General features: G+C 34.7%; 1 protein-coding gene across 4 annotated transcripts; it reads right to left on the bottom strand.

Moving 5' to 3' along the window:
* Positions 1 to 20,485: 20,485 nt before the first annotated feature.
* LOC148945209 (cadherin-99C-like) lies at positions 20,486 to 100,674 on the bottom strand. 4 transcript variants are annotated; one of them, XM_089099229.1, is made up of 18 exons: positions 100,494 to 100,674; positions 100,165 to 100,256; positions 94,184 to 94,321; positions 76,514 to 76,669; positions 71,115 to 71,243; positions 68,023 to 68,196; positions 64,473 to 64,685; positions 61,548 to 61,790; positions 59,981 to 60,224; positions 59,291 to 59,442; positions 57,198 to 57,338; positions 50,627 to 50,851; positions 44,306 to 44,571; positions 38,955 to 39,188; positions 36,298 to 36,403; positions 29,215 to 29,299; positions 26,595 to 26,775; positions 20,486 to 20,717 (listed from the first exon to the last, which is right to left on the bottom strand). In XM_089099229.1, the coding sequence occupies exons 1-18, from the start codon at positions 100,567 to 100,569 to the stop codon at positions 20,609 to 20,611; spliced, it is 2,964 nt and encodes a 987-aa protein (XP_088955355.1). In that variant the 5' UTR covers positions 100,570 to 100,674; the 3' UTR covers positions 20,486 to 20,608. The 4 variants fall into 4 exon arrangements, with proteins under 4 accessions (XP_088955355.1, XP_088955356.1, XP_088955353.1 ...); XM_089099230.1 differs by having other exon boundaries at positions 36,304 to 36,403; XM_089099227.1 differs by having other exon boundaries at positions 20,487 to 20,717; positions 29,194 to 29,299.
* Between the last annotated feature and the right edge of the window lie 25,326 nt (positions 100,675 to 126,000).

Genomic DNA, 126,000 nt, shown 5'->3' with positions numbered 1-126,000 from the left:
TAGTATTTTTGCAACAGGGGGGTTAACAAATTCACTACCGAGATCCGTTTGAATTTTTTTATATGAATCCTGTTTGAGAATACTTTCAATGGCCTGAGCAACTTCAATACCTCTCTTTGATTGCAATGGAATGGCATATGCATAGCGACTAAAAACACTGATTGCAAAAAGAATGTACTTGTACGGTGTATTGTGACGTCGTTGAACCTCATCTAGAGTCAGGAGATCTGCTTGCATTACATGCAAGGGGAAAAAGGCTTTAGTTTTTCGATATTGATTGGCACGAAGTCTATGATTTCTATGCAGAGTGTAACTTGATTCATTTTGTAGATAGTCTTGTACTCTTTTAGTGTGAACACCAGTGACCTTGGAAAGAGTGGCGAGGGAACTTAAACTCCCCCCTTCACCAATATTTTCATAAACACCTTTCAGAACTTAAACCATTTTAAACGTAAACACGTTGTGTAACGTCCGCTACCCTTTTGTATGCTAGCGGTTGGTGATGGTGATGGTGGTGACGTTGACTTGATACGTCTTTGCGATTGTCTAGCTATCAATGGTGTGCTAGTATTTTCCGAAATCGATTTGAAATCTTCTTCTTCCTCATTCTCATATTTTAATGGTGGTAGTGTTCACAATGATGCATGTTCATTTATTTTTTTTAGACTTTGGGGGAAGTTTAATGTATTTAGAAAGTTGTATAGATGAGCGTCAAATGATAATAGTCCTTTACGATTTGTAACCATATCATAGATTAAATCAAGTAGATTATAGCTCTTGCCCTGAATTATAATCCCTTTCCCATTGCTCTCAACTTGAATGTGATCTTGACCACTTTCCAAGAGATAGGCTAGGATTCTAACTATACAAAACCTGTCAGACCACTTTCTGCAGCTACACCCATTTCTGCACCAATCAGAGATGTTTCTACAAACACTGCACCATTTATGATGAGTTGAACATCGTAGCCTCTAGCCAAGACCGGTTTGGTTAGTAATGCGTCGCGGGTAAATTCAGAACGAGGAAAGGAATGGTACAGTCAGAATTGTTTTATCTTGTATCATTGCAAAGAATATAGATATGAAACAAAGATGGGAATAATGCAAATATTATTTGATTTGGATAGAATGAGAGTGGTGAAATGGTTAAAATACTGAATGATCTTAATTGGTGATTTGAATAATAGGATGAAACAGAGGACAATAAAATTCTTAGTTTTTTAATTGGACAATATGAAAGTGATAAAGGGATTAAAATTGTCTGAGTAAAAAAGTCTGAGAGGATGGTAATTCTCACGCAACTTGACATAAATGTTGCAATAGCATCATTGGAATCAATCTGTGGAAACGATTAATGGTGACAAGGTAATCTTACGACTTGACTTAGCTATACTTTTTGGCTGTGTTCTGTATAATACACAAGTATATAATGAGGGATGGGGTGAATGTATACTATTCTTTAGCAATGGGGTATACTAAAAAGTTGAAAGTAATAGAATTGTTGGCGCCAAGATGATCTTGTGACTTGATCTAGCATTACTTCTTGGCTGTGTTCTGTATAATACACAAGTACAAGTTGAGGAGTGTTGGAAATATTAAATATGCTTTACTATTGGAGTATGCTAAAAGTTGAAACTAATAGAGTCTTAGGCACCAAGATGATCTTGTGACTTGACCTAGCTTTACTTCTTGGCTACGGTCGCTATAACACACAAGTACATAATGATGGATGGGGGCAATGTATAATATTCTTTAGCAATTGAGTATACTAAAAGGTTGAAACTAATAAAGTTGTAGATGGCAAGAAAAAATTTTTATATGGAAATTCAGAACAATCCTTAGAAATCCTTAGAAATCAACTGGTGAGATGGTTATGGATTTGAATCATCAAGGACCGCAACCACCAATAACCCTTACCACTAACTCTAACTCTATACCCTAACTCTATAGAAACAGCTACTCGTCTTAATAATAACCATAACTTTAAAAAACGAAATTTTTATACCAACAGATAGATCAAATCAAACAGATCGTGATAATGAACTGTATATATTCGTTTTATTTAACAGTATGCTTTCGTAAATAAGTTTCCTATTCCAGTAGAGTTTCTTATGTAAGTTTCTTATGCCTTTATAATTTCCTATATATGTTTCTTACACCATTATAGTTTTCTATATAAGTTACATATGGGACCGATATAGTTCATCATAAATCGTGTTTGTCAAAACGTTTTGTTTTTATATAATTATCCATTATTATGTAAAATTTAAATAAGAATCCATAGTTTGGCTTGCTATGTGTATGTTGGAGAAACAATTTGTGAGCAATTTTTAAGCCTGAATCATTGCTCTAGATACACTGACACTCTTTTGATTTATTTTAATTTTAACAGCAGCAGAATTTTAACAGCAGCAATTTCATACAGTCATTCTTGATATATTGCTGAGGTGTATGATCTTGTCGAAAGATAAACATGTATAAATATTGCATTCACTTATTGCGTCATATATGGTTGCAACCTACGATTATGACGTCATCATTCAAGCTTGTACATGAAAATGCAGTTTTTTTGCAAAAAAAGTAATTCTATTTTAACACTTTTTGTTTTTGAACTACGAATAGCACTACAAGAGGTAGTTTCCTTTAAGATAAGCCATTAAACAACTCTCTATGATTTTCGAGCGCCCAGCTATCTGAGTGGTAAAAGACGAAAAAAAAGATGCCCTCGATGCACAACATCCTAGATCGAGCCAATTCTCTTGTTTCTCAAGTCAATGAATTTATTCGTTATTCAAGCAAAGGAGCTGTAAGTTTCCTACATAAGGGTTTCGGACAAGGTGATTTCTAACAATAATATACTTTGTATTGCGATCAGAATATATTTTTAGCAGTTATGGGCTTCTGCATTTTTTATTATTGGACATGATCGTCTCTTACTAGGTTGCAAGCTACCGTTGCTACTCGAACAACTAGATCCTCTTTTTGGCATAAAAAGTGTACCGTTTTGTGATTTTTAAATAATTTTTGAGAAGTCGACATTTTTGAACTTTGTCTTAATATATGAAAACAAAAATAACTGAAATATTTTTGGTATTTTGGATCACTTGATTTAGAGAGCTAAAATTAAACTAGAAAAAAATGAGTCCTAATATAAAACCAAGTACCTTCCATCGTGAGTATCTAAGATTCGGGAAAAAAAAGTCAATGTTACTACAATTTCCAGGAACAGTTGAACATGAAGCTGGAGATTAACAATGTAGAAGATTCATGGAATCGCTTGGGAGAATAGTTTGTGAAGCACCAGATGAAGTCTTGGGAAGGAAAGTTAGAAGCGTGGCTAGGAATACAAGTGAAAACATTTTAATAAAGGAAGAAAAGAGGAGGAGGGTCAATCCACGCCAAATCATCCAATCGTGACTGCGCGTGAAATTCCAATTTTGCTGAAAAAATTCTCAGCTGTTCTCTTCATTGATAGTACACACAGGATTTTTTTTTTTTTTAAAGCTAGTTTTTTGGGAAAAAATTTCCAAAGTTTCAAAATTCGCAAAAAACGAGGTTTTTTGAAAAAAAAAATCAAAAAAGTTGGTATTTTTTTTTCCACTTATTTATCCAATTATCTAAATAGCCCGAAGAGGTTGGATAGAAAAAATTGAGGCAATCCGATAACGACGGAAGAACTGACGGCCAACCAAAGTTTTTGAACCCTTGTGCGAAAAAGCAGAACTTCAAAAATCTGTAAATTCTTAACGGTAAGAGCTAGGATACCATTTTTTTTTTTATTCTTGTCTTCTTGTCACCAGGTACAAAGGGAAGTTTTGCATTTTGTCCTATTGCTTTTAGTTTCGGAGATATTTTCATAGAATTTTGACAAATTGTGAAAATTGTCACTTTTCATCCCCAAAAAAGCTCTGTAGGCAACGCGATCCAGGAAAACTACTTATTAGGCCCTAAACTACCAAATATGACCTACCTGAAACCGTAAAAACCTCGATGGCAAAATTCGATCCTGATTTTTAAAAGAAGATTGAAGTTCGACCGTTTTTCAAGTTTCCTGTTATCATAAAAATGCATTATCATAAAAAAAGCTAGGAATATCAGAAAGGAGGGAGGAATATTGCCTCTTTTGACCTAAAAAAAAGCCACCTCATGTTCTTAAGCCACATGTAGTTCAGGCTGTTCTGGACTTTTATGAATCTGACGTCAACAGCCGGCAGCTTCCAGGCAAGAAAGATTTCGTCTCCGTAAAAATCAATGGCAAAAGGAACAAAAACAAAAGAAATTACTGCTGGCCAATATTTCTGAGCTTTACGAGTTATTTAAGAAGGACAATGAGGACAAGCCGGATTTCAAAATCGGACGCAGCAAATTTGCTGAGCTTAAGCCACCCTGGTGTGTTATAGCTGGCTCAAGTGGGGTTCATTCGGTATATGTTTGTCTGTATCACCAAAATGCTAAGCTTAAATCATTAGGCGCTGATATAAGAATTTCGCTCGTGGATTTGATCTCCAAAGTTGTATGCTCTATCAGAAATGAAATGTGCATGCAAGTGCACTGTGCACAAGTGCACTGTATGTTTTGATAAACAAAACGACTTGGAGAGTTTTCTCTGGGAGGAACTAGCTGAATCTGATTCAGTGACCTATAAAGAGTGGGTACATGTGGACCGAACAGTTCTTAGACAAGTAAAAGAAACGATAGATGTGTTCATACCGAATTTCGTCGAGTCAATCCGGAACCTTACAGTACACCATTTCATTTCAGTCCGTCAGCAAAATTACATAGACCAACTAAAGCAGAATCTCTGCTCCAATGAGGTCCTCCTGCTTTTAGACTTTGCAGAAAATTTTTCCTTTTTGGTCCAAGACGCAGTTCAGGGTTTTCACTGTGAAAATTCTCAGGCAACATTACATCAGCTTGTGGTATATTGGCGTAGGGGTGATAGCCTGTTCACCAACAGTTTGTGTTTTATCAGCAACCACATGGACCATAACACTGCTGCAGTTCACGCTTTTTTGAAAGTCGTATTGCTTCACGTTAAGGCTATGATTCCCGGCCTTTGCAAAATCTATTATTTCAGCGACGGTGCAGGATCCCAGTACAAAAACAGAAAAAACTTTGCAAATTTGAGCTGCCATTTCACTGACTTTGGGTTAGATGCTGAGTGGAATTTCTTTGCTTCGTGTCATGGAAAGAATGCGTGTGATGGGATTGGCGGTACTGTGAAAAGACTAGCAGCTCGCGCCAGCTTGCAAAGGCCATTTGACAATCAGATACTTACGGCACACGATCTTTATGAGTGGGCAGATAAGTCCTACCCAACATTACAGTATTTTGCGTTTCGTCAAATAACGTTAATGAAAACTTTGAAAGTTGCCTCGAAGACCGCTTTGAGAAAGCTATTACTATTCCTGGAACTCAGTCATTTCACAGTTTTAGGCCCAAAGGCAAAAATAATATCAGTGCTTGCGTTTTATCGGATTTGGGTACTATCTTTCCAAGAGAAGAATTTATTGTGTTGCGGTTAGATTTCGAGAACATCCTTTTAACCGATCAGGACTCGGGAGACTACGTAGCCTGTGTGTATGGCTCTGATTGGTGGGTGGGGTGTGTTGTAAGCCTTGATGAGGAGAGTGGCGAAGTTGAAGCTAAGTTTATGCACCCAAATGGACCATGCTCAAGTTTTCGTTGGCCTCGGCCTGACGACACGTGCATAGTACCAACTGCTAACTTACTACAAAAGCTGCCTATTCTTGAGTCTCGTAGTCGCTCCGCAAGAAACTTTGTTTTAGAGCCAGATGTAGTAGCCGTTGTTACAGAAACATTCAAAACTTACAAGAAGAAAAGCAGAGAAAGCAACCATTAATTGTTTTATTTTCATTATTTCATTTTTTTCAAACTTTATTGATCTAAGTAGTTTTGAAGAAGCGTCTATTTGTTTCAAGAAACATAAAATCAGCCATTTCCGGACAAGTTCACATGAAGGGTAGGCTAAAAAACTTTAGTATACTATGCTACATACTAAGAATACCAGGTGCCTGAATTGATGAATTACATTCAAACTAGAAAAGTTTGAGATTGGTTACACGAGATACAGCACGAGTGGCCATATTAAAAGATATGTTCGCTAACCAAATAAAAATGCAATAATTGGCGATAGAAGAATCTGCATTTTTATGATAACAGGAAACTTGAAAAACGGTCGAACTTCAATCTTCTTTTAAAAATCAGGATAGAATTTTGCCATCGAGGTTTTTAAGGTTTCAGGTAGGTCATGTTTGGTAGTTTAGGACCTAATAAGTAGTTTTCCTGGATCGCGTTGCCTACAGAGCTTTTTTGGGGGATGAAAAGTGACAATTTTCACAATTTGTCAAAATTCTATGAAAATATCTCCGAAACTAAAAGCGATAGGACAAAATGCAAAACTTCCCTTTGTACCTGGTGACAAGAGGACAAGAATAAAAAAAAATGGTATCCTAGCTCTTACCGTTAAGAATTTACAGATTTTTGAAGTTCTGCTTTTACGCACAAGGTTTCAAAAACTTTGGTTGGCCGTCAGTTCTTCCGTCGTTATCGGATTGCCTCAATTTTTTCTATCCAACCTCTCCTGGCTATTAATATAATTGTATAAATAAGTGGAAAAAAATACAAACTTTTTGGATTTTTTTTTTCAAAAAACCTCTTTTTTTGCGAATTTTTAAAATTTGGAATTTTTTTCCCGAAAAAATAGCTTTCAAAAAAAAAAAAAAATACTGTGTGTACGATAAATGACTTGACCCGCTTAGAATTTTTTCAGAAAAATTGGTATTTAACGCGCAGTCACGATTGGATGATTTGGCGTGGATTGACCCAGGAGTTGATATATCAATCAAAAGTATTTGATTGATATATCACATGAGAATAAAAGGAATTTAAGGAAAGTAAAGAAAGCATTAAAACATGAACCAAAGAGGTGTGAAGCAGATTTCATGGACAAAGTTGCCAAAGATTCAGAAAATGTAGGCAGACGGCATAATTATTATTGATTCTAGTCTAAATCCAGTTTCTTGTTTAGTCTAACAGAGAACACTCTTTATTCCAGTTCATTGTCAGTTATTCATCAGAAATTTTAGTCGTGATGATATAATTTTTATTGTAGTAATAAAAACTAAAATTAGTTTTGACAAAATTTTATTTGCAGACAAGAGGCTTTTGTCATCGAATGTGGTGCTCTAAACGGAGAAACGAGGTCTAACAACGCTTCATGTGGAACGAAGTCTCAATTGGAGTGGAATTCTTTTCGAAGGAGATCCTAAAAACTTTGACTTACTGAAGAAGAAAAATCGAAAGGCTTATTCGTTCCCAGTTTGCTTCAGTCCTTTTCCATATCCCGATAAAGGCTTCCGGATGTGAAATCAAAATATTCAGACATCTAATTTTATTTGTACAAAAAGTGTCTTTTTTGCACAATGCACCGTCTTGTTAGGTTTTACCCATTTTTTGTATATTTCCTTTTACTTCTAATTTATTCAAAATAGAACAAGCATCAGGGAACACAATAAATTTAGACTGTTCAAGACAGGCCGAAATGATACTGAAAAAGAAACTTCCAAATTTTTTTTTATTTCACAATGCACTGAAAATTAAAAATAACTTCCGGTTTTTTCATGCTGATATGATTCCCATTCAGTCTCAGTTCTAATATTGGTGAAAGAATTCAATTTCTCCAGACTAGAATGAAAGCGTTAAGCACTCATGAGATATTTTTTATCGATTCCAAGTCATAGATCCTACCCTCACTTTCAATTTTAGACCAAGAAGTTCAATTTATCAAAGAAAAACAAAAAACATTCATGCGGTTTTTAATTTCAGTTTACTCTTTTTAGCTTTTGGCAAACCCGATTGTAAGTTTTCGTCCTACATACTCAAACAGTTTTTTTCGCATATCTTTTGTAGTGATTCAAGAGCCTTTCAAGACATTCGATTCTATACTTAAAAGGTAGCAAATACTAGTATGCTAAGGTTTCTCGAATTGAAAGCATCTTCTCTCCTTAGAAATAGCCAATTATGGATCAACTAGACAAAAGAGCTGCATCACAGATTCTTTCCTAACAATAAGCCCACAAACCAGACCTTTTTATATATCGGAGACAGCTCAGCACTTTGATTCTCGCAGACAGTGCAGGTGTGTTTTCTAAAGAAAAATTTAGATTTAAGTAAAATTGGATTCCAAACTTCTGCTCTGGAAAAATATTAGAACTGTTCTTGGTTCGATAGACGAGATGATCCAGTTTATTTCCCTATTTTTCCACTTGAATGATGAAATGAACAAATTTCTTATAAAAATTTGCATCTTCAAAAGAATGATTCATCTTTCGATTCGTTCATACTGATGTTGCCAGTTCTTGCAGGCCAGTTTTTTTTTAACGTTAGTTCACCCACCCTGTCATCACCCTTCTTCCCCACCCTGTCAGGTATACAGATGCCTATATTTTCTTATTCAAATTTTCAACTTGAGTATTCTACAATCTGTGAATCGTTTCTGTAGCTAAGTCAATGATACCTTGTAGTGAAACATAGCATTGACATGTGTTAGAAACAGTGAGGAATGTAGATTTGTCTGGAAGACGTTCCATCAGTGATAATATCTTTACGGTAAGCGAGTACCACCAATACATATTTCCACTGGCCAGTCAATTCTTCTACTTCCTTGGAAGCCTTCAAGTTTCCATATACTCTTTTATTTAAATTGACTCCCATGTAAAACCTTGCTTAATACAGAGATACTAGAGATATATCCTATCAACTCAATGTACGATACCTTTATTTAAAAGGATCAAGCAATATTCTTTACCATTTTAAAGCAAAATAATTTGACTGTATTAACAAAAATTACGTACTTAGATTTTTTCACATCATTAGACAAGATGTGTTAATCGCTAAGGAGAGAATTCTTACCAAATCTAATTTATGAATAGTCTTTCATTTTTTCTGGCTTGTTTTTTTGTTTCAGTGTTTCTTATGCTTTGTTAATATTCACCTCAAAAGGTTAATATATTTTTCTGGCACTTATTTTTGGTTTGTTTTGAGTAGGAAAGCCTGGCAGAGATCCCTGCCGAAATATCTGCTTTTATTTTTTGGCTTCGTTTTTCCACTGGCTAAAAAAAAGTTTCGTGTTTTGTTTTTTTATTATTTTTTGCTAATTTTTGCCAAACAACAAAGAACGGGAAGTATTTCCCAGCTCTTACTTCTATCTTGTCTACTTTTTGGCTGGATACCACTGAATTGAGACAGCAAGACCAAGTAAAGAGATTTTCATTTCTTTAAATCAGACCTTTCTTATGTAGCCAAACAAAGACATCCAAGACAATGATGCACATCTTTGATCTATTTAAGAACAGGCTCTATTCTAATCAAGTTAGCTGCCAAGCTTTTTCAATTGGTCATAAATTTAGTTGCGTGTCTCATTTACCCATAGCCAAACTTTCTGGAGAAACAGCTCCTTCCAAGGTTATGACGAGTTTTTCTTTGCCTATCCAGCTTCTTATCAATACAACTTGAGTGGCTATTCCAGCATGATCACAGCTAGGTATCCAGAAGACAGTTTCACTTAGGCCTACTACGCTTAGCATATACCGCTCGCTTATAATACTTATAGCAATGTTATTCAAAAAGTGTCTACTGTTGTCCAGGGCGAGGAGGATGAAATTACAATGAGTAGAAAAATCAAGTTAACTGATTATTATGATCGACTTCTTTTCTACTCGAAAGAAAAGCAAAACAGTTTGAATAATTCTATGGAGTGATTCAGGCGAAGAAAAACTGTTAGAAATCTGCGCTGACATTCTTCATTTTCTGTGCATTGGCGAAACCCAGGAGATTTCCTTTGGATCGGCGGATGCAGAAATAAATAAATATATGTTCCATTTTATGTAATCAAAGAGGCGTATGTTATACAAAAATATTTTGAGAGATCAAAACCTAAAGACTAAGGATATAGACCAGAGATGACTATGAGTGTCTGGTTGAACATGTTGACATTTTTTAGAATGTACAAAGGCCTAAGGCCCAATCCCTAAACTATTTTTGACTATATAACCACAAAAAAGAAAACAGAATTCCAAGAGGTTCAAGATTATGTAAGGATAGGACAATAAAATATGATTTAAAACTTTTGAAAATTTTGTGATCGGCAGCAAAATTATGATGCTCAAGAGGGATTCGATGGTGGAGATTTCAGCATTAAGTCGGCCACGGAGGACTTCATCGGCCATGAAACGGTTCTACTACAACTACTAACTAACTGTAAAACCAAGCCACTTGAGGCCAACACAGCTGCGTACGCTCCTCCTCCATCCAAATCTATTCAAAGCTTCCCTCTTTGCACCCTCCCAAGAAGTTCCCATTTCCGTTATGTTTTATCTAATGACATCCTCCCACCCTATCGGGGACGACCTGTTTTTCATTTGGCCCTCTTTGGGACAATCATTGGCAATTTGTCATCTTTCATTAGTAGAAGAAGCCCTTATACCACGGGACAAACAAGATCACAGACCTACTAACGGTACGAACAACGGTACGAAGAAGATGAAAGCCAATCAGAGGCCCACAATCCGTGTACGAACAAGACCACATCCTTTTTCTAGGTCAATGACAGGGTTAGATGACGACCAGGACAATGTGACATCATCAGACCAGACTTTCTAGAGGTGTTTGTTTGAATTTACGTAATTTTTCTATGTCGAAATCAAAATACCGTTTTATTTGCTATGGCTTGTGGGGCGTTGCATATATTGATCATGCTTGTCTGCACAGACCAGACTTTCTTGGAATGCTAGCTTTGAAACATGTCATAAAATCTAGAATATTAAGCGGGACTCTAAAGAGATAGAAATTTGTGACTTAACGTTAAAAACGTTGAAAGTAATAGACTCATCAAGATGACCTAGCTTTACTTCTCGACTGTGTTCTGTATAATACACAAGTACCATCGAGCTGTTTTGTCAGTATAAAATATGCAATAAAAGAGATAGAAATTTTTGACTTAATGCTAAAAAAAGTTAGAAGCAATAGACTCATCAAGATGACCTGGCATTACTTCTCGACTGTAGTCACTATAATAGACAAGTACACAACATGGGATTAGTGAGATGATTATGAGTATGAACCATCAAGGACCGCAAGCACCAAGGACCTCAACCTCCAAGGGTCACCTCTCCCCAACCTTCTAGGGGCCCCCCACCCTCCAAACTTTTTAACACCGCCAATTTTCATTATAGAGGCGCCATTAAGAGTTGAAAATGTGTAAGTTGACTTAAGAATGAAAGTCATTTCTGACCTAATATTTCGGGGCTTAGACAAGCAGATGCTTTGAACATCTAATTCTGTTATTTTTTACCTCACATTATCAAATATGCCATTTAGAATTTTATTCTTATTTAAAAAAAAGTCTCCCCGTGGCCTATAATGTTTCCTCATTATGTCTTTTCTATTTACTAACCAGCATTTCAAAAATTAAGACACAACGAAAATATCTATTTTCAAAGCACATTTTTGACCGATCTGCTAAATTAAATGGCTAGAAACAGTTTGAAGACGTTCGTGAAACGTTGAAATAGTTCTGTGTTCCATAATGACTCTAATAAAATTTAGTTCATCTGTGACGTAAGAATCAGAACAGTTTCTTTGAATATTCTCATTTATTTGACTGAAATTGTTTAATAATAATGAAAAATATCATAATGAGCTTCCGTGATCTATGATTCAGGATATTTCTGTTAAATGACTTCTTTTTTGAATATTCTCTTTTATTTGTCTGAAACTGCTTACTAATAATAAAAATAAGGGTAATATTTTCCTCTTTGTTTCTTTTTTTACGGGTTTTTATTTTTTATTTTCCCAATGTTCAAACAGCTCAGTGGAATAAAATGTTAGTAAAGGGAACAATCCGTTAAAAACATCAAAGTACTTAAAGGGGTTTCAGAGATAAAATGTTAGGTGTAATTAAGGTTACAATCGCTTACCAACTAAACGTATATCTGGCCAACACTTTCTATTTTACTATATTTATTTTTTACAAGTAACGCCGCTTGTGGCAAAAACTTTCTTTTACACAAACGTGTAAGTAATATTTAAGATTGTATTTATTTTTGTTACATGTAAACCTATTTTTTTGTTTCTTTTTTTTACGGGCTTTTTTATTTATTTATTTTCCTAATGTTGAAACAGTTCAGTGAAATAAAATGTTAGTAAAGGGAACAATCTGTTAAAAAGATCAAAGTACTCAAAGTCGTTTCAGAGCTAAAATCTTAGGTGTAATAAAGATTTAGAATCGCTTACAAACTAAATGTATAACTGGCCAACACTTTGTAAAAAACTTTATTTATTTTTGCTACAAGTAACGCCGCTTGTGACAGAAACTTTTTATTTTACATAAAGGTGTAAGTAATTTTTAAGATTGTATTATATTTGCTACATGTAGACCTGATTTTTGTTTCTTTTTTTACGGGTTTTCTATTTATTTATTTTCCTAATGTTAAAACAGTTCAATGGAATAAAATGTTAGTAAAGGGACAATCTATTAAAAAGATCAAAGTATTTAAAGGGGTTTCAGAGCTAAAATCCTAGGTGTAATAAAGGTTTAGAACCACTTACCCACTAAATGTATGTCCGGACAACACTTTGTATTTTACGTTATTTATTTTTGCTACAAGTAACGCCGTTTGTGACTGAAACTTTTCTTTTACACAAAGGTGTAGGTAATATTTAAGATTGTATTTATTTTTGTCACATATAGACCTGTTTTTTGGTTTCTTTTTTTACGGGTTTTTTATTTATTTATTTTCCGAATGCTCAAACAGTTCAGTGGAATAAAATGTTAGTAAAGGGCAATTCGTATCTCCAAATTGACCCAAAGAGAAAACAAAGATAGAACTGCACTCGATGCATGTTCATAGACACTATGCAGCTGTCCCAATGGTAATCTATAACTAGTTGTTGACACTATCTAGTTTATTTTATACATTAAATCACCAATTTTCACAAATTGGAGGGATAAACACATGCATCATTTTTTCTAAGTGAAAATGAATTATTCTAAAAAAGTGAGCTGTTTTTGTTAGTGTGTCAGAAACGTTACATATTTATTTAATTTAAGCCCTTTTTTCAGCTGTAATAATGTTTTGTGTGATTGACACCAAATATATTGGTCTGAAATATTCCTCAACTGGCATTATTTTTGAAGCAGCTTTCTTACGGCTAGACCAACAACGGCGTGAAGTTCATAGCTATGAATGGAATGTCAGACAAAATATGTATAAGTACAAGAAAAAAAAGATGGAATCCAACATTAAATTTTATAAATCGAAACAGCTTTTACGTTAAAACCGTAAGACCACGTAATGAAAATGGCTATGAAATAAAACATGTACAAGAGGAAATTCATGAAATATGCAGTTTTTTCGGTGTGCAAGCTGTATATGTTAAGGGAAAGGTGCCAACTGATAAACTCTTACTAGAAAAATGTGATAAAAACATAGCATTATTCAATTTAGAAGACTTCAAATGTGAGAAATACCTACATCCAGTACATAATCCGGAAGATGAAGTTAGATATTTCGCTCAATATGTGCCTGAAAAGATACCTGACATGGAAAAATGCATCAGATATCCAAAGACCTAAACTCATGCTCCTGCTCATATCAAATGGATTAAGCTATTTCTTTAAATATGTCAATATACATATATTACAAATATTTTTCGTTTGTTGATTATATTTTTAAGCATTAAATATGTCTTAGCTTACTTTCCATTTTCATCTACGACTTATACATCATCTTTAGCTCTAGGAAACCAATAGATTTTCAGAGGTCTTTTGTAACCAAGTCCAATGAAACAATCCACCAAAAAGATTAAAATCATTTATAGTAGTATGAAGTATTAGTATTAGTATATATTAGTATTAGTATATATTAGTTTCATGCAAATACACCTACGAAAGGTTAAGAAACCTAGCTAACAAAAGTCTAAAATGGTAAACCAAACATCCCAATCATAGATTTCAGACAACACACACCTACGACAGGCTAAGGAAACTCAGGTCAAAAAAGTGCGAAATAGTAAACCGAACACCCTAAATTATAGGTTTCAGACAACACACATCTACAAACGTTAAGAAATCTAACCTAAATGTGAATTTTTATGCTTTAAGTAAAAAAAATGGGGGTTGGCCGAAAAAGTTGGAGATTGTGGAGAGGGGACATTGGAGGTTGAGGTCCTTGATGGCTATGGTCATTGATGGTTGCGGTCTTTTATGGTTCAAATCCATAACCAACTCACTAATCCCATATTGTGTACTTCATACTAATATAAATGATTTTATTCTTTTCGGTGGATTTTTTCATTGGACTTGGTTAAAAAAGACCTCTGAAAATTTATGAGTATCCTAGAGCTAAAGATGATGTATAAGTCGTAGATGAAAATGGAAAGTAAGCCAAGACATTTTTATTGCTTAAAAATATATTCAACAAGCGAAAAATATTTACAATATATGCATATTAACATATTTAAAAAAAATAGCTTAATCCATTTGATATGAGGAGGAGCATGTGTTTGGATGTCTGATGCATTTTTCCATGTCAGGTATCTTTTCAGGCACCCATTGAGCGAAATATCTAACTTCATCTTCTGGATCATGTACTGCATGCAAGTATTTCTCAAATTTGAAGTCTTCTAAATTTACTAATGCTGTGTCTTTATCACATTTTTCTAGTAAGAGTTTATCAGTTGGCACGTTTTCCTTAACATAATCAGCTTGCACACCGAACAAACTGCACATTTTCTGAATTTCCTCTTGTAAATATTTTATTTCATAGCCATTTTCATTACGTGGTCTTATGGTTTTAACGTGAAAGTTGTTTTGATTTATAATATTTAATGTTGGACTCCATCTTTTTTTCTGGTATTTATACATATTGTGTCTGACGTTCCATTTATAGCTATGAACTTCACGCCGTTGTTCGTCTAGCAGTTAGAAATCTGATTCGAAAAATGCCAGTTGAGGAATATTTCAGAACAATATATTCGGTGTCAATCACACCAAAAATTATTATAGTTGAAAAAAGAGCTTAAATTAAATAAATATGTGACGTTTCAGACACTCTAACAAATACAGCTCACTTTCTTAGAATAACTCATTTTCACTTAAAAAAAAATGATGCATGTGATTATCCCTCCAATGTGTTAAAACTGGTGATTTACTACATGAAATAAACTAGATAGTGTCGACAACTAGTTAGATTACCAATGGGACAGCTGCATAGTGTCTACGAGCAAGCATCGAGTGCAATTCTATCTTTGCATTCTCTTTGGGTCAATTTAGGGATACGAATTGCCCTTTACTAGAATTTTATTCCTATGAACTGTTTGAACATAAAGAAAAAGAAAATCCATTTCTATTTCTGTATTCGTCAATTTCTCAGATATCGTCTTTAATCATTCATAAACAATAATGAAGAAAAACCCACGGTTTCTCAGAGTAGAGTAGAGTAGAATATTTTTATTTATAACACGTACATAAATAAATGTCACAAAACAGCGCACATGCCTGGTGGCATACTTTAGCGCTGAAAATATTGCCAACGAAAATACACAGCCATTTTCTAACTAAATTTTACAACAACGAAAAAGAAAATCCTGATGAAAAAAATGCTTAGCATGTCATAAGATATTTCTTCACCAGTCTTAGAAAATGTCACTTGTTGCTACATTCTCGAACTGATGCAGGAATTGAGTTCCAGATTTTTGGGCCAATGTGACGGATGCTGAATTCCGCTCTCGATGTCGGGCGAATTTCGCACGAAAAGTCTGAACGATGCGTAGTAGGATAATTATGAAATTGAGAATTAGTTGAGAAAATGCCGGAGAAATTTACAGGTAAATTACTATATTGATAATCATGACAAATACTAGAGATAGAAATTGAATGAAGTTGGTCCAAAGAGAAAATTCCTGAAGTCCCATATAGGTGTCTAACTGAAGTTCTGCAATCAACATTAAAAAGAATCCTCATTGCTTTATTCTGAAGTATTTGAAAAGATTTGAAAACAGACGGAAAGGTAGATGCCCAAACCGAAATGCAATAGAGAAAATATGGGTGGACAAAAGAATAATAAATAGATTTTAGAATAGCTTTAGGAAAGAAATGACAAAGACGAGTTAGCATGCCAATATTTCGGGAAATTTTTAACGACAGTGTTTTTACATAATTATGAAACGACAAATTTTCATCCAAAATAATCCCAAGATATTTGAACTGATCCACCCGTCTTAATTCAAAACCATTCAAAAAAAGAGAGAAGGTATCTGACACTACTGATCCAGTTCGCAAAAATAACATATACTGGCATTTTTTTTCATTAAGAGCTAGTAAATTCCTTGAATACCAATCAGATACAGTTAGTAACGTACTTCCAAGGTTCTGGAAAAGAACTGATAGGTCCCGGTGAGAAGCAAAAATTACTACATCATCAGCAAACATTATAATTTTACAAAGAGGCAAAACTTCTGGCAAATCATATATAAAAAGAATAAATAGAATAGGCCCAAGGACAGAGCCCTGAGGCCCTCCGTAATTAATTGGAAAAGTTTCGGAACGGAGATCACAAGATTTATCAACACAATCTAGTCGTCTCCCAGAAAGGTAAGATGAAAAAATTTTTAACAGCTTGTGTTGAAAACCCATAAGACTTTATTTTAAAAAGAAACAACGAATGATTTACGGTGTCAAACGCCTTTGCGACATCAAGAAAAATCGCCAACGCGTGTTGACCATCATCTAGTGAATCATTAATATTTAGTAAAAGCTCATGAATTGCCAGTTCAGTTGACTTTCCTTTTATAAAACCATATTGAGACGTGTGTAAAATCTTACTATCAAATAAATACGTTGTAATTGACTATTTGCAAGTTTTTCCAAAATTTTGCTGAAAACCGAAAGTAGAGAAATGCCTCTATAATCTGAAGGGTCAGTTGAACTCCCAGCTTTAGGTAATGCTATAACATTTGCTTTTTTTAAAAGTTCAGGAAAAACCCCATGCATAAGTGATAAATTAAAAATATGTGCCAGCAAAGGCAGTATATTTTTAAGTATTAAATTATTAAGTAGGCTATTTTTTTTTAATGAAATACACCTTTTCATTATAATTTTTATGTCTAAAATTCATCTATTATTGAATAAATTTGAACATTGATCTCGTATGTAATAGTCATTTTGATGGACAAGGATTGTTCATTGCAAACATTTTATTCCATCAAACTGTTTGAACATATGGAAAATAAATAAATAAAGAACCCGTTTCTATTTCTATATCTATCAATTGCTCAGACAATTTGGGGGATACAGATTGTCCTTTAATAACATTTTATTCCATCGACCCGTTTCTATTTCCATATCGATCAATTTCTCAGACAGTTTGGGTGGATACAGATTGCCCTATACTAACATTTTATTCCATCGAACTGTTTGAACAAAAAAAAGAAACAAAAAACAGGTCTACATGTAACAAAAGTCAATACAATCTTAAATATTACTTACAGCTTTATGTAAAACAAAAAGTTTCTGCCATAAGCGGCGTTACTCGTACCAAAAATAAAAAAAAACTACAAAGTGTTGCCCAGATATACATTTAGTTGGTAAGCGATTCTAAACCTTTATTACACCTAAGATTTTAGCTCTGAAACCCCTTTAAGCACTTTGATCTTTTTAATGGATTGTCCCTTTAGTAACATTTTATTCCACTGAACTGTATGTACATTAGGAAAATAAATGAAAAAAAATCCCCGTAATAAAGAAACAGAAAACAGGTCTACATGTAACAAAAATAAATACTATCTTAAATATTACTTACAGCTTTGTGGAAAATAAAAAGTTTCTGCCACAAGCGGCGTTACACGTACCAAAAAAAAAAAAAAACAAAAAAAAAAAAAAAGTGTTGCCCAGATATACATTTAGATGGTAAGTGATTCTAAACCTTTATTACACCTAAGATTTTAGCTCTGAAACCCCTTTAAGTACTTTGATCTTTTTAGTGGATTGTCCCTTCAGAAACATTTTATTCCACTGAACTGTATAAACATTAGGAAAATAAATTAATAAAAACACCGGTAATAAAGAAACAGAAAACAGTTCTACATGTAACAAAAATAAATACAATCTTAAATATTACTTACAGCTTTGTGGAAAAGAAAAAGTTTCTGCCACAAGCGGCGTTACTCGTACCAAAAATAAAAAAAAATACAAAGTGTTGCCCAGATATACATTTAGTTGGTAAGCGATTCTAAACCTTTATTACACCCAAGATTTTAGCTCTGAAACCCCTTTAAGTACTTTGATCTTTTTAACGGATTGTCCCTTTACTAACATTTTATTCCACTGAACTGTTTGAACATTAGGAAAATAAATAAATAAAAACCCGTAAAAAAAGAAACAAAAAACAGGTCTTCATGTAACAAAAATAAATACTATCTTAAATATTACTTACAACTTTGCGTAAATGAAAAAGTTTCTGTCACAAGCGGCGTTACTTGTAGCAGAAATAAATAACATAAGACACAAAGTGTTGGCCAGATATAAATTTAGTTGGTAAGCGATTCTAAACCTTTATTAGACCTAAGATTTTAGCTCTGAAACTCCATTAAGTACTTTGATCTTTTTAATGGATTGTTCCCTTTACTTACATTTTATTCCACTGAACTGTTTTAACACTAGGAAAACAAATAAATAAAAAACCCGTAAAAAAAGAAACAAAGAGGAAAACAGTACCCTTATTCTTATTATTAGTAAAGAGTTTCAGACAAATGAAAGAGAACATTCAAAAAAGAAATTATTAACAGAAATTTCCTGAATCATAGATCACGGATTTTATTATCATTAAACAATTTCAGTCAAAAAATGAGAATATTCAAAGAAATTGCTCTGATTCTTACATCACAGATGAACTAAATTTTATTAGAGTCATTAAGGAACACAGAGCTATTTCAACGTTTCACGAACGTCTTCAAACTGTTTCTATCCATTTAATTTAGCAGATCAGTCAAAAATGTGCTTTGAAAATAGATATTTTCGTTGTGTCTTAATTTTTAAAATACTGGTAATTTCTTTTTAATAGTGATTTTATTGCTGGATGTTTGCATGAATAGCTGAAGTACCTATGTTTAGTAAATAGAAAAGTCATACTGAGGAAACATTTTATGCCACGGGGAGACTTTTAAAAAAATGGTAACATTTTGAATGGTATATTTAATAATTTTATGTAAAAAGTAACAGAAATAGATGTCCGAAGCGTCTGCTTGTATAAACACCAAAATCTGAGGCCAGAAATGATGTTCCGAAAAGCTTTTTCTAAAATATCTTTAACTCTTACTGGAACATCGATCCTTACAATTGGGGGTGTCAAAAAAAAGTTAGAAGGTCGGGGGGCCCTAGGAGGGTGGAGAGAGGTGACCCTGGATGTTGAGGTCCTCGGTGCTTGCGGTCCTTGATGGTTCATACTCATGATCATCTTACTAATCCCATATTGTGTACTTATCTATTATAGCGACCGCAGTCGAGAAGTAATGCCAGTTCATCTTGATGAGCCTATTACTTTCAACTTTTTTTTACCTTTAAGTCACAAATTTCTATCTATTTTATTGCATATTTTATATTGAAAACACTGCTTGATGGTACTTGTGTATTATACAGAACACAGTCGAGTAGTAAAGCTAGGTGATCTTGATGAGTCTATTACTTTCAACGTTTTTAGCTTTAAGTCACAAATTTCTATCTCTTTAGAGTCCTGCTTAATATTCTAGCTTATGACATGTTTCAAAGCTAACATTCCACGAAAGTCTGGTCTGTACAGACATGCATGATCAATATATACAACGCCCCACATGTCATAGCAAATAAAGGGGTATTTTGATTTCGACATAGAAAAATTGCGTAAATTCAACAAACACCCCTAGAAAGTGTGGTCTGATGAATTACATTGTCCTGGTCGTAATCTAACCCTGTCATTGACCTAGAAAGAGGATGTGGTCTTGTTCGTACACGGATTGTAGGCCTCTGATTGGCTGTCATCTTGTTTGTACCGTTAGTAGGTCTATGATCTTTTTCGTCCCGTGGTATAAGGGCTTCTTCTACTTTATCCGCAGAACACGCCCTTGCAACGTAGCTTTTTATCACCTAATCTATTTTAATACTATCACGGTGGTCAAATCCCGACTTGAGAAGCACACAAGGCTATTTATTATTTACAGCACCAGTCACTCTTAAGCCGTGAGAACAATTATCCTCCACCCCTATGTGGAACCGACTGGAGTGCAAATCATATTGCTGTATTGAGCAATCTCCCTTAGCATTAAACTTATTCTTCCATTTTACTCTCACATTAGGTATTTTGATTACCCTTGATCAGCTAAACTCGTGGGCACAAATGTTTTTTTTTTATCTACATTTGATTTCTAAGCACTCACTACAATAATACTAAAAAAGGAGACTTTATAATTCCTATTCTGTGACAAAACCTATTAAAATCACTTTCAAGAAACTGAAAAGGTATAAAACAAAACTGAACATAGACATATCTACATAGTTATAATACAGTTTTTATTTCACTATAATCAAGGCAGTCACTTTTCTCAATTTCAGTAAAACTGATGTTTCCTTGACTATAGACCCCATCTGGAGTCTCTGACTCAGACCTAAAAAGAAAAATAATATTGTTAAAAACAAACAAGACAAATTGATTAATAGTCTTTCAAGCGTTTGAATTGGATTTTCCAAGAACAAAAGGAATAAAGTAAAAAGACAGGACTAAACACATGCCCTTTTTTTTTTTTTTTCTCAGTTACTTAAATAAAAGAAAGTAAACTCAAAAGGAAAGATACATTTTGACAGCTCTTTTGGCTAAAAACGGATTTTTGTTGTGCAGTGATCTCCTTTTCAGAAGGGCAGAAGATCCATGACCGATGAAAGTTTAAAATACTCTTTCAGTACATAGTAGAAAACCTAGAGCTTAACCTAATTAAAAATAATTAAATTTGGTTTGACCCTCCCCCCTCCCTCCACTTTTGGATAGTTCTGCATTTTTGGCCCTGCCCAGAGACATCTGAAATGACATCAACTTGTCTGACACTTCCACTGTCGCAAGATTGCGTGACAAGCCGGCTACCTTTTCCTGTAAAAAAAAAAAAAAAAAAAAAAAAAAAAAAAAAAAAAAAAAAACAGCGAATTGACAGCCTATAGGCCGTCAATGGCTCAGGAGGTGATTTATCCTTTACCCTGTACTATACTTAAGCCATTTTAAAATATAAAAGTAAATAATATTGTAATTTCAGAGTACAGAACATTGATTTTAAAACATAGACAAGACGCTCTACACAAGCCCCCGCCCTCTCATTCGTCATAATTCAATTTTTCCCACATTTTGGTATCATTCTGCCAAAATATCTCACTGTATACATGTCTAGTATTCTAGTTTCTAATCTTAAAAAAAAAGTTCGTCCAGGGGTTTGGAGTGTTCTACACTTGATCCCCCCTAAAATAGAAGAAAATTGCATTAAAAAAACAGGCTTCTCAAACATATCAATTAAAATCTTACACTTACAAATTAAGAAACACCGATCGATTGCTAAGCATTTACATCTGCAAACAAAGCGTCATAGCCTAAAAAATAATTACAAAGATTATACACTGATAGATAACATTATGGAAAGTGTCTCTTTGCTAAAGATTAATTTTCAATTAGTTAAGACTGAAAAATATCCTGACAAAAATTTTTATGTCAAATAAATTTCAAATATTTAAATGTAAAAATAGGTCATTCATAGTTCACGAACGTAATAACTGTTAATAAATCTAGCCGTTCCAATCAAGCATTATTACATAAGCTAAGAAATGTTTGGCTGTAGACACGATTTACTGATTGAAGTCGAAAACAGGATAAAACCTAATCAAAGACACCTCAATTTTTTTCAATTCATGTACGACCAGGTCCTTAAAATAATACTTACTAACAATTCTCATTCTTGTGAATTAAACTAACAACTGAAAAAAAGATGAACTGCATTTCATTCTATTTTCCCCAACTTCACACTTCGCACGGTTGATCAAAAAATTTTTAGACCAAAATCTCCTTTCCACTTATGCTTAAAATGAAATGGCAAGGCAGTTAACTAAGACAGTGAATGTGCAAAAAAAATGTTATTCCACAAATACTAATAATTTTCCGAATATTTCGGCTTCACTTCTCGATTTACGTGAAAAGGAGAAAATAAAAATGAAACAATATTAAAGAAATTGGCATATACTGCAAAACATAAAAAGAAAAGTAAAAACTCATTTGTAACCGCAGTTTCATATTAGGTATGTCCGAGGCTATCTTCTGATATGCGGTTCTACTAACACACATCTTTCTTAATCCTCATGCCAAATGAGTGGGTCTTCAGGGGCGTTCAGCAGCATTGGCGTCTGCATCTGACATTGGAATTCTAGCCTGATTCAGGGATTTCCCGAGACTATCATTCCACCGGAACCTGGGCCTTCCTCTTGAACGTTTGTCTGAACCAGCGAAATGTCCGCGTCTGAAAACAACGACTCGGAGGTCATACTTTGCAGGTGGTCATTATTGACAAAGTCTGTCGATCGGATTCCCTCAGTTCTTCAAGCCACTTAGATTGAAGAGTAACGAGAGGGCGCAGGACAGCTGCAGTTGCAGGCCAAGTCTCAGCTCCGTAAATATGACGTAGATAATTTCGGAGACCACACTGCCTTTCCATGACGATCAATAAATAAAAGTTCAAATAGGGATCAAATCCTTTTAATAGACTGCAAGTTTTACTACTGGTGACGGTCTCTGCTTATGTGACCGAAATATCTAGCATTTATTTTGAAATTTTAGCATTGCTTGCGAAAATCACATTCTATTAAAAGGATTTATGATCCCTATTTCAACTTATTGTTCATTTTATGACTAAAAAGTTCAGGGTATCAGTAATAGTAGTATATGCCCCTGTAGAACCGACTGACGGAAATACTAGTGATTCAGATTAATTTTACTTACAGTTACAGGAGCAAATTGACAGGGTCCCAGGTAGAAATATGATGTTTTTATTGGGAGATTTTAACGCCCAGGTTGTTAGAAATAGGGATAGATGGTATCCTAGCCTAGGTAAATTTGGTGTTGGAAAAGAAAACAGTAATGAATACAGACTTTTGTAATTTTGTAGGTATAACAATCTAGTTATAACCAATACGGTGTTTTGTCATAAAATGGCTCATAAGTCAACATGGTATTCACGTGATGGTATGACAGCAAACCTTATTGATTATGTTATTGTAAACCGAAGACTGGCAGGATCAATACAAGATACTAGGGTATATAGGAGTGCCGTTATTGATGTTAAAAGTAAAGATCTAGTAGTGTCAAGGGTTAATTTAAAGCTGAAACATCGGAAGGGTAACTACCTCCCAGGAAGTTATGATGTTGGAAGACTCCATGATAAGAATTTGAGAGACACTTTCCAGGAACAGTTGAATACTAAACTTCAGAGTTTAAAATTTGATAATGTGGAAGATGGTTGGAATAGTTTTAGAAAAATAATTTGTGAAGTTACTGAAGGTGTCTTAGGGAAGAAAGCTAGAACTGCAGCTAATAATATTAGTGAAAAAGCTGTATGTTTGATAGAAAGGAGAAAGGACTTGTAAAAGAATTACCTTAGTGACAGATCATATGAAAACAAAAGGAATGTAAAGAAAGTGGAAAAAGCATTAAAATATGAACTAAGGAGGTGTGAAATGGAGGACATGGATAAAATTGCCGAGGATCTAGAAGATGCAGCTAGACGGCATAATAGTAAAATATTGTACTGGCATGTTAGCAAATTGAGAGGGAGTAGTCAATGCGGACTTGGCCCAATTAAAGATAGGAATGGGGCGGCAATTAGCGATAAGGAAAAAACTAAAGAGAGATGGGCCGAACATTTTGAGAATTTGCTTAACCAAGTTAGAGTTGAAGGAAGAGATATAGAGTAAAATGAAAAAGTTTGCGATACCTTGGATGTAAAGGAATATTTGTTTTGTGAGGAGGAATTAGCGACAGTACTAAAAGGACTAAAAATAATAAGGCTCCAGGTGCTGATAGGGTGGTAAATGAGTTTCTTAAATATGGTGGCTCTGAGGTTAGAAATAAGTAACTGAAGATTATGAATATGATTTTTGAAAAAGGGGAAGTACCTAACGATCTTAAGAAAACCTTAATTAAGTCACTTTATAAGAAAGGTGATAAAAGTGAGTGTGGTAATTATCGAGGGATTAGTCTGGTTTCTGCAGGTAGTAAATTACTTAGTAATATGATACTTTTTACGACTGAGAGATGCCGTAGACAAAGTTTTAAGAGAAGAACAGTGCGGTTTTAGCAAAGTTAGAGGATGGTTCGACCAAATTTTCACTCTTAGGTTAATAATTGAGAAGTGCCTGCCTTTTCAAACACCTCTGGTCCTCAGTTTTATAGATTATGAGCAAGCGTTTGATTCTGTTAATAGAAGAGCTTTAGTAAACGTTTGTATGGTACACCAGACAAAAACATTAAAGTGATTAGTGCTATGAACAAGAATAACACTGCTGCGGTTAAAGTAGGAAATGAGGTTAGCAGCTGGTTTTGTATTAAATCAGGAGTTAAGCAGAGTTGTGTTCTATCCCCTTTTATATGGATTATTTTGATGGACTTTGTGTTAAGCAGCAAAGGAAAGGCAATGAGAGACCACGGAATTAAATGGGGAGGAAAAAGTCTCCTTGACTTAGATTATGCTGATGATTTAAGCATCCTAGATGAAAGTTTGAGCAAAATGATTGACGTTTTAGAGGTTTTGCGAGTTCAGGGTTCTAGAATAGGTTTGAAAATTGATGTTAAGAGGACTAAGTCACTAAGGCTAGGAATAAGTGAAGGTGAAAAGGTGAAGTTGGGAAATGAAAAGATTGATCAGGTGGACAGCTTCACTTACCTTGGTAGTATTAATAGTAAAGATGGTGGGAGCAGTGAAGATGTCAAAAGTAGAATAGCCAAGGTTCAGGGTGTTTTTTCACAGTTAAAAAACTATGGAAGAATAGGAAGATAAGTCTGCAAACAAAGATTAGAATATTAGAAGCTACAGTGATGACAGTGGTCAAATATGGCTCTGAAGCATGGGAGCTCCGAAAAGTGGATGAAGATTTGTTATATGTTTTCCAGAGAAATTGCTTGAGGATTGTTCTGGGTACCCGGCTGACTGCCCGTATTCCAAACAATAGGCTATACGAAAAATGTGGTTCAATACCGCTCTCTAGGGCTATTATGAAAGAAAGGTTTAGGTGGCTAGGGCACGTTGAGCGAATGAAGGATGACAGATTGCCTAAGATTGTTCTTTTCGGTTAACCGTCTAGGGCTAAACGGAAAGCAGGTCGTCCTCGTCTGGGGTGGGAGGACGTCATAAAGAAAGATTTAAAGGTACTGGGAACTTCATGGGCGGGTGTAAAAAGGGATGCTTTGAATAGTTTGGGATGGAGGAGGAGTGTGCGTAGCTGTGTTGGCCTGAGGTGGGTTGGTGCTGCAGTGAGTTGTTAGTAGTAGTAGTAGTATTTATTTATAGCTCCGTAAATTAGGATCGAACAGACTGAGGATCCGAGGGACTTCATTTTGGTAGCTTGTTTGATCATCGGCTTCGTCCAAACATGGCTCAAACTACTGAAAACAACAGAGGCTTGGGCTGAGTGCACAACAACTTTGTGGTCGATGCAGCCGTCTGAAGATATAATAGATTTAAGGTAAGTGATATGGTCAACCGCTTCAATTTGGTTTCATTTGAGTAATTTGTGATTTGTCGGCGCCAAACTTTGTCTGCACTACCAAGATTTTTGTTTTCTTCCAGTTAATGGATAGTCCGATCCTGGCAGCTTCTTCCTGAAGCGTGCTCAGAGCCATGAGTAAATATGATTTGCAGTAGACATGAGTAGGGTCTACGACAAATTGTAGTTATTGTATATATAAATCCAATCATGGAGATTACACACAAGCACAGGGCAAGGAAATTGTTGTATTACATTGCGCATGGTCAAGCTTATTTTCTGGTACAAAGATATACGATAGACTATAGTTGTTGTAATGTCTAAACAAGTTTAAAATAGGCAAGACACAAGGCAGGGACTGCTGCATTATATTGCACGTGTCTGAAGTCATATAATGTGTCTGATGAAATATTTGTAAATTTATTAGTATTTGTATAATTTTGTTTTGAAATTCAACTTTCGTGATTAAAGCTTTATCGGCTTTACATTTTCATTTATTTTAAGTCCAATTGGTTAATCGTGCTTGGCGCACCGGCTTTTTCTAGTTTATGCAGGAATATTTCACTAAAATACAAATTATTGAAAGTTGTCGTTTTTTCAACTATAAAATCATTATTTGTTTTTTTTAGTTCCATTTTACAAATTAATAGAATATAATTATTCTTTTGTTGCGAAGATTTCCTGTCACAAAGCATGAAATTCATTGTTTCATATGTAGGCGAATTAAAACAATTACGAAATAAAATTACTTTACTCACGGGTCTAAAAACAAGGGATTTGTCGTTGGTATAGGACTTTCTATTATACTGTAGTTATTATCCCTTTGCTCAATTGAATGGTTGCATATAGATTGACCATAATTATTTGCTTGGTGTCTAGGCATGCTAGAAGTCCTGGTAGTTACTGTTTCACTCAATACACTTGGAGGCCGCTTCAGATCTAAAAATAAAATGTAAAATAGAAATATTTATATAAAATTTCATTTATGATGGAGAAATAATACATTAATGCTAATATCGTGCACTAAATTAATAGTATAATCTGGTATATTGCACCACCCTAAATTTTTTTATTTTATTGCAAGCAACTAATCCACCATACAGAGAGGGACTGGTTATTTAGCATATTCAAGACTTACAGTACAATACATTTAAGATTTGGACCAAGAAGAAGCACATAACAATGATAGAACTGCAACAAAATGATAGAAGTACAACGCACAATCTAACTTTTTAGAACTAAGTTTGAACCAAGTGTAGTTGTTAAAATTTTCCGTCTATGTATATTTCATGTATCTCTGGGATAGGCGTATTTGTTGGTTTGACTTTAGTGAATTAATGCGATCAAAATAAATAAATTAAGATCATCAAGCAAGCGCACTTGTACTATGTATAAGAGGCGACAGTTGTCAACGCTCATTTACATCTGGCTTCAGTGGTCACAAAACGATCTAAAAGGATGCATCTTGCAGACAACTCTCCAACTAAAATTCCATTAAACTTGCGAAGTCTCCTAATTTTCCTTAATTAGATGAAATAAATAGGAACTTCAGCCACCATATCAAACTTGTATTCCTCCATTAAATGTAACAAAGAGGGTAGTAAGCTTATATAAGTTTGCCGCATTTTGACAGGGAAAGATAAGAATTAGAACCTTCTAGAGCCACAGACAGTTTAGTGTCTAGTAAATACTTAGAAAATTTTGGAAAATTGGATAACTGATATAATTTGTCTGCATTGATATCAGATATAAGCTCAAATTTCTCTGTGGAACGTTATCACTCAGTATTTTGTTTATTTTCAACAATAATTCAAATCCAAATTTAGCCTGGAAAGCTTTAGAAAATCTTGACATCCTAGTCAACTTCAAGCTCATAGGCCTACTGGTTACATATTGATACTTTTATTGTCCTCCCTACCTTTAAAAGTGTCTAAAAAAAAAACAATTATACAGCAATCATTCTAGGTGAAATAAAAAATCGATAAATCCTAGATAGTCCTGGTGATTCTACTGGCGGTGTAACTGGCGCAAGCAGTGACTAGCGCCAGTTTCTTCTTTTATAAGTTTCTCATCCTCTATGATTGCAGCCTAATTGAACTACACATGATAAGGCCTTCTAGAGATCATGAGCAAAACATATCGGATCTATGTAACAATTTGGTCTCCTTTGTTCCTGAAATACACAAATCTGCTCAACTATTTCTTGCTCAAGCCTTGAAACCAGTATTTTTCGCTAAATTTTTATAGATTTTTAAGGGTATATCCAAATAATTCATGAATATATTCCCTACGACAGGCCGTATTAAGACACAGTTTCTTAGATTTTTATGAGCTCATGTTATATGATATTAAGGCAAGACAAACTATAAGCATATTACTTCAAACTAACGAACTTCAGGCCTGGTGCCACAGTCCCCTTCACATTTAGGTTAACACTGAATTTGAAATTGAAAACAGACAGAAACAAAATTTAAACATAAAAAAAAAAAAATAAAAGTAAAGAAGGATATTATGACTTAAAAACGAATAGGAACAATCAGGCTGTTGTCCCACTCTTTATGCTAAGGCTTCAACGTTTCATATGTATTGATAAGTTTTTTAAATACAGCATGAATTTAACTTTACATCATTACTTTTTAAAGATCTTTCTCTTGAGACACGTTAATAAGGAGGCTGTCGTTTCCTTGACCTCTCACTCTTTGTGCTAAGTTTAAACTTTTATTAAATATTTCGATTGTATTCATTCGCTAAAGTTTATTTTCTTCCATTCAACTGAAGAAGAGTTATTCAGTTTGTCTAGATCAATATAAACTGTAATAATAATAGTTGTCACAGCTGTGGCTTCGTGGAGGTTTCACTTGATGGAACGGCAGCCTTCCTCTCTCTTACTTAGAGCATCTGAAGTTCATTTCAAGTTTAATGTCACTTTATTCTTTCATGTGAAAAATAAATTTTTTGTTTTTCAATTTAGTAGCTATTACCGTACAATACAGTCCAAATTACCACGTTCCACAATGAGCATTTTGTAATGTACTGCATAAGTTTCAAAATGATAGATACACGTTAAAACGTTTGAATTAAATACAAAAGGAGTGGGTTGTATCTGTCCGATTAATTATTTTTCTTCTACTACTGATTAGCAGCTAACACATTATAAAGCCCCTAGATTCTAAGGTTTAGAGAATTTTTATCATTCATTTAGTTTTACTGAGTCAGCATTGGATGGATATTTGCCTAGTTTTACTGGGCTCAGTCCAACAAATAAAATGTTTTAGAAGTTTAGACATCCCAACCAAGTTATAAACTAATGTTCATGTGCCCCATCCGTGATTAATTCATCAATAATCAAATGTTTACCATATACGCTTTTTCTCTTACTAATAAATTGTCTATGAGCAACCAAACCAGGCTGAAGATCATCTGATCTATCTGAGTCATCACTGTTCACACTCATCTCCATTACCTGAAAGATGAAAGCAATTGTTGGTTATTTATCATCTCAGAAACTTTCGTCTAGAATACAAAATCTGAATCCTATGTCGCTGTCACTGAGAGTATACTTAATATTGTAACTAAAAGTAAACGGTTTTGAATTCTTACATTTTGCTACTATAAATATAACCTAGGCTACCATAAATAAAGCCTAGGCTAACCATGATATTTCGAATGAAATATAGTTTTTTAAGGATGAAACAAGGATATATACTTTATTTCCAATCTTAAATTAAATTGTCCGAAGGCATTACCCCGACAACCTTAAGACAAGAATCAAGGACAAAACTTGACTTATCAACTTATTATCAACATATATCTCTTCATAGCCATTTATACTCAAAAAGTACAAATTTCGATATAATTTTTTTTTATCTCAGTGATATCTGAGCCCCTACCCCCTCCAACTGACAGAACTGAAGGTAGTAAATCTCATCAAAGTTTACCCAACACAAGCAGGATCGAAGAAATTCATAGTTTTTCTAAACTTTTATTTGCATCATACCTAACACAAGGAGGGGTAAAAATTTCTTCACTGGGATTAATCCTTCCTTCTAGATAAGTTAAGAAAATGAGTCATGTGCTATACTTTCCGTACTTTCGATCCCATTCCTCCCTAAAAAAATCTTATAGTTTGGGCAATAAAACTCTTTAGCAATTGGGTTTTCTAATATACTTTTCTTGGACTTTCAAAATTAATGCTCGAGACACAGTATTTGGCGCAGCACGTGATTTAAATTAACAATACTTGTTTTTTTTCATATTTTATAGAAAATAAGTAAAAAGTAAATGGGACTATCCAAATATTAAAAATAATTTTTATCTTAGGTGTCTATAACTTTTAATATTGTCGGTAATTACTAGTTTTAGTATCAGGAACTTACTTAGAGTAAAAATCTTCCTCTAGACCTACAGATTAGCAAAAGAAGAACAATAGTTCTTGTCAGTCCATGCAACACACTTTAGTAACAACTGTTACCTCAAACCTTGCCAGATATAGTTATTAGCTCAATGAAGGTAAAGTTAGCATTTCATTATATTTATCGAATTTTATAGAACTATCCCTTTACTACTGTTAATCCTGCTAAAACTAACTGCAGCATAGAGCCACTTAAGGCACACACAGTTTCGCAAGATACTGGTCAACCCCAATCTGCTCAAAGCTTTACTCTTTACCCCCCTCTCGTGAACTTCCAGTTTCCCTTAAATAATTCCGTATGACCTCTTCCCGCATCATTTGTGGACGATCTGATTCATCTTTACGAATGATACTACACAGGCAAGTAAAGCTATCTACTTGATCGATCTTCTCCTTACCCAGCATCACCTCATGAGCTTTATTTATTCCTAGTCCAAGCCATTTAGTCCTTTTAATATTCATTTTCAAACCCACTTTTGCGCCCTGAAGTCTCAAAACTTCAAAAAATTTATTATTTTGCAACATTTGTTATTTTATATTTTTTATCATTTTACAACATTGTTCTCGTACCTAACACTAATAATTTTTACCATACAAGGATATGTATGTATACCATACAAGGATAGGACCATCACTAAATCAATTCCATCGGCTGAATTAAATATCGGTTCGTAATTTATAAAACTGAGGACTAAAGAAATCTAATGATTCAGACACTTCTCAATAAAACAGTTCGGGGTTTAATAGTCGAACAGACTACCTATCTAAGCTGCTGCACCGAATAGGATCCCAGAACCAACATCGAGGTCGCAAACTCTTTTGTCGATTTGAGCTCTCAAAAAGAATTATGCTGTTATCCCTAAGGTAACTTGCTCTGTATTCATCTAAGGATCAATGGTCATTTATTGATGTATGTATGTTCTCGAGTGTTTCGTCTCCTCTCGACGTCGCCCCACCCACCCCGCATTTTAGTTCACCAAAGGAAACACCGTGATATAACATATCAAGAGTTACATATCTCGTGGGTATTATCGTCCTCAAAGAGAATTTAAGATTTTTCTATTCATGAGTCTCTACAAGCTCGTAAAGTAGACAGGTTGCCTCTCGTCAGACCATTCATTCCAGCCTCAAGTCAACAGGCTAATGATTATGCGACGTTCGCAGGGTGAGTGTACCACAGCCCTTTAATTAATCAGTGGGCAGGCCCGACCTCCTAAAATTAGGAGGCGATGTCTTTGTTAAACAGGCGGAGGCAAGTTTTGCCGAATTCCTTCCAAAATTCTTAGAGTAAGTTTTATTACATTTTTGTACTTATACTAATTTTATCATTATGACTGCTGGATGTTAATAATAAGCACCGGCTAGTTTCATTACTGTAACTGTAAGTAAGGAGCGACCCGGCTCAATGGTAACCGAAACTCTAAAAAACAGAATTTTGATACCAATAGATACATCAAAAGAATCAGATTTTAATTTTGATTTCAAATATATAAGTTTCATCAAGTTTAGTCTTACCCATTAAAAGTTACGAGCCTGAGAAAATTTGGCTGATTTTCGAAAAAAGGAGGAAAGTCCCCCTAAAAGCTATAGAACCTTAATGAGAATCACACCATCATATTCAGCATATCAAAGAACCCTATTGTAGAGGTTCCAAGCTCCTATCTACAAAAATGTGGAATTTTCTTTTTTTCACCTGAAGAAAGATCACGAATGCGTTTTTATTTGTTTTTTTTGTTTTTTTTTACAGGGGTGATTGTATCGACCCAGTGGTCCTAGAATATCGTGGGAGGGCTCATTGGAACAAAAAATTAAAAGTTTTAGTGCCCTGTTTAATTGACCAAAAAAATGGAGGGCAACTAGCCCCCTCCCACGCTAATTTTTTTCTCAAAGTCACCCGATCAAAATTTTGAGATAGCCATTTTGTTCAGCATGTTCTAAAATATTATAACTATGTCTTTTAGGATGACTTAATCCCTCAAAACCCCCAGGGGGAGGGCTGAAAGTTATGAAGTTTACCCAATGTTAACATATAGTATTGGTTATTGGGAAGTATACAGAAGGTTTCAGGGGGAATTTTTTCTGGTAGTGGGGGGTGGGGGTGGGTCGAGGGTTATATGGGAGGATCTTTCCATGAAGGAAGTTTTCATGGGGGAAGGGATTTTGCTATGAAGGGGGCGCCGGATTTCCCATCGTTATTTAAAAAAAAAAAATCAGAAATTAAATATAAAAAAACCAGTTTTTCAACTGAAAGTAAGGAGCAACATTAAAACTTAAAACGAACAAAAAAATACTAGCTATATGATTGGGTTCACCTTTTAGTCAATGCCTCGCTCTTTAAGCCAAAGATTTTTTAGTACTTTCATAAGAGCTATTTATTTTACTTAATGGCCTTTGTGATTAAAGGGTAATTTTTAAAGAACTGGAACAAAATTCAAACTTTAGCTTAAAGAGCAAGGTAATGACTAGGGGGCGAACCCCCTAATGTACGTAATAAAAATCTATGACTTATAAGTTTATTACGTAAGTTAATTCGTAAGTTACATATATTTATTACTAATAAAAACGTCCGTAAATAAAATTCAACAAGTTTCGAGAAAGCAATTTAACCAAATAAAAGTAAAATTAATGTGAAGATTTCGTTTTAATTATTCATGCACGGTGAGCCAAAATCAAAACCAGCATTAATTAAAAAACGTTCACAAATGAAATAAAAAAAAACAAGTTTTTTAACTGAATGTAAGGAACGACATTAAAACTTAAAACGAACAGAAATTATTCCGTATATGAAAGGGGCTGTCCCCTCCTCAATCCCTCGCTCTTTACGCTAAAGTTTGACTTTCTCACAACTCAATTTTTTTTAAACAATAAAATTTTGTTTTATTTGCAATTTTTTTTAATTAACTTTTAACGAAATTCACACCATCAGATTCAGCTTATCAACGAACATTATTAAAGAAGCTTCAAATTCCTATCTGCAAAAATGTGGAAGTTTGCATTTTTAATTAACTTTAACGAAAATTATACCATCACATTCAGCTTATCAGAGAACCCTGTTAAAGAAGTTTCACGCTCCTATCTGCAAAAAGGTGGAAATTTGCATTTTTTGCTTGAAGAAAGATCACGATGCGTGCCCTCCAATAAATAGAGGTCAACTAGGCCCCTTCCCACACTCATTTTTTTCTCAAAGTCACCCGATTAAAATTTTGAGATAGCCATTTTGTTCAGCATAGTCGAAAATCTAATAAATATGTCTTTTACGATGACTTAATCCCCACAGTTCCAAGAGGAAGGGCTGCAAGATATGAACTTTGCCCATTGCTTACATATTGTTTGGGTTCTTGGGAAATATACAGACATTTTCAGGAAAGATTTTTTTCTGGTGGGGGGGGGGGGCGGGAGGAGGGGGTTACTCGGGAGAATCTTTCCGTAGAGGATGTTTTTTTGGGGTTAGTGACATTTCTATGAAGGGGGTGCCGGTTTTCACAGCATTATTTAAAAAAACGAACAGAAATTAAATTAAAAAAAACCAATCTTCATAAATTGAAAGTAAGATGGCACATAAGAATTTAAAACAAAAAGAAATTATAACACATATAAGGTGGTTCTGCCACAAGTCTCAACGTCATTGTTTACACTACAGTTTTTTTTAGTGCTTTCAAAAGAGCTATCTATTCTAATTAAACGGCTTTGTGATTCCGGGGTTTGTGAATTAAATTTTTTTTTTAGTTTTAACGTAAAGAGCGTGGTATTGACTAAGGGGAGAACCCCCTCATATACGTAATAACATATACGTAATTAAAAAAAAACAATAAAAAAAAACAAGCGATACGGCTCAAAAGTAATCGAAACTTTTAAAAACGGAATTTGATGTCAATAAATGTATCAAAAGAATGTGCTTATAGTGCTGATTCTAAATATATAAAGTTTATTAAGTTTAGTATTACTCATCAAAGGCTACGAGCCTGAGAGAATTTACCTGATTTTTTAAAGAGGGAGGAAACATCCCCTAAAGTGAAAGAAGTTTAATGAAAATTCTTATTCAGCGTATCACAAAACCCTATTACATAGGCTTCAAGCTCATATCTGCAAAAATCTGCAACTATATCTACAACGTATTTTTTGCCACAAGAAAAATATACGAATATACAAATTCGTTATGTAAGCTAATTTATAAATTACGTCAGAACCAAATTTAGAGACAGCCATTTAGCAAAAGAAGAGTAAATTTTGTATGCAAATTTTGTTTACTTATTCAAGGACAGTGAGCCAAAATAAAAGCTGCATTAACTAAAAAACGATCAGAAATTAAATAAAAAAAACCAAGTTTTTTAAACTGAAAGTAAGGAGCGACATTAAAACTTAAAACGAACAGAAATTATTCCGTATATAAAAGGGGCTGTCCCCTCCTCAACGCGTCGCTCTTTACGCAAAAGTTTGACTCTGTCTCACAACTTTATTTTTTAAAACAATAAAAAAATTAGCGTAAAGAGCGAGGCGTTGAGGAGGGGACAGCCCATTTCATATACGGAATAATTTCTGCTCGTTTTAAGTTTTAATGTCGCTCCTTACTTTCAGTTAAAAAAACTTGTTTTTTTTTTTATTTAATTATGAATCTAAGAGTGAAAATTTTGTTGACATATCCACTTCCCTTCCTAAGGCCATGCTGTTCTCTTCCTTAAATTTCATCAACTACATCTCTTAGTCTAATAAGTATCGTCATCCTAAGTAATTTGCTTCCTACGGAAACCAACTAAGTGCCTCTATAGTTACCACACTCACTCTTATCATCTTTCTTCTAAAGGAATTTAATTAAGGATTTCCAAAAATTCACTAAGTAATTCCCCTCTTTGAAATATTATATTCATAATTGTCAGTAATTTTTCTCTAATTTCCCAATCACCCTATTTCAGAAACTCATTAGCCGCATTATCTTTCCCTGAGGCTTTATTATTTTTAATCCTTCAAGTACTGTTTCTAACTCCTTTCGCAAAATAAATCTTCCTTCACTTCTACATTGTCAAAAAAATGTCACTCCTATCTGTGATTTTCTACAACTTTATCACTGTTCAACATAGTCTCAAAATGTTCTGCCGTTGACTCTTTAGCACTATTCTTATCAGTAATTGAGGCCCCATTCCTATCTTTAACAGGAACAAGTCTAGACAGACTACTTCCTCTGAATTTTCTATCCTGCCAATAGAATATTTCACTAATATACCATCTGGCTGCATCTTCTAGATCCTTGGCTATTCTATCCCTGGCCTCCATTTCACAACTTCTTAATTCATACTTTAATGCCCTCTCTACTTCCCTTCATTTCCTCTTGCTAAAAAAATTCCTGTATAAGCCTTTCCTCTTTTCTACCAAGCTTAAAACGTTTTCGCTAATATTCCTAGCTGCGTTTTTAACTTTCCTCCCTCATGTACCTTCTCCTACTTGAGAAACTATTTTCCTCGGATTATTCCATTTATCCTTTACATTGTCAAGTTTTAAACTCTCCAGATTCGTGTCTAACTGTTCCTGGAATGTTCCTCTCAAAGTCTGATCCTTGAGTCTAAATGTCACAGCTTTCCAGAAAGTGGTTACCCTTCATAAATTTCTGCTTTAGATTAAATTTAGACAATACTAGATGGTCCTTCAAGTCTTCGATTTACAATATAATATTTATCCTTTATCCTATATATCATTTTTTTTATCCTTTATCCTACATATTTATCCAATATATGGTGCTACTCTCATTAACTAGGGGTAAACGTTATATAACGTCACTCGATCATTTAAGAGCTGAAAAATTATTGCTTGGGTTGAGAGTTACGGATTCCTACCATTTATATAGGTAGAGGCACTGGTAAGATAAAGAGTTACAAATATTGCATAATGTTATATAATACATCTTACTACAATTATAAGCTTACAAATTATCGGTAGAAAAATGGTGCCTTTTCTGTTTCACTATTTGGTATTGATTATGTCTATCAATCTATCTATTATAACTGCTGCACACAATAACTTAGTGCAAAAATTCATGCATGCCAATATACAGAAACTACCTGAACCTCGTAAGGTTTTGGGTTGAATTCGCTTGACGTTGTGACTCCTGTAAACGTTGGCACGAAGTATACTGGTGGTGGACGATGGTCCCTTTTCTTCTTGTACCTGATTTTAAGAAAATTTCTTTTTTAGACGAATTAAGAACTTAAAATGTCCAGGATGTTAAAAATTGTAGACTGTGCAACTAAATATTTGCGTGTTTTTTAGGCCTTTTATTATGGTGAACTCGTTCTTTCTCATTTCTCTCTTAACGAATCCTTACTGCTTGTATTTTATATGCTAATCCAGCGTTTCCCAAATTATGGGCAGTAGAAGAAATTCGAAAGGTCACAAAGAAGAAATTATAGAAATAAATAATTTTTGTTAACGTATTATCTTTACGAAAACTTTGTAAAAATTTGTCAAGCTCTAAACTACATAAAATCCCTTCCATCAGATAAAATATTTTTTTTTTACCAAACCATGCAAGGAAATGGGGAGTGGTCATAGCCACCTCTTTCTGTATTGCAAATAACGATGACGCTCAAAAGAAAATATTTTAAAAACGTCTTTTCGAGCTAAAAGACAGGGAGTTGTTGTTTCTGAATGAGCACCCACTGTGTTATTTCTGAATGAGTATCAGAAAGACTTACTGTGACATTAAAAAAAGGTGACGCAACAGGAAACACGACTCTACAAAATTTTTTAAAACTTTGAAAACGTTACATAAATTCATTGTAATCCATCAAAACTGTAATAACGGAGATTCACATCTATAAAATATTATCAATCTTAATTCAACAACATCTTTCCGAGCTCAAAATACTTTCTAGGACTATTTTCGAGAATTTCCTTCAAATAATATGAGGACTAAAGATTCTTTCTCCGTCAAAAGTAGCGAATTGTTGAATCTTAGCAACCAAGCAGTCATCAAACTTGAATTAAATTTCTTGTGACACTGACTTAAAAAACGTTTGAAACTGTGACCATCTAACCAAGTTTTGGTCGAGCATTCCAAACGAGAATCTAAATGTAAACAAAAATTTGATAACTTTTGAACGGCTTTTATCACTATTTATAGGGGTGAAGCTGACTTCTCAGCTTTAGTGTACTATATGTTCAGTGGTCTATCTTCAGGTAATAAGTAGCAAACCAGATTGGATGTTAAATCCAATTTCAGACAGTGTTTAAATAACGCGTTGAAAGAAGCTGTCCAGTGCCAAAAATTTGCTAGTATATACCGTGCCAGGAACATGAGTCTAATTATCGGTTCACTTGCAGTAGAAAATTTTGAAAATAAATATCAGGAGATTCAATGAGAAAACTTGAACCAGAACAAACGCGTTGTCAGAAAGGTGTATGGGTTTGATCAAATCTCTTGCCAACGGCACATTATAGAAAGCCAGCTATTGCCCAAAATGCGTTATATTGTACTGATTCAGGTTCATTAGTCGTTGTTTCGGCTCACATCCAAATTGTATATTGGAAAATAAATTACGGTAAATTTCATGTGAGAACTTGAAACTGCAGAAAAGTGGCGTCAGAATGGAATTAGGAATTGACAACAATTAATTCCAATGGTACATTTACGAAATATTTCTAGTGCTAGAATTGTGTTATAATGTACCGTTCGACAGACGTTAGTCGAAATTTTGGTTCAATAATAGAAGGTAATTTCGAAAATAAATTACAGGAGATTTCATAAGAGTACTTAAAAAATAAGAAAAAAACTAAAATAAGAAATAAAGCTAAGCAGGAAATGTTCGAAGGAACCCCTAAGCGTTTAAATTCACTATTTAAATATAACAATCAGAAATTATTTATATTTTCAATATTGTTTTTTCTTTTTTTTTGGGGGGGGGGGGGGGGGCAGAAAAAACAATATCTAACAGGAATAGCTGACAAAAAAAAAAAAAAAGTTCAAAAGAATTTTTTTTATACATTCAGAATAGTAAAATAGCCAACAGTTCATCTTGCTCCTATATCTTTCTCGTATAAACAAAGTTTCTCATAGATGAATGAAGTTCTCATTTTGTTAGCTTCCATAATATAACAAGTGGCGTAATACTCAAGAGCTAAACTATTTAACTTCTTTTCTTTTTTTTTCCTGAGCACGCATAGTGATGCCACTTAAGGGGGAGAGGGGACAGGCTCCCTAAGATTTGTAAAAGTACCTTTATTGGCATTTCATTTAAAAATGATTGTTTTTCAATTTTGACTATAAAATATAAAACTAATGTGCCTCACCCCCTAGATTTTGAAAAATACAGTTTTTGCTTCTCCCCTAACTTCCGCGAAATTGGGAATAAAAATTTGGGAATTGGGAATTAAGTATTATCTTAAAAGGATTAGTGACACAAAATTAAGCTAAACATGGTTCATACAATACAAAAGAAACAAAAAAAAATTAAATTTATTTCTCTACATCGGAGATTACCGATTAGGGGTATACAAACTCCGTGAGGAGTGTACACTCCAAATTTTAAGAAAGGATTTTGATACATTTTCTTAATACAGCAGGCCAACATTATTGTATTTCAGAAAATATTTTAGCCAACTCTAAAGGTATGGAATATCGTGTTAAATATTCAAAAGAAGACACGTTAAAAAGTTGAGATCCACTAATCTAGGAGAATTTAAAAAGTAAAGCCTCAAAAGAAAACTAAATAAAACATACTTAGACCAGTTACAGCAGACATAAACTGAGGAAAACAATCCAGCTAGAATGACAACTGCACAGAGAGCGACAAGTGCCAATGGTAATCCATTCCAACCTATAATGCTGGAACTTAAAGAATGACCAGAAGTTTGTGTGGAATCCAAAGGACCTCGAATGTCCTGCATTTCAAGAGATAGGTATGTAGCAATATAATTTGAGATCTGTGTGCGAGCAGTATCACTAAAGAGCCCACTGAAAGACAAAATTTCAGATATGAACTTGATTTAAGAAAAAAAACCCCATAAAATTACAATATTAAATGTGTGCAACAGAGACTTCAGTATGAAAGTTGGCCAAGCCCATTTTCTAAAGTTTTAAAAACATTATTACTCCAACGTAGCTGCAACTTTAAACTTCTTTGGTGTATGCAAAAGCGTATTCGTTTTTCAAAAACATATTCAAAAACGTATTAATTTTAAGTACTAAACACTGAAATTGGCCTCAAATTCCTCAGTTTGTTTTTATTTGCGTCGTTATTCTTTGAAATAACATATTTTCGACGGTTGTTTACATTTAAAACTAGTTTGTTTTTGCTTTTTCTTTTTATAAGTTCAACTAATTCGACCAAATTCTACTAGATCTTGCTCTTTTTTATTCAGATTGATGTTTAAAACGATACTTTGGGTTCTTTTTGACAAAAATGTTTTTGTATCTGACTGAATTTTTATATATTACCCTCAGTCCCCAAGCTATCTTAAAAAACAACTGAACATTGACTTTTTAATAGTTTTTATGTTAAACCTTTAAACATATGTACTAAATACGTGACATCCAGACATGCGAAATATCAAATCATTCATGTCCTAGGAATTAGTCAAATACGAGCCATAAGTTTAATATGAGTAATTTAATGTTTACCAATGTCTTACATCAACTAAATTATTGACAAAGATGACTATGATGAAAATAATGAATTAGGCTGTTCTTCATAGTTGTTTTCACTGCTCATCAAAGTTTTTTCTCGCACAGTGTTTCTGTTTGGATGGCTATAGGTTGAATTAAAAAAAACAAAAAAAAACAAGTTTTTTCGACTGAAAGCAAGGAGCAACATTAAAACTTAAAACGAACAGAAATTATTCCTTATATGAAAGGGGCCGTTCCCTCCTCAACACCTCGCTCTTTACGCTAAAGTTTTTCATTGTTTTAAAAAATAAAGTTGTGAGACAGAGTCAAACTTTAGCGTAAAGAGCGAGGCATTGAGGAGGGGACAGTCCCTTTCCAGGGGCGTCATTTATGGAGAGGGCTGGTTGGGGCTATAGCCCAACCCTAATTTTAGGAGGGGCCCCAAATTAGCTGTCAAAATTTTTGTCAATTTGATTTGAACTCTGAAAAAATAAATTGTGTAAAAAAGTGTTCTCAAATAAAATAAATCCGTTTTTAATATAGCTGTACTTCACAACAATATACAGTGGTTATCATTCCTAAACATATTTGTTTATTATTCCTATTTTGTATATTGCAACACATTTTTATTGCTTTGTTGCTATAGCCACGGAGACCAAATTTAATTTCAATCAAGTAATTGACCCAGGATCTATAATAACATAATATATGTTGGTTACATGATTCTGGAGTAGTGGTCCCCTCTACAAGGCTTTATCCAGGGGGGGGGGGGGCGTTTTGAACTCCCCCCCCCCCAAATGTTTGTATGACTTTTAAAAACATAATAAAAATTAATAAACAAATTTTTTATGTGTTTTTTTTTGTGTAACCCCTACCCCTGAAAAGGAATCCTTGTTTAAAACACCCTCCAAAAAAAATCCTCGATAGAGCCCTGCCCCTCTATATATATATATATGTATTATGTACTCTATATTTCTTTGAGTCTGTTTGTGAATCTGTTCTGACTCATTTCTGAGTCGTTTGTGACTCAGGTCTTCTCTGTTCCTGGACTTTGTAAACAGAACTCTATTTTTTATAACAGCAGACTTTTTGCACTCCTAGCAGCCATAGATGTATAATTGTTAATAGACACCACATCATATGGGATTTTGCAAGTTCTTTGTGCTTTTTCTTCTTTGCCTCCAGTCAACACGTTAAATTTTGAATTTGGTTTCATTCAAAATGGTTATTTCCTAAATTTTGTTTCTGGAATTGTCTGGAAATTTATTATCTTGAATTTTGAAAAAAAAAAAAATAAAAGTGCAAATATAAAAGGGCAATTCAAACAATCATTACAAATCTTGAAGGACGGTACTTAATCTCACACACCGAAGATCATAACAAAACAAGAATATGAAAATGGAATGGATTTGTTAATGAGAGAGTCAAAAAGAAATTTTACCAACAATCAAAGACCAAATATTTTGATTTCACAAACGAAAGATTTTATCAACAGGAGGGGAGTTTAGCTTGAACCAACTTATAAAAATGGTGAAAAAAACATAAAAAATGAGAGCTATACCAGAAAACCCTGAGCAATGAAAGAAAAACTCAGACCTAAAAATTGATGTTAATTCAAGAAATTCTATGATGGGGGGAGGGGGATTTACTGTTCAGCATCCAGAAGGAGGTAAAATTTTTGTTGATTTTTATTTTTCTTTGAAAATACCAAAGCAGTGTCATTAGTGGCCACTTTTCAGGTGGGCAAGCCTGTACTATAGAGATTTTACCGCATACCATTTATATTAACTGCCATGATCATTGCCTGAACCTTGTGTTGAAGGACTTCATTCAGAACTAGAGATGAATGGCATCTTTCGTTTCCGCTCTTCCAGAGCTGTACCGTTTTAATTTAAACAGCAATACACGCTACCAACTGTTTGTTAATGCTCAAAAAGCCACCGGCATAACTGTTCTCCAGCTGGAAAAATCATCTACTACAGATGGGCATACTGAAATTGATTGGTAGCAAAGTACTGAATAGATGCAACTGTATTTTATCTGTTTTATCAATTACCAGAACATCTAGTGATGGGGAATTGGCAGCTCAGGCCCACGAACTTGCAACCAGACTTCATGCATTTGAAATTATATTTATACTCCATCTAGCGGAAAAATTTTCTGACATAGACTTTGTATGAGCAGCTGCGGGAGATAGAGCTAGTTCTCTCTAGAGCTACTGGTCTTATTGCAGGTACGTAAGATAAAATTATAGACATGCAAACTGATGATGGTTTTAATAAAATCTTTCATAAAGCAAAAGAATTTTCTTGTGAGTGCAGTCTCAGTGAAGACCTTTTGCAAAATTCTCAGAATTCTGATTCTTCGCGTAAAAGACCAAAGCATGCACAGAAGTAGCTTCCTGCTTATATGATTTTGTAACAATGTGGACTTTGGGAAAAAGCAATCTTGCTGAAGTGAAAGAATCAACTAAAAATGTTTTAAGAAGGGATCATTTTCTTGTGACGGATAGATTGTGCTCCAAGTCTGAAAGCTGCTTCATGAATGATGTTCCACTGTTAGAGTCAATCTCAGCAATAGTTGTTGATTTGCTGCACTATATCAATACTAGCCGACTAGGTAGTGCAGCAGCATCTAAAAACAATCTTTTATTGACACAACTCTGCTGGCCTTGCAAATGGATCTCGTAAGAAGATATATAGACTCATTAGCCAATAAGTCAAAAGATTTCTTTGAACTTCACGATTGTCTGAAGGCAATATGCAAATCTTCATTACTCTGTCTATCACAATGGCTAGTAACGAAAGATTCATTTCTACACTAGGCCTGAGTAAAACCTATTTAAGATCAACAATCGGCGACAAAAGGCTCAGTGATCTGATGTTGATATTTAGTAAAAAAGCTCTTGTGAAATCATTGGATTTCAATGCTATGGTTGATATTTTGGAAAAATGAGACCTTGACCGCTCCCAGTGTTGCAATAAAACTGCAAATTACTTTCCAACTTAAATTCTCTATGTATTCATTAAACACTTTTAAATTGCTTCATACTAATATTGCTTCATTGCTTATTACTCGATTTTGGGAGAGACCTGTGCTAACTACTGTGAAGAAATACTGATATTCAACATCTGTGAGCCAGACAGTTTAGGGGCCCACAGAGGTTCCTTAGTCCCTCCCCCCTTAGCTCATAATGAAATGACGCCACTGCCCCTTTCATATACGGAATAATTTCTGTTCGTTTTCAGTTTTAATGTCGCTCCTTACTTTCAGTTAAAACAAACTTTTTTTTTTATTTCTGAACGCTATTGAATTAATACAGCTTTGATTTTGGTTCACCGTACATGAATAATTAAAACAAAATTTGCATATTAACTTTACTTTGTTTTTGGCTAAATGGCTTTCTCGAAATTTTGTTCTGACGTAACTTACGAATTAACATACGTAACGAACTTCTATTTTCATATATTTTTAGTACTTATATTAGGGGATTCACCCCCTAGTCAATACCTCACTCTTTACGCTAAAGTTCAAATTTTGTTCCATTTAAGAACGACCCCTTCATCACAAAGGCCGTTAATTAGAATAAATAGCTCTGATGAAAGTAGAAAAAGACTTTAGCGTAAAAAACAAGGTAATGACTAGGGGGCAAACCCAATCATATACGTAAAAATGTCGTTTTAAGTTTTAATATTGCTCCTTACTTTCAGTTGAAAAAATTGTTTTTTATTTCATTTAATTTCTGATCATTTTTTTAAATAATGCTAGGAAATCCGGCACCCCCTTCATAGCAGTGTCCCTTACCCCATGGAAAGATCGTCCCACGTAACCCCCGACCACCCCCCCCCCCCAACTTCCAGAAAAAATACCCCCGGAAAACTTCTGTATATTTCCCAATAACCAATGCAATATGCTGGACCTGGCAACCCTCAGTTGAAGCGTCGTCTTCTACACATAAAATTGTCACTAATTGTCACATGTAATCACATTTGTTGCTATTTAAAATCTTTCGTGGCAAAACAGAATGTGCAAAAATGAATTTTAAAAGACAGTTGAGATTCCGACAACTAAGTTTCCGGGAAGATCCAATAGGGTAGGGCTCTATCAGTCTTCACTTTTAAATAAGAAGAAACGGAAAGGTTGGTCTAGAATTTAGTTCAAGGGTAGATAATTACCTTCCAAGACAATAAACTCTAAAAGATTCGGTAACCATTTTCTTCAAAACGGTTAAAAGGTTCCAAAACAATGGGTGACATATTCTGTGGAGTCCCAGGGGAAGACAGTGCAAACACTTGATTTAAAACCAAGGCTTCATTCATATATTTAATAGAAAGGTTGACATGCTACATCTTGTTAAAATAAGAGTTACACAAAGATTTCAATTTTTTTGCATGGCTATGGATGCCTGACTTCCTGTTTTGTTCTTAATTTACAAAGCATAAATTCAAATTAAAGATAAAGCTTACTTAACTATCTGTGGATTCTCTCTTGGAAGAATCCTGTCAAAATCTGAATCTATACAGTAAAAAATTATGTCAGTTGACTGGGAATTTTTTATAACTGTCCCAGAATCATCAAAAAACTCGTGCTCTTTAATAGCTGCTATTCTCACAGCCAGACCCAGTCGGGTCTGTAAGATTTCAAGTATTCGCTCCTTGTCCTCCTCTACTCGTTCTTTACGACTTCCTCGAATAACCATCACTAATTCTTGGTGGTTTTGTAGCACCCCAATCTTAAAAATAAACAAAATATCAGTTTCAAGCATTACAATTCATTCAAATTTTTCCACATTAAACTAATTTGCACCTCCTGAATTGATTTATTTTAGAAGTATATAACACACACTCAGACTAGTTCCAACTATCAATAAAATAAAGACTGGTTATAGGGTTCCTAACTAAACATTTTTTTTGCAAAATAGTTTTATCTAACAAAAAATAATTCGAGATTGTCACCGCATCGTACACCACATTTGATGAATAACGCATTAACATTGTCATAGTTTAATATAAATAAAGAAAAAACAAGTGTTTTTTTTTTAACTGAAAGCAAGGAGCAGCGTTAAACCTTAAAACGAACAGAAGAAAATCCGTATACAAGGGGGCTGCCACCTCCTCAGAATTCCAACCCCGCTGAAAATTTACTTCGGACAGTTCCCTCGGATTATCGCAATACGTAAAATTGATTCGGCAAAGAGAAAGTAAGACAAACAAAAATTATCAAACAGTTCGTGATAACGAACTGTAAGTAAGTAGCGCCCCGGCTCAATAGCGACCCGGCAAATATATAAGTTTCATCAAGTTTAGTCCTACCAATCAAAAGTTACGCGCCTGAGAAAATTTTCCTGATTTTCGAAAAAAGGGGGAAACACCTCCTAAAAGCTATGTAACCATATTGAAAATCACATCATCAGATTCAGCGTATGAAAGGACCCTACTCTAGAGGTTTCAAGCTCCTATCTGCAAAAATATGGAATTTGTATTTTTTGCCAGAAGAAAGATCACGGATGCGTGTTTATTTGTTGTTGTTTTTTGTTCTTTTTCCAGGGGTGATCGTATCGACCCAATGGCCCTTGAATATCGCGAGAGGGCTTATTCGAACAGAAATTAAAAGTTATAGTGCCTTTTTTAAGTGACCAAAAAAAATGGAGGGCAACTAGGCCTCCTCCCACGCTCATTTTTTCTCAAAGTCACCCAATTAAAATTTTGAGACAATGAATAAATGCAGGTTTTGATCTTGGCTCACAGTACATGAATAATTAAAACAAAATTTTCATATACTTATGAATTAACTTACGTAACGAACTTCTATATTCATATATTCTTAAAACGTATATTAGGGAATTCGCCCCCTAATCAATACCTTGCTCTTTAAGCTAAATTTTGAATTTTGTTCTTTAAAAATGACCCTTAATCACAAAGGCCGTTAATTAGAATAAATAGCTCTTATGAAAGTACTAAAACATCTTTGGCTTAAAGAGGGAGGTATTGACTAGGGGGTGAACCCAATCATATACGTAATATTTTCTGTTCGTTTTAATTTGTGATGTTGCTCCTTACTTTCAGTTGAAAATTTTTTTATTTTTATTTGATTTCTGGTCTTTTTTTTAAAGAATGCTGGGAAATCTGGCGCCCCCTTCATAGCAATATCCCTTCCCCCATGAAAGTTCCTTCATGGAAAGATCCTCTCACATAACCCCAACCCACCCCCTCCCCCCTTCCAGAAAAAATCCCCCCTGAAAAAGTCTTTATACTTCCCAATAACCAATACCATATGTTAACATTGGGTAAAGTTCATAACTTTCAGCCCTCCCCCCGAGGAGTTGGGGGAATTAAGTCATCCTTAAATACATAGTTATCATATTTTCGACCATGCTGAAAAAAAAGGCTCTCTCAAAATTTTGATCGGACAACTTTGTGAAAAAAATGTGCGTTGGAGGGGGCCTAGTTGCCCTCCATTTTTTTTGTCACTTAAAAAGGGCACTAGAACTTTTAATTTCCGTTCCAATGAGCCCATCCACGATATTCTAGGAGCACTGGGTTGATACGATCACCCCAGGGAAAAAAAACAAAACAAAAAAACAAATAAACACGCATCCGTGATCTTTCTTCTGGCAAAAAATGCAAAATTCCACATTTTTGCAGATAGGAGCTTGAAACCTCTACGGTAGGGTTCTCGGATACGCTGAATCTGATGATGTGAATTTCATTAAGGTTCTATGAATTTTAGCGCGTCTTTCCCCCTTTTTTGAAAATCAGGCAAATTTTCTCAGGCGCGTAACTTTCGATGGGTAGCACTAAACTTGATGAAAGTTATATATTTGAAATCAGCATTGAAATTTGATTCTTTTGATGTATCTATTGGTATCAAAAACCCGTTTTCTAGAGTTTCGGTTACCATTGAGCCGGGTCGCTCCTTACTTACAGTTCGTTACCACGAACTGTTTGATTCGAGGGGTGTGGTAGAGTCCCACTTGTGTGTGATAATTTTTGTTTGATTTAAGTTTGACACGTAGCTCATCGTAATTTCTTCTGGTTTTGTAATTATTTTCTTAATTCAAAATAGTTTTATTTTTAAGTCTGATATATCATACAAAGCTAATTTCTGTTCATTTTAAGACTGATGGTTCCTCGAGATGAAAATACCAGCAAAGATTATCTAATACTGGTTCATGATGGTATCTCATCGAATCGCTGTGAGCTATTAAAACAAAAAACAATTTTTTCGACTGAATGTAAGGAAAAAATTAAATAGGAAAAGAACAGAAACTATTCCGTACACGAGGGGGCTGCTCCCTTCTTAACCCCTCGCTCGTTACCCTGAAGTTTCTTAGGGCTTTAAAAAAGCTTCTTATTCCAATTCAACTGTCTTTTGTATTTCAGCTGTTGTTCTTAAAAATTTGGGACAAAAAGTGAAACAATAGCGTAAAGAGAGAGGGGTTGTGGAGGAGACAGCCCCTCTCATACACGGAATAAATCCCGTTTTTACTTAAGTTTTAATTTTGCTCCTTCATTTCAGTCGGAAAAACTTTTTTTTAAATTTAATTTCTGAGTGTTTTTCAAACCATGCCCAGGCCTAATCAAGATATGATACGGGCTACCGGTAAATCAACCCCTGATTCGTGTTTCCTTAATACCTTTAACTATTACCGAGATATTGCAGACATGCCATTTGGACAACCAGAATGCCTAAAATGTGTCTCCTGATCTACTTCAACGTCACATTTGACATCATGGTTGCAGCAGTAGCTGCAACCTAGTAAAGAGCGAACCACAGCCCATAGTAACCAAAAGTTGAAAAATGCGTTTTTTAAGAAACTGCCTAGTGAAAAAAATTGCCATCTTACACTGAATCAGGAATGCTCTTTACTATTCAAGATTTTTTTAACTAATAACAACAAACCCAGGCTAAAGAATACAAATTTGATTTAGAAAAATGTTTCAATCAAGGGCTACAGCTATGCAACGAGACGTACAACTCAGCCAAGCTTTTTTGTTTATCCTTGCGTTAAGCGGAAGTTGATTAATATGAGTCATTATCATATAAGTCACTATTTAGCTATGTTTCAAAAAGCATTATTTTCATTCATCCACAATTTTTTTAATCAAACATGCTACTTTCTGCCAATAACGTGTTTTAAAGCAAGCGAATATACCAAATCAACAACATTCTTCAAACTTATGAAACAAAACATCTCTGATGGATAGATTTTAGTTTCTCTAAGCACGAATAGAGTAAGCAATTTTGTAATTAGCCTAAAAACTACGGAATTGGTCTAGTGACTAAGCAGGGTACATTATTCAGTTTCATCAGAGGTTCTTAAACTTTTTATGCCATTAGCTGCTTTTCATACGAGACAGAGGCTTTGAACAAAATTATAAATTAATAATTTTTATATTTTTTTTTTGATAAATTACCAAAAATTGCGATCCAGTCGTGTAAATTGGAATACCGTCAGAACAAATAAAAAAAAGTAAAGTTCATATACTCCAAAATGTTTCCCACGAATCAATAGGGAGGTCGCACAAAGCTGAATTGGAACTTTCTTACTAGACACCTATTTATTTGAAAGCAAAATTATTTTTTGAAAAATATTAGTTTCTAGAGGATATTGGATCCTTTGAATCTTTTTACACGATCCAGTCGTGTAAATTGGAATACAGCCAGAAAAAAAATGTACACTCCAAAATTTTCCCATGAATCAACAGGGGGTTGCACAAAGCTGGCTTGAAACTTTCTTACTAGACTCCTATTTATTTGAAAACATAAATATTTTTTTTAAATATTAGTTTCTAGAGGATATTGGATCCTTTGAATCCTTTTACACGATCCAGTCGTGTACATTGGAATACAGCCAGAACAAAAAAAAAAAAAAAAAAAAAAAAAAAAAAAAAAAAAAAAGTTTGTACACTCCAAAATTTACCCATGAATCAACAGGGGGTCGCACAAAGCTGGCTTGTGCCAGCTTTGTGCACAAAGCTGGCACGCTTTTTTGTTTATCCTCAGCCAAGCTTTTTTGTTTATCCTTGCGTTAAGCGGAAGTTGATTAATATGAGTCATTATCATATAAGTCACTATTTAGCTATGTTTCAAAAAGCATTATTTTCATTCATCCACAATTTTTTTAATCAAACATGCTACTTTCTGCCAATAACGTGTTTTAAAGCAAGCGAATATACCAAATCAACAACATTCTTCAAACTTATGAAACAAAACATCTCTGATGGATAGATTTTAGTTTCTCTAAGCACGAATAGAGTAAGCAATTTTGTAATTAGCCTAAAAACTACGAAATTGGTCAAGTGACTAAGCAGGGTACATTATTCAGTTTCATCAGAGGTTCTTAAACTTTTTATGCCATTAGCTGCTTTTCATACGAGACAGAGGCTTTGAACAAAATTATAAATTAATAATTTTTATATTTTTTTTTCATAAATTACCAAAAATTGCGATCCAGTCGTTTAAATTGGAATACCGTCAGAACAAATAAAAATAAGTAAAGTTCATATACTCCAAAATGTTTCCCACGAATCAATAGGGAGGTCGCACAAAGCTGAATTGGAACTTTCTTACTAGACACCTATTTATTTGAAAGCAAAATTATTTTTTGAAAAATATTAGTTTCTAGAGGATATTGGATCCTTTGAATCTTTTTACACGATCCAGTCGTGTAAATTGGAATACAGGCAGAAAAAAAAATGTACACTCCAAAATTTTCCCATGAATCAACAGGGGGTTGCACAAAGCTGGCTTGAAACTTTCTTACTAGACTCCTATTTATTTGAAAACATAAATATTTTTTTTAAATATTAGTTTCTAGAGGATATTGGATCCTTTGAATCCTTTTACACGATCCAGTCGTGTACATTGGAATACAGCCAGAACAAAAAAAAAAAAAAAAAAAAAAAAAAAAAAAAAAAAAAAAGTTTGTACACTCCAAAATTTACCCATGAATCAACAGGGGGTCGCACAAAGGTGGCTTGAAACTTTCTTACTAGAATACTATTTATTTGAAAACAAATATTTTTTGAAAAATATTAGTTTCTAGAGGATATTGGATCCTTTGAATCCTTTTACACTATCCAGTCGTATAAATTGGAATACAGCCAGAAAAAAAAATGTACAGTCCAAAATTTTCCCATGAATCAACAGGGGGGTTGCACAAAGCTGGCTTGAAACTTTCTTACTAGACTCCTATTTATTTGAAAACATAAATATTTTTTGAAAAATATTAGTTTCTAGAGGACATTGGATCCTTTGAATCCTTTTACACGATCCAGTCGTGTAAATTGGAATACAGCCACAAAAAAAAAGTTTATATACTCCAAAATTTCCCCATGAATCAAGAGGGTGGTCGCACAAAGCTGGCTTGAAACTTTCTTACTAGACTCCTATTTATTTGAAAACATAAATATTTTTTGAAAAATATTAGTTTCTAGAGGACATTGGATCCTTTGAATCCTTTTACACGATCCAGTCGTGTAAATTGGAATACAGCCACAAAAAAAAAGTTTATATACTCCAAAATGTCCCCATGAATCAAGAGGGTGGTCGCACAAAGCTGGCTTGAAACTTTCTTACTAGACTCCTCTTTATTTGAAAACATAAATATTTTTTGAAAAATATTAGTTTCTAGAGGATATTGGATCCTTTGATTTTTAGAAACCCCAGATAGTGAACACAAGAAGAACAGATTTTATATTTTGGATATGTTTGCTAAATATATTGGCTGAAGACATCTGTTTAGCAAACAATCTAATAGTTAAATAAAAGAAGAAAGGTCTTACATAGACTGTTATTGGGGTTTCATGGAATCCCATGCTGGAGCCAGGATTATCTCTAGCATATGCAGTAAATTTACGTGGAAGAGAATCTGCAGTGATATTTCCAATTGAAGTCTTTAAAGATATTATTCCAGACTTGGAATCCAATTCAAGGAGATTTGTTTTGCTATCATTGTTGCTAAAGTAGTAGTTTATTTCCCCAAATTTTCCGCTATCCTCATCACGGGCCTAAAAAGCAGAATAAGATTTTAATAAGGACACACAAGATATAGGCTTATCATTGCAAACCATACGTTGTTCCATAAAACCATATTTTTCAGAAAGATTGTTTAAAAAGATGATTAAAAGATCAAACTAGCTGACATCGCCCTAAGCATGTGATAAGGGAACAAATGACCAAAACAGTAGTTTAAGCTATACATCATTTCTTGTTTCTTTTTCAAGCTGAATTGATTGAAGAAGTTTATTTGTCTATGTTTCAAAAGGAAAAAAAAACAGCTATTTATTAAGCATCATATAGCACATTTTTTTTACTTGTTTCTTCTTTTCCATTGTTTTTCAACTTCTTCAGCCTTTGTCACCTTCGCCTTGAAAAAAAATACACCAAAACTGGTTCAGTCTTAATAAGTGGTAAATTATAATTGAGAAAGTCAATGACAAAACAGTTTTCTTATGCTTCTATAGTATTTAAATATTTTATTGCACGGCCAGGACGAAATCCCCCAAAAATGTTTTGTCGGGGATTTTTACACCTGTGGTTGCTAATATTTATTTTGTAGTATTAGGTCCAAGTTATCGTCCGCACTTTAGTGAGATATATTTAAATTAGTAGACTAGTTTTGTGTTTTCACTGAATGCACTTTAGATTAGATGATTTAATGTTGTAAGAAAAATTCAGAATTAAAATAACTCGAATTATGAAAGTACTTTTGAGACATAAGCTTACATAGCTGAGAGATGAAAAACTGAATACAATAAATTTCTGGCTCTTGGTGGTAGGTGGATGGAGGCATTGAAGAAACAGATATATGTTCCAAAAATATATGTTATTGACTTAATTATTCTTAGCAATAGTTTCCTCGAGTAATAATCCCATCCCTACCCATTAGATAAACTATTATTTTATATACATTGCTTCAATGGATCTCCTGAGTACCTAAATTAACAATCGGCATACTCAATTTTATAAACCTTTAAGGTTCTTGGGTGCCAAAATTAGCAAGTGGCTGCCCCGACTTTAGATCCATAAGAGCCGACCCAGATATCGAAGCACCGATTTTGGTTCTAATCGACCGGTTCTAAGCTTAGGGAAATAAAGTGCTAATGTAAAAACTCAGAGAAAAATCCTGCGCCTAGTAAAAAAGAATCGTAAAAAAAAGAAGAAACAAAAACTGACTAATCAATAAAATTATGCAAAGAATATAAATTCTTTATATAAAACAGATTCATGTCTTGTAGGTTCTCCACTCCAGTCAACTGATTACTTAACATTACTTTGATCACGCACGCTCAAGTAATGATACAAAGTTGAAATATCGACTAGGCTTATTTTCCCTCCAGTAATAATCGATAATTTAAAAACCAACCCTTTCAATACATAATATAGACCTTGAAAGGTATACTACAGCCTCGTTGAATGTGATTTAAAATTAAAACAACTGGATTGATACAAGCATGACGACTATGCGTTGAAACAGACGTGCAAAGAGCACTGAAAGACTCCTATATAATATAAAAAAATTGATAATCATGGCCCTAGGGGACAACCTAGTAATTAACGATCCCTAGCTTATAGCATACGATAATTTAATTACGTGTTAAAAAAATTTGTCAAGTGAGGAGGAATAACCATTTGAAACTGAATCAGGAAAGGTAACTAACATTTCAATTAATCTTAATGATAAAAGTTCGTTGCAAGAAACAATTTGCGACAATTCGGAAAAATGGCCTGAGACCCCCAAATGGTGTCGGATCAAAAGGAAAACTGCAACATTGCATAGCTAAACCCCCACTTAGGAGAACTAGAGTTCTCCATATGGAACAACGAGGAAAATTACTTTTTCACATGGGTGGCAGTTATGAGTCTCCTTTTTTATTTCCTTTTTTTGTTCCTGGTAGAGGGCGCTACAACATCATAGAGAGATGTCGAACGACTCATTTGATAGAAAATGGTTATATCTGACGTTCTCTTGTAAGTAATAAACCATAATACAAAAAATAAGACACAATTTTTGACAAACAACTACATCTTTTTTTTTCAAAAATACATTTCTTTTTCTTGACAAGAAAATAAAATGTATTTAAACAAAAAAAATTCTGGAGTGTGATGTCTTATTTGAGTGACTCTACTGCCAGAATCGCTGTGGTTTCTTCTTTTCTATAGTCAATGAGAAAAAGGCGAAAGATTTTTCCTGTGTATCGTTTACTGTAAAGATCGACAATAAATGACATGGGGGGGGGGCTTAGTGTCAGATTGATTTTTTTTCTTTGGCCACTAATGATAATCTAGCAAAGAAAAAACCACAGGGAATCAGAAAGCTCGATCAGCCAAGTATGACATCAGTAGCGTAGGAAGGGGGCGGTGCGGACCGTCCCGGGTGCCAGCCCTAGAGGGGGCGACAAAAATTTGTCTCAAAGGACTTATGATAGATTAAGGAACGCCGTGAAAAATGTGGGGTAGCAAAGTAACAGTGCAACTTGGCATTTTTCAAAGTTGTTGGCAGATTTTGTCTGAAAATACCATTTTTATACGTAAAAATAATTTTTGCTCAAAGAAAATCTGTCGAAACACAAGTTGTGCAAGACTATATCATGTCATCAAAGATTCTCTTGTGACTCGTGGTAAAGAATTTCATTTGAACACATTTACGCTCATTGTAATTCTGAGAATCGATGCAAAGAGAATTATTTTAGACAGCTGGGCCGTGAATTTAAATTTTATTTTCTTTTGCTATTCTGTTTAATTTTCAAAGTTCTGAAAATATAAGAGAGTTAGATTGAAAAATTATTCCAAAATGAAGAACGGAAATTGACGAACTAAAAATATCGATGTTAGAGTGCATTGACTTTTCAACAAGAAATCAACACGTTTTGCCAAGGCATGGAAGGAATATCACTTCGGTTTGCTATCTTGGAGACCAGGAATTTGCTAAAGAGTTCAGAAACTGAAGTACTAAAATTATTGGGCTGTTAAGTTGAGAATTACGAAGAAATATCTTTAAGTGACTTCTTAAATGAAATCCCACGCCTGAACAGGTTTTTACATGCAGCAAACGTTCCCGAAGAAGTGGCTCTGAAGTGGAGTTCTTTGAGATTACTGCAGTTTATAGTTGAATATGAGCTTCCAGACTCTATTCCTAATCTAACTTTAGCACTAAGTTTTACCTGATATTGTGTGTCTCTGTTGCTTCTATCGAGAGAAGTTTTTATAAACTAGGCTTATTAAAAGTTTTTTTTTTTCAGATCTACTATGAGCCAAGCTCGACTATCGAACTTAGCCATGCTATCTTTTGAAAATAGTGTAGCAAAAAGACAGATTTTGATGAGGCTATTTCTAAGTTTGCAGAAAACAAAGAGAAAGAAGAGGTTCTGACTGAAAACATAGGTTTTAAATACAGTACATTTTGTTAGATTCGTGCAGATAAATATATATATATATATATATATATATATATATATATATATATATATATATATATATATATATATATATATATATATATATATATATATATATATATATATATATATATATATATATATATATATATATATATATATATATATATATATATATATATATATATATATATATATATATATATATATATATACATATCATTCAATCACCAGGGCATTTGAACTCAAAGTACAAAAAAACATGGATAGGCCTATAGTAAAAAACAAAAGCTAGAGCTATTCTTGTCCTTCCTCTTAAAACGTTTATAATAAAAGTCTTGCCGATTTTCGCCTTACTTAATGTTTCGCCTTACTTAAGCCACGAATTAAAATGGTGTTTTTTGATATATCTTGATATGTATAAAAATGTTGAATTTTCCTTAGATTTATGTAAGTTATTTACATTAAAATGTTTACATACCAATGTTATACAGCACCCAATTTACTTTTCCTTTCACTTAATTTAATTTAATTTAAACCCTTCAAATAGTTTTTTTAAATTGTATGTTTCCACCATAAACAAATATGACTCAACAATGTTTAAATGTTTGCTGGGGGAGGGGCCAAGTTGAAATTCCTCCCCGGGTGTCAAAAGACCTTGCTACACCACTGTATGACATCATAAACACAGAGAAGTAACTTTTCAAATAAAACGTGTGTTATATCATCTCTTGTCGAAAGATAGGTGTGTTACATCATCTTGTATATTAAGATTCAGTTTTTGTCAAAAATGTATTTTAATTTTCGAATTATGTTTTGTTACTTACAAAAAGCATGAGGTATAGCAACTTCCTTTCAATTGAGGCGTTCCACATCTCACTACGATTTTTCACACGCCCCACTAGCAGTGACTAAAAAAAGGCGACACATCACTGTATCCCATGTGAAAAATTAATTTTCCTAGATGCTCAAGATGGAGGACTGCAATTCTTCTAAATGCGGTTTTTGTCTATAGTGATTCCAGTGGTGCAGTTTCTATTTCAACCCGACACCATTTTCTGGGCATTTTGGACTATTTTTTACATTATCACAAGCTTGTTTTCGCAATGAACTTTTATCATTAAGATTATTTTCAATTAGGGGCGGATCTAGAGCAAAATCTAGGGGGAGGCCCAATGTGACAAGGGCGTCAATGAGCAGAATCTTGGGGGGGGGGGGGGGTTATGTGACAAAGGTGCCAATAATTGACCAAATTTACAAATTTATTAAAAAAAAAAGAACTAAAAAAGGAAAAAAATAAGGAATTGTTTTTGGCGTCAGAAAAAATCTTGGGGGGGGGGTCCCTGGATCTGCCACTGATTTGAATAATAGTTACAGTTCCTGAATCAGGTTCAAATGTTGATTCTCCTTCACTTGAGTTATTTTAAGAACGTGCTTTAAATTTTCGGGTTTGGTTATTATGGGCTAGGGTTAGGTCTTTCCTAGGTTACCCCTGAAGGAGCAACCATGAGGCGTGTGACATATGTTTATTTAAAGGAACAAATCTACTAGAAGGAATTTATCTAAAGTCAATCAATAGTTTATTGAAAAACAAAGAACGGTGTCATCTATGTACAAAAAATGTGATCAGTGATGAAAATTAGTTGCAATTAAATAAGGAAGTGCCCAGAATTTTGAAAAACCTTAAACTATCAGGGTGCAGGTGGGTCCGAGCGCCCCCCCCCCTCCCACTATCTCGTGTATGCCCAGGGTGGTAAATCACGGGAACTACTTTAAAGGCGATTTGAATTATACAATTTGAATATGATTTGGCGACACCTCACTGTATCCCATGTGAAAAATTAATTTTCCTAGATGCTCGAGATGGAGGACTGCAATTCTTCTAAATGCAGTTTTTATCTATAGTGATTCCAGTGGTGCAGTTCCTATTTCAACCCGACACCATTTTCTGGGCATTTTGGGCTATTTTTTACATTATCACAAGCTTGTTTTCGCAATGAACTTTTATCATTAAGATTATTTTGAATCATGGGGCGGATCTAGAGCAAAATCTAAGGGGAGGCCCAATGTGACAAGGGCGCCAATGAGCAGAATCTTGGGGGGCGGGGTAATGAGACAAAGGTACCAATAATTGACCAAATTGACAAATTTATTCTAAAAAAAAAGAACTAAAAAAGGAAAAAAATAAGGAATCGTTTTTGGCGTCAGAAAAAATCTTGGGGGGGAGGGGGGTCCCTGGATCTGCCACTGACTTGAATAATAGTTACAGTTCCTGAATCAGGTTCAAATGTTGATTCTCCCTCACTTGAGTTATTGCAAGAACGTGCTTTAAATTTTCGGGTTTGGTTATTATGGGCTAGGGTTAGGTCTTTCCTAGGTTACCCCTGAAGGAGCAACCATGAGGCGTGTGACATATGTTTATTTAAAGGAACAAATCTACTAGAAGGAATTTATCTAAAGTCAATCAATAGTTTATTGAAAAACAAAGAACGATGTGGCCTCTATGTACAAAAAATGTGATCAGTGATGAAAATCAGTTGCAATTAAATAAGGAAGTGCCCAGAATTTTGAAAAACCTTAAACTATCAGAGTGCAGGTGGGTCCGAGCCCCCCCCCCCCCACTATCTCGTGTATACCCAGGGTGGTAAATCACGGGAACTACTTTAAAGGCGATTTGAATTATACAATTTGAATATGATTTGATTATGAATAAAGATTCAGTAATTTTGAACAAACCTCAACAAGCATAATCAGACCAATACTCTTAATTCATGTGTGTTTTTACGAATTGAATGTATTTGTTGCATACAGGAAACAACTTTTTAAATTCTTTTTATGGTACAAAAAAAAAAAATGCACCAGTGTCAATAGTTTATCGTGTTTTAAAAGTACTAGAGCGCTTTTTGATTTCAACAAAAGAACCATTAAAGAGAAATTACAGAATCAAAATACATACTGTAACCATCATAATTTGAGCTCCAGGCCTCCAGTTCGGCAAAATGGCGCCCCAGTATTTCCCGTACGTATACTTTCCTTCAGGCAGTGAGAAGATAAATACAGGTGCATTATCATTTACATCAACAACAGAGACATCAATCTAGAAGAAAGGAGAACACATTAAATATAACAAAAATGAAGTCTCAAAAACTGTGACATAAGCCACCTACCATTACACTATAAAAAATACTCATCGTGGAAAAAACAACGTGGAAAAATGTATAGAAAAAAACAAAATTCAAAGATCTCAGTATATTTTTCCTGTTCTCTAGTTGAGATTGGCTCCTACAAATATATCTTGACCCAGAGGTAGGAGTTGGGGATTAGAAATCTGGGCTCAGAATTAATAGCAAAAATGAATATTGGATTGCTAATTATGCCATTTGAGAAACACCAATGACTCATCTTATTTGAAACATTTTGGGCACAAGGAGTGGCAGAGCCGAAGCTGGGGGCAGGTTAGAATCATCAGCAAATAGAGCAAGATGAATTCCAGAGCATAGACTATCAACTAGATCATTTAGGGCAGGAAATGTAGAAGGCTAAAAACCGAGTCCTGCAGTAACCGTTTTTTATTAATGAAGGTTAAATAAAACCACCATTTTCAATGATTTCGCTCTGGCAATGGTCACTGAGAAACGAATGAAACCAGTTGAGGGCAATGCAATCCGAATGATAACAATTTTTTAGGAAGTTTTCGCAATCGACTACCACAAATTCTTTTGAAAGGTCAGAGAAGAGGATTGGGACACACAGGCTCTTAGGAATTCCTACGAAAATAAACTCAGTACTATCAATAATAACATGCAGGGTAGAGACAAAGGTACAAAAACACTACATGTGAGGACGTGCACTTTACTTGAATTACTCGATTTAAGTCCTATCCGTCCTTGAAGGTGGTTTAAGGGCCACTTATTTCACCAGTCTATTGATGTAACTCCTGTACGAACTTCTATCCTCTGCCAGGCGGAGAAGGTGCGGTAAGTTAAATGACGAGAGGTTGTACTTCCGTCTCTTGGGGGGGGGATTCTAAGTCGAGAGAGCTATCTATGCTACTGCAGTTTTATTCTGTCGAGGATGTTTAGTTTTACATTGAGATTATGGAGAAGGTTGGTGTTTGAGATTCTTTCATCATAAGTGATACCAGTAACAAGTCGCAAATATTTTACTTCAAAGGCAGCAATACGATACTGATCATCTGTTTCTAGAGTCCAAGATTCACTAGCATAAATGGTGATAGAGGTGATAAGCGAGTAGAATAGCGTCACTTTAAGCGTTTATCATAAGTTCTTGTTCCTCCAAATGGACATCAGACTTTTAAGTTGGAGTTCACAAGTGCCAGCCGTCTCTAGATACCTTTGGAGTGGTTAATGTCGTAACCACTGTGTATATATATACACAGAAATAAAGAGAAAAATTTCATTTAGAACGGAATTTCACAAGCAATAAGGATTGACGAAGTTGTTAGCAGACCTTATTGAGATTCACTCCCGTGACAAGCAAATCGAAAGAAAGAATTATAAGACTCCAACAAGCTAGCGATCATCCTTGCAGGCGTTGAGAGGTGGAAGGTTGATTGGGAAAGAGCTATTGAAGACGTTAGGAGCCTCAGACGACTTGACTAGTTTTCAGTCAGAATCTCAGAAAAAAGGAATGTAAGACATTTAATTACCTCTCTACGAAGGGCAGAAATGATTATACCCCATACTTTAGCAAACTACACTTAAAACTTCTAATCTGGCGAACCAGTTACAGTTTTGCTGTTTTGCTTGAGTACATTCTCTTATTTCTTACAACCTATCCAATCTGTCTCATTACTTAGACGAGCCTTTTCATAAATGAGAAATATTATTTGGGAACGCTTAACAACATTAAGGAATATACAAGGCTACTATGGAATAAGGTTGTTTTTCAACTGATAAAGAGAGAACTGTCGATTAATAAGCGGGTTCAGATTAATTAGGGGTTAATTTGGATTAAGGGAATAAAAGTGGATTCATATACATCCAAATTGCTGATAACAAACCAGAATGAAATAATACCAAAATTTACCCGAGCGGTTGTTCTGCCTCTTCCGACCAAGCCAAACGATGTTGACAATCTTATAATAACGGTATAAGCAATTTTCTGTTCATGATCAAGGCCGGGTCTAGAAAGTCTAAGCTCACAATTTCCTTCAAAGTTTGTTTTAGCATAAAATAGACCTGAAAAGAAAAAAAACGATTTAGTAATAGTTAGCACAGACGATGGACAAAGTTACAATACAAGTTCTTTCTGACATGGCTAGGAAAATAAGAGAAAAAATTGGAAGGCGATTGTGCATTAGCCTTTTGTCTATAAATATCTTATTTATATAGGTTTATTATATTGAAGATATCCTGGGTTTTGAAATCTATACTTCTAAGAAAGTCAAATTTTTCCATGAATAAAAAGTCACTGACTCTTTTCTTTTAAGCCATTTTCTTCGTAATGGGATTTTAAATTCAGTTGAAACATACACAATATTTTATAAAAAACTTTCACTGTAAGCATAGGTGTAGCTGATTCTAGCTCTCTCTCTCTCCTTCAAAAGGAAAAATAAACAGCGCTTGGCATTTTCCAGTATTATTAGGAATTTTTTTTCCTAAGCTGAGTGAGCCCTAATTGAACTATTGTGATTTCTACTATCTTTGTTACGGCCTTAAATTTTTATAAAATACATTTAACTTACAAGATTTAACTAAAATTTAGAAAAGTTCAAACCTTCAGAATTCCCCTCTATCACTTCACAAGAAACCTGAGACACCTCGGAAGGCTTGTTGGTAACCACCAAAGTTCTGATTAAAGTATTAGCTTCTGCGTCTTCTAATATTGAAGCAGAATGGATAGTCTCTGCAAAGCCCATCCCAGCTTCTGGGCTGACTGTCCCAATGTGATCAACTATAACTGCAATAGAAGCTGTTGACGACATCTGCGGATCACCCATATCATAAGCCTTCACTTCTATCTGAAACGAGATATATGTTAAAGTTCTTTTACCTCACTTGAGTGACTTGCCCACTGCTATGGCATGGACTTCGTCGCAGCTGTAGTCAGTGAAAGGCTAAAAAAAGACCAAGAACGGAAATAAGATCACTACGAAAGAAGGAAAAATATATAAAAATGCATGGAAAAAAAATGAAACGAAAAAAATCAAGTAGTAAAATCCTTTAACGAATAGAAGATATTCAAATACATTAAGTTAAAAAAAATTATAACCACAAGTAAAAATGAAGAATTCAAAGAGCAACTCGCTTGAAATTTCAATCGATTTCAACATACTTAATTTCAATTTTATTGTAACGTCCGGCCAGTATTAACTTAATTTTTTTTTTTTTAGCAGTAATTATGCCTACAAGCACAAGACCTACGAGGTATTCTTCTGCAATAAACTTTAAATGAGATAAATACAAAATGAAGGGGCTTACGCATAGTCACATGCGTCTGATACTGTAATAAATAAAACAACAAACAAAAAAGAGGAATAAGGAAATATAGAAATATAAAAAAAGAAAAGTTCAAGATAAGAGTGTTTTTCAACTTTGTTTAACAATATTAATATTTTTTGATAGTTTGAGGTCTGAATTCCATAGACAAGAACCAGGTTGAGAAACAGGTTGAGAAGCCAAATTGAGAAACAGGTTTTAATATTCAGACGGAACCCAATTATGATCTGTTCAAGGTTGTAAATAGATTTACGGTAATCGCGGTGAAAAGATGAGTAACTAAACAAATTATGAGACAAAACTGACGGTTTATTATTTTAAAATAAAACAAAAACAAGCTCGATTCAAACCTCATCAAGTTAAGTAAACTTTAATAAGTTCGCCTGCTCCAAAAGATTTTAAGAAAAATAATTTTATAAGTAAATACATTTCATAGCTCTATTCTGTGGAGTCTAGACAGTTTTTATTAGCAAGTAGAACGTATATCCCCACACCGAAATATAGTAGGAAATATTTGTGTTTATAAGGAAAAAACAGCGTTCTTTAAATATTATATGAAAAAATGCTGACAATATACTCTTTAAAAGAATAATTTTTACTTAAAATGATCCCAAAAGATTTAGCTAAAATTTTCTATCAAATTTGACACATATACAAAATCAAAGATTCTTTTACGCATAACGAGTCGTTATTGGACGAAAAAAATTGTCTCACCAATTCATATCCTCTCTGTAACTTAAGTAAAATTCTCTTAATCTATCAGTAAGATTAAATTTTAAACCCTCTGACTGCCTGTCAGATTGTTTAGAATGAAGGGTATGCACGCGATCTAAAATTATACATACAACATATTCTGTATCTTGTCTCTTGTTTAAATCTTCTGCAACCTGAATGACTCCTCTGATTTCGTCAATTGAGAATACTTGCTTACTAGAGCCTAATACCTCATATCTGACAACGTTGGCAGGGGCGTATGAATCAGCATCTTTGGCCACCACGGTTGACACAACATGTCCCACAGGGACAGTTGAAGGTAAGCGAATAGGACGTGGAATGTTTACAAAAACAGGGGCATTATCATTGCGATCCTAAAATGAAATATGATTAACTTAAACAGTCTGATTAATTAATATGCTCTTTGCACATAATTAGCAGAGTTGAAGGCTTTTCTTTTACTTAGTACCGTATCTCATTATAAGGAAAGATGAAATATATTATTTTTGCAGGTATATTTTAGGCGTTAAACTTTGTTATACAATCTTACACAACAAATTAAATTTACAGGAAAAGATACGGTAAGTACTATAAGCCTTTATCATTTGAAGGATAACTGAGAAATCTGTCTGGAGGTCTAAGTTCTGAATCCATTTTAAGGCTCTACAGTTGGACCCAAGAATGCTTCCACTATAACTATAAATTTGTCGGTTGTAAAACGGGCCAAGCAAAGAAGCTTATCAGTTTGTTCACCCGTTCCATCACCTACTTTCATAGAATCCTTACCAGCATATTTTTACTATATTTTTACTCAATGATAGCGCAGAGTGTAATCCCCAACAAGTGAAAGCACATACCATTGTGTTAATTCCTATCAGAGACACAAAGAAACAATATAAAGTGCTTCATTTCTTGTATTTTGAATTCTTTTCTCTCGTCTGGATTTCAAGTTTTAAAGCTTGTTTACTATGTCTATCACCAACATTACAATTATCTATTATTCCCACATTACAATTAAATTATCTATAATAATTGCGAAGAGCGCTCTCTTACGATAGCAACTTTAAGGTCTGCCTCTTCAATTTGACTCTTTACAGACTGTCTCTTTCTCTTTCCTAAAACCACCTTGGCAACATGTTTTAGTAGAAAATACATGTATTTCTGGAAAACTATATTTTTACTCAATGATAGCACAGAGTGTAAACCCCAACAAATGAAAGCACACACCATGGTGTTAATTCCCATCAGGGACACAAAGAAACAATATAAAGTGTTTCATTTCTTCAATTAGTAAGAAAATGATGTAGCTAATTCATTTTCAGGTTACCAGATTCATGCTTTACCTCAACAATGGCTTTTCTGAGTATGAAGCTCATTCCGTGCGTTTTTCGTAAGATTTTGTCTGGTACCATGTGTGTCTAATTAGAGGCACATCTTTCACTATAATTCTATTCATTATTATGAACGCTAATATCATTTTAATGATCCAGGAAAAAAAAATTCTGGGAAGATTGATAGCAACTAATTTCAGTAGCAAAAAAAATGGTTGCTATCACCTCCAAAAACCTTAGTGCACAAATAACCAACATGTACAGTTGATGAATAACTATAAATGACAATCTGCAAATGACAATCTATCCTTTAGAATTTTTAAAGCCCACTTACATCTAAGTTGGTCTACCCTCACTTATCTTTGTGGTAATTTCTGTTTTTTTTTAAGTTAAACTTAATTATTCAGTTAAATTTCACTTATTTCTGCTAGTTTTAGGTTTTAATGTTGCTCTCCATTTTCTTTGTTTTTATTGAACTTTTTTTTAACAGTTCAAATGAAAGAATCATAATCCTTTGCTAGAAACTAAAGGACATACCGTAAACTTTTCATTTTCTTCAACTGAGCAAAACAAAGGCTTCATGCGTTTCACAGTAACATATTTTTAACAGAAAAAAAACTGAAAAATTACAGGGTGTGGCTAAATAATTTGTTTTTATTTTGGTGCATATAATTTACAAATTATTTATAGTAGTTTTTATCTAGGAGTGTATTTCTTCCGAATTATTGCCAATCTCTCCCCAAGCATTTATAAAGTAAAGACACACACATCTAGGGATGTGCCCATTTGATGTAGGTAAAACACTTTGAAATTTAGGGATCTTAGGAATACAATAGCCCATTTTTGTAAGAAGTATCATACGTACTTTTTTGTCGTCCGTATGGTTTGTCGTATTCACATGACACTTACAGTTGCAGAAATTTTTAACCAGTAGGCTACTAGGGGCCGGTACGTAGTTTGGATTGATCATATGATCATAAAAGTTTTTCTTGAAAAAAATTCATTTATTTTCTACATCATAAGAGCTCAAATTGACCGCAAAATATGCAGATTTCCGGTGATTTTCTATTTCATTAATTTAGTTTTTACTTTATAGATCTCCTCTTTCTTCAAGGTTCCTCTTAAGTATGTGACATCTTGTCTTAGGTTTTTTGTTTTCCGTTTTTCTTCACATACATGGTGATGTTCCTGCGAGTACTAGTCCAGTTCTCGTCATTGAACATTTTAGCTATCATCTTCGTAATTTTTGAAGTATTCGAATTCCATTCACGCCGTCTGTCAGATTGGACTTCCGCCCCGTAACTGCATCTTATTCTGTCTGAATCAGCTAAAAAAAATATAGTTTGTGGGGTGCCTTCAGAAAAATCGTAAAAATTTTTGATTTTTAGATATATTTTTTTTTTTTTATTTGACCATTCGTTCTGGCTTATTTTTCGTCGGGTAATCAGTGGTGGGCCAATGTTTGAGAGTTTATCAGCTTTTTTAAGCGTTGTTGTTTTTTTTTGTTTTTTTTTTCTTTCTCTCTGCATTCCCATCCATAGTTGCTTGCGAAGAAAATAATACGATGTAATTTGTCTACTATTATTAAATATATCGCTGAATTAGTTGTAGTTGAATAAGCCTGTCTATACATCTATGTATCCTATATTGGTTAGTTTAAGTCAACATTCCTTGGATTTATGTCAATAGATAAAACAAAAGAACAAAGCAAAACTAGACACAAACCTGGACATAAATTAGAACTTTAGTTGTTGCCTCAGCATCCGAAATTGCTTCATTTTCTCTAGTACCAATGATCAACACATGCTGTTTATTCTCCTCAAAATCAAGACCTTCTTTGGTCCTAATGGTTCCTGTTAGTTGGTCTATTGTGAATTTGTCAACAGGCCCTTGTCGAATAACATAAGTTGGAAAATTTTTTGGATCGTTGCTTATCGCCTAAAAAGATTTGAAAAGAAAAAAATTACACATATTACTACTGAGGTCACTTAAGAATTTAGGGCAGATTTAGAAGGGTTTAAATCAAAGAATGGATGATACGGTTACAAGCAGCCTCTGAGCTTGTATGTATAATTTCTGACCTTAGTTGTTAAGGGTCGAACGTCCAAACTGTCACATGAATCCGTAAATCAAAAGTCAATGCAACTCTCCAAAATACAAAATGACTCTGCTCATATATTCTGCATCCCTGCACTGGCACCTACGAGAAGGTAGTCTTTGTCCCGTACTCCCCTTTTCCCTGAAATACCATGACTTCTAATTTCACCTCCTAATTTTAAATGTATATTCGGTAATTCATATATTTTTGTCGTTCATTTACTTTGCACTCCCCCTTGAAACAAATTTATGTGGATGTGCCAGTCTTTGAAGTGAATTGCTGTCATCGACAACAGCTGTTAACCTAGATTTGCTTGATTAGCTGAATGTGAAGACATCAATATTGGTAATGTGATTGGCAACATATTGGTACTAGAAATATACCAATCATTTGAATCTATGAAACATGGTGCTTTATTGTCCTTAACATAGTGGAAAGGATTTTTCTGTTCTTAATTTCCGTACCGTTATACATAAACCTACTCAGTCCACTTTTTTCAAATTTTACAGTAGAGAAGAAATACACATTAAAAAACTCCTGAAAATCGGAATATGCTTAAAGGTGACTTCAAAATAATTATCTAGGCAAACTTTGCCTGCTTTTTCCATTGGCAATGTTGTAATTAGTCTATTGCTTATAGTTTTTTTTTTTGGGAAATGGAGTGAACACAATTAAGCATAGTACGAATTTGCCAGAAATAGAAAAAATAGATCGCACAAACGTGTTCAGTCCGCCAAACTCTTATCGGTTTTGATAAACAAAAGTAAAGCCTTGGCAAGAGCCAAATCAGACTAATGGACTAATAACTTGCCGAATATACCAATCGACGCAGAAAAATGATTCTAGATGGCACTCAAAGCTTCATTTCACGAAAAGGGGACTGAACACGTTTATGAATAATAGCACGGATTTTATGAACGGTGTTTTTTTGTTCTTATTTGTGAATTACATGCCGTCTAAATTTGTATATAGGTCTCAGCTTTACAATTCGAATCTTTTTTATATGTAAAATAATAATTCTAACCCGTTGAAAAATTTGGGCAAAGTGACCTTCAAAGATGGAGTTTACCATTGATATATACAGTTCAGTCAATTATTATTTCAACACTTTCTTGATGTCTTGATTCAGAAGCTGATTTTCTTACCGTGAACAAGCTTTCTAATATCGAACAAAAAGTCTAAAAAAAATTTTTTTTAAGTATAGGAGGGATTTCATCTTTGTGGAACACCTTTGTGAGTGTCGAGAAAAAAGCACCACTCCTGGGATTGTCCGTTCTGGGATTTAAGGTTGAGGTAGAATAATCTAGGCAAAAACACGCATTCCAAAACACGTATACAATTAGACACTTGTAAAAACGGTTTTGTTGGGTCATCTCTTCTTTGTTCTCTTGCTACTGTGTTGCAGGAGCAAGACTTTGGTTTTATCTTGTTGTTTTATTATTTTTATTTGGTTTCTTTTTATTATGCCTTGATTTTTATATCTAACTGATTTCAATTATTAAAAAAAGAATAGTGTAAAGATCCAAGGTCTGCAGTTTTTCAGGAAACCTCAGACCGGATTGATGAATATTACAATGCATTTTGAAAGTTTTGCATAAATCTTTCAGTGTAATCTCTAAGCTTTCAGTGTGCGAGCTTAAGTGGAGTTCCAATTGTTCATATTGAAGAAGACTATCTGAAATTTTTCACTTCTTTGGGCCGTCTTTCTGCTTCCTTATGAAAAGATACGTCCTGTTGACAAGCAGACAGACACTCCATAGGAATACGATAATATTTATTAGCTAAAATTTATAGTTTGCTTTACAGTTTAAAGTATTATTTTCTTTATTATTTTACGTTTATTTTCCGTAATTAAATATCTCTTTAAATGCATGTAGTGCTACCGCTACTGCTGACAAATCATTCCAGCACAAAGCAACTTTTGCTTCTTCTCTAATCATTTTATTGAGAGCTCCCCTCTTGGTTCTTGAATTCATAATTTCTTCAAATCTACATATATATATATATATATATATATATATATATATATATATATATATATATATATATATATATATATATATATATATATATATATATATATATATATACCAACAACAACTCACCGCAGACCCAAGCCGCCTGAGGCAAACACAGCCACGCACGCTCCTCCTCCATCCCAAAACATTCAACCCATTCTCTTTACAACGTCCCAAGACATTCAAATTTCCTATAAGCCTTTCCTTACTACATCCTCCCACCCCAATCAGGGACTACCTGCTTTTCATTTGAGCCTAAATGGTTGACGAGCAAAGACGATCTTTGGTAATCTGTCATCCTTCATCCGCCGAACATACCCTAGCCATCTCAACCTTTCTCTCATCATAGCCCTAGAAAGCGGGATTGAACCACATTATTCGTAGAGCTTACTGTTTGAAATACGGTTAGTCAGTTGGATACCCTAAACAATCCGTAGACAATTTATGTGGAAAAGTTCTAGTAAATTTTCCTCCGTATTTCGGAACAAACACACTTCAGAGCCACATTTGACCACTATCAGCACTGTAGCTTCCAAATATTAATCTTGGTTAGCAGACTTGTATTCGTATTCTTCCAAACATTTCTCAACTATGAAAAAATACCCTGTCCTTCGGTTATTCTGCTTTCAACATCTTCACTGCATCCACCGTTTTTACTAATAATACTACCTAAGCAAGTGAAGCTGTCCACCTGATCAATCTTTTGGGTACCCAAAATCACTTCTTCACCTTCACTTACTCCCAGTCTCAGTGACTTAATCTTCTTAATATTAATTTTTAAACCTATTCTTGCGCAATGAACTCTCGGGATCTCCAAAAATGCATTCGTTTCACAGACAATTTCGTCTAGAATGCTCAAATCCTCAGCCTCAAATCTAATCTTAGTCTAGGAGAGTTTTACTTCCCAATTTGATTCCGTGTTCTCCCATAGCCTTTGCTGCGTTGCTTAGGAAAAAGTCCAGCAAAATAATGGTATAAATGGGACATATATATAAAGACAAATGCACTTTACACAACACAATATACGATATTAAATGGTGGAAACTTCCTTCCCTATAACACTGAATATGTGCAAATTAATAACGATTTTTCCACGTTCCGATTTTATATTTATTTTGCCACCTGTAGCATAATACCCGGTTAGAATAACTGCCCTTACCTCTACAGTGACAATCGGATAATTTGCTTCATTTTCAGGCACATCCGCTTCGTAAAAAGACTCGGTAAAAACAGGTAAAATGTCGTTTGTATCTTCAACTAGGATAGTGACCAGTGATGTAGAGAATAATGGTGGAAGACCATTATCAGTTGCTATTACTTCTAAAATGATCTCCTAAAATGACCAAAACCATATTTTGTTTATATTCTTAACTAGCACTTTACTGAAAACTGAGCTTACTTGAGCTTTTAGAAAATTATAATGCACGCTAAAATTTGCCAATTTCATGGTCGGTGATGACCTTTAAGAGACTTATAAATTAGTCTTTTATTTTTTGCAGTTTACTCGCGAAATTTTCTGCTCTAAAGTGAACATCCAGTTTTTTTTTTATTATTTAGTTTCATGGTGTCAAGAAAGCGCTAGATTTTAGTATCCTACAGACGTTAGAATATGTCAGGAATTAATTTATTTGGAGAAGTTATGTAGATATATCATGCGTAATCTGCCAAGCATTAATTTTTGTTTGTTCTAAATTCCAACTACGCTCTTTACTTCCCCAAGAAATACTTTGTTTTTTAAATTCATTTTTGCTCGCTTTCCTAATTTTTAAACACACACAATAAGTTTTACAAAAAGATCTTTGTTTAACTTAGACGATGAAAATAAAAAATGAGCACTACTTAGAAAAAAAAGACATTAAATATAGATCTTACTTCCTAACTTCCTTAAAGTTCCCCACAAGATATGCGCAACTTTGTAACATAGCTAAAAAGCCCGAGGGATATGCCATCACTATTCTCTTTGTCAATTTGCATGGAAAATTTAATTATTTTCATAATAATGAATAAATGACAATTTTTTTTTTTTTAAACACGATTTTTAGTCTTCGCTCATCAAGGGGTCTAGAAGGGGAAGTATACAAGAGGGGATTGTGAGCCTCCAGTGAATGACTTTCGAAAATGGAGATTAAAATGGTACCTTATTATGCTGAGCCATCCTAGCCGAGTGGTTAGCAAGCTAGACTTGAAACCCTTTGTTCGAGGTTCGAGTCTTAATATTGCTGATTATTTTGTTTCCAATTATTAGGTTTCCATCTCCAAATGGGTATGTGGAGTAATCTTGGGGAAGGTAAACAGGAAGGGTGTGTGAAAACACGGGATGGCTGACCCCCTCCCCATTGCACTCCCTGGCTGAAGGGTCATGAAACGTAAATCAGCACCACTGGTAGGAACTGGAAAGTCCAATTCCGTATGCTTTGTTTTTTTTTTACCTTATGAAGCTTCATAGCATTTCCGCTCCAGAAGGTGCCATATGGCATATTACGATAAAGTTATAAAAACAAATCTATAAGAGGAACATTGTGAGAGGCAGTAGCTTTTAACTGAGCCCTTAAAATATCTTTCTGAGATCCTGCGTAACCTGCAAGCCTAGAAGAAAAAAAAATTAAAAAAAATCAATGAAACGCATTTTTCCTCCTTTTTCAAGATGAGAAGACTCAAGGTTTCGATTTATGGGTTTTAGACCTTGCCAAATTGTTTGCCTATCTTAGAATTGACACCCCCGGGATTTTGACCTTCTTTCGCTCAAAATTGGTGTCATGTAGCACAAAATGACAAAAAACGTCACTTTGCTGCTGCACAATTTCTTTTGCTGCTTAAAAGGCCATCATCTGCTGGTGACTGATAAACAATCTTGGTAGTAATTGAAGCATTCATGCCATTATCCGCTGACAATTTGCAAAAAACACGGAACTCACTGCGGCATTCACGTCTTATTTTAGAGCCATTTTTCAAGATGGGAGAGGGCTCGAAACATTTTGTCTAGGGTATTGGACCATGATAAATCGATCGCATCAATTAGAATTTCTATTTCCCATTATATTGGCCCTCTTTACTCAAAAATCCCTATTTTGTGGCAAAACGTAGAAGAAAGTGCCAATTCGCTGTCGCACCATATCTTTTGTTGCTTAAAAAGGTCATCGTCTTCGGTAATTTTTAAAAAAACGTTCGTGACCACTGCACCATTCACGCTTTTGTCAGCTGCTGATTTGCGAATAGACACCGAGTACAATATAGGATTCACATTATACTTTAGAGCCATTTTCAAGATAGGAGGCTCAAAACCTTCTGCATAGGGTTTTAAGTCTTAGATCATGAAAAATCCTTTATCTATCTTGAGATTCCCATTGTATGGCATTTTGACCCTCTTTGGGGTAAATTTGATATTTCGAGGCACAAAATTGCAGAAAACACCACTTTTGCTTTAGCATGATCTCTTTTGTTACTTAAAAAGACCAAAACATAGCAATTTCCTTTCAAATGAGCCATTTCCTAATATTCTACTTCCACTGGTTTGATACGATCACCCCTGGATGAAAAAAAAAGAAGAACCGAGATACATCAGTGCTTCCCATGCAAAAAAGTGATTTTCCTTATTGTTCAAAGTGGGGGATGTGATTCTTCTGTACAGAGTTTTTCATGATCGTGATTCCCATATTATGCTTTTCATTTTGATCTGACACCATCTTTCAGGGACTCCAGGCTTTTTTTGACAATTTTCTGAAGATGTTTTTGCAATAACATTTTACCATTAATTTTAATCGAAATAATAGTTACCATTCCTGAATCAGCTTCAAATAGCAATTTTTTCGCGCTAGAGAGTTTTTTTCCAAACACATTTTTAAGCTTACCGTCACTATGGACTTTGGTTTGCTCTTTGCTAGGTTGCAGCTATTACTCAAACCATGAATGCATTAAAACTAATTGGGTAGTATTGCCAAAGCTTGGAATACTCCATATTTTAAACGAATAATAAATTTCAATCAAAGCACGAATGACCATTTTTGCAGGTTTTGTTTCATCTTTTCCTCAAACTTCTGTAACAGTCTGCTAGTTTTAATCAAATAATTTGTTTTACCGTTAAACCACGAGCTCATGGTTGATATTTGAAATCTTTAAAAAGCTATAAGAGGAAAATGTGAGGGTAATAACAAGAGAAGTTTTCACCTTGCTTCTGTTGTTGTTTTTCAAAAAGATTATTTCTTTTGAATTAGAAAAACTAACTATAACATGAATATTGTTTTAAACAAATACCTGTTCCTTTTCATAGTCTAAAGAGCGGGTTGTTGAAAGTTCTCCTGATACTGCATCAATTCGTATTAGGTCATTGGGTACAACAGAATAAGTTATCATTCCATTTCTTCCTTGATCACCATCTATAGCCTGTAATAGTTAAAATTACTAATAGAATATTTATATATATTATGCCGTGGAAGTTTTTTTGATTAACAGACAAACAAATAAATACATACCGTTTACACAAAAAGAAACGGAAATAATATAAATACTCATTTTCTTAGTTAAGATCTTGGAAATTCTACTACAGGGCATAGGAAATTTAATTATGCAATTCTTGCAATTCAACATCAGATCAGATCAATATGCAATTCAACATCAGATCATTTTTTTTATGTTTCTGGTTTTCCTGAAATTTAAAAATTTTCTTCTTTCGGTAACTTTTGAAGGGCAACTTAAAACCATGAATTTCAATTATTTGGAACAACCACCAAGATAGCCTAGTGTATATTGTTCCCAGAATTCCACTTTTTAGAGTGTTGGTGCTTTTGGCATGGACTAACCTTTTCAAACATTTCACGATAACGAACTGTAAGTAAGGAGCGACCCGGCCCAGTAGTAACCGTAACTCTTAAAAAAGGAATTTCGATAGCAATTAACAGATCAAAAAATTTACTTTTCATGCTGATTCCAATTATACAAAATTCATTAAGTTTCATATTGCCCATCTGAAGCTACGAGCCTGAGAAAATGCGCTTGATTTTTGAAAAAGGGGGAAATACCCTCAAAAGTCAAGGGATTTTTATGAAAATAACAGCTTCAGATTCAGCACGTCAGAAAACACTGCAATAGAGGTTTCAAGGCCCCAAAACAGCCTCTGGGAAAACGACTGTAAGTTATGGAATTTGCCCATTGTTTACATATAGTATTTTTTAATTGGAAAATATATAAAAAAAATTCCTGCGGGGGGAGGGCGAGAATTTTTGGGGGTATTTTTCAATGAGAGGGGAAGGAGATTTCCCTGCCTGATTTGAAAAAAGATCAGAAATTAAATTAAAAGAACAAGTTTTTCAACTGAAAATAACAAGCAACATTAAGACTTAAGACACACATAAATTATTCTGCATATGAGATGGTTCTCTCCCTCCTCAATCCTTCGCTTTAAGCTAAAATTTTACCTTTTCCCCCCAATACTTTAAGAACGACTGCTGAAACATAAGGGTCGTTGATCCGAATTAAAATGTTTTTTAGACACCTATAAAACTTTAGCGTAACGGTCAAGAGATTGAGGAGGAGCTACCACCTCATATACGGCATAATTTAGAATTGTTTAAGTTTTAATTTCATTCCTTAATTTCGTTTGAAAAAAAAACTTTTTTTTCAAATTTGATCACTCATCAAGGACTTGCTGGTATGTTATTCATACAGAATCAACGGTTACGATAGACAATTACGTTTAAGAGGATTCGATACCTTAAAATCATTTTGTGACCATCAACGTCGGCTGACCTTCTCAAAGGCAAAGCGCCCATTAGCGGATTCTTCCGGGGGACTACACACCATCAAGAGCTAATTGGAACCTGTGATTTGACTATGAAATTTGACTGAAAAGACAATGAAATTTTACATCCCCTGTGTCGGCAAGCTTCTCAATCAAGGCGGAGAGAATAACAGAGAACTCCCAAGGCTGCCAAATTAGTCAAATGATATTTCCTTTAAACTTATTTTTAGCGTTTTCCAAGGAGGTATCTTAGAACATCTTAGAAACTACCTTTTCCTAAACTTCAAAAAGAAACTTCTGCTCAGTTTAATCGAAAACACAAAATTCGGACTTTCTAATGATGTAAGTTTATTTAAAACTGAATATTTTTATCTGTGGTATAAAACTGGGAAGTTAAATAGCTTTTCTATGATTTCTAGGAAACTACATATCGGCTTTTAGTTTTCTATCGTTCATCCGGATCATAAGTTATGGCAAGACCGCTCAATCAATTCCAAACAGTTTAGCCACACAAACTAAATAAGTTTATAGTGGATTTAGGCTATCAAATCCCTTAAGCTTCCCTTAAATGAGTTTATTCACGCTTGCTTCATTTACAGTCGTGTCTATATACAATCTATCTGTGGGCAGAAGGCAGGGGCGTCCTGAGGCTCATTTTATTGGAGGGGGGCGACCCCTCCCCCCCGTGGGACACCCCTAGTGGTAGGAGAAGGGCTTGAAACCTCAGAGTGTATTTTTAGGCTCAAACGGTTTAAATTTCAGAGAGATGTGTTTCAGATAAATATAGAGAGGAAAGAGTTAACCTCCTAACCTCCCTTCATTCTGAAGAATGTCTTCCTGAGCCTGCAATGGGAGTGACGGAGGGAGACAGTTCCACTTTTGTTCAAAAAATATTTCAAATGTAACATAGAAGATCCCTTTCATGTGCTGCCCAGAAAAGTGTAGATTGTCACCTAAATACAATTTTTTTGTAGATCTTTTCCCTTGGAAAATCCCTAAAATCACTTTTTCACATTTCATCCCCCTCCTAAAGATTTAGTAGGTACTTTTTTCAGGGGTGATTATCTTTTTCAAGGGACTGTTATGCGCAGATTTAACTTCAATGCAAACAACAATTGTTTGAAGGATAGAATCCCTCCTCCCTGCATTTATGAGAGCCCAAGATAAGAAAGGCCGGTATAGCAAAATATAAGTCAACATCGGCCATTATATGTAGAAAATCAAGCCCCATAAAACAGATATCTAGTATAATATACACTGAAAGGGCCCGATTTTTAAGCTGAATCCCAATATGTACTATCTCTGAATTTAAAGTTCATCCCTCAAAACTTACTAGCGAAAGAAAACGGTCCTGGTGCATTATGCGGACACCGCGAAAGAAGTCAAGTTTGGTTAATGCTATTGAAATAAAATAAAATGAATGTCTAATAGTTTAGAAAAAAATTTGAGTTATATATTTGCACATTAGGGGGGGGGGGTAAAGCATAGCATATATTAAATACGTACCTAACCTAACCTACGTACCTTTTCCCTCCCCTAAACCCCCCAAAAAACAGTTTAAATAACGTAAACGCAATGAAAACCACGCTTTGCATTCAATTTCTCTATAGCGGTCTCTTGCAAATAACCCGTTTGGCGGGTTTCGTCTCTCGTTTCCTTGATACAGTATATAGCTGTGTCCGGATAATGCAACAGCACCAAGAAAAGGTACTAGGTTATAGAAAATATTCTGATCTAGTTTAAAATTGAATGTTATACCGTTGATTACAGCACTAACAAAGCACTAACACAGCACAAACAAAGCACTAACACAGCACTAATGTAAAATGTCTGCGGCTGAGGAGGAGCAGTTAGCCCAATATGCTTAACAATTTATGATCATTTTAAGTTTTAATGTCCTTCTTTACTTTCATTTCAAAAAATTTATTGTTTGTCATTCAATTTCTATTGGTTTTTAAAAGCCTACCGGGGGTTACCCTAATTGTGAGTACGGCTGCCAACCTTCAATCCATACTCTTTACCGATCCTTGTGTTTGAGCCGTCGTTCTCAATGAATTAGGACAAAATTCAAACTTTACCGTCAAGATTGGAGCCAAGGATGGGGTTGTTCCTCTCATGCACAGAATAATTTCTGCTCATTTCAAATTTTAATGTTGCTTATTACTTACATCAAAAAAACTTATTATTTTATTTACTTTCTGTTCCATTCTATTAGCATACACAGGGTTACCATAAATGTAAGAAGGGCTACCGCCCCCTTAAATCCGACTCTTTACATAAAAATTTAACATTTGCGCTGTAATACTTCAAGAAAAAGAGGCCATTTATATGATCATCCAAAATAAACTATTGCCTTCGCAACGTGACGGAAGATTTCGACCCCTTAGGCCTCATATTGCATGCAATAAGAAAGATGCCCTCACCCCTCACGAAGTGTTAGGGAATTTGGGCATAAAAGTGCAATTTTTTGAGGCTTCAAGTATACTCTCCCCACCTAGACAAAGATTCGCTGCCCCTCCTCCATAACTGATTATGTTCAGTTATACATTAGTGTACCTAATTTTATCAAATATCAAGCGAAAAACTTAGTTAAATCACTAAGTAAAATGTTGCATGGACTACGTGACTCTTGATGAAAGGATGCACCTTTGAAACTGGAAAACTGAATTAAAGGTTTTCAATAATTTTCAATCGATAACAATTTGGCGCGTTTAGGGGCAAATTTCAGTTTTGTGACGCGAAATAGTAGAAAACGCCCCTTTGTTGTGGCCAAATCTTTTTGACTGCTAAAGAAAGGCACTAGAATTTCTATTTTTCGTTAGAATGAGTCTTTTTTCGATTTTAGGATTATTGGTTTGATACCAGTGGCGGATTCAGGATTTTTTTTAGGGGGGGGGGGCAAAATAGGTGACTATTTTAGGGGGAGGGCGTGCTTCCCTTGCCCCTCCCCTGGATCCGCCACTGTTTGATACTATCTCCCCTGGGCAAACAAAAACAAACAAACAAATACACGCGCATCCGTGATCTTTCTTCTCGAAAAAATGCAGGAACATTTTTGCAGATAGAAGCTTCAAACCAGTACAATATGGTTCTCTTATACGCTAAATCTAATGGTAGATTTCAATTAATATTACTTGCCTTTTTGGGTTTTTTTCCTCTTTTTTTTGAAAATAAGACAGATCTTGTCATGCTCGTAGCTTTTCATGCGGAATTTTAAAGTTAATGTATTATATATGTTTGAAATTTCAATAAATACGATTCTTCTGATGTGCATATTGCTATGAAAAACTGATTTTTAGAGTTTCGGTTACCATTAGCCCGAGTCGCTCCTAACTCACGATTTTTTACCACGAACAAATTTGATTTGAAATTGAAACATAAAAATTATATAGTAATGGCAAATCAAATTAATATTACTGTTAGAAGAGCCAATACTTCGACAAAAGAACCAGGGCGGGCGGCTACCTAGAGCTTGGACGACCCTTTCCCCCCTTATTTTGGCTTGACGGATTCGTACAAGGAAAAGCGCATAACAGTAGAAAATTTTCAAGCCAAAGGGGTGCCGATCTGACGCTATTGCTAGTAATTATTACTTATATGAACAATGTATCATATACCGTTGTATGTAAGTAAAAATGATAGGTTCCATATTTTATCACGTATTAATTTCAAAGCTCCGTTAAATGTAAAAATTAAATCATGTTTGACAATATTAATGGGTATCCCCAAAAACATGCTGACGCTTTTAAAGATTAGTATCCAGCAAAAAACAACTGAAACGATTAACCTTTACAATGGTGTTTCTTTAATTCTAGCAAATTTTTTGTATTTATGCTCACTTTCACAACTCGAGAAATTTTTAATATTTAGTCTTGCTCTATTAGCTTTTCAACACTGTAGAGACAATTTATGATACCTTGACACGCCCAATATATCCAATTCTTTCGTTTTCCTTTACTTTGAAGACGTAAGGCTGTTCAATGAATTCTGGCACTTTGTCGTTTACATCTTCGATTAGTATGTCAACATTGGATGTCGACGTCAATCCATCACCGTTGACGGCCCGGACGCTCTGCAAGAACAAGTAATTAAATGGCCATCTAGCTTGTATAAATTATACTGTGGTCAATTTAAAGCGAAATAATATATATATATATATATATATATATATATATATATATATATATATATATATATATATATATATATATATATATATATATATATATATATATATATATATATATATATATATAAATAATCTGTACTATAGCAATCAGTCACGGTTTTAGTGTGGGGGGAGAGGGAAAGAGAAGTAGTCCCCGAAGCAGCGTTGAAAACAGGCGGTGCGCCGCAAAAAATAATCAGCGCATCGCCACCACGAAGACTTCAGCGCGCCGCCGAAAATTTCTAGCGCCGAATAATTTTCAGAGATTACCGAGAGGAAAATATAAGGGAAAATCCACTATTAAATAGTACATGCAAAAATTTTGTATTCTCCTCAGAATATTTTGAATTTACTCGTCAACTATGGACTTTAGATTATTTTTCACTGGTTTCTGTCCTCTTCACTACAATAAAATAATTTTTGATCAAAGCGAGTTTTGACTAGCCCTGATATTCCTCGAATACCATCTTTATAAATATTTTCTTCTTTTGGTTTAACAAATACATGCAACAGCTTCACCAAACTTCTACGTTCACTAGCATTCAATCTGCCAGCTCATACTGTAGCTAACATCGGATAACGAGCTAAGACGCACTTTATTTCAAAACTCTTACTACGTTACTCATAAGTGAGAGGATCAGAAGCAATAAGAAGCAATAGTCACTGTGGCGTAGAGAGTGAAATGTTGGGCAGTATCAAACTCCTTATTATGTGAATTAAATACTGGTTATTTAAGTTCTGATGCTGTTCTCTACTTCCACACAATTTTTTATATATTGGATTTCTATTCTTTTTCCTTATCATATTCACTTTAATCCACCATCAGCTTTTACACCAAACCTTAATTTTTGCATTTACAATGCTTCGAAACTGAAAAAAAAAACTTCTTCTTAATATGTTTTAACCTTAAATGCCAATATCATCATATTCGTCATGTTCTTCATTCTTACTGCCCTGACATCATCTGACCAAGCAGTTTTTTTTTCTTTGATGTATGATCATGATTTATGAGGAAATTTAGAGTTGCTGCTCTTTTGAGAAAACCCAAAAGCCACATTCACACAATTGACAGCCCCTGAGATTACAGTCTTCTCTTCAGCCTCAGGCTGTTATGCTTTTATTTTTAGAGGAGAATTCAATGGAAAAATATTATTCCTGGTGAATCCCCCGTATCGTATAGTGCCGAAACCCACTGGGCCGGGGCAAAAAAATTAAAAAAAGTAACTAAAAAGGATGTAATCAAAATAAACAGATTTACATAAAAGCCGCCTAAAATATAAAGTAATAGTCTTTTAGTTCACTATGATGATACTTTACGATAATTGGGTGGTTGGGGGGGGGGGGGGTAAAATTCCATTTTACAGCCTAATCACATGCATAGTCCAAATTCCCCCTTGCTGAAGAGATACTAAAGGTTAAATCTTCTCTCCATATTGATGGGAAGAACCACTCACGAAAATTTGGCCCTTAAAACTACACCTTTAAGAGTTTCCGGAACCCCTTTCCCAAAGAAAGGAGATTTGTGTGAATTGTGTAACTTAATGTATAGAGGCAAACGTGGCACCATGTGGCAATGCGACCTCCAAAATTAGAACGATATTCATATAGCTTTTTCAGAAGTCCCAAGCCAATTAGCTATCTCCTAATTTTCTGCATAAGTTGGTTCAAAATTGATATTTATTTACTTGGAATTACCGTAACTAGGAGATTCTTTTGATGTGCTTATTGGCTTAGTTCCCAAGTGCCCACTCTGCACTGCGTCCCGTGTCACTGCATCCACGACGGAGCGCCCACCGCACGGAGCGACCATGCACGGAGTGACCACCGCTCGAAGTGTCCATTCACGGAGCGTCAACGATGCGGAGCGTCCACTATACAAAGCGTCCACGCTACGGAGCGTCCACAAAGTAGTAGTAAACCACATGCGGTAGTATTTATTAGCTCAGGTTTGGCTTCAAAAAGAGGGCTAGGTTTACGAGAAGGGGAATCTCACAGATACTGGACGTGTTACATTACAAACATAAGATATATTTCCCAGAGAAAGCGGAAAAATCCGCAAGAAAATATGCTCGGATTTCCGCATCCGATCCAATGGAAGTTACGCTGCGAATCTGCACGGAGTGTAGAAAAAAATGAGCTCGTTGGAAAAAAATGAGCGTGGGAGGGGGCCAAGTTGCCCTTTAATTTTTTGGTAACTTAAAAAGGGCACTAGAACTTTTAATTTTTGTTCGAATGAGCCTTCTCACGATATTCTAAGACTACTGGATCGATGCGATGACCCCTAGGAAAAAAAAATAATAATAAAAAAAATAAACACGCATCCGTGATCTTTGTTCTGGCAAAAAATACAAAATTCCACATTTTTGCAGATAGGAGCTTGAAACATCTACATTAGGGGTTTTCTGTTACGCTGAATCTGATGGTTTGCTTTTCATTAAAATTCCGTCACTTTTAAGGGGTGTTTCCCCCTTTTTCCAAAAATAAGGCAAATTTTTTCAGGTTACTTTTGATGGGTTAGACAAAATTTGACGAAACTTATATATTTGAAATCAGCATAAAAATCTGATTTTTTTTTATGTATCTTCTGATATCAAAATTTTGTTTCTTAGGGTTTCGGTTACTATTGAGCCGGGTCACTCCTTACTTACAGTTCGTTACCACGAACTGTTTGATACAACATAAAAAGATACTTACCTTCATTGATTAAATTCACAGGAGGATCAGCTTGGCCAGAATCGAAATTGAGCACGGTATTAGCCATCCTTGTTGGAACTAGCACATAACCTGACATTTTTGGAGAATATTTTACGAACACTGGTTAGATGCGACTGCAATAAACCGGCGAACTCGGCGAATAATACATGGGTTATATATAGATGGCCTTACGGCTTTAAACTAATTCATTCATTTAAACTGATCTTCATATCCGCAAATTATCTGCTTATAGTCAACCAGAATCGAAATTGAGCACGGTATTTCATAAATTCCCGAATTTCCTTTTTGCCGCTCCCAATAAAGATGCCGCTGCTAAAAACAATTGCACCCTTCGATTCCGTAAGACACAAAAACTTAAGCCTCCAAAATCAAGTACAAAGTAAGTAGATAAGTAGATTTAATATGTGGAAGTAGAATAGTCCGAAAATAAGTATTCTACTACCAAAATAAGTAGAAGAGGAAACACTGAGACCAATGTCAAATCTTTCCTACGTTCCCTTAGCTATGGTTGAAAGTACCTCGTACCTCGGAAAAATAGAAGTTAGCTTTACTGAGTTAATTCTTACAAAATCTTCGGTTGATAAGTTAGTCAGAGCTATTAGGCCATGGACCTAGGTTTAGTAATTATATTTTATTCAAAGTATTATGTTTGGAATATTCAATTCAATTCAATTCAAACTTTTTATTTCCTCCGAATACGAAGAGTAAAAAAAAAAAAAAAAAAATAACCGCTAATCAACAGGCCATAAAATTCTTTTAAACTATATAACAACAAGTACTCAAAGGCCTTCAATCAAACTTACCACACAAATTAACACTTCATTCAACAAATAATAAATTTAACACTTAAAATTAACACTTCACAAATTAACACTTCATTCAATCATTAATAAAAAAAAAGAAAAAAGAAATACAAAAAAAAATAAAATAAAATAATCACGGCAGTGTTTGCTTGTTTGTTATGTTTTTTTTCATTGCTGTAGTTTTTTTTATTACCACTGCTGTAGATAAAATAGTCGTGTTAACTGTAAAGCCTGAAGGTCTGAATGCAGATTTTATATATTTTCTGTGTTTTTTTTGTAGAGCACACAATTTATTGTGATATATTAGAAAATTTTTAGGGATTGCATCCTGCTATTTGCCTTGGGTAATTTCTTTGCGTTTTAATTTTGAATTACATAAACATTGATGAAGAGAAGAAACCTGAGGGAATTGTAAAATAGGTACAGAGTAGTCAAAGAAGCAGAATGCAGGTTACAAGACCAGGAAATCCAGACATGGAGTAAGATATACACAACATATTCCCTTAAGGTTTCTTGTACCAGATATGGTGCAAGTAATTTATTTTAATTTCAGTTTTAGAGTTTAATTTAAAGTTAAAATTCTAAATTCCCAGTTTTTTCGGATAAATTAAATTTTCAGGCAGTTTAAGGTTTCACTGTCAGTGGACCCTAAAAACTCTCGCTTAGAAGGAACTCCAGAAAGAACTGAATCACTGCTTCGGGCCACGATTTTGGTCCATGCTCCACCTAGGCATTTCTAAGACCCTGATGCCCCCTCGTGATATTTAAATTTTGTTGGCCAAAATATGTTGGAACGGAGGAGAAGTGTGCATAGCTGTGTTAGCCTCAGGTGGCTTGGGGCTGCAGTAAGCTGTTAGTAGTAGTTGTAGAGTTTATTTTAGGGCTTAAGTTGGTAAAATCTACTACTACTACTACTACAGCTGACAACTCACTGCAGCACCAAGACACCTGAGGCCAATAGAGCTGCGCACACTCCTTTTCCAACTCACTCGGTTTGGAGTTTCAGTCTTCATTCCCCCTCACGAATATCCTCCTTCCTTTGAAATTTTCTTTTTGACTTCTTACACCCCTTTTCAAAGACGCTCTGATTTTCGTTTGGATCTATCTTGATTGTCAGCAAGGAATATTCTTTGCAATCTATCATCCTTCATCAATAAAGCATGACCTAACAATATTAACCTTTATTTGGGCATTGTCTTAGAAAATAGGATTGTACCAAGTTATTTTTTAAGACAAAAAAGAGCTCGTCTGTTGCAACGCAGAAGAAAAAGGTTGAGAACCGCTGAGATAGAGCATCGCCTGTGATTGCTTAAACATTTAACAGCAAAATTACTTGAAAGTGAAGAAATTGTAAACCTCGTTGCTCCTGGCAGGACAATTTGTGGTTAGAGTTTTGTGTTCTGATTCTTGCATTGTTATTTTGATAAATACTATTGACCGTTAGGATTTGCTTTGAGAGACAACAAATTAACATTATGAGCTACTGCTTTTCTAAGCAATGATTTTTTTTTGTCTAGGAATTTAATGCTTGTTTTTTTCTATATGTTTTTTTTTTATAAATTTGTAATTATATAGCTGCAGCACATTTCTTTGAGCCAACAGAATTAACAAGAGTAAATCAAAATGTTTTAGCTTTTTCCGCTTTTGCCGTTTGATCAGAGTAATTAAGTATCGCTTTAGAGAACTGAGAGTTATCATTTTTTGCAAAAGCCTTCTCCTAGATAGTGGAATTTGATCATTGCACGTCTCCTGTCCAAGCCAACAATTGTCTTTTCTTTGCGAGACCAAATCCTCATAAAGGTCCACTGGAACCTCAGGCAAAATCGAGTGATCAGAGTATCAGCCTCTAATAAAAGTCCTGCAACCCTTTCCCTCTCCCAGTCTCTTCAGAACCATTCCGGCGGGGGAAAGTCATTTCAATAACTGTTGTTATTTGACAAGTGTTGACTCAATCTTGCTTACGAGGAGTTTTTTTCAATATGATCCCAGTTGGCAGTTTTGCCATATTGCTTTATTTCCCTCCAAACTGGCTTATTTTGATGGTGACTGGCGGGGCATTTTTTGTATTTGCCTGCCGGCTTAAAACTTGGCTTATTTTATTGTGATTTGGCTTATTTTTCGGCGTGAACTACTTTTTCGGGAAGAAATTATTTTCTTCACCAATCCATATCTCATTTGAATCCAATACTTTTCACACCAAACGGAGCCGTAGTCTCTGTGTGCTCCGAAGGCTAGAAAGACGAACACCTTTAATTAGGTGTTGTTTTATTAGACCACACTGCCGTTCTACGACGAACAAATAAAGTTTCAAATTGGGATAAATCTATTTAGTTAGAAGATGAAAAAACAGGTACAAAAGTCCAGATATTTCGATCAAATTAATGGTATTACGTCGAAAATACTTCGTACATATGAGGAAATGAGACCAATCCAGTAAACAACTGTAAACTCAACATTTGGTTTGCAATTAGAAGACACGAAATCATGCCGCTGCAACCATGATTCTTTTCTGAAACTGAAAATTCTTTCCAACAATACGTTAACCTCAGGCCAGACCAAAATTTGCTGAGTAACCTCTTAGTGTTATTCCAATGACAGAATTTGGCGATATTGGGAACCAGGTGAGAATCTGGAAATGTCTACTTAAGATGGGCTGGAATGAACATTATGGTCTGGTGGATAACTTCCAAAGGACTCCTCTGAGTTCTGGGACCATGTGTTCCAGTAATGTGACCCTATTGGGAAGCCAGTTTTTGAAAATTTGGCAAAGTGAGCGTAGTGTTCAATTAGTTTGCCTATTAGCAATGTAGTTCTTGACAGAGTTTTGTCTATGATGAACAGCATCAAGTCAAAGCTTCGGAATAGAATGGTATTATCAATATTAAATGCAATTTTGATCTTTCGATTGTGGATGTCAGTCAGAGGTCAATGCTGTTCGTTATTTACACCATCGGCCAAAATGATTTCGTTTGACAGTAACACATATTTGAAAAATGCAACTGAAAGTCTTTCTGACAGTGGAGGATATAATTTCAGAACTGATTACGGCTCATTGCAGCCGCTGAAGTGTGGAAACTCGTAAGAGAACTAAATAAAAAACAGGTTTTTTTAATTGAAATTAAGGAGTAACATTAAAACTTGAAACAAACAGGAATTATTTTGTATATGAGGGGGGCTACCCCATCGTCAACCCTCGTTTTACCGCTAAAGTTTTGAAGTCCTATAAAAAATACACCTCATTAAAGTTTAAAGGCCCTTGTCTTTAAGGAGTCTTTCTCAAAGAATTGTAACCAAAAGCCAAACTTTAGTATAAAGAGTTTTAGTATTTAACTACTGGTTTGATACGATTATCCCTTGGAAAAAAGAAGAAAAACAAGACACGTCAATGTTGCCCATGCAAAAAAAAGTGACTTTCCTTGTTATTCAAGGAGGTGATTATAATTCTCCTGGACTTTCAAAGTTCCACTATTTATTTTTTCGAAATCCCCACACATTTGTTTTTGTAATAAACTTTTACTATTAAGATTAATCGAAATTGTGTTTACAATCCCTAAATCATTTTTAAATGGTATCTTTTTTTGTTTGTTGCGCATTTTTTTTAAACGCGTTAGTAACTTTCAGTTACTATGGTCAATGTTCGCTCTTTACAAGGTTACATCTTTCACCCCAACCGTGATTTGCTTTAAAAAAAAATAGGTCAATGTTACTTATAAAACAAAAATCAGATAGAAAAAAAACAACAAATATTCCCCTCGATTCTCCATTTCACACTTTTTCAAAATATAATAATTGCTGTCGTTGCAAATGTATCCCGGCCCTCCCAATGGGGCTAGGTATAACTATATTCTATGCAAAAATCTGGTGATTTTTTTTCTTTAATTAGCCTCTTTTGACATTTTGAATCAGCTCTTAATGAGGAAATTTTCATATAAAGCCTATGGGTTGCTGGTGCGCAATTACGACAGAAGTAATTATTATATTTAGTAAGAAAACTGAATAGGGAATCTAATAATGTATATTTTCATATCTGATTCCTATACGTTACCTTAAAAAAAAAAAAAAAAACAAAAAAAAACCAAAAAAACAAAAAAAAAAAAACAAAAAAACCGTTGTTTGAACTTCGATCAGGTATTTCTAATTAATACGTCATGCTGCCCTCAATGAGAGGCCGTTGGTTTAGCTCCCGCCTTGGATTATGATTTTGTCTCATACCAAGCATTTCAACACGAAAAATTAATGACGAGACAAAGCAGGGATATGGCCAGGATTTATCTCGAGGAGGGAGTCCTTCGGTGACTACATCATTGAGACGAATCTTGACGAAGAAGTGATTGTATGTCCATCACTGCGAAATATGGATTTTATTTTCTTGTTTATTGCACTTAATAGTTTTTTTTTAAAGGGAGAGGATGAATATTAAAGAAATGAGGGGGAATTTAAAAAATTGTCCTATTTCATTTTCTTAATTTTTTTTTTTTTACTGAGCTTCGGAATTCTAAGTACTCATTATTATGTGTATTTTTTTGTTTACTTGTTTTTGCATTAAAAGCCATAAAAAAAAAATCTTTGCAGTTCGTAAGTGCAAGTGCTCTATTTAAAGGTTGTTCTTGAAAACTCTTGATCCGAAAATCATATTGTTTCAAGCAAATGCAAATAAAAATTCTCGAAGACATGTAATAAAAAAATTAAGTTCGTATTGCATATTTTCATTAGAGTATTAATTAAAAAACTTTTTAAACAAAGTTTTTCAAAGAAAAGTAAAGAGCTTTATTTAGCCAAAAATTAGCAGACATAAAGTCAAATAATCTTCCAAGCGTAAAACTACCACAAATCGCTATCAATAAATAAATGAATCTCAAATCGAAAAGGAATTAAAATAAATAGCCGAGTCAAACTCAAAACAAGCAAAACTTAACATGAGTAGGGCTGATAACCCCCATGCCTTCTCAAGGCTAGAACGTAATTTGCGCTTTACTGAAAAAAAAAAATGACCGTCGATGCTCAGTTTAATTGAAATATACTGATATTCATTCCTTAAAGTTTTGAAACATTTTATTTATGAAAGTAAAAAAGTTAAAATATTTAAACGTTTTTTTCCTTGATACCCAATAGCCAAATGTTTTGCTTTAATACTCTTTGTTTTAATAGACGGAGTAGCAGAAGAATTAATAGTAGTAGCCTAAGCTTTAGTGGCAGTAGTAATAATAGTAACAGTAGTAGTAGTATGAGTAGAAGCAGCAACAATAGGATGTAAATCTTTTCTTTTGGTTAGTTCAACATCCCTCACAATAAGCCCTGTTTGTTTCAACTTCACACACCAAACTGTTCCTAAGATATTGCTGTTAGACCCTTTTTACAACATGCATACAAACGGCGTGTTGTGATCAGGACCGTACCCAGAATTTTTTTCAGGGCGGGGGGGGGGGCAAAGATTTTATCAGGGGGGTATACAAAACTTTAAAAACGCATCAAAAATTTGTTTTAGATTCATTTTTGTTACGCTTTTTACGAGTTGGACAAATATTTCGGGGGGGGGGGGGTTCAAACTCCCTAACCCCCTGATTACGATCTTGGTTGTGATTCAGTTCAATTCCTTCCTCCAAATTACTGGAAAATTTTACATTCATACCCTTAGGCATAATTTAATAGTAGTAGTATTGATATGACTAGTAATTACTTTAAAAAACTTTTTCCGCAAGACAAGTTTTTTAAATAAAAGTAAAGATCTCTATTAAGCCAAGAATGAGCAAAAATAAAGTCGAATAATGTCAAGAAATACTCTAAAGTCAAGAAATTACAATAAATAGCCGAGTCAAACTCAAAACGAGCAAAAATTAACATGAGTAGGGCTGATAACCCCTATGCCTTCTCAAGACCAGAACACAATTGGCGCTTTACTGAAAAAAAAAAAAACAAACAAATGACAGCGGATTGTCAGTTAAATTAACATATACTGAAATTTCTTCGCTAGGGTTTTGATAATTTTTCATTGATGAAAGTAAGAAAGGTGAAAACATTTCAAACATGTTTTGTTTTCAGTAAAGCACAAACTGTACTATTAAGAAGTTCACTGGGCCTTTTAATTTCCAATCGAATGAGCTGTTTTCGAAGTTTCTACGACAACAAATGGCCATCTCAAAATTTCTATCAGATGAATTTCGGGAAAATACGAGATGTGGGAGGGTATCCACCCTCTGAATCCTCGGAATCCTATAAAAGGCACTAGAACATCTGATTTCCAATCAAATGATCCCATTCCGGAGTTTTTACGATCACCCTTTCTACATATACCTTATATACCCAAGGGGCCTAACTTATAACCCTTGCCCTAAGGGGTGGGGGGGGCTTTGGGTTGTCATCCTCAAAGTGCCAATGACGCAATAGGTTTTAGACTTTTACATTGAGATAAGGAGGCAAAACCCAAACTCTTGTCTTCAGTGAGTTTTGTTCGTTTCAAGCTTGATTTGCGTATTCAATTTAAGTTTCAATCATTTTAAGATTTATTTATTCATTTATTTTAGTAACTATTGCACGTTTGTTTGCTATGATTGTTTATTTAATTTCTCTTGGTTTTGGGTTTCATTTATTCTTTAATAGTAATTTCTTGTAATTTATTCATTTATATTAGTACTTGTATGTGGTTTTGCTATGATTGTTTATTTAATTTCTGTTCGTTTTGGGTTTCATTTATTCTTTAATAATAATTTCTTGTCATTTCTAGTTTGAATTTTAACAGGTATTTGAATCTGCTGATCTTAAGTTTAATATGGCGTTTACTTTTCTTTGAAAAACTTATTTTTCGGAAAGTTTTTTCAAATTAATCCAAAGGAACCTTATATACCCCGGGGCGTAACTTGCAATCCTTGCCCATGGGCTTTGGGGGAATGTGTCAACCCTAAAGACATTGTTATATGGTTTTTGGACTATTAGTAGTGAAATAGGTATCTCACAATTTCAATCGAATAAGTTTTGGGAACGGAGGATGTCAGGGAGGGGGGGGGGCTAGTTGCTCTTCATCCATGTTTGACTCTTAAAAGGGAACTAGAACCATAGATTTCCAATCCAATGAGCCACTTATGAAGTTAACACGACCGCTCCTTCCATAAAAAACCTTTTATGCCCATGGGGCATAACTCACAACCCTTACCCCCAGACTCTTGGAGATTCTGTCAACCATAACGGCCTTGTTATATGATCTTTAGACTGTTTTTGAACAAATGGATGTATTGTGGGAAAATACGACGCGTGGGGGGTGGCTGCTCCCCGTTCGATTTAACGCTTAAAAAGGGCAGTAGAACATTTGATTTGCATCCAATGAGCCCCCTCCAGAGTTTATATGATAATCCTTTCCATAGAAACCTTATATGCGCTCAGGGTATAACTTACAACCCTTGCACTGGGGGCTGTGTGGGGGATGTCATGATCGAAAACATTATTTCCAGACCTTTCAGCTACGCTGAACAAAATGGCTATCTCAAAATTTTGACTAGGTGTATTTTGGGAATTGATTGGCGTGGGGGGGGGGTGCCCTTCAATCCCTTTTGATTATCAAAAAGGGCACTAGCCCTTTCAATTTCCGATTGAAAGAGCCTTTTTCGTAGTTTCTACAACAACAAATGGCCATCTCAAAATTTCCATCAGATGGATTTTGGGTAAATACAAGGTGTAGGGAGGCGAATATACACCCTCCGATCACTTTGAATCTTAAAAAGAGAATAGAACTTCTGATTACCAATCCAACGACCCACCTCCGAAGTTTATGCGACCACACTTTCTAAATAAACCTTCTATGGCCCCAGGGCATAATTTACAACCTTGCCCTGAGGGCTATTGGAGGCTGTCATCCTCAAAGACGTGGCTTCCGGACCTTTAACTACGCTGAACAAAATGGCTATCTCAAAATTTTGATTGGATGTGTTTGGGGAAATGATGGGCGTGGGAGGGGGGTTGGCTGCACTACAATCACTTTCGAATATTAAAAAGGGCATCAGCCCTTTCTATTTTCTATCGAATGAGCCCTTTTCAAATTTTCTACGACAACTCTTTTGATACGAAGTGCCCTGGTTTAAAAAAAAAAAAAAAAAAAAAAAAAAAAAAAACATTGTGCCCACATCACTCTTTACTTAGGCAGCACGTTTGCACTGCGTACGATATATTCCTTTTTGAAGCATTGAAAAAATAAAAATTGAAGCTAATGAGCAGAGGTTGGAGGGCGACAGTCACGCACTTCCGTCATATAAGACAATTTATATTTATTGTGAGTCCTAATTTCGTTCTTTACTTTCATTTCAAAAAAAAAGTTTTTGGAATCATCTTTCTCACTTTTATTTATGACATTCAAGCTTATCCTAACTAGAAGACGCGAGGGGGAGGGTACCGAACTTCCGCTCTTTGCACTAAAGTCAAAACTTTTACGCATTACTGAATCGATAATAATTGCTCATTTAGCAGTATTTACTTTATTAAACCAAATTTGACTTTTTTTTACGGAGTTTCTGATCTCTACCAAACTTTCACTCTTTACTCTCATCTTCAACTTTTTATCGCAAGGATTTTATATTTAAGAAGTAAAATATGCTGTTAAAAACTATCATTCCTATACAAAAAGAGAGCTGTCATCCACCTCGGCAACCATTTGCATGCTTAGACAAATGTATCCCTCTGTGTGAACGGAGGTCATGGGGAAGGTCCCCCCCCATATTTATCTGGATAGCCTATCATGAAAAGTTTAAAATTTAGGCCCAAAAAGTGTGCTATTTGAGATCTAAGGTATCCTGTCCCCCCCTACACAAAAACATTCAGTTAGATCTCCCCTAATAGCTTCTGTAAAACCACGTGAAATTGTACAACTGTTGTTGGATGAAAGGCTTATAATAACATCAATTGTTTGTTTTATTAGGACTATTTGTAAGTTAGTGGCAAACTTGCTACCGCAGGGCATTATACTAAGAGGCGTCAATTTCGATGTTGCAAGATTATAGCTGGATATGGTTTTAGTGCTATTTGAACAAAAATCGTTGCTTTGGGGCACAGAATGTATCTCGCTACCTTGTTTCGTTGCAACGCCTTGCATTGATTAAAGCGGGCACAAAAAATTCTATTTTCGATTTAATGAGCCGTCTCTCGATATCCTCCCCCCCCCCTTTTTGATACGATCACCTCCTCTCCCCATTTCGCCAAAAAGCTGCAAGTAACCATGATGCGTGACCGTTCTTCTCCAAAAAATAAGAAAATTCGTATTTTTGTAGATTCAATCTTAAAACTCCATTCTAGGGCTCTAAGACATGTTGAATTCGTGGCCCAATTTCTTCAAGACCTTGTGCATGTCTGAGGGCCAATTTTATGTCATCAACGTAGAACTCACCTCAACCACTTTTAGGGGCCACATATCCACTTTTTCTCCTCCATTCAAACATACTAAAAACTATATTTATGAAGAGTGGACTACTTTTATAGCTAGGAGCCCTTCACCCTGGGGCTACACTTAGCAAGTCCTCACTGGAGGCCTACCTCTTGGACCTTTCACTGATTTCAATTAAAAGGCCCAAATTTAATTTTTGATTTAATGCCATTCGGGACTCGGAGGGGGGAAGGGGTGGTTTTAAAGCGTTGAAAGGGTTTCATGTTACAGTCTGATGTGATTTTATCCTTAAAAAGGGTTAAAAAAAACTTGGAATTTGCTGTTCGACGGGTCCTTTTCAACTTTCTACGACCATTTGTTCCGTATTATGACCACTGGGGAAAGAAATACATGGGAGACAAATTAACCTTTATAAGCTCAATGCCGTTGTGTTGAATATGATTTCTGTTATAAGTCTACTAGTAAAAAGAATCTATGTCAGGCGAGTCCCCGCCCTTGCATTAACTCTAGCAGGCATGGTTGCCAGATTGAGAACCAAACAGTAAACCAGAGCCTTTGAAAAGCAAGCAAAAAATAAATCAGAGCTTTTGAAAAACAAGCCAAGAATTAGCCAGACAACGTTTGCCCCAAATTCAACTGAATTTTTACCTTGCTTATTCATTCATGGTTTACCCTCCTGTGTTTTCACGCAAAAACGACCATTTTTGCGTGATCTGCCAAATTTGATCCGTTTTTTTGCTGCGGGCTTATGCGTCATTATGGTTCAGCGGCTGTGAAACATTTACTTCTAGAACTTGATATAGTCTATTCCTATGTATACATCTTTTTAAATATCAAAATTTTGCAGTAATGCACTGTAAGTAACGAGCAACTCAGCTCAATAGTAACCGAAACTCTAAAAAGCTGAATTTTGACAACAATACACATCAAAAGAACTGATGCTAATTCCAAATAAATAAAGTTCATTGATTTGAATATAACCCATCAACACCTAAGAGCCTGAGAAAAATTTTCTGATTTTTGAAAAGGGGGAAAAATCCCCCCAAAAATAAACGATCTTAATGAAAATCATACCATTAGATTCAGCATATCAAAAAACCCTATTGTAGAGTTCTCATTCTCCTACCTATAAATATGTGGAATTTCATGTTTCGCCAGAACACGTGTTTATTTATTATTTTTTTTTCCAGGGGTGATTGTGTCGAACCAATGGTCCTAGACGATCGAAAGGGGGCTCATTTGAACGAAAATTAAAAGTTCCAGTCCCTTTTCAAGTGCGAAAAACGATTGGAGGGAAACTAGCCCCTTTTTTCTACAAACACATCTTATCAAAAAATTTTAGATAGCCATTTGTTTCAGCATAATTGAAGGTTCTGTAAGTTATGCAATTTGCCCATTCTCCAAATACAGTATTTGTTATTGGAAAATATATGAAGAATTTTTGGGGACGAATTTTCTGTAGAATTTTCCGAATTTTCCACGGGGAAAATATTCAGTGTAGGGGAAAGTTTTTGAGGAGAATTTTCAAGGGGAAATTTTGCACGGATTTTACACGGGGGATGTAAGGGGATGGCAAGAAAAAAGACAACGCAATAGCGCTGCCTTAAATTAAATGTTAGAGTCAAATTTGAAACGAACAAAAACTACTACAAACAGGAGTTTGGCTGCTGCTTTTCTCCCTCTTCCTTAACCGTAAAAGATTACAGCTTGTTGCGTTATTTGCACTTTACTGAAATTAAAATATATCACAATTATTTTCATTTACATTTACAACATTAACATATAAAAATAGAAATTGCAGTGAAATAAAATGTTGAGTTGCCAAGTTTCCAAGAATTAATTTCATTATACGAGTATATCTCAAGCACTTAGTTTATTTGTATTAATTCTTATCAGTCGTCTTGATTATTATAGTGATTTTATATTTATTGTTCGTCTATGATTTGAATAAAAAATTATGCCTTTCAAGATATGTATAGTTTTCAATAAAATACAAATGACGCAGCAAGCTTTTGTCTTTTACGGTTAGGGAAGGGGGAAAAGGGCAGTAGCCAGAATCCTGCTTGTAGTAATGTCTGTTCGTTTTAAGTTTCACTTGAACATTCAAATTAATATTTACTCGTTTTAAGATTTACTTTATTCATCTATATTAGTGCCTGTTATCACTATGTTTTCTATTCAAGTTCAAGTTCCATTTATTTCCATAAATAACAATAACAACAACAATATCCAAAAGGGCTCAATGGCCCGTTATTTGGGAAACGACATAGAACAAATGACTAATATTAAAACTTGGCATAAATAATACTAAACAGTGTCTAATTTATAAATCTATATGGAAAAGAAGTCAACTCACCGACAGTCCACACGAAACAGCGACCCTCCTATCACCCGACAATAAATAACAAAATAAAATTCTATACATCATTGAGGATCCAACGCCAAAAAAACAAAACAACAACCCCCTCCCCCCCCCCCAAAAAAAAAAATTAAGCCATAAAACAACTAAAAATTATTTAATATTTCCCTTTAATAAGAAACTTTTCATATGTCTATGATCGTTTATCTTAATTTTTGTTCATTTTGGGTTTCTTTCTGCTGGTCTTAAGTTTAATACGGCTCTTTAGCTCTCTTTGAAAAACTTCTTTTTCGGAAAGTTTTCTTTTAATTAATTTCTGCCCGTTTTGATTGCCAAAGTTTTGGTTAATATAATTAATATTTCTTCAGTTTTTCAGGTCTCTGGCGCCAGAATTAGCTATAATTATCCTGAATGGGGTTTTTGGCCATGGCGATTCCAGTGGCTAAGCTTTCATTTGGATCCGATACTATTTCGTGGGGTTTCAGGCTGTTTCCCAAAATTCCCACAAGTTTGTTTCCGCAATAAACTTTCATCATTAAGATTAATCGAAACAATAGTTATTATCATTCCTGAATCAACTTCAAATAGCGATTCTTTTTAACCTGACACATTTTTTTTTTTACTTTTGTTTACTATGGGCTGGGATTCGTTCATTATTAAGTTGCCCATAGGGGGGGGGGGGCAATCATGAAAAAAACATCGTACCTCAGCAAAAGGGTATTTTCTCCAATTTTGTAACATAAAACATCAATCTCTGCTCAAAAAGGATCAAAATACCGGGGAAGAAAAATTCTAAATAAGCTAATTATTTCTTATTATTTTTTCTGGCAAAGCTGGAAGAGCTCCACAAGATGGCAGGGATACGTTTAGTGGTTCGTTTAAAAGCTAATTTCTCTCTCCACTTGCCTGCTTTAAATCTTCTTAATAAGTCCATCATGAAGTGCAATATGGCACCAATAATGGCATTTTTGATGCCATTTTTAGAGTGAAAAGGCTGAGAAGCATGATATGGGTGCTGTTATAATCTTGATGGGCAGAGATCTAAAATCTTCCTCTTGCATACTCCCCTCTAGCCCTATTAGTAAATGACAATTATAAAAACGGGTATCCGAAAGAACTGCCTAACGAAATAAAATCTCATTTGTTTATTTTAATTTTAGCTTTATAAATAAATCTTTTATTTTCTGTAGGCTGCTTGCGAAATTTTCTGCTCCTAACAGAATATCCTTTTTTTTCGATAATGTGTTAATTTTAAGAATTTGTAGATATTACAAAATATCACGAATTAGTTTATTTGAGCTATTTTTGAAGGTAAATCCCGGGGAATCTACGAAGCAATAGTTTTTGTTCGTTTTTAGTTTCAACTTCGGCCATTACTTGTGTTACTTTGATCAATTTCAAAATTGTTTATCAATTTGTAGTTTGCTATGATGCATTCTCAGGAATTAGGAATAACAAATATGTTTTTTTTTATTCTTATTTTTTAACAACCTTATCACTAACTCTGTCATTTCTATTTCAAAACCCAAATTAATAGTAATAATATTGGTAGAACTTAGGCCACTTAACTGATCTGAAAGTGACAAAATCTATCAAACGCCATAATTCAATGATTGTCGTAAACAAAGCCTAAAGGCACAACTGACACAATATTGGGTTATTAAGTTCACAAGTCTCCTCTTTCTGTTCTTCGTCTAGCGGAAAATTTTGAGAGGCGCATTTTAATCGTATTTTTAGATCCATCGTAAGCACTAGTTCTGATCAGACCAAGCCGAAGAGGCGCAGGAATGGAACCTAAGGTTCCATTCTTATACAGATGCTTTTAGGACTTTCAAATTCTGGCTTACTAATATTTTAAGCAAAGTTAAATTAAAATTATTCGAATGTTGTTAATCTTGTCGGCTAAAGCCGTCTTGAACTCGCCAAAAGGTACCTGATGTTTTTAGTTTTCAAGACGAGTTTGTAGATTCTTGTTTTTAAAAACCACTTAACAAAAAGAAGATAAACAAATGGAAGTAATTTGTGGTTAAATTATGCGAATAAACTGTTAATGAAAAAGCTTCAAAGCCCTCATTTTCTCTGCTGAAAATTTTTGTAATGCCATGGACACCTTTTTGACGAGCACGGTGACATTTTCAATGGAGCAAACCAAGACAGTTAAAATTAGAAAACTGACTTACAAAAGAGAATCGACTTTTCTGTTCTCTATCTAACTTCCCGTCAACGATGACCATGCCAGTGTTTGAGTCAACACGAAATGGCACTCTTCCGGCTTCAACTATAGAATATGTTATCTTGCCACCTCCATTGTCAAATGCCTGTAAAGATAACAAATATAGGGTATAAAAGAAATTGAAGAAGGAAATATATAAATGAGCTATCATAAATAGTAACGGTGCCAAAACCTAACGGTAGATTCTTTGAAAATTGTGTTAGATAATAAATTACAAGAGACAAAATTGTTCTTGAGCTCTTATGCTGTCCCATATTACATAACAGTAGTGTTGGGAGATCGACTCTGCAGGGGCTGAATCAGGGGCAGAGATTGTCACGGTACTTGCATTTGTTGGTACAGATTCCAGCATGGCCAAATCCATGTCTCTTGCTATTTTACTCTCAACTAGGAGAAGATCGTCAGGGGATACACACAATTTCTTGAAACATGGATCGAAGTATGTAGCAATCATGACAAGCGTGATCTGAACAAGGCCTAGAAGGCATTTTATCTAGCCAAGTCTTTCGGAGGTCCTCAGCAACATTTGGGAGTCCACCCTCACTAAACGCAGTTTGACTTTGAGAACAAGCTCTGCCACTTATGGATACGATACAGCTATGTATGCTATATATTAGCCTGTATGAATCAATGGATTGAAGACAATTTTCTTCTTCTTCTCGGCCATTTGCGAAACAATTTTCTTTGTTGGAACTTTTCTGCTGGACGTTCACCGCTAGACACCAGAAAAAAAAGAAAATATTCAAAAATATCGTTTTCGATATCGATATTTACATTTCAATATTTCGGTATCAAATTTTGGTCCGATATATAGATATCCAATATAGCCCAACACTACATAATTGGGCCTTGTTAGAATGAAGCAAATCTTCTCAAGTAAAAACTTCAAAAATACTTGTCACGAATGCATCAGTACACAAACATAAAGTTACAAAAAATGATACCCAAATAGAGCCCTTGAACAGATTATATATTTTCATGAGATTCTTCCAAATCAAAATCATAGGCAGCGCAATCGCGCTGCCTAAGTGAAGGACGATGTTGGCACGATTTATTATTTATTTTTTATTTATTTTTTTTCTTTAGACCAGGGCACTTCGTATCGAAGGAGTTGACGTAGAAACTTCGAAAAGGGCTCATTCGATTGAAAATTGGAATGGCTAGTGCCCTTTTTAATAGTCGAAAGTGATTGGAAGGCAACTAACACCCCTTCTACACCCACCATTTCCCCTAACACATCCAATCAAAATTTTGAGATAGCCATTTTGTTCAGCGTAGTTGATTTCCAGATAGAAATTATGTTTTTGAGGAGGACACTCCCCATAGCCCTCAGGGCAAGGTTAGTAAGTTATGTCCTGGGGGTATATAAGGTTTTTACAGAAAGCGTTGTCGTAGAAACTTCAAAAAAGCCTCGTTCGATTTGAAATTCAAAGGGATAGTGCCCTTTTTAATCGTCGAAAGTGATTGGAGGGCAACTAACCCCCTCTCACGCCCACCTTTTCCCTAAACACATCCAATCAAAATTTTGAATAGTCATTTTGTTCAACGTAGTTGAAAATTCTGGAAATTAGGTCTTTGAGTATAACAACCCCCTCACAGCCCTCAGGGTAAGGGTTGTAATTTAGGCCCTGGGGGCATATAAGGTGTTTACAGAAAGGGTTGTCGCAGATACTCAAAAAGGGCTTATTCGATTGGAAATTGAAAGGGCTAGTTTTTAATAGTCGAAAGCGATTGGAAGGCTTGACATTTTTATAGTAAAGATCGATTTGGGTACAATGTATTATTATTATTATTTTCATTTTTTTATTATTTTTTTTTTTAGACCAGGGCACTTCGTATCGAAGGAGTTTTCGTAGAAACTTCGAAAAGGGTTTATTCGATTGAAAATATAAAGGGAAAATGCCCTTTTTAATAATCAAAAGGGATTGGAGGGCAACTTGTCCCCCTCTCACGCCCACCATCCCATTTGCGCATTGTGTTTAAAAACTAAATGTTGCTTTAAGATTAAATCAAAATGCACTGTGTTAATGCTAATTCCCAATAAGGCATCTCAGCAGTATCCCAAAAATGACTGAGGGCATTATGTTCAAACTTTCGGGGCTACTTCTGCTCTTAAAATCTAACCAGATCAAAATAGCGTAAGTGTATCCAAGCTATCAAAGAAAGTAAACAGATTTTCTGAATGGTATCAAGTTTTCTATTTCAGGTCAACTAGAGGAGGTATGAAACTAAATTAAACACTACTATTCGTGTCCAGATTTTTAAAAGGGCGAATGTTGTTAAAAATTTCTGAAAAATTTTCTCCAGCTTACAAATAGCAGGCCAAACTATAAAGTCTTAAAACAAAACGAAAAGATTTAAAGTATTATTTTCTTTTTCCCTGAAAAGACTATGTCAATATAAAACGAACAGAAATTAATTAAAAAAACTTTTTCCTAGAAAGTTTTTCAAAGAAAAGTAAAGAACTCCATTAAACCAAAAATGAGCACAAATAAAATCAAATAATCTACTAAGCGTGAAACTACCATAAATCAACATTGATAAATAAATGAAACCAAAAACTAACAGAAATTACAATAAATAACCGAGTCAAACTCAAAACGAGCAGAAATTAACATAAGCAGGGCTCAAAACCCCTATGCTTCCCCAAGGCCAGAACATAATTTGCACTCTACTGAAAAAAAATACAAATGAATGTGCATTGTTAGTTTAATATACATATACTGATATTTAGTACTCAAAATGTTAATATTATTTGATTTATTAAAGTTATAAAAGTAAAAACATTTATATTTTATCAGAATGGGTACAAATTATGTTCTGGCCTTGGGAAGGCAAAGGGGTTTTGAGCCCTACTCATGTTAATTTCTGCTCGTTAAAGTAAAACTTGTCAAGGTCGAACACTATTGATTCAATCAGAAAATTTGTAAATGAATGAGGGCCGAGTATTTCAAAATAACACGTTTTTAGGCTAGTTTTTACTCATGAGGGGGATCCTTTAGATGAATCTGAGGGAGGGACTGCCAAAACTGGAGCCCGGAAAAAATGCATGTTTCTGCCCTTTTAAAAATGTTTTTCCGAGTCCTCAGAATCTCGACCGCGGAAAAAATCATTCTCTTACGTATTCCTGTGCTATTGAAGAAAACACGTAGGCATGACTTCATCAAATGAGTCATTATAGATGTCCTATAAGCACATCTACACAAGTTGGCAATTTACAGGCTTTTTTTTCATTAAAAAATTAACAATATCGTAAATCTGACCTCTATTAAGAAATAAAAGAAGTGTGGCAACAATGGATTGTTTCAGTTGGAAAAACGAATAACAGCACAATGAAAAATAAACAAGATAACACAAATCTAAAATACTAATTGTACAAGGAATATCCATGAAAATTTCACATGGGTTCTACTCTCAACTAGACTTTCAAATATTAGATTCTAGGGGTCCCTATGCATAGGCCACACCGCTTTTTTTTAGTTTTTTCTTACAAACGGGTAAAATATTAGTAACTGGGAGCTAAAATTCGTCTCACTTGTTTCATGATTTTTTGAAGGTTTTGAAGATTTTTTGAAAGGGGCTCTTCGTTAAGTTCTTTTTTTACTTGGAATTACTTATAAGCTTACTTCAAGCAACGTAAATGCAAGTAAAAGTGACAAGACGAGTAAAATTTTCAAAGTCGTTACCAGTGATTTAGTGCAGGACATAGGGATATGAAATATAATTATTATGTTTAAATAACTAATAATTTAATATGATTTGTTCTATAAATTCTTTGGTTCAGGATGTATGAGGGTATCCATATATGAGGGTATCCATGTGGTTTCTTTAATCTAATGCACTAAAAGTCATATGCAGACCTTCGTTTGAACTACAATGGTTGCATTGTAAATCCTAGTTGTATTTTATCCAGGCTCTCATCCCAGAATACCCTATTCTTCATCTAATCCCCGTTTAGAGCTTTCATTATTTACGTTTTCTTACAAAAACTGAGGTAATTTTGCCTTGTTTAATTGCATTTAAGTAAGCTTTAGCACACATAATCCCTTTTTTATATAACAAGTATCTTGAGCCCTTATGGACTTTACAGTCCCCGCTGGTGGTGCTGATCTCTGTTTCATGGCCCTTCAGCCAGGAAGTGCAATGGGGGTGTTGGTAGGCAGCCACCCCTTGATTCCACATACCCTTCCTCCTTATCTTCCCCAGATTTCTCAAGATACCCATTTAGAGGTGGGTCAAATATGGCTGGGCTTACAGAGTCACAACACTGACCCCCGTTCCAAATCAAATAACCAGCGATGCCAGGACTCGAACCCCCGTCATCGCGGACACAGGATTGCACGTTCAGCTTGCTTACCACTCAGCTAGGAAATTACTCGGCTAAGACATTTACTTGGTCGTATTTAGGGAAACTATTGTGTTCAAATCAATATAGCAGACGTTATTCGTTTGCTCATGTATCATCCATATATCACCCCATCTATAGTCGCCGAGGAATCCTTGGCTTTCGCTCGAAATAAACTCACACCTTCAAACCAGTTTTCCAGGTTAGATTTTCATGCTGTGTTGGCCAACGAAGTCCGATATTGACTCCAATCTTTCAAAATCTTCAAATCGCTGATTTCTCAGAGAAGAGCATCCCTTAGAATATAATTGCCATTTCTTCTGCATCACTTTCAAGTATTTTTCCTATTCCATATCCTCTTTATCGTTTTGAATACGAGACAAATAATACTACGACTTCATTAAGAAATCGACAGAAAAACCGTTTCTCGTCCTTTTGTTCTTTGATAAAACCGTATTCTATCCAAAACGATATCAATGGTTATCAACACTGATACTTGTTCCAGGTATACCCAGAGCGAGGTGGGGCACTCGCCTTTGAGAAATCTCATTTCACTAAAAAAAAAAATCTTCAATGCTACATAAAAATGCACAAAAGGCGAAAATTTGATGAAAATAGCAAATATATTGTTTCAAAAGCATTTTGTGCAATTTTTTTCGGCTAACCAAACTCAAGGAAAAATAGAAAACAACAGAAAATTAAGTGAAAAAACCCTTGCCTAGGCAGTTTTTTTCTTTAGTTTTGCAGTATTATTTGTCTCCTGTTAGATAATAAAATATATGTTAAAATGGCCAAAGGATTAAAAAAGAATGTGCAAGACCTGGCTCAAGTAAGCCAGGAGGATTTGGGTCTAGAAAATCCCTGGATCTCGACAGTAAGGAGGAAGGGCATACGGCCTCTAGATTTTCTTTCTCCCTCCCCCATTGATTAAAACAATTCAGTGTTTTCATTGAAAAATGCACTTTTCGGTATTTTCATTGAAAAAAAAACAACGAAAAAACAGTAAAGTTACCTCTTTAGCTTTTGAAATAAATACATTTCCCCCCCCCCCCCATAATTTTAGTGCATTGACCCACTGGTTTCTCTCAAAGTTTGCAAGTTTTTTTCTAATTTGGCTACTCTCAAAAAATTGCCCTGTGCAGTTAAATAAATACTTGCATACGTATTTGATATCCCAGCACCATGAGCTGTTGCTTGATAACGGGGACAAGATTAATTATATATTTATTAATTGCTGCTCTAATAGTTTTACCATAATTATAAACATATTCATCGCTGATATCGTTGGGCTATCATAAACTTAGATTTATAGGATATGATCAAGCGGTTTTCAAACAATTAATTGATGAAAAAAGCAAAATCAGTCATGCACAGTAGAATACAAATAGGAAATTGTGTTGTGACCTTGTATCATCAAGTCATTTTAAGGGTCATAACTCCAGTGCCAATACTGGCTGCTTCACCGACTAAACCTTCATAAAAGAGTTGAGGAAAACAATTAATTGATGAAAAAAGTGAAATCATTCATAAGCATTGGAAGACAAATAGGGGACTGAACCATCGATATTATACTATCAACTTACTTTAAGAGCCATAACTGCAGTGCCAATACTTGCTGCTTCACTGACTGAACCATCATAGAATAGTTGGGAAAATGTTGGTGGTCGGCGGAGATCTGAAAAGAAAAGTTGTCATTAACAATGAACACTTGTATTCTAATTACACTGATAATTATAAAACCCAGCTGAAATCAAGACTTCGGATTCTTTATCCCATTATTTTGAAAATTATAGAAGTCAAAAATTATTTTCGACGACAGATTTATTTAAGATATAACGGCTAAAATAGCATATACTTGATTCAACTTTATTCGGGGGCCTCCCCTGAATTTAAAAAAGAAAAATAAGCAAACCTTGAGCTTGGCATGGCGACAGAAAAGATTGAATCCAACAAATTGACAAAAACAATAGTCTCTGTTTTCCAACCATCTGTCATATACTGAAGTCGGAAATTTTTTTTCGGTATTTGGACAATTTCCTGTACATCCGGAAATAGTGGACTTCCTATTGCTTTTCACTTTGGAAACATTTCATAGACCTGAAAATGAACGACTTTTCATTATGCGCTAATAAACTGACGTGTAAAGAAAGTTTCAACGAATTTTAAAATTTAATAAAGAACAAACTGGATTTGAAAAAACAAAAAACAAAACAGAAGCAATCATTAAGAGAAACAGGAATGTTTTTCATCACACAATGTCAGGCATTGTTAGTAGCATTAATAGTAAAGACGGTGAATGCAGTGAAGATGGTAAAAGTAGAATAGCCAAGGTCCAGGCCCAGGGGTGTTTTTTCACAGTTGAAAAAAGTTTGAAAGAATAGGAAAATGAGTCTGCGAACCGAGATTAAAACATTGGAAGCTACAGTGACGACAGTGGTCAAGTATGGTTCTGAAGCATGGGCGCTCCAAAAAAACGAAGGAGCATTTGCTAGATGCATTCCAGAGAAATTGCCTACGGATTATTTTAGGAACCCGACTGACTGACCGTATCTCAATCTCAAACAGTAAGCTGTACGAAAAACCGTTTTTAGGGCTATAATGAGAGAGATTGAGATGGCTAGGGGGCGTTCTGCGGATGAAGAATGGCAGATTGCCAAAGATTGTCCTTGTTGGCTAACCGTTTAGGGCCAAACAAAAAGCTGGTCATCCCCAAATTGCGTGAGACAATGTCGTAAGGAAAGCTTTAAGGGAAATGGGTACCTTCTGGGACAGTGCAAAGAGGGAAGCTTTGAATAGATTGAGATGGAGGAGGAGCTTGCGTAGCTGGCCTCTAGTAGCTTGGTGCTCCAGTGAGTTGCTAATAGTAGTAGTAATGTCAGGCATTATAGTTTTAGAGGGTACACCACTGATCGGTTATAAGTATAATACAATCGTAGACATGGTCATATTATAATAATACCCTTAGAAAAACTCGATATATTATACCTGACCTTTTACTAGAAGGTAAATAAACAAATACTTATCTAATATACTTCTTACTATAAGATTTTTACTTCATAATATGCAGAATAATCATAGTTAACACATTTTGTATGCATCCTCGCTATACTTTACCCCCAACCCCTTTCCCCCTTCTGTGCAAATATATATCCCAGATTATATATTTGAAATGCGTTCTGCCACCCGTAACTTGTTTTTTCAGTTTTTGTTTCGTCACAGTTGATTCAATTTACAGGTACACGGGTTGAAATAACTGAGACGCATTGGGAGAATAGATAGGAAATACATAATTTGGGTTGTATATTTGCACACCAAGGGGGGGGGAAAGGAAAACGGGGCTGCATTCAAAATGTGTTAATTATGATTATTCTGCAAGTTATGAAGTAAGAATTTTTTAAGATAGGAAATATATAATTTGATATATATATATATATATATATATATATATATATATATATATATATATATATATATATATATATATATATATATATATATATATATATATATATATATATATATATATATATGTTAACTTTGATTATTCCGCATATTATGAAGTAAGTATTACTTCTTAATATGTTTCCTGCTCTCCAGTTAGTTCTTTGGTCAAATCAGGGGGCAGATTAAAGCAAAATCATGGGGGGGGGACAATGTGACAAGGGCACCACTAAAGAAAGTCTGGGAGGAGGGGACCAATGTGACAAGGGTGAACAATAATTGACCAAATAAACTCATTTATTTTAAAAAAGAAGAAAACAGAAAAATAACAAGGAATGAAGGCACCAAAAAAATCTGGGCGGGGCAGGGGACCCCGGCCCCCCTGGATCAGCCACTGAGACAAATACAAATTATTCAAAAGATTGGTCACTTTGAACGCCGTCCCTCCCATAACAAAGGGGGCTAAAAAAAGTGTCTAATTTTTTCTGATTGTCTGGAACTTATATGAAACCTTCAGCGAATGCAACCCCAATGCAGAAGGAAGACATTGCTTCCCCTCAAAATGTGGCCCAAGAAAGGGCAAAAAAAACTTTTGCTACTTAAGTATTATACAAGAAACACTTGATAACTTGGAATGCAAATGACGCGAAGATAAGACAAGAAACTGGTCAAGCATTTTCTTTATACCAGACATTTATCTTCGTCTCGGTTGGAAATTCAATTTAGCTATATTTTATTTAAATATTTAGTGAGTATTTTTGTTAGGTTAGAATAGATTTGGGTAAAATTCTACTTTAGTTACTTTTGGCTATCTTGGAAAGGGGTTGGGTTAGGAAAATGAAACTTTCAGGGATGGATGTACATGCTAAGGTTTGTCCCGGGAAGGTACTTTGAAGTACCTACCTCCACTCCTCCTCCCCCTCTATATAATGGTAAATTTCTGCACATTACTAGTTGTTTTAACTCATATTTAATCCTATATTACTATCATAATTATAAATCACTGCTTACCTTACACAACTTCAGCTTTTAACCTTGTTCATTAAAATATATTCCAAAATCCTATTTAAATCCTAAACCATTTAATTTCCTATCCTTGCTGACTATTGTTATGGTATAATAAAACCAGGTTTGATGTGATGTCACAACATTGCTTATCAGAAACCCTTACCCTTGAGGGTAGCAAAAACCTCTGTGTTGATAAGACCATTTAAACTGTATTAATTAGGGAACGGATTTGACAAGAGAGACCAGTAAAAATAACCTAATTGTTTTTAGAGGACAAATTATGTCATGGGAAGATGTTTTTGAAATCCCCCTTCCACCCAAACTCAAAATTTTCTAAAATTCTACTTTAGAAGCTTTTAAATATTTCTAAAGTACTAATAGATAGAGCACTACAAATATCAGAATCGACTTCAGAGGACAAATTATGTTACGGGAAGATGTTTTTGAAATCCCCCTTCCCCCAAACTCAAAATTTTTCAAAATTCTACTTTATAAGCTTTTTATATATTTCTAAAGCACTAAAAGATAGAGTGCTAAAAACATCAGAATCGACTTCAGAGCACACGTTATATCACGGGAAGAGGTTTTTGAAATCCCCCTTCCCTCCAAACTCAAAAATTTCTTAAATTTTTCTTTAGAAGCTTTTTTAAATATTTGTAAAGCACTAATAGATAGAGCGCTACAAATTTCAGAATTGACTTCAGAGGACACGTTATATCACGGGAAGAGGTTTTTAAAATTCCCCTTCCCCCTAAACTAAAAATTTTCCAAAAATCTACTTTAGAAGCTTTTTAAATATTTCTAAAGCATTAATAGATAGAGTGCTAAAACATCAGACTCAACTTCAGAGGACATGTTATATCATGGGAAGAGGTTTTTAAAATCCCCCTTCCCCCCAAACTCAAAATTTTCCAAAATTCTACTTTAGAAGCTTTTTAAATATTTCTAAAGTAATAATAGATAGAGCGCTACAAATATCAGAATCGACTTCAGAGGACAAATTATGTCATGGGAAGATGTTTTTGAAATCCCTCTTCCACCCAAACTCAAAACTTTCTAAAATTCTACTTTAGAAGCTTTTAAATATTTCTAAAGCACTAATAGATAGAGCACTACAAATATCAGAATCTACTTCAGAGGACAAATTATGTTACGGGAAGATGTTTTTGGAATCCCCCTTCCCCCAAAACTCAAAATTTTCCAAAATTCAACTTTAGAATCATTTTTAATTTTTATATAGCACTAATAGATTGCTAAAGCATTAATAAAAACATCAGAATCAACTTCATAGGACACGTTATTTCACGGGAAGAGGTTTTTAAAACCCCCCTTCCCCCCAAACTAAAAAATTTCCAAAATTTTAATTTAGAAGCTTTTTTAAATATATCTAAAGCACTAATAGATAGAGCGCTAAAAGTTTCAGAATCGACTTCAGAGGACATGTTATATCACGGTAAGAGGTTTTTAAAATCCCCCTTCCCCCCTAACTCAAAATTTTCCGAAATTATAGTTTACAAGCTTTTTAAATATTTATAAAGCACTAATATATAGAGTGCTAAAACATCAGACTTGACTTCAGAGGACACGTTATATCACGGGAAGAGGTTTTTAAAATCCCCCTTCCCCCCAAACTAAAAATTTTCAAAAATTATACTTTATAATCTTTTTAAATATTTCTGATTCATGATTAGAGTGTGTGATAAAACCATTAGACTCAAAGTGAGATGACATGTTATATCACGGAACGAGGGATTGAATATCCCCCTACACCCCAAACTCAAAATTTCAAAAATATTTCTTCCAGCGCATTTTTAATTAAATCTAAAGAACTAATAGATAGAGCGCTACAAATATCAGAATCGACTTCAGAGGAGAAGTTATTTGACGGGAAGATGTTTTTTAAATCCCCCTTCCCCCCTAACTCAAAATTTTCCAAAATTTTATTTTAGAAGCTTTTTAAATATTTCTAAAGCACTAATATATAGAGTGCTAAAACATGAGACTCAACTTCAGAGGACACGTTATATCACGGGAAGAGGTTTTTAAAATCCCCCTTCCCCCCAAACTCAAAATTTTCCCAAATTCTACTTTAAAAGCTTTTTAAATATTTCTAAAGTACTAATAGATAGAGCGCTACAAATATCAGAATCGACTTCAGAGGACAAATTATGTCATGGGAAGATGTTTTTGAAATCCCTCTTCCACCCAAACTCAAAACTTTCTAAAATTCTACTTTAGAAGCTTTTAAATATTTCTAAAGCACTAATAGATAGAGCACTACAAATATCAGAATCGACTTCAGAGGACAAATTATGTTACGGGAAGATGTTTTTGGAATCCCCCTTCGCCCCAAACTCAAAATTTTCCAAAATTCTACTTTAGAAGCTTTTTGAATATTTCTAAAGCACTAATAGATAGAGTGCTAAAAACATCAGAATCGACTTCAGAGGACACGTTATATCACGGGAAGAGGTTTTTAAAATCCCCCTTCCCCCCAAACTCAAAAATTTCCAAAATTTTACTTTAAAAGCATTTTTAAATATATCTAAAGCACTAATAGATAGAGCCCTAAAAGGATCAGAATCGACTTCAGAGGACACGTTATATCACGGGAAGAAGTTTTTAAAATCGCCCTTCCCCCCAATCTAAAAAATTTCTGAGATGTTATTTTAGAAACTTGTTAAATATTTCTAAAACACTAATATATAGAGTGCTAAAACATCAGACTCAACTTCAGAGGACACGTTATATCACGGGAAGCGGTTTTTAAAATCCCCCTTCCCCCCAAACTAAAAATTTTCCAAAATTCTACTTTAGAAGCTTTTTAAATATTTCTAAAGCACTAATAGATAGAGCGCTACAAATATCAGAATCGACTTCAGAGGACAAATTATGTCATGGGAAGATGTTTTTGAAATCCCTCCTCCACCCAAACTCAAAACTTTCTAAAATTCTACTTTAGAAGCTTTTGAATATTTCTAAAGCACTAATAGATAGAGCGCTACAAATATCAGAATCGACTTCAGAGGACAAGTTATGTCATGGGAAGATGTTTTTTAAATCCCACTTCCCCCCAAACTAAAAATTTTCCAAAATTTTACTTTAGAAGCTTTTTAAATATTTCTAAAGCACTAATAGATAGAGCGCTACAAATATCAGAATCGACTTCAGAGGACAAATTATGTCATGGGAAGATGTTTTTGAAATCCCTCCTCCACCTAAACTCAAAACTTTCTAAAATTCTAATTTAGAAGCTTTTAAATATTTCTAAAACACTAATAGATAGAGCACTACAAATATCAGAATCGACTTCAGAGGACAAATTATGTTACGGGAAGATGTTTTTGAAATCCTCCTTTCCCACAAACTCAAAAATTTCCGAAATTCTACTTAAGAAGCTTTTTTAAATACTTCTAAAGCATTGATGGAACGAGAGCTAAAAATATCAGAATCGACTTCAGAGGACACGTTATATCACGGGAAGAGGTTTTCAAAATCCCCCTTCCCCACTAACTCAAAATTTTCCAAAATTTTATTTTAGAAGCTTTTTAAATATTTCTAAAGCACTAATAGATAGAGTGCTAAAACATCAGAATCGACTTCAGAGGACACGTTATATCACGGGAAGAGGTTTTTAAAATCCCACTTATCCCCAAACTCAAAATTTTCCAAAATTCTACTTCAGAAGCTTTTTAAATATTTCTAAAGCACTAATAGATAGAGCGCTACAAATATCAGAATCGACTTCAGAGGACAAATTATGTTACGGGAAGATGTTTTTAAAATCCCCCTTCCCCCCAAACTCAAAAATTTCCAAAATTTTAATTTAGAAGCTTTTTTAAATATATCTAAAGCACTAATAGATAGAGCGCTACAAATTTCAGAATCGACTTCAGAGGACACGTTATATCACGGGAAGAGGTTTTTAAAATCCCCCTTCCCCCAAAACTAAAAATTTCCAAAATTTTACTTTAGAAGCTTTTTTAAATATATCTAAAGCACTAATAGATAGAGCGCTACAATTTTCAGAATTGACTTCAGAGGACACGTTATATCACGGGAGGAGGTTTTTAAAATCCCTCTTCCACCCAAACTCAAAACTTTCTAAAATTATACTTTAGAAGCTTTTGAATATTTCTAAATCACTAATAGATAGAGCGCTACAAATATCAGAATCGACTTCAGAGGACAAATTATGTCATGGGAAGATGTTTTTAAAATCCCCCTTCCCCCCAAACTAAAAATTTTCCAAAATTCTACTTTAGAAGCTTTTAAATATTTCTAAAACACTAATAGATAGAGCACTACAAACATCAGAATCTACTTCAGAGGACAATTTTTGTTACAGGAAGATGTTTTTTGAATCCCCCTTTCCCCCAAACTAAAAAATGCTCGAAATTCTACTTGATAAGCTTTTTAAATACTTCTAAAGTATTAATAGAAAGAGTGCTAAAAGTATCAGAATTGACTTCAGAGGACACGTTATATCACGGGAAGAGGTTTTTAAAATCCCCCTTCCCCCCTAACTCAAAATTTTCCGAAATTTTATTTTAGAAGCTTTTTAAATATTTCTAAAGCACTAATAGATAGAGTGCTAAAACATCAGACTCGACTTCAGAGGACACGTTATATCACGGGAAGAGGTTTTTAAAATCCCCCTTCCCCCTAAACTAAAAAGTCTCCAAAATTCTACTTTAGAAGCTTTTTAAATATTTCTAAATCACTAATAGATAGAGCGCTACAAATATCAGAATCGACTTCAGAGGACAAATTATGTCATGGGAAGATGTTTTTGAAATCCCTCTTCCACCTAAACTCAAAACTTTCTAAAATTCTAATTTAGAAGCTTTTAAATATTTCTAAAGCACTAATAGATAGAGCACTACAAATATCAGAATCGACTTCAGAGGACAAATTATGTTACGGGAAGATGTTTTTGAAATCCCCCTACCCCCTAAACTCAAAATTTTCCAAAATTCTACTTTAAAAGCTTTTTAAATATTTCTAAAGCATTAATAGATAGAGTGCTAAAAACATCAGACTCGACTTCGGAGGACCCGTTATATCACGGGACGAGGGTTTTAAAATCCCCCTACCCCCCAAACTCAAAATTTCCAAAATTTTACTTTAGAAGCTTTTTTAAATATATCTAAAGCACTAATAGATAGAGCGCTACAAATTTCAGAATCGACTTCAGAGGACAAGTTATGTCACGGGAAGAGGTTTTTAAAATCCCCCTTCCCCCCTAACTCAAAATTTTCCAAAATTTTATTTTAGAAGCTTTTTAAATATTTATAAAGCACTAATAGATAGAGTGCTAAAACATCAGACTCGACTTCAGAGGACACGTTATATCACGGGAAGATGTTTTTGGAATCCCCCTCCCCCCCAAACTCAAAATTTTCCAAAATTCTACTTTAGAAGCTTTTTAAATATTTCTAAAGCACTAATAGATAGAGCGCTACAAATATTAGAATCGACTTCAGAGGACAAATTATGTTATGGGAAGATTTTTTTGAAATCCTCCTTCCCCCCAAACTCAAAATTGTCAGAGGACAAATTATGTTACGGGAAGATGTTTTTGGAATCCCCCTTCCCCCCAAACTCAAAATTTTCCAAAATACTACTTTAGAAGCTTTTTGAATATTTCTAAAGCATTAATAGATAGAGTGCTAAAAACATCAGAATCGACTTCAGAGGACACGTTATATCACGGGAAGAGGTTTTTAAAATCCCCATCCCCCCTAACTAAAAAATTTTCAAAATTTTACTTTAGAAGCTTTTTTAAATATTTCTTAAGCACTAATAGATAGAGCGCTACAAATTTCAGAATCGACTTCAGAGGACACGTTATATCACAGGAAGAGGTTTTGAAAATCCCCTTCCTCCCAAACTGAAAATTTTCCAAAATTTTATTTTAAGGCTTTTTTAATATTTCTAAAGCACTAATAGATAGTGCTAAAAACATCAGAATCGACTTCAGAGGACACGTTATATCATGGGAAGAGGTTTTTAAAATCCCCCTTCCCCCCAAACTCGACATTTTCCAAAATTCTACTTTAGAAGCTTTTTAAATATTTTTAAAGTGCTAAGACATAGAGCGCTACAAACATCAGAATCGACTTTAGAGGACAATTTATGTCATGGGAAGATCTTTTTGAAATCCCCCTCCCCCCAAACTCAAAATTTTCCAAAATTCTACTTTAGAAGCTTTTTAAATATTCCTAAAGTACTAATAGATAGAGCGCTACAAATATCAGAATCGACTTCAGAGGACAAATTATGTTACGGGAAGATGTTTTTGAAATCCCATTTCCCCCCAAACTCAAAATTTTCCAAAATTGTTACTTTAGAAACTTGTTTAAATATTTCTAAAGCGCTAAGACATAGAGGGTTACAAACATCGGAATCAAATTTAGAAGACACATCAAGTCATTTGAATGTGTTTTTGAAATCCCCCTTTCCCGCCCAACTTAAAAATTTAAAATATTTATACTTTTTAACCTCTTTTAATTAAATCTAAAGCGCTAAGACACAGATAGTCAAAAAAGTAAGAATCAACTTGACAATTCGATTTATGTGAAGGTGTTTTTGAAATCCCCCTTCCCCCCAAACTCAAAATTTTCCAAAGTTGTTACTTTAGAAACTTTTTTTTAATATTTCTAAAGAGCTAAGACATAGAGTGTTACAAACATAAGAATCAACTTTAGAGGACAATTTATGTCATGGGAAGATGTAGATGACAAATTATGTTATGAAAAGATGTTTTTAATATCCCCCTTCCCCCAAAACTCAAAAATTTCCAAACTTCTACTTTTGAAGCCTTTTAAATATTTATTAAGAACAAATAGATAGAGTGCTACCAATATAAGAAACGACTTCAGAGGACAAATTATGTTATTGGAAGATGATTTTGAAATTCCCCTTACCACTCATCCCATTCCCCCTTCATACTCTAAAATCTGGTTGATAATTTGAAAAGCCTTATTTTACACGGGGGTGTTTTTATTTGGAGGGATGGGGATTTCAAAAACCTCTTACCGTGATATAACGTGTCCTTTGAAGTCGATTCTGATGTTTTTAGCGCTCTATGTCTTAGCGCTTTGGAAATATTTAAAAAGCTCCTAAAGTATAAATTTTAGAAAATTTTGAGTTTGGGGGGAAGGGGGATTTCAAAAACATCTTCCTATGACACAAATTGTCCTCTAAAGTCGATTCTGCTGTTTGTAGCGTTTTATGTCTTAGTGCTTTAGAAATACTTAAAAAAGCCTCTAAAGTAAAATTTTGGAAAATTTTGAGTTGGGGCACAGGGGGATTTCAAATACATCTTCCCATGATATAACTTGTGCTCTTAAGTTGATTCTGATGTTTGTAGCGCTCTCTGTCTTACCCAGACTCCAGCACCACGCCAGCGTATCAACAAACACTGCCAACAAGAGGCTCGGTTGACTGCCACTGGTGTCACAACGTCGCTGGCGTGCCGCTGGAAGAGGCGGTGGTGTTTGGTTGACTTTGAATCGATTTTGCGGTACTTCTTTAGTGCGTCAACCGCAAAGTCTAAGCTTTTCTTGGCTTTTGTGACTCAATTATTTCGATTTTCCTGATTAGAAATCAAGCAGGTCTTGCACTATTCCCAAATTTTCGGAGACTTCACCGAAAATCTATTTGCCAACGAAAAAAAAATGTGGTTCCCCAAATCCCCAGAAATCATCCAATCATGTTGCCACCCCTAGTGATTTATCACTCGTGACTATCCCTGCCAAATATTACTTTGTATACCATAATTCTTCACTACTCTCTTGTACGTTAATTTTCGTCTCTTGTGTTACTTTGCATATAAACCAGACAGATATAATTGCAATATACATGATTCTTCATATACTGACAAAAGTATCATCTCTATGAGATTAAGTAATTAAAAACAAGTTTTTTTTTTAACTGCAAGTAAGGAGCGACATTAAAACTTAAAACAAACAGCAATTATACTGTATATGAAAGGGACTGTCCCCTCCTTCACTCCTTGCTCTTTACGTTACTTTAGCGTAAAGAGCTAGGGGTTGAGGAGGGGACAGCCCCTTTCATATACGGAATGATTATTGTTCATTTTAAGTTTTAACGTCGATCCTTACTTTCAGTTAATAAAACTTGTTTTTATTTAATTTCTGAACGTTTTTCAACTAATACTGGTTTGATTTTGGCTCCCAGTGCATGAAAAATTAAAACACAATTGGCTTATTAGTTTTGGCAGATTTATTCCGGATATGAAGGGTCGCCCCTCCTCAATACGTTGCTCTTTACACTAAAGCTGTTAGCACTTTTAAAAAAGCTTCCTATTCTAATTAAAAAGCCCCTTTTTTTAAATTTTAGTAAACAGTCACACTTTAGGGTAAAGAATAAGGTATTGAGGAGGGACAATCCTTCATATATGGAATAAATTTCAGTTTTTTTTTTGAATAATGATGCTAAATCTGGCTCCACTTCCATGAAATATACCCCTCCCCCTCAAGGAACTGCTACGCGGAAAGTTCATCCAATGTACAATGCACCTCCCCCCGGCGCTGTCTCTCCAGGCCAGCCTTTCTTTTCTGAAAATCCCCCCTCGCGGTCCCTGCTCGTGTTAACAATTCTCCTGGACCACGTGTCCTTTAGATTTTTTCATTGGAATAAGACTTTAATCTTTATATCGGTGTCTTGGCCACTCCAGAAATACCTCCTTCCATGTAAATTATTTCCCAAAAAACAAAACGCCCAGAAGATAGCCTCCAGAATATTTCAAAAAAAAAAAATTGGCAAAGAGAATATAAAACAATTTAAAAGAATTGCATATAGTAATTCTCTTAATACCCCCCAGTGTACCATTTCGCCCAGACTATTCACTCATCTGAAATTTCCCTCCCAAAGGAAAATTCTCCCCTTAGAAATCCACCCCAAGCACAACTTCCCCCCTGGCTAAGGTGCATCTTTGCACTTTTAAACGTTTTATGGAGAGTCCATAACTACAGGAAGTCCATGCTAGTGTTTCAATAAACTCAACAGAAACTTTATGAGTGCATGGACCTATAAAAATAAAAACATCTTCTCATAACATAAATTGTCCTCTAAAAACAATTTGGATTTTTTTACTGGTCAAGGCTATCTCTTTTCAAATCCTTTCCCTAATTAATACAGTTTAAATGGATTGGCTTATCAGCACACTCTTTCAACCCCATGGCATTTGCATGCTATGATAAGCAAAGTTGTGACATCACAAACGGGTTGCTTAGGTCAGTTATATAGTAAACAAGTTTAAATGGATGAATGTTAAAGGAACTTTAGAAGCTTTTTAAATATTTGTAAAGCGCTAAGACATAGAGCGCTACAAACATGAGAATCGACTTTAGAGACCAAATTATATTATGGGAAGAAGTTTTTGAAATCCCCCTTCGCCCCAAACTCAAAATTTTGTAAAGTTCTAGCCTTCTTTTCCATGGGGGGGGGGTATTTTACCCGGGGGGTAAAGTATTTGGAAAGTTTTAAGTCAAAAAAAAATTATTTATAGGTAATAGGGCCACAAAAAAATTAAAGAAGAATAGCAAGGTATATGGAAATGTTTTTAACTAAAAAAAAAAAAAAAAAGAACATCCTTGTATAAAGTAAATGTAATCTTTCATTTAAGTTTTTTTTTTTTGAACAGACATCAGTGCCGACTCAAAAGTATTACGGTTTATGCCAATGTTAAATTTATGATGCCTGGGACTAAACAAGCCCAATGATTCAACTTTATATTGTTGAGGCAGTCTTGGAGTCGTATTATAACCATAGCATGTTATTGAGAAGCAGAAATTGTGATAACTGTGGCCAGATTTGCGTAAAATATAGAAATTCGTTTTGTTACCAGAAGTATAGGCTTATACCTATCCGAGGTGGCCGCAAATATTCTCAGGTAAAGTGTAATTTTTCAAAATCGGTCTATGACAAAACATGGATGGCTGGTTCACACCTTTCTCTGCTAGAAAATTTCTGTTTTTTGATGATTTGGCTTCAAATACTACCTCCAAGGGAGAATTTTATGATCAAAAATTTTATTTGTTGTAAAAATAAATATTGCGGATTGGACGCAGTTCTGCAGAGAAGTTTGTCTGAACGTGTTATTCAAACTCTTCTCCTTTGGGAGGGGAAGGAGTCACTGTTGAGACCAATGAAGCCAAATTTGGGTAGCGTAAATTTAATCGTGGTTAGATTGTTGTAGTTAGCTTTGGCGTTTGGTTGAATGGAGTGAGGAACTGGTAATTCATTCATGATTTCTGTGTCAGATAGAAGTAGTGCCACGTTGTTGGAAATTATGAAAAACCGAATCCTGCCAGGGACAACAATTATCAGTGACTGTTGGAGGGCCTACGATTCCCTGGCTAGCCAGGGCTATTAGCATTTACACGTCAACCACAGCATAAATTTTGTTGACGCTGCAACAGGTGCTCACACACAAAACATCGAAAGACACTGGCTTGAAGTTCGAGAAAATACACCCAAATACGGCAGAAGAGAAGAACATATGGAAGGATATCTAGCAGAGCACTATTTCAAAAAAAATATCCCGACTCCTTGAGAATGCACAATTTCATAAAACATATATCAGAGCCTTATAACCCCAACTAATTTGTTTTTTATGGGTATTATTTACGAGTTCAGTTTTAAAATGTTGTAACGGAAAATATGGCAATTTAGGATATCTAGCCCCATTTGTTATTAAATCAATCCAAATGATGTTTTCCAAATAGTTTAGTGTAGCAATCTTCATTCTTGAAGCTACGAGACGTTATTGAAGTGTAAATAGGGAGGGGGAGAGAGGGGGCGGAAGTAAATATTTAACTATAGAATAATCGGTATTTGTGGATTATAAATAACCCACCACCATACACGAAAGAAGTTAAGTTTGGTTACTGCTAATAAAATAAAATAAAATAGGATGAATATAATAGTTTAGAAACAAATTTGGGCCACATATTTGCATATTAGGGGGTGGGGGTAAATTTTAGCATATATTAAATACATAATCTAACCAAGATTACTTTCATCCTTCCTAAACACAAAAAAACAAAGTTTAAATATTGTAAACCCAATACGAAATCACGCTTTTTGATCCATTTGTCTAACAAATACCCGTTTGTCTGGTTTCCTTGTACAGTCTATAGCGGTGGGTTATTTATAGTGCACAAGTACCAAATAATCTATATTTGTTTTGATTATTTTTTTGGAGACCCCTTAACATTTTGAGTTGGGTAACCACATAAAACATATTCAAATAGCTTAATCCTATAATGTTGAAAATTTTTGCTTTTCTTTTTTACATCCGCGATTCATAATCTGTAGAAAATGCTGGAACTTATATAAAATATTTCTTTCGAGGGTTTAATGGTTAGCTGCAAGGGTTTTTTAAAGCTGGAGGAGGGGGAGGGTAGGGACTAACTAGGTTGAGTCACATGTTCGAACCTTCAGACATACAGGGGTTATGAGGTACAGTTGGGGGGCTTCTTCCCCCCAAACCCACGCTTTTGCAGCCTTTAACAAAAAAAGTTTTTTTTAAAATGAAAATAAGGAGCGACATTAAAACTTAAAACGAACAGAAATTATTCCGCATATGACAGGGTCTTTCCCCTCCTCAACGCCTCGCTCTTTACGCTAACGTTTAACTTTCTCACCACTTTTTTTTTGTTAAACAATAAAAAACTTTAGCGTAAAGAGCGAGGCGTTGAAGAGGGGACAGGCCCTTTCATATGCGGAATAATTTCTGTTCGTTTTAAGTTTTAATGTCGCTCCTTACTTTCAGTTTAAAAAACTTGTATTTTTTTTACCTAAAGGCTGCAAAAGCGGGAGTTTTGGGGGCGGCAGCCCCCCCCCAACTGTACCTCCTAACCCCTGAGTAGTATGTACATATTGAATTCTACGGGACGTATAGCAAGGAATTCTAACAGCCATATGGAATTCTATGGAAGCTATAGCAAGGACCTCACATGGTGTATTTGGGTCATTGACTTGGTGGGTATAATCTGGTGTGGTGAGTATAATCTGGTTTGGTGGGTATAGTCTGGTTTAGTTGTTCAAAGAGAGTGAGATTTGACATTTTTGCAATAAGGAATTTGCAAACTGAACGCTATGAATAATATTAATTAATGTTTCGAATAATAGAAGTGTGATTGAGTCTAATCAGTGATTGGATTGGATGAAGGTGGAGAAAAAAAAGATTAAAACGATTAACAGTTAAGTTGACCCAGAAGGAGTTGTTAACTCAGGTAATTTGTTATAAGTTTGAAACATCAGTCTATGAAAATGGCTAATGACGACAGAATGACATTGTGAGTTGACCTAGCTTTAGGGTGAATCAGGGAAAGTCCGACAGTGGGGTAAGTCCGATACCAACCTTCAATTTGTCTATGGTCCATTGTATCTGTGGGAGGCTTTCATATTTTCTTCCATATTAGTAGCAGTAGGCAACAGTGCCATCATCTTCTGGCAGAGTTAGCACGCCTTCTGTTCAGAGGGTTTTGAAGTTTTTTGGACGGCGTTTTTTTAGGAACACAGGTAACTGACTTTACTTTAAATTATGCAGATTATAAAGTAAGAGAGATAGAGAATTTGTTTTTCATTTATTATAAACTAGAAGACCAGGAGCATCTTCCTGATTTTTTAAAAAAAGCTAATGTTATTAGTTGAACAGATAAGAGGGCTGTCGGTCTTACCCCCGATAAAACCCATCTGGGGAAAGTCTGACATGTCGGTCTTACCCCCTACGGGGGAAGTTTGGCTGGGGTGTCGGACTTACCCCATGTTACCAAAGATGGATATTTTAAATGGTAGAACAGATTCTAAGCTTTAGATAATAAAGGTTGAAGCCAGTAACCATCCTTAGATGGCTTTACTAACTTAGTGGAATGTAGTGTTATGTTGATCATTCATGAATTGCAGTTCTGTGCCTGCTTTCCTTTATCTTTCTCCCCTGTAATTTTTTTTTTTCGTCTTAACCTTTACTTGTGGCCAGCCGTGCAAAAAGTGTAGCAAAGTAGAAATGCTACTTGGCATGTATCAAATTTGTTGTCAGATTTTGTCTGAAAATAACCTTTTTACATATAAAATAATTTTTGCTCAAAGAAAAGGTGTCAAAACACAAGTCGTGCTCCGCCGTGCAAAAAGTGGGATAGCATAGTAGCAATGCTAGTGGACAGTTTTCATGGCCTTGTAAAATTTGTTGGCATTTTTTTTTCAAAAATACCAGTGCTTCCACTATCCCCAAATTTTTGGGGATTTCCCCCAAAATCTGTCTTCTCATAAACAGTCTCAAAATCGGTTCCCCAAAAATCCCCTTTCTTTCAGGGTTGCCACACCTAGTGAATTATCACTGAAGACAATCCACCCAGAGTAACTATTACTTTCAATTGACTTGAAATAATTTTCTCACTGTTTTCAAAAGTTTATGTCTCAATTATTTACAACACATCCAAACCAGACATAGATCAATGAATTACTGACCTTTCTTCCTATGCTAGTAAAAGTATACTGACCTTTTTATAGTTGTAGTACAGTGATCAATGAATATTAAGAATGCAGTTGGGTGTGTATTATTTTCATAATACCAATATCATTGGAGTGTACAACTCAATCCATAAACTACCAGTAGTAAGCTATATACTGTATACTTGATACTTTGAATACTATACACCATTAGCAGTATTAGAGTAAATATGAGACAGTACTTTAATATGATTAAATATGATTAAGAAAACTATTGATATTTCTAACCGCAAGCTATACTAAGTTACATGAGTTACTTTTCTGAAAATTTTACCTATAGAAATACTTCTTGCTCAAAGAAAAGCTGTCAAATCACGGATTTTGCTGCTAAAGTGTTGGCAGCTTTTGAAATTCTGCTACTGGCTGTTTTGGAATTTTTTGCACACCTGCTTGTGACAGGTTTTCGAATACATTCATCAATTCATTCATCAATTCATTCATAAGTCCCCTTCGAATAAATTCATCCATTCATTCATAATTCCTTTGTCTTTTCTAGATGCCTAGAAATTATGTTCGGAAAACACAACGCGGGGTGGGAGGAAAATATGATGCAACTCAGCTACAAAACGCGCTAGCAGAGATATCTTCAAAGAGAATGTCTATGCTACAGGCTTCGAAAGTATTTCAAATACCGCGCACTACCTTGCATGACCATCTTATGAAGAAGACAAAAGTAAAAAAACAGTTTGTGGTGGAGGGAGGAGTCAAGAAATTCCTGCTGAAATAGAAAAGGATATGGCTCAGGGTCTCTGAATACTTTGAAAAGTGGGGCATAGGTCTCAGCAAGCAGGAATTTTTTTACCAAGTCCAAGAATATCTCATCAAGAACAAAGTTCCAACAAGATTTAAGGACAACCGACCTGGTCATGACTGGTGGGTGGGGTTCAAGTGCCGAAACAAAATTTCACTAAAGAAACCAGAGAGGTTAGAAAACAAAAGACATTTGGAGCAACCTGACCCCTTCATAATGTATGGTTTTTATGAGCTGTTGTATGAAACTGCCACGGCAATGGATATTCTTGACAAGCCCCAGTGCTGGTTTAATTTGGATGAGACATCTTTCTGCAGGGATCCTGGCAACACGAAAGTTGCTGGAGCCAAAGGCTCACCAGCCACTCGTAGAACAGGTGGTAATGGACGTGAAAATACAACTGCCTTGGTTTGTATCAGTGCAAACGGAGAAAAATTCACACCTTTAATAGTTTTCTCTGCAAAGAATACCTGGACCTCATGGATACCTGTAGATGGAGCTTACCCTGATGCATCTTACTCATCTACCAATAAAGGGTGGATGACGTCTGATCTCTTTATGAACTGGTTTGAATTCCAGTTTCTTTCTCATGTAAAGGGAAAGGCACTTCTCATCTTAGATGGACATGGCACACATGCTCTTGCAAAACGTGCAAAGCTTTCTCTTGCTCTTGCAAAACTTGCAAACGAAATTAACGTGACAATTCTAAAGCTACCTCCACATGCTTCAACCTCTCGATAAAGTGGTTTTCAAGGGAATGAAAGTGTCTTATGATCAGAATCTCTCGAAATGGCAGAGGGAGCACCCTGGCAACATCCTGTCAAAGAAGGATTTTGTATGTCTCTTATCATAGGTATGGGATACCTATTTCACTCCTAGCCTGATTGAAAAGTCGTTCAAAGCAACTGGAATCTTTGACCTGAGTGTTCCAATGAGAGTAAACCCATCCGTAATTGACCAAACCAAGTTTGAACCTACCAAGTTGAGACGCTATGCACAAATGAAAAAGGAGCAAGAGAAAAATTCAGGCACATCTAAAGTCACAACCACTGTCAACACTGAACTAGAAAAAATTACCTTTTCTGTTACCTTTAGTCCAAAGAAGTTGCTTGGCAACCAATCAAAAACTTTTGAAAAGATTCTTCTTCACTCAATCAAGCGGCCCGACCTACCATCAGTTTCAGGAATAGAAAAACGGAAGAAAATTGCAAGAGAGGCAGAAGTGATAACATCAAAAGAACATCTAGAGGTGCTTAAGAGGGAAGAAAATCTGAAAGCAAAAGGCAAAGGGACGAAGAAAAGTTCAGATGGGAAGGGTATAAAATCGAAAAAAAATTTCCTAAGAGGGAAGCCAATAGAGATACAGGTGATAGCAAATCAGACATCAGCCTTGAACTTGGCTCTGATGAGGATGATCAGAGTAGTCAAGATACTATTCAAGAAAGTGACAGCGATGACAAGGAGACACCCAGTAAGCAAAAGATTGTTCCCAAGCTAAATGAGTACTATGCAGTTAGATACAATGCCAGGACTGATGAACAAGGTTACATAGGAAGGGTTCTAGACTTTCCTGACGAGGGAAAAGTTAAGCTCAAGTTTCTTCACTGCTTGAGCCTTGCCACCTACTCTTTCAATTGGCCAAAGAAAGACGATTTCGATACTGTAGAAGACAAATACATTAAGCAGGACCAGTAAACTTAGTGGGAAAACCGGACCATTTGAAATACCCCAAATCCGTCAGGTTAATGTATCGTACAAGGCAGTTACTAGCAAGCGTCAGTAGATCTTTGTTTTATGCCCTTACACGTAAGCTACAACATATATGAGTAACTTTTTGTATCTGGAGTCAAACCATATTTTGTGTGATATGTTTTTCTTTTTTAAAATACAAGCACATTTACATTCAGTGATTTGTGCACCTCGTCTATGATACTTGTAACGTTTATCTGTTGGGTAAGTCCGACACTGTCGGAGTTACCCCACAGCAGCAGAAAAAAGTATGGTCTGGCCTTTTGATGCCAGTCAGTTTGACATAAAAATTGTTTGCTTATGGAATTATAGTGATTCCTCGATGCCCTTTAAGATGGTGAAGTCATATTATTTTTGACATATTGTTGAAAAAAGCTAGTAGGATATGTTGCACTTCCCCCAAAGCTGGGGTAAGTCCAACATAGCAGACTGCACCAACTTTGAGACCTGGTGATGGGCTACAAGCAAAGTATATGGGAAAATCAGAAAGTGAATAATATGGAAAACTGTTGTAACAAAAAGGTTGATAGAAGATGATATGAGATACTCATAAAAAAAATCTTGAGAGTCAATTTAACAAAAAAAAACATGTTAAGGTGTCGGACTTTCCCCGATTCACCCTACCTCTCCGATGTGTCAATTTTGGAGGGAAAATCAAAAATACTCAGAATCGAAAATAAATGGGATCTGCCTCAAGGGGAAGGCTAAGAGGCCCTTCGTTCCATCTTTTCTGAGGGCAGGGGAGGGGGGGTCAATTTTGTAGGGAAAATCAAAAAAAATCAGAAACGAAAATAATTGGAATCTGACTCAAGGGGAAGTCTCAGCGGTCCGTCGTTCCCCCATTTCTGAGGGCGGGGGGGGGGGTGGGGTCAATTTTGGAGGGAAAACAAAAAAGGCTCAGAAACGGAAATAATTTCAATATCCCTCACGGACAAGGCCTAGAGGCTCCTCCGTCCTCATTTTCTGAGTGCAGGGTAGGTGTCAATTTTCGACGGAAAACCAAAAATGCTCAGAATTAAACATACATGAGCTCTGACTCAAGGGCAAGGCTCAGAGCCCCTTCGTTCCCCCATATCTGAGGGCAGGGGAGGGGGGAGGGGTCAATTTTGGAGGGCAAACCAAAAATAATCAGAATCGAAAATAAATGGGATCTGCCTAAAGGGCAAGGCTCAGAGTCCCTTCGTTCACCCATTTCTGTGGGCAGGGGAGGGGTCAATTTTGGAGAGAAAACCAAAAATACTCAGAATCGAAAATAAATTAGATCTGCCTAAAGGGGAAGGCTCAGAGGCCCTTCGTTCCCCCATTTCTGAGGGCAGGGGAGGGGTAAATTTTGGAGGGAAAACCAAAAATACTCAGAATCGAAAATAAATGGTATCTGCCTCAAGGGCAAGGCTCAGAGTCCCTTTGGTCCTCCATTTCTGAGGGCAGGGGGGGTCAATTTTGGAGTGCAAAAATAATCAAGAGTCGAAAATAAATGGGATCTGCTTTTTCTTTACTTGGTGCCTATTAAAACGAAATTTTTGTGTTAAATAAGTAGTTTTTGTATCTTTTAAAAGAGCTTTAAGGGGTTTGAGAGACTCAGTTGCCTGGTTCCGTGTGGTTTTTCTTTACTTAGTGCTCACTAAAAACGAAGTTTTTGTGTTAAATAAGTAGTTTTTGTATCTGTTAAAAGAGCTTTAAGGGGTTTGAGAGACTCTGTTTCCTGATTCCGGGTGGTTTTTCTTTCCTTTGTGAACAGTAAAAACGAATTTTATGCTTTAAATAAGTAGTTCTCGTATCTTTTAAAATAACTTTACGGGGTTTGAGAGACTTGGTTGTCTGACTCCTGGTGGTTTTTCTTTAATTTTTGAGCATTAAAAACAAATTGTTTGTTTTTAATAAGTATTTCTTGTATCTTTTAAAAGAGCTTTACGGGGTTTGAGAGACTCTGTTGCCTGATTCCGTGTGGTTGTTCTTTACTTGATGCCCATTAAAAAAGAAATTTTTGTTTTAAATAAGTAGTTATTGTATCTTTTAAAATAGCTTTGCAGGGTTTGAGAGACTCTGTTGCCTGATTCTGTGTGGTTTTCTTTACTTAGTGTTCATTAAAAACTAAATTTTTGTTGTAAATAAGTAGTTCTTGTATCTTTTAAAAGTGCTTTACGGTTTTGAGAGACTCGGTTGCCTGATTCAGTGTGGTTTTTCTTTACTTGACACCCATTAAAAACAAAATGTTTGTGTTAAATCAGTAGTTCTTGTATCTTTTAAAAGAGCTTTACGGGGTTCGAGAGACTGGGTTGCCTGATTCCGAGTGGTTTTTCTTTAGTTGGTGCACATTAAAAACGATATTTTTGTGTTAAATAAGTAGTTCTTGTATCTTTTAAAAGAGCTTTACGGGGTTTGAGAGACTCTGTTGCCTGATTCCGTGTTGTTTTTCGTCACTTGGTGCCCATTAAAAACGAAATTTTTGTGTTAAATAAGTAGTTCTTGTATTTTTTAAAAGACCTTTACGGGGTTTGAGAGACTCGGTTGCATTGTATTTTCCATAAATTTTTTTTTACAAGAAACGAGCTTTATGGGGTTTGAGAGACTCGGTTGCCTGATTCCATGTGGTTTTCTTTACTTGGTGCCCATTAAAAACAAAATTTTTGTGTTAAATAAGTAGTTCTTGTATCCTTTAAAAGATCATTAAAGGGTTTGGGAGAGTCTGTTGCCTGAGTCCGTGTTGTTTTTCTTTAATTGGTACCCAACAAAAACGAATTGTTTGCGTTGAAACAGTAGGTTTTTTTTATTTTAAATTAGCTTGACGGGGGGTGAGAGACTAGGGTGCCTGATTCAGCGTGGTTTTTCTTTACAAGGTTCCTAATCTAAAAGTCTATTTATTGGTAAATAAGTAGTTCTTGTATCTTTTAAAAGAGCTTTACGAGGTTTGAGAGACTCTGTTGCCTGATTCCGTGTGGTTTTTCTTTACTTGGTGCACATTAAAAACGAAATTTTTGTGTTAAATAAGTAGTTATAGCATCTTATAAAATACCTTTACGGGGTTTGAAAGACTCTGTTGCCTGATTCATTGCGGTTTTTCTTTACTGGGTGCTCATTAATAACTAAATTTTTGTGTAAATAAGTAGTTCTTGTATCTTTTAAAAGAGCTTTACGGGGTTTAAGAAACTCGGTTGTATTGTATTTTCCATAATTTTCTTACAAGAAACTAGAGTTTACGGCCAAAAACCCTTATTAGCTCAGATTTTATAGAAATGGTTTTATTTTTCGATCTGAAAATAGACTAAAGTTTCAGATTTGAACCAGAGAATTGTATTTTCCATAATTTTCTTACATCTTTGGAAATCATTAACGATAACAAACATGTTTTTGACCAGATGGGTTTTTGAAAGCACATTCAGCATGGTGTGCGCTATTTTTTTTTATCATGAACCCTTTAGAGACCAATGATTATTCTACTGATTACGAACTAAGAGAAGACAATAGCTACAATATCAAGAGAGAACATGGTGAACTATTTTATGGAACAGATTCAAAATGTCCAAAGTTAATCATTGATATTAATATTAATAATGTATCATAATATATTTTTATATTAATATTCTACATAGCATTATTTCATTAAAAATATTACATTGTTATGTGTTCATTATTTTTAGAGTAAGCTAAGCTAGCATATCGAACGTTTAGAATCTCTATTAAAACATTGGAGATGTAAGAAAAGGAATATGCATACATCTATTGTCAGACACATGGGATAACATTGACAAAATCTAGGTATCAGAATGAATAAATTCATTATCAACATCCTTTATCGGATATGTTTGATAAAATATAAGTGTCAGAGTGAATAATTTTTTTTATCAACATCCTTTGTCAGATACATTAAATAAAATTGACAAAATCTAAATTTCAGAATGAATAAATGCTTTAACAACATCCTTTATCGGATATGACGGATAAAATTGACATAATCTAAGTATCAGAGTGACTAAATTCTATATCAACATCCTTTTCTCAGATACATAAGATAAAATTGACAAATTCTAAATGTTAGAGAGAATACATTTTCGTATCAACATACTTTGTAAGATACGTCTGAAAAAATATACAAAATCTAAATTCCAGAATTAATAATTTCATTATCAACACCCTTTGTTAGGTATGTCAGATAAAACTTACAAAATCAAAGTATCAGAGTGAATATTTTTTTTTAACAACATCCTTTGTCAGATATATTTAATAAAATTGATAGAATAAAAGCACCAGAGGGAATAATTATGTTTAATTATCAACATTCTTTGTAAGATACATCACATAAAATTTACAAAATCCAAATTTCAGAATAAATAAATGCTTTACATTTTTTGTTGCATTAAATGCAACACACGAACAGAGTCATAGTGAGAGGGATATCCAAAAAGTTGGGTTGATCTAGATTCACTTAGAGTGGCACGCCACTCTAAGTGAATCTAGATCAACCCAACTTTTTGGATATCCCTCTCACTATGACTCTGTTCGTGTGTCGTGTCTGTGCGTGCGTCGTCTCTATGTGTGTGTCATCTCTGTGGATGTGTCGTCTCTGTTTTTGTTGTGGACTCTGTGTGTGTGTGTCGTCTCTGTGCGTGTGTCGTCTCTTTGTGTTTTTCGTATCTGTGTGTTGTGTTTCGTCTCTGTGTGTTTGTCGTCTCTTTGTGTGTGTCTTCTCTATATGTAAGTCATCCCTTTTGAGTGTGTCATCTCTCGGTGTGTGTCGTCTATTTGAGAGTGTTGTCTCTGTGTGTGTGTGTGTTGTATCTATGCGTTTGTCGTATCTATGTATGTTTCGTATCTGTGTGTGTGTGTCATCTCTATGTGTGTTTTTGTCATTTCTTGTCTATGTGTCTCGTCTCTCTCTGTGTGCGTGTTGACTCTGTGTGTGTATCGTCTCCGTGCGTGTATCGTTTCTATGTCTGTTTCTTATCTGTATGTTTGTATCTTCTCTGTGTGTGTGTCGTCTGTGTGTGTGTCGTCTCTGCGCGTGTGTCTTCTCTCTGTGTGTGTGTCGTCTCTGTGTGTTTGTCGTCACTTTGTGTGTGTGTCGTCGTCTTTGTGTGTGTGTGTTGTCTGTGTGTGTGTATCGTCCCTGTGCATGTGTCGTCTCTATGCGTGTGTTTCGTCGCTGTGTGCGTGTGTCATCTCTGTTTTATCTGACATATCCGACAAAGGATGTTGATAATGAATTTATTCATTCTGAAATTTACATTTTGTCAATTTTATCCGATGTATCTGCCAAAAGATGTTGATAAAAAAAATTATTCACTCTAACACTTAGAATTTGTCAATTTTATCCTATGTATCTGAGAAAAGGATGTTGATATAGAATTTAGTCACTTTGATACTTAGATTTTGTCAATTTTATCCAACATATTAGATAAGTATCCGAGAAAAGGATTTTGATAAAAAATTTATTCACTCTGTCACTTAGATTTTGTCAATTTTATCCGACATATCCGATAAAGGATGTTATTAAAGCATTTATTTATATTGAAATTTAGATTTTGTCAATTTTATTTGATGTATCTGCCAAAGGATGTTGATAAAAAAAATTTATTCACTCTGACACTTAGATTTTGTCAATTTTATCCGACATATCCGATAAAGAATGTTGTTAAAGCATTTATTTATTCTGAAATTTAGATTATGTCAATTTTATCCGACATATCCGATAAAGGATGTTGTTAAAGCAGTTATTCATTCTGAAATTTAGATTTTGTCAATTTTATTTGATTTATCTGACAAAGGATGTTGTTAAAAAAAAATATTCACTCTGATACTTAGATTTTGTCAGTTTTATCCGAGATAACCGTCAAAAAATGTAGTTAATGAATTTATTATCTCTAAAATTTAGATTTTGTCTATTTCATCCGACGTATCTGCCAAAGTATGCTGATAAAAAAAATTATTCACTCTCAACTTTATCCTATGTATCTGAGAAAAGGATGTTGATATAGAATTTAGTCACTCTGATGCTTAGATTATGTCAATTTTATCCGACATATCCAATAACGGATGTTGTTAAAGCATTTATTCATTCTGAAATTTAGATTTTGTCAATTTTATTTGATGTATCTGACAAAGGATGTTGATAAAAAAAAATTATTCACTCTGACACTTATATTTTGTCAATTTTATCTGACATATCCGATAAAGGATGTTAAAAATGAATTTATTCACTCTGAAATTTAGATTCTCTTAATTTTATTTGATGTATCTGACAAAAGATGTTGATAAAAAAAAATGTATTCAAACTGACACTTATAATTTGTCAATTTTATCCTTTGTGTCTGAGAAAAGGACGTTGATATAGAATTTAATCACTCTGATACTTAGAATTTATCAATTTTATATTACATATCAGATTAAGGATATTGTTATAGCATTTATTTATTCTGAAATTTATATTTTGTCAATTTTATCTGACATATCCGACAAAGGATGTTGATAATGAATTTATTCATTCTGAAATTCAGATTTTGTCAATTTTATCCTATGTATCCGAGAAAAGGATGTTGATAAAAAAATTTTATTCACTCTGACACTTAGATTTTGTCAATTTATCCTCCGACATATCCGATAAAGGATGTTGTTAAAGCATTTATTTATTCTGAAATTTAGATTTTGTCAATTTTATTTGATGTATCTGACAATGAATGTTGATAATAAAAAAAAATTCTTCACTCTGGCACTTTTATTTTATCAATTTTATTCGATGTATCTGGCAAAGGATGTTGTTAAAAAAAATATTCACTCTGATACTTAGATTTTGTCAATTCTATCCGACATATCCGACAAAGGATGTTGATAATGAATTTATTCATTCTGGAATTTAGATTTTGTCAATTCTATCCGGTGTATCTGCCAAAGGATGTTGATAAAAAAAATTTATTCATTCTAACACTTAGAA

Source organism: Artemia sp. Qi Xiang Cuo, chromosome 13 (assembly GCF_049724085.1).
Source record: "Artemia sp. Qi Xiang Cuo chromosome 13, ASM4972408v1, whole genome shotgun sequence".
In the NCBI taxonomy this organism is placed as follows: domain Eukaryota; kingdom Metazoa; phylum Arthropoda; class Branchiopoda; order Anostraca; family Artemiidae; genus Artemia; species Artemia sp. Qi Xiang Cuo.
This window is presented reverse-complemented; position numbering and strand designations above follow the sequence as displayed.

Bases quoted from the DNA above. Each gene is read 5' to 3' on its own strand.
- LOC148945209 (XM_089099227.1), bottom strand. From the start codon at position 100,569: ATGGTTGGAAAACAGAGACTATTGTTTTTGTCAATTTGTTGGATTCAA. The intron at 61,791-64,472 runs GTTTGTGTCTAG...ATTTCATTTTAG, and splicing joins AAGTTCTAATTTATGTCCAG to GATCGCAATGATAATGCCCC. The intron at 29,300-36,297 runs GTAGTTTCTGTA...TTCATCTTTCAG, and splicing joins CAAAACCTTACGAGGTTCAG to GTAATGGAGATGAGTGTGAA.